Below are 139,644 nucleotides of genomic sequence, written 5' to 3' on the forward strand. Positions count from 1 at the left end.
CTGGGACAGTGGGAGGTGTCCCTGCCATGGCAGGGGTGGCACTGGATTTAAGGTCTCTTCCCACCCAAACTGTTCCATGATTCCATGAATTTACCTGGATCAGGCCACAGGAAGGCCCAAGTTCTTTCTAGGAAGAGTTCAGGGAGAGACTTTTTTAACACTTGCTGGGATTGTGCCCAAATTCCATTCTTTGGATAAGCACAAACCCCAAACCCGTTATCTGCAGGGATTTCTTTATCCCTGACTGCAAATATCTGATGTTTGAGAGTTGAGCACAAGAAAAAAATTGCCTGAAATTTCCTCCCACATAAACCTGTCCTGATGCTTCAGCACTCAGGGGTAAAACTGCAGCTGAGTCTCAGAATACAAGAATATAAAAATGATTGTGGTGTAGGAAATAACTCCTAGAAAAAAGGTTTCATTGCATTTTTAAAGCCCCAACCCCCCCAAATTTCCATCACATAAAGGTCCTAGCAATATCTGATGTCTTAAGATGCTAGAATTAGGTGACTAAAGCAACAGTCATGAGGTGGAAATTCAGAATGGAAAGAAAAAAACAAAACAGAAACTCTTTACATGAGGTTATAAAACAAAACAAAAAAAGTTTAAACCCAGACAGGTTGAACGGGGCTTGGAGCAATCAGGGACAGTGGGTGGTGTCCCTGCCCATGGCAGGGGTGGGACTGGATGAGCTTTAGGGTCCCTTGCCACCCAATTCTTTCTATGATTCTATAAATATTGGGATTATTGAAGAGAAGCCTCTGCCTCCTGTGGGGCTGAGGAGGAGATGCTCCCTCCACTGTGCTTCCCACTCCTGATCCTGAGGTATTCCTTGGGCATAGAGGGATTCCAGTCCCTGGCTGGAACAGTCTTGGCTCTGCTACACCCAATGGCTGTGTTTGGAGCAGATGGATCAGGAGACCTGGTGCAGATAGAAGATCTCAAAAGAAAAAGCAACACGCTCAAATCTCACCAAAAATTCCAAAATCACCGAGAACCCCAGGATATCCTGAGCTGGAAGGGACCCTCAGGGATCATCCAGTCCAACCCTGCACAGACACCCCAACAACCCCAGCCTGGGCATCCCTGAGAGCGCTGTCCAAACGCTCCTGCAGCTCTGGCAGCCTCGGGGCCGGGCCCATTCCCTGGGGAGCCTGGGCAGTTCCCAGCACCCTTTGTAATTAATTAAATTAATTAAACAATAAATTAACTGAAAAAAAATAATTAAAGTCTTCTCCTCAGATTCTTAATTCTTAATTTCTGCTGAGCTTTGAGCCCTCTCTGTTTCCCCAGCAGGTCTCGGGAAGTTGGTGCCTGGCATGAAGAACGTGGCAGCGATCGGGGTGAAGCTGCCAGAGCCCAAACACCCTTTGCTGGCACTTGGGACAGCGTCAGAGGGGAGCTGCGGGTCTGGAACGGGCACAGGGACAGCCCTGGGTGACAGATTTCTGCCCAGCTCCCCTCTGCTTGGGCAAAGCACCGTGGATGAGTTGGCCCCACAGCTCCTCAAGCCCTCACCGGTGCCCGCAGAGCCCTCGGGCCGTGGCCCAAAGCCCCCCATGCCACAAAGGGCACAGGCATCGCTGTCCCTCCGCCACGAGGGTGACAATGGGGACCCTCCACAGCCTTCCCCTGCTGCAGCCCCCAACGCTGAAGGATGTCCTCCCCTTCCAGCCCTGCACATCTCCATCCGTGCCAGAGCCCGGGGTCTCCAGCGCAGGAGGAGCAGGACTTGGGACCCTTCCACAGCCGCCCTTGGGGCACTGCCAGGTCTGGTGGCACCCGACACGGGGCACACGGGGGATCCTGCGGGGACCCCCTCATTCCTTGGCCCCAAGGGGCTGCCCAGACCCACTGAGTGCAAGAGGCCACCGAGCTCCAGGGACACCTCCGGGGTGGACATCGTGGCCTGGCTGCGCAGCATCGCGGCAGGTGAGGGCTTTTGTGGATTTATTAATAGTAATCAGCTGATTCTTTTATTTTATTGAGTGTTTGAATCTGCTTATTTGGGGGCAGATCATCATCCTTCTAGTAGAAGGTGTTGCTGCCCATGGCAGGGGGAGGAATGAGATGATCTTTAAGGATTCTTCCAACCCAACCCATCCTGGGAATCTGTGAACATTGTCTTCCTTCAGAAGTGTGTTCTTTTCTCTCCCAGTGTCACCTGAAATGTGTTCATACCTCTTAAACCAGGGAGATCTTGCATGATTTTCTGGAAACTTCTCTCCTGTGGTGCATTATCTGTGTCTGGTTACTCCTCAGAAACTCTCCCTGGGCTGTGGAATTCTTTCAGTTCTCCATTGCAGCCTCTGGATTCACCTGTGCAGACCAAGGGATGTTGGGGTCATTCAGGGCACGACTTTGGGCTGCAGGGCCAAAATCAGAGACTTGTCTGCACATTTCTGCCCTTTGACAGCCAAAGGCTTTTGTCTGAGCAGCCACTCACAGGAAATACTGTCCAAATTTTCCTTTTAGCTTTCAATGTTGGTTCATGCTCTAATTTTAGGGAGCCACCTGTGTCACAGGTGGGTTTGGGGTGCACCTGGCAGAGCAGCTGCTGAGAGGATTTCTGTTCAGACAGCAGCAGTAAACTGAGATGATGCCCTAATCCAGAAGTAAATGAGAATAAAATAGGGGGAATCACTTCCTTCCACAGCCCTGTGGTGGTTTGGATTTCAAATGCAGTTCTCGGTTAATGCCAGCAGAAGGAAGTGTTTGGTTACAAAACCAACTGGTAAAACCTGATAAATCAATCAGAGTTTAGTGAGCGTTCATTGACACGGGACAGGCAAAGAATGAAAGGTGTTAGGAATTCCTCCTCAAGCTACTTCATTCCCACTGAGCTTTCCTTTGCCCCAGCAGCACAAGTGCAGGAATTATCCCCGTTCCAGAGCTGAAGTTCTCCTAAGGAAGTGAATTCCTGCTTCGAATGGCAGGTTTGAAAAGGAAATGATAAATTAACCCACAGCTTTTCTGAAGGTGCTGCATTCCTCCCCAGCCAGTCAGGCCTTTCCCTTCACTTTCATTTGCTGGGTGAAATTCGGAGCGTGTGCAGCCAGGTGTCCCTGCCAGGAGGTGCAAACACCCAGTTCTGATAAAGGAAACTATGCTGGATTATATAAACATGACTGCAGAGACATCATGAAAGAGCAGCTTTTGTTTGAAGGGCTCTCACGTCATCCCCTGTAGCAACCATCACCTTTATAGCACAAAGGTGTTTGGGGTAGAACTTGTTGCCACGAGTAGATTTTGCCTGCAAAAATTAATTTCAATCCTAATTTTTAACATTATCAGGCCTCCCTCTTGGTGCAGGTGTGCGTGGAGCTTTTCCATCCAGGATTTTGAGACTCGGACTAAAATAAGCAGAGTCTACTGGGCTGGTTGTGCTTAAAACTCCAAGTGAAAACAGAGGGGTTGTGCCTTTTTGCTTAGCCTTGAAGACCCCCAGAATCATTCCCAAAGCTCCTCTGTTTCAATTTTATTATTTCATTTACCTCTGGTTTATTTACCTCCAAAGTTGGGATAATTTTTCCCCCTCCCCTCCAATTTATCAGCGTTTTTAATGCAGGAAGATGAAGCCAAAGACAGATCACGTCAAAGAGGTGACCCAGGCAGAAATGAGTCGTGAATCGCAAATTGTTTCTCCCTTAGTAACACTTGAGGAAAGGTCAAGGATGTTCAATTTACCCAATTCTTGCACAACCAGGCAGGAAGGGGCGCACGTCAGTCCCTCACATTGTGTCAGGTGTGCTTGAGGTAATTTCAGCAACTCTGGGAGGAACTTTTAAACTTTCTGTGTTATCCAAGCAATGAAGAGGGTGTTTGTGTCACAGAAATTTTACAGAGAAATAACATTTATGTGGATGAATCCAGGCTTCTAAAATCTATTTAGTTCCTCAGTTAGGAAAACTGAATTTACATTAATTCTGTTATTAATGTGTATGCCAGTGTTTACTGGTTCTTTGCCTGTGAAAAAGGTGTTTTTAATATAAATTATCTCCAGCATTTACAAAAACCCCTTGGGTATTCAAAGCAGAACTGTCCCCTACAAGTTGTACAAATATAAAATAAATTTTCAATCCAATCAAGCTAAACATTTAATTAATACTGATAAAAACCTCCAGGTGAGTGAATTAGAATTGGTTTCCAGAGCATTTCCAAGTCATCCAGACAAACATTTACTTTTCTTCAGGCATCTGTTGGAAAACTGTCCCTCTAAACCTAGAACTGAGCTGGTGATGAAGCCTCTTCATCAGGGATTAAAAAGGTTTTGGGCCTTTCCTGAGCACAGGGTTTGGTGAGAATTAAATAAAAAGTGAGGGAAAATGCAAGCAAGAATTTATTTCTTTTTCCTGGGCTCACTTTGAACACAAAATGTTGGGTTTGGAAGAGGTGTGAGAGGAAAGGGAAGAGGATTCTGGAAATACAACAGGGACAGGACTTCAGGGATCACGGAACCCAAACCCAAAGAGAGTCCTGTAGATTTTCATATCCTTTGTAGATGAATCCTGATAAAGAATTAAAGAGGAAAAGCATCAAAGTCTGTCAATATCGGTGATGGCTCAAAATAGTTGGAAACCTTTTAAATTCTCCTGTGGATTCAGGGATGTGGCAGTTCTTCCTTAAACTTTATCCACTACCCCATGGATCTGCAAGAGCAGTGCATGGATTTGCTGGATTTTGCTGCTTTATCCATGAGTTTACCCCGGGCACTCCCTCAGAGAAATTCTCCTGAACCCCTGTGTCCGTTCTCCAGAGGGGAAAACCCAGGGGATGACTGAGACATTGCCAAGATGTCAGTTTGCACTTTTGGCAGTGGATGTAGCCTTGATCCCAAGGAATGAGTGCTGGGAAGGAAGGATGAGCCCAATGGGCTTTTCTTGTCAATCATGCTCTTGCTGCTCACAGCGACCCACAGAGAGCATCAGGAAATGTTTGCTCGTCATTCAGAGCAGAGCTGGGCAGCTGAAATGTAAACTCAAAGCGCAGCCAAACGCCTGTCTCCATGTCCACCCTGAACTTAAATATCTGCCAGATGAATGTGTGATTGTGGCCTTCAAGGGTGTAGACCTGTCCCCATTCCTGCTCATTTCATGCTCAGATTCACTCTCGCTGACCTTTTCAAGCAAAGAGTTTCTTATTTACCTTCCCTAGAGGGAAAGTGCCAGGTTCTAATTTGAAAATCCTCGGGCTGGCAGGTACAGGTGTGGCCCAAACCTCCAGTGAGGGCTGGCGTTATGCAAGGGGCTGGAGTTTAAGAGCATTTCCCCCTTGACCATCACACTCATCTTGTGCCCTCCTGTGTGAGGGTCACTCCTGTGCTGCCCAGAGCTGCAGATCCTGAAGGGAATCTGGGAAAATTTCTCATCTTGTTAGAAAATTCTAATCTTGTAAGAAAAAAAGAGGATGGATTGGACAACAAACTTATCCCGATCTAAGATGAAGATCTTGTGTGTTATCATTGCATTGTACTGCTTTTCTGGTAAGTTGAATTTAGTTAATTATTTAACTAATAATAATTTCCTTTTTTATTAGAGAAACTCTGTATGTTGCTGTACAGTTGAACAGATTTTGCAAATTAAATGATGACCACTAAAATGAAAAAGAAAACGGGTTTTATTCCCATCTAATCACTTCAAACAATATTGATAATTAAATATATCCAGAATTTGTGACACATGTGAAAAACCCCAAATCCCTTTGGAGTGACGGGCTGATCTTGCTCATGGTCTTGCTGATTTTTAGCACTTTTACTCATCAGCTAAAAGAAGAAAATAACAGAGAGGACAACATTTATTTTTCAGCTTTATTGAATATAAGTAGAGAGGGAATTGCCAAAGCTGAGCAGATCAAATTTCATGTAGCAAAAGCCAAAATATAAATTGCAACATTTGTTTTTAGCACACAAAGTTAATTTCGTTTTCTGAAAAAAGATGAATGAGACGTTAATATTTACTTTTAAAACGACTCATCTACATTCCTCAGTTGAGTTTTGAAATCATAAAAATGCAGGGGGAGGAATCCAAATCATAACTGTTAATAGAAAATAATCAAGCTAAAAATATTTTAAAATATAATTAATATAAATTTAATTTAAAAAATATTTTTGAGAATTTTACAATATTTTCCAATTGTGTATTTTTTAACCTATGAAAAAGTGGGTAAAAATGACATTTTCAATGGCAATGAAATGACAGAGGATCTGGAGTGCTCCAGTCTCTGAAATGATATTTCTTCTAACATGAAAATTAGCTTTGGACGTGTCTCTGAATTTAAAATCTAGATGGCATTTAATCACCTAAAATTTCAATTTTTTTTTTTTTTTAAATCAAGCTGAAATTACTTGGTCTTTATATGGAAAAGCAGTTTTATGGTAGTGGTTACTCAAAGGTTTATAAATTTCATTTTATGGAATAAATAGGACACTTAGGACTATTTAGTCCCAGTGACTTACGAACTCTCCAAGAGTTCATTCATTCATTCATTCAAATTACTAGAGACATTTTAAGTGCATTGGTGCCAACGTATAAAATGTCTTTGTTCACACAACCAGCAGCTTAACTGAAATTAGTTTTAAATTAAAGGCAATTAAGGCTGTTTTAATTCTGAATTAGAGGGGAAGCACTGGAGCTAAACATTGCTTTAAATTATATGGGCTCAAAAACACTTGGGAGTTTTTAATATTAATAAAAGTATATTAATTTCAATTAATTTACCCTGTCTTGGTAAGATTTAGGCTGTTTTTGTCTGAGCTCATGAATAGAAATCTGCACGAGAATTCCTGCCCAGAGCCAAGTTTTAAGTACAGGTGGAGGTGAAAATATTCCCCTTTCCCCACTGCACTGCTCAAGAAATCCAGCTTTGATTTAGAGCATGAGAACTCCTGGTAGGAATTCCTGACTGGGAGCAGGAAATCCCTGGTGCTTTGTAATGAGGGAACTCGGATATTTTGGTGAATTCTCTGCGGATTCACCAAATGTTCCTTTAGAAGGACAAGGGTCACAGCCTTAATTCTAGAGTTCCTAATTAAATCTGAATATTTTAATGTCTGCAAAATTACGGCCTAAAACGAATATATATCCAATTACTGTTAGAAATGTGTGATTCCAGGTTGCTTCCCAGAGGAGTTTGGGATACAGGGAGTTGGGGCACGGAGAGTTGAGCTCTGTGCATCACCACATCCCTCTGCCAGGGGAGTGCTTGGTCCCCTCTTTAAGTATCCTAAAAAGTCCCTCATAACAAGTCTATTAGGCATGGCCAGGAATGGCTTAAAACCTCCAGGTAGTACAGAAAAAAAGGAGGAGTTTAACCATTCTCTAGATATTTATATAGCAAATAATATATATGTTAATACAGAAAATAATATCTAGAAATATAAATGTGCCAAGGTACAGGGATTCCAGTATTACATGTCTTAGGAAAAACCCCACTTATTGCTGATATTTATAGAGATCTGTTTCTTTTTCCTCATAAGAAATATATATATTTTATATATATACATATATATATACACAAAATTTTATATTTATATTTATATTTATATTTATATTTATATTTTTATTTTTATTTTTATTTTTATTTTTATTTTTATTTTTATTTTTATTTTTTAAATTTATATTTATGTTTATATCTATATTTATTTGATGTTGATATTGAGATTTACATTTATATTTATAGTTACAGATATAGTTTAGTTATAGCCAGGTGTCCCAGAATGGTTTGGATTGGAAAGGACCTTAAAGCTCATCCAGTCTCACCCCCTGCCATGGGGAACCTCCCACTGTCCCAGGCTGCTCCAAGCCCCAATGTCCAACCTGGCCTTGGGCACTGCCAGGGATCCAGGGGCAGCCCCAGCTGCTCTGGGAATTCCATCCCACCCCTATCCCACCCTCCCAGGGAACAATTCCTTCCCAATATCCCACCCAACCCTGCCTTCTGGCACTGGGAAGCCATTCCCCCTTGTCCTGTCGTTTATGTGCATCCTTAATTCTGAAAACTCTGCAATGTTCAATATCGTGACCATTAATGTGAATAAAAGAGACAAGGATGGGTCTGTGAGTAGAAACAAAGCTTGAGGAGCTACTACCAATTTACTCATTGCCTCACTGGCTGCCCCTTCCTTTCACTGACTCTCCTCTGACCTTCCATTCTGTTCTAATACTATTTTACCACGCCTGTTATTTGTAATATTCTGCTCTTTTCTAAGCCCTCTCATGCACAAAATACCAGAGCATCACTTGATTGAGTCTGGAATCCAGAAAGACAACAAGGATTTAGGAATGGGGAAGAGACAGGGCATTATTTTTGTCTATAACAGAGGGAGCTGGGCCTTGCTCTGGGCTGGATTGCAGGTGACAAGTCCTGCTGAGGGGGACAGCTCAGTGCTTTGCTTGGCACAGCGTTCATGTGGCCACGCAGCCCCTGAGAGTGCAGGTGGCTCACGGCCAGGTGGCTCCAGGTGGGTGCACAGAAAGCTCAGGGAGTGCAAGAGGAACAAATACCTGCAAAAACCCCACAGAAATTCTTCCCTTCCATTGTCCAGCTGGTGAGTTGTGACAATAAAGAGATTTGGTGTGACCCTGCCCAGCTCAGGTGAGGCCCCACCTGCAGAGCTGCCTGCAGCTTGGGGGTCCCAGCACAGGAGAGAGAGTCCAGAGGAGGCACCAGGATGATCAGAGGGACAGAGCAGCTCTGCTGGGAGATTTGAGGTTATTCAGTCTGGAGAAGAGAAGCTTTGGGGTGACCCTGTGGCCTTCCAGAACCTGAAGGGAGCCAACAAGAAAGATGGAGAGAGAAAGACTTATTTCCAAGGGCCTGGAGTGCCAGGACAAGGGGGAATGGCTTCAAAGTGATAGAGATGAGATAATAGGGAAAAATTCAGAGGGTTGGGAGGCTGTGGCACAGGGTGCCCAGAGCAGCTGTGGCTGCCCTGTCCCATGGCCTGGAAGTGTCCAAGGCCAGGTTGGATGGGGATTGGAGCAACCTGGGATAGTGGAACTGGGGTGGAACGAGATGGGCTTTAAGGTATGGAGGGAGCAAACTGTGGCCAAAGTATGATTCCATAATTCCATGAAGTTGGTTGCGAGGATGCTGGGATGTGAGGATAGTGATTCTTTACATTTGAAAGAGCTTGGTCTGAGTCCCTCTCTCCCCTTCCCCATCCTTCCTCTCCTAACGGCACCACCTGAGGCAGGATGCCAGCCCTGCTCATTTCCTGGTGGGTGTCAAGCCCGAGCATTACTAACGAGCCTGGAATGCTTTACCAGAAGAGACTCTCCCAAGGTGACACAACCAACCTGACAGGGGAGAGACCGGGGTGTGATTCCTGTGACGGATTATTTATAGAATGAGCCCCTCCTTAGAACCACACCATGGGGATGGTTTGGAACATCTGTGTGCACCTCAGGGGAACAGGGGAATTTAATTGGGGTGACAAACCCATGGCTATTGTGTTGTTGTCACTGAAATAGCCATGGATGAATAGCAGATTTTTTTAGGTGTTGCCAATTCAGAAAGCTTGAAAAAACCAGAGAGCATGAATATGTAATGCTTACATAAAAAGCACCCGGAAAAATGTTGCACTTGTTGAGAGCATTTTTCTTGAAAAATGTTGGACTTGTTCAGAGCATTTTTCTTGACCTCTATATTCACCCATTAAGGTATCTACTACTGCTTTGAAATATGGAAATTACAGACATGACTGATGTCCCTCAGTGAAATACATTCAAATCCTGAAACAGCTCAGTGTTCTTGAGAAGCTGTTCCAGAAGACTCTGAACAGTCTTTGACCCTCTTTTCCATGGAAAACTGGGGACATCAAAAAGATGGGGCTGGGTGGGAATGTGATTTCTCATTGGAAAGGACGGAGTTTGGAGCGTGGCGAGTTCTCTGCTAACCAGCTTTACTGAAAAAAGCAGAAGAATTTGAAAACTAATTACTGAAAAATAAAAACACCATATAACATAATAAAGTGTTAAGAAGTAAGAGAAGGAACAAACTGGTAAAGCCTGATTCAATTTCCTTTTGACAAAAGGTTTCGACCAAAGGGAAACCCTCAGCTGGACTAAGAATTTAATCAGAGAATAAATTTTAACAGTGATTGACGTAGCACTTTCCTGAAAGCAGAAATTATCCAGGGTAGAGGGAGATCCTCATAGACGGCTGTTACTGTTCTTTTCTGGGTTTGGATGAAAAAACTTGGATTAAAAAGATCCATAACAATTAATGCCTAGCAGTAAGTGAGATTACATGTTAAATGCCATCAGTTCTCCACCTTAGGGACAGTTTCTCCTAAATCCTTTGAAAGATTATCTATAGAATGATAAAAGTTAGGAATCTTGCAAATATTTTGGAAGACACGATTAGAATTCAAATGATTCGGGAAAAAAAATGAATGGCTCTTCCAAATTGCAGTGGAGGAAATTGGGACACCTTGCACATGTGAATGCACATGTTCAGCTGCAAAGAACATTCTGTTTTTACTGTTCTTCTCCAAAGATCTCCTCAGAGAACCTCCAGCTGCCCATGTCTATTGATTAGAGTGCAAGAAGGAACAGATAGAGTTCAAGCGGTTTTGTGATAACACCATTGCTGAAGGGGTAAAGGTCCAGTGATCACTCGACCTGTTGGACTGAGTCCAGAGAAGGCCACCAAGATGAGCAGAGTGACAGAGCAGCTCTCATATGGAGCCAGGCTGAGACAATTGGGATTGTCCAGCCTGGAGAAAAGAAGGCCCCTGGGAGACCTTAAAGCTCCTCCCAGTGCCTAAAGGGGCTCCAAGAGAGCTGGACAGGGATTGGGACAAGGGCCTGGAGGGAGAGGACAAGGGGGAATGGCTTCAAGCTTGGGCTTGTCCCAGGAGCAGAGGATGACCTTCGTGCAAGGACCATGGGGTTGGTTTAGGATAGATACTAGGAGGGAATTGTTCCCTGTGAGGGTGATGGAACAGGGTGCCCAGAAGAGCTGTGGCTGCCAGTAGATCCCTGGCAGTGCCCAAGGGCTGGCTGGACAGGGCTTGGAGCAGCCAGGGACAGTGGGAGGAGTCCCTGCCCATGGCAGGGGGTGGAACAAAAGGATTTTCTGGATCTCTTCCAAAATAAACCATTCTGTGACTTTATGCTAACATTATATAATACAGTTCTTGATAAGCAAATGATTCTTCAGTATCTCCACTCCTTAGAGTTTAATGAAATATAAATATACAGGCATATTTCCAATAAACCCTGGATAAATGAAATCTCCAATATGTGACTTAGTGAAAAAAGAAAAAATGAAGAAAAAGAATAATTAAATACCCAATGGATACACAGGAAATTAGTTTGAATAATACAGAGAATAAGGAAGAATAGAGGTTTTTAAAAACTACCTAATAAATATCTCCACTAGTGACAGCAAACAAAACCATTTCGACCACAGCACAAACTTCCAGCCCAAACACTTCAGCCACAACTCCAACCCCATCCAGTCCTGCTGCAACATCCACACCTGAGAAGATCACAACTTCGGCAACAGAGGCAACCTCCGCGACCACCACGGTCCCTGCACAAACGTCTTCCTCTGCTCCTGGGACAAGCCCAACTTCTGCCAGCACTGTGACTCTTCCTGGGAGCTCTACCGTGGAGACCACTTCAGCAGCTCTCACCTCAACAGCACCCACCACCAGCCCTGTGTTTGAGACCACCTCCACTGCTGCGGGTCGATCCACATGGAGCACTGAGGCCACCACTGTTTCCACCACCACAAGGTCAGAAGTCTCCAGCTCGGCTGCCCAGTCCACATCTCAGCCTGAGACCACCACTTCAGCCTCGTCTGCTCGGACAGAGATGTCTTCACTTTTGACAACCTCCACAATCCTCTCGACTGCAGCACAAACTTCCAGCCTAAAGCCTTCAGCCACCACTCCAACCCCATCCAGTCCTGCTGCAATATCCACACCTGAGAAGATCACAACTTCGGCAACAGAGGCAACCTCTGCGACCCCCACGGTCCCTGCACAAACGTCTTCCTCTGCTCCTGGGACAAGCCCAACTGCTGCCAGCACTGTGACTCTTCCTCGGAGCTCTACCGTGGAGACCACTTCAGCAGCTCTCACCTCAACAGCACCCACCACCAGCCCTGTGTTTGAGACCACCTCCACTGCTGCGGGTCGATCCACATCCAGCACTGAGGCCACCACTGTTTCCACCACCACAAGGTCAGAAGTCTCCAGCTCGGCTGCCCAGTCCACATCTCAGCCTGGGACCACCACTTCAGCCTCGTCTGCTCGGACAGAGACGTCTTCACTTTTGACAACCTCCACAATCCCCTCAACCACGGCACAAACTTCCAGCCTAAAGCCTTCAGCCACCACTCCAACCCCATCCAGTCCTGCAATATCTACCCCTGAGAAGATCACAACTTCGGCAACAGAGGCAACCTCCGCGACCACCACGGTCCTTGCACAAACGTCTTCCTCTGCTCCTGGGACAAGCCCAACTTCTGCCAGCACTGTGACTCTTCCTCGGAGCTCGACCACTTCAGCAGCTCTCACCAAAACTGTACCCACCACCAGCACTGTGTTTGAGACCACCTCCACTGCTGCGGGTCGATCCACATCCAGCACCGGGGCCACCACTGTTTCCACCACCACAAGGTCAGAAGTCTCCAGCTCGGCTGCCCAGTCCACATCTCAGCCTGAGACCACCACTTCAGCCTCGTCTGCTCGGACAGAGACGTCTTCACTTTTGACAACCTCCACAATCCCCTCAACCACGGCACAAACTTCCAGCCTAAAGCCTTCAGCCACCACTCCAACCCCATCCAGTCCTGCAATATCCACACCTGAGAAGATCACAACTTCGGCAACAGAGGCAACCTCCGAGACCACCACGGTCCCTGCACAAACGTCTTCCTCTGCTCCTGGGACAAGCCCAACTGCTGCCAGCACTGTGACTCTTCCTCGGAGCTCGACCACTTCAGCAGCTCTCACCTCAACAGCACCCACCACCAGCCCTGTGTTTGAGACCACCTCCACTGCTGCGGGTCGATCCACATCCAGCACTGAGGCCACCACTGTTTCCACCACCACAAGGTCAGAAGTCTCCAGCTCGGCTGCCCAGTCCACATCTCAGCCTGAGACCACCACTTCAGCCTCGTCTGCTCGGACAGAGACGTCTTCACTTTTGACAACCTCCACAATCCCCTCAACCACGGCACAAACTTCCAGCCTAAAGCCTTCAGCCACCACTCCAGTCCAGTCCAATCTTGCTGCAATATCCACACCTGAGAAGATCACAACTTCGGCAACAGAGGCAACCTCCGCGACCACCACGGTCCTTGCACAAACGTCTTCCTCTGCTCCTGGGACAAGCCCAACTGCTGCCAGCACTGTGACTCTTCCTCAGAGCTCTACCGTGGAGACCACTTCAGCAGCTCTCACCTCAACAGCACCCACCACCAGCACTGTGTTTGAGACCACCTCCACTGCTGCGGGTCGATCCACATCCAGCACTGAGGCCACCACTGTTTCCACCACCACAAGGTCAGAAGTCTCCAGCTCGGCTGCCCAGTCCACATCTCAGCCTGGGACCACCACTTCAGCCTCGTCTGCTCGGACAGAGACGTCTTCACTTTTGACAACCTCCACAATCCCCTCAACCACGGCACAAACTTCCAGCCTAAAGCCTTCAGCCACCACTCCAACCCCATCCAGTCCTGCAATATCTACCCCTGAGAAGATCACAACTTTGGCAACAGAGGCAACCTCCGCGACCACCACGGTCCTTGCACAAACGTCTTCCTCTGCTCCTGGGACAAGCCCAACTTCTGCCAGCACTGTGACTCTTCCTCGGAGCTCGACCACTTCAGCAGCTCTCACCAAAACTGTACCCACCACCAGCACTGTGTTTGAGACCACCTCCACTGCTGCGGGTCGATCCACATCCAGCACCGGGGCCACCACTGTTTCCACCACCACAAGGTCAGAAGTCTCCAGCTCGGCTGCCCAGTCCACATCTCAGCCTGAGACCACCACTTCAGCCTCGTCTGCTCGGACAGAGACGTCTTCACTTTTGACAACCTCCACAATCCTCTCGACTGCAGCACAAACTTCCAGCCTAAAGCCTTCAGCCACCACTCCAGTCCAGTCCAATCTTGCTGCAATATCCACACCTGAGAAGATCACAACTTCGGCAACAGAGGCAACCTCCGCGACCACCACGGTCCTTGCACAAACGTCTTCCTCTGCTCCTGGGACAAGCCCAACTGCTGCCAGCACTGTGACTCTTCCTCAGAGCTCTACCGTGGAGACCACTTCAGCAGCTCTCACCTCAACAGCACCCACCACCAGCACTGTGTTTGAGACCACCTCCACTGCTGCGGGTCGATCCACATGGAGCACTGAGGCCACCACTGTTTCCACCACCACAAGGTCAGAAGTCTCCAGCTCGGCTGCCCAGTCCACATCTCAGCCTGAGACCACCACTTCAGCCTCGTCTGCTCGGACAGAGACGTCTTCACTTTTGACAACCTCCACAATCCTCTCGACTGCAGCACAAACTTCCAGCCTAAAGCCTTCAGCCACCACTCCAACCCCATCCAGTCCTGCAATATCTACCCCTGAGAAGATCACAACTTCGGCAACAGAGGCAACCTCCGCGACCACCACAGTCCTTGCACAAACGTCTTCCTCTGCTCCTGGGACAAGCCCAACTTCTGCCAGCACTGTGACTCTTCCTCGGAGCTCGACCACTTCAGCAGCTCTCACCAAAACTGTACCCACCACCAGCACTGTGTTTGAGACCACCTCCACTGCTGCGGGTCGATCCACATCCAGCACCGGGGCCACCACTGTTTCCACCACCACAAGGTCAGAAGTCTCCAGCTCGGCTGCCCAGTCCACATCTCAGCCTGAGACCACCACTTCAGCCTCGTCTGCTCGGACAGAGACGTCTTCACTTTTGACAACCTCCACAATCCCCTCAACCACGGCACAAACTTCCAGCCTAAAGCCTTCAGCCACCACTGCAGTCCAGTCCAATCTTGCTGCAATATCCACACCTGAGAAGATCACAACTTCGGCAACAGAGGCAACCTCCGCGACCACCACGGTCCTTGCACAAACGTCTTCCTCTGCTCCTGGGACAAGCCCAACTGCTGCCAGCACTGTGACTCTTCCTCGGAGCTCTACCGTGGAGACCACTTCAGCAGCTCTCACCTCAACAGCACCCACCACCAGCCCTGTGGTTGAGACCACCTCCACTGCTGCGGGTCGATCCACATGGAGCACTGAGGCCACCACTGTTTCCACCACCACAAGGTCAGAAGTCTCCAGCTCGGCTGCCCAGTCCACATCTCAGCCTGAGACCACCACTTCAGCCTCGTCTGCTCGGCCAGAGACGTCTTCACTTTTGACAACCTCCACAATCCCCTCAACCACGGCACAAACTTCCAGCCTAAAGCCTTCAGCCACCACTCCAACCCCATCCAGTCCTGCAATATCTACCCCTGAGAAGATCACAACTTCGGCAACAGAGGCAACCTCCGTGACCACCACGGTCCTTGCACAAACGTCTTCCTCTGCTCCTGGGACAAGCCCAACTGCTGCCAGCACTGTGACTCTTCCTCGGAGCTCGACCACTTCAGCAGCTCTCACCTCAACAGCACCCACCACCAGCACTGTGTTTGAGACCACCTCCACTGCTGCGGGTCGATCCACATCCAGCACTGAGGCCACCACTGTTTCCACCACCACAAGGTCAGAAGTCTCCAGCTCGGCTGCCCAGTCCACATCTCAGCCTGGGACCACCACTTCAGCCTCTTCTGCTCGGACAGAGACGTCTTCACTTTTGACAACCTCCACAATCCTCTCGACTGCAGCACAAACTTCCAGCCTAAAGCCTTCAGCCACCACTCCAACCCCATCCAGTCCTGCAATATCTACCCCTGAGAAGATCACAACTTCGGCAACAGAGGCAACCTCCGCGACCCCCACGGTCCCTGCACAAACGTCTTCCTCTGCTCCTGGGACAAGCCCAACTGCTGCCAGCACTGTGACTCTTCCTCGGAGCTCTACTGTGGAGACCACTTCAGCAGCTCTCACCTCAACAGCACCCACCACCAGCCCTGTGGTTGAGACCACCTCCACTGCTGCGGGTCGATCCACATCCAGCACTGAGGCCACCACTGTTTCCACCACCACAAGGTCAGAAGTCTCCAGCTCGGCTGCCCAGTCCACATCTCAGCCTGGGACCACCACTTCAGCCTCGTCTGCTCGGACAGAGACGTCTTCACTTTTGACAACCTCCACAATCCCCTCAACCACGGCACAAACTTCCAGCCTAAAGCCTTCAGCCACCACTCCAACCCCATCCAGTCCTGCAATATCTACCCCTGAGAAGATCACAACTTCGGCAACAGAGGCAACCTCCGCGACCACCACGGTCCTTGCACAAACGTCTTCCTCTGCTCCTGGGACAAGCCCAACTGCTGCCAGCACTGTGACTCTTCCTCGGAGCTCGACCACTTCAGCAGCTCTCACCTCAACAGCACCTACCACCAGCACTGTGTTTGAGACCACCTCCACTGCTGCGGGTCGATCCACATCCAGCACTGAGGCCACCACTGTTTCCACCACCACAAGGTCAGAAGTCTCCAGCTCGGCTGCCCAGTCCACATCTCAGCCTGGGACCACCACTTCAGCCTCTTCTGCTCGGACAGAGACGTCTTCACTTTTGACAACCTCCACAATCCTCTCGACTGCAGCACAAACTTCCAGCCTAAAGCCTTCAGCCACCACTCCAACCCCATCCAGTCCTGCAATATCTACCCCTGAGAAGATCACAACTTCGGCAACAGAGGCAACCTCCGCGACCACCACGGTCCTTGCACAAACGTCTTCCTCTGCTCCTGGGACAAGCCCAACTGCTGCCAGCACTGTGACTCTTCCTCGGAGCTCGACCACTTCAGCAGCTCTCACCTCAACAGCACCTACCACCAGCACTGTGTTTGAGACCACCTCCACTGCTGCGGGTCGATCCACATGGAGCACTGAGGCCACCACTGTTTCCACCACCACAAGGTCAGAAGTCTCCAGCTCGGCTGCCCAGTCCACATCTCAGCCTGAGACCACCACTTCAGCCTCGTCTGCTCGGACAGAGACGTCTTCACTTTTGACAACCTCCACAATCCTCTCGACTGCAGCACAAACTTCCAGCCTAAGGCCTTCAGCCACCACTCCAACCCCATCCAGTCCTGCAATATCTACCCCTGAGAAGATCACAACTTCGGCAACAGAGGCAACCTCCGCGACCACCACGGTCCTTGCACAAACATCTTCCTCTGCTCCTGGGACAAGCCCAACTGCTGCCAGCACTGTGACTCTTCCTCGGAGCTCGACCACTTCAGCAGCTCTCACCTCAACAGCACCCACCACCAGCACTGTGTTTGAGACCACCTCCACTGCTGCGGGTCGATCCACATCCAGCACTGAGGCCACCACTGTTTCCACCACCACAAGGTCAGAAGTCTCCAGCTCGGCTGCCCAGTCCACATCTCAGCCTGAGACCACCACTTCAGCCTCGTCTGCTCGGACAGAGACGTCTTCACTTTTGACAACCTCCACAATCCTCTCGACTGCAGCAAAAACTTCCAGCCTAAAGCCTTCAGCCACCACTCCAACCCCATCCAGTCCTGCAATATCTACCCCTGAGAAGATCACAACTTCGGCAACAGAGGCAACCTCCGCGACCACCACGGTCCTTGCACAAACGTCTTCCTCTGCTCCTGGGACAAGCCCAACTTCTGCCAGCACTGTGACTCTTCCTCGGAGCTCGACCACTTCAGCAGCTCTCACCAAAACTGTACCCACCACCAGCACTGTGTTTGAGACCACCTCCACTGCTGCGGGTCGATCCACATGGAGCACTGAGGCCACCACTGTTTCCACCACCACAAGGTCAGAAGTCTCCAGCTCGGCTGCCCAGTCCACATCTCAGCCTGAGACCACCACTTCAGCCTCGTCTGCTCGGCCAGAGACGTCTTCACTTTTGACAACCTCCACAATCCCCTCAACCACGGCACAAACTTCCAGCCTAAAGCCTTCAGCCACCACTCCAGTCCAGTCCAATCTTGCTGCAATATCCACACCTGAGAAGATCACAACTTCGGCAACAGAGGCAACCTCCGTGACCCCCACGGTCCCTGCACAAACGTCTTCCTCTGCTCCTGGGACAAGCCCAACTGCTGCCAGCACTGTGACTCTTCTTCGGAGCTCTACCGTGGAGACCACTTCAGCAGCTCTCACCTCAACAGCACCCACCACCAGCACTGTGGTTGAGACCACCTCCACTGCTGCGGGTCGATCCACATCCAGCACTGAGGCCACCACTGTTTCCACCACCACAAGGTCAGAAGTCTCCAGCTCGGCTGCCCAGTCCACATCTCAGCCTGAGACCACCACTTCAGCCTCTTCTGCTCGGACAGAGACGTCTTCACTTTTGACAACCTCCACAATGCTCTCGACTGCAGCACAAACTTCCAGCCTAAAGCCTTCAGCCACCACTCCAACCCCATCCAGTCCTGCAATATCTACCCCTGAGAAGACCACAACTTCGGCAACAGAGGCAACCTCCGCGACCACCACGGTCCTTGCACAAACGTCTTCCTCTGCTCCTGGGACAAGCCCAACTTCTGCCAGCACTGTGACTCTTCCTCAGAGCTCGACCACTTCAGCAGCTCTCACCTCAACAGCACCCACCACCAGCACTGTGTTTGAGACCACCTCCACTGCTGCGGGTCGATCCACATGGAGCACTGAGGCCACCACTGTTTCCACCACCACAAGGTCAGAAGTCTCCAGCTCAGCTGCCCAGTCCACATCTCAGCCTGAGACCACCACTTCAGCCTCGTCTGCTCGGACAGAGACGTCTTCACTTTTGACAACCTCCACAATCCCTTCAACCACGGAACAAACTTCCAGCCTACAGCCTTCAGCCACCACTCCAGTCCAGTCCAATCTTGCTGCAATATCCACACCTGAGAAGATCACAACTTCGGCAATAGAGGCAACCTCCACGACCACCACGGTCCCTGCACAAACGTCTTCCTCTGCTCCTGGGACAAGCCCAACTTCTGCCAGCACTGTGACTCTTCCTCGGAGCTCTACCGTGGAGACCACTTCAGCAGCTCTCACCTCAACAGCACCCACCACCAGCACTGTGCTTGAGACCACCTCCACTGCTGCGGGTCGATCCACATCCAGCACTGAGGCCACCACTGTTTCCACCACCACAAGGTCAGAAGTCTCCAGCTCGGCTGCCCAGTCCACATCTCAGCCTGAGACCACCACTTCAGCCTCTTCTGCTCGGACAGAGACGTCTTCACTTTTGACAACCTCCACAATCCCCTCAACCACGGCACAAACTTCCAGCCTAAAGCCTTCAGCCACCACTCCAACCCCATCCAGTCCTGCAATATCCACACCTGAGAAGACCACAACTTCGGCAACAGAGGCAACCTCCGCGACCACCACGGTCCTTGCACAAACGTCTTCCTCTGCTCCTGGGACAAGCCCAACTGCTGCCAGCACTGTGACTCTTCCTCAGAGCTCGACCACTTCAGCAGCTCTCACCTCAACAGCACCCACCACCAGCACTGTGCTTGAGACCACCTCCACTGCTGCGGGTCGATCCACATGGAGCACTGAGGCCACCACTGTTTCCACCACCACAAGGTCAGAAGTCTCCAGCTCAGCTGCCCAGTCCACATCTCAGCCTGAGACCACCACTTCAGCCTCGTCTGCTCGGACAGAGACGTCTTCACTTTTGACAACCTCCACAATGCTCTCGACTGCAGCACAAACTTCCAGCCTAAAGCCTTCAGCCACCACTCCAACCCCATCCAGTCCTGCAATATCTACCCCTGAGAAGACCACAACTTCGGCAACAGAGGCAACCTCCGCGACCACCACGGTCCTTGCACAAACGTCTTCCTCTGCTCCTGGGACAAGCCCAACTGCTGCCAGCACTGTGACTCTTCCTCGGAGCTCGACCACTTCAGCAGCTCTCACCTCAACAGCACCCACCACCAGCACTGTGTTTGAGACCACCTCCACTGCTGCGGGTCGATCCACATCCAGCACTGAGGCCACCACTGTTTCCACCACCACAAGGTCAGAAGTCTCCAGCTCGGCTGCCCAGTCCACATCTCAGCCTGAGACCACCACTTCAGCCTCGTCTGCTCGGACAGAGACGTCTTCACTTTTGACAACCTCCACAATCCCCTCAACCACGGCACAAACTTCCAGCCTAAAGCCTTCAGCCACCACTGCAGTCCAGTCCAATCTTGCTGCAATATCCACACCTGAGAAGATCACAACTTCGGCAACAGAGGCAACCTCCGCGACCACCACGGTCCCTGCACAAACGTCTTCCTCTGCTCCTGGGACAAGCCCAACTGCTGCCAGCACTGTGACTCTTCCTCGGAGCTCTACCGTGGAGACCACTTCAGCAGCTCTCACCTCAACAGCACCCACCACCAGCACTGTGGTTGAGACCACCTCCACTGCTGCGGGTCAATCCACATCCAGCACTGAGGCCACCACTGTTTCCACCACCACAAGGTCAGAAGTCTCCAGCTCGGCTGCCAGGTCCACATCTCAGCCTGAGACCACCACTTCAGCCTCGTCTGCTCGGACAGAGACGTCTTCACTTTTGACAACCTCCACAATGCTCTCGACTGCAGCACAAACTTCCAGCCTAAAGCCTTCAGCCACCACTCCAACCCCATCCTGTCTGGCTGCAATATCCACAACTGAGAAGATCACAACTTCGGCAATAGAGGCAACCTCCGCGACCACCACGGTCCTTGCACAAACGTCTTCCTCTGCTCCTGGGACAAGCCCAACTTCTGCCAGCACTGTGACTCTTCCTCGGAGCTCGACCACTTCAGCAGCTCCAACCTCAACAGCACCCACCACCAGCACTGTGTTTGAGACCACCTCCACTGCTGCGGGTCGATCCACATCCAGCACTGAGGCCACCACTGTTTCCACCACCACAAGGTCAGAAGTCTCCAGCTCGGCTGCCCAGTCCACATCTCAGCCTGAGACCACCACTTCAGCCTCGTCTGCTCGGACAGAGACGTCTTCACTTTTGACAACCTCCACAATCCCCTCAACCACGGCACAAACTTCCAGCCTAAAGCCTTCAGCCACCACTCCAACCCCATCCAGTCCTGCAATATCTACCCCTGAGAAGATCACAACTTCGGCAACAGAGGCAACCTCCGCGACCACCACGGTCCTTGCACAAACGTCTTCCTCTGCTCCTGGGACAAGCCCAACTGCTGCCAGCACTGTGACTCTTCCTCGGAGCTCTACCGTGGAGACCACTTCAGCAGCTCTCACCTCAACAGCACCCACCACCAGCACTGTGCTTGAGACCACCTCCACTGCTGCGGGTCGATCCACATCCAGCACTGAGGCCACCACTGTTTCCACCACCACAAGGTCAGAAGTCTCCAGCTCGGCTGCCCAGTCCACATCTCAGCCTGAGACCACCACTTCAGCCTCGTCTGCTCGGACAGAGACGTCTTCACTTTTGACAACCTCCACAATCCTCTCGACTGCAGCACAAACTTCCAGCCTAAAGCCTTCAGCCACCACTCCAACCCCATCCAGTCCTGCAATATCTACCCCTGAGAAGATCACAACTTCGGCAACAGAGGCAACCTCCGCGACCACCACGGTCCTTGCACAAACGTCTTCCTCTGCTCCTGGGACAAGCCCAACTGCTGCCAGCACTGTGACTCTTCCTCGGAGCTCTACCGTGGAGACCACTTCAGCAGCTCTCACCTCAACAGCACCCACCACCAGCCCTGTGGTTGAGACCACCTCCACTGCTGAGGGTCGATCCACATCCAGCACTGAGGCCACCACTGTTTCCACCACCACAAGGTCAGAAGTCTCCAGCTCGGCTGCCCAGTCCACATCTCAGCCTGAGACCACCACTTCAGCCTCGTCTGCTCGGACAGAGACGTCTTCACTTTTGACAACCTCCACAATCCCCTCAACCACGGCACAAACTTCCAGCCTAAAGCCTTCAGCCACCACTCCAGTCCAGTCCAATCTTGCTGCAATATCCACACCTGAGAAGATCACAACTTCGGCAACAGAGGCAACCTCCGCGACCCCCGCGGTCCCTGCACAAACGTCTTCCTCTGCTCCTGGGACAAGCCCAACTGCTGCCAGCACTGTGACTCTTCCTCAGAGCGCGACCACTTCAGCAGCTCTCACCTCAACAGCACCCACCACCAGCACTGTGTTTGAGACCACCTCCACTGCTGAGGGTCGATCCACATGGAGCACTGAGGCCACCACTGTTTCCACCACCACAAGGTCAGAAGTCTCCAGCTCGGCTGCCCAGTCCACATCTCAGCCTGAGACCACCACTTCAGCCTCGTCTGCTCGGACAGAGACGTCTTCACTTTTGACAACCTCCACAATCCTCTCGACTGCAGCACAAACTACCAGCCTAAAGCCTTCAGCCACCACTCCAACCCCATCCAGTCCTGCAATATCTACCCCTGAGAAGACCACAACTTCGGCAACAGAGGCAACCTCCGCGACCACCACGGTCCTTGCACAAACGTCTTCCTCTGCTCCTGGGACAAGCCCAACTGCTGCCAGCACTGTGACTCTTCCTCAGAGCTCGACCACTTCAGCAGCTCTCACCTCAACAGCACCCACCACCAGCACTGTGTTTGAGACCACCTCCACTGCTGCGGGTCGATCCACATGGAGCACTGAGGCCACCACTGTTTCCACCACCACAAGGTCAGAAGTCTCCAGCTCGGCTGCCCAGTCCACATCTCAGCCTAAGACCACCACTTCAGCCTCGTCTGCTCGGACAGAGACGTCTTCACTTTTGACAACCTCCACAATCCCCTCAACCACGGCACAAACTTCCAGCCTAAAGCCTTCCGCCACCACTGCTGTCCAGTCCAATCTTGCTGCAATATCCACACCTGAGAAGATCACAACTTCGGCAACAGAGGCAACCTCCGCGACCCCCACGGTCCCTGCACAAACGTCTTCCTCTGCTCCTGGGACAAGCCCAACTGCTGCCAGCACTGTGACTCTTCTTCGGAGCTCTACCGTGGAGACCACTTCAGCAGCTCTCACCTCAACAGCACCCACCACCAGCCCTGTGGTTGAGACCAACTCCACTGCTGCGGGTCGATCCACATCCAGCACTGAGGCCACCACTGTTTCCACCACCACAAGGTCAGAAGTCTCCAGCTCGGCTGCCCAGTCCACATCTCAGCCTGAGACCACCACTTCAGCCTCTTCTGCTCGGACAGAGACGTCTTCACTTTTGACAACCTCCACAATCCTCTCGACTGCAGCACAAACTTCCAGCCTAAAGCCTTCAGCCACCACTCCAACCCCATCCAGTCCTGCAATATCCACACCTGAGAAGATCACAACTTCGGCAACAGAGGCAACCTCCGCGACCACCACGGTCCCTGCACAAACGTCTTCCTCTGCTCCTGGGACAAGCCCAACTGCTGCCAGCACTGTGACTCTTCCTCGGAGCTCTACCGTGGAGACCACTTCAGCAGCTCTCACCTCAACAGCACCCACCACCAGCCCTGTGGTTGAGACCACCTCCACTGCTGAGGGTCGATCCACATCCAGCACTGAGGCCACCACTGTTTCCACCACCACAAGGTCAGAAGTCTCCAGCTCGGCTGCCCAGTCCACATCTCAGCCTGAGACCACCACTTCAGCCTCGTCTGCTCGGCCAGAGACGTCTTCACTTTTGACGACCTCCACAATCCCCTCAACCACGGCACAAACTTCCAGCCTAAAGCCTTCAGCCACCACTGCAGTCCAGTCCAATCTTGCTGCAATATCCACACCTGAGAAGATCACAACTTCGGCAACAGAGGCAACCTCCGCGACCACCACGGTCCCTGCACAAACGTCTTCCTCTGCTCCTGGGACAAGCCCAACTTCTGCCAGCACTGTGACTCTTCCTCAGAGCTCTACCGTGGAGACCACTTCAGCAGCTCTCACCAAAACTGTACCCACCACCAGCACTGTGTTTGAGACCACCTCCACTGCTGCGGGTCGATCCACATCCAGCACTGAGGCCACCACTGTTTCCACCACCACAAGGTCAGAAGTCTCCAGCTCGGCTGCCCAGTCCACATCTCAGCCTGGGACCACCACTTCAGCCTCGTCTGCTCGGACAGAGACGTCTTCACTTTTGACAACCTCCACAATCCCCTCAACCACGGCACAAACTTCCAGCCTAAAGCCTTCAGCCACCACTCCAACCCCATCCAGTCCTGCAATATCTACCCCTGAGAAGATCACAACTTCGGCAACAGAGGCAACCTCCGCGACCACCACGGTCCCTGCACAAACGTCTTCCTCTGCTCCTGGGACAAGCCCAACTGCTGCCAGCACTGTGACTCTTCCTCGCAGCTCTACCGTGGAGACCACTTCAGCAGCTCTCACCTCAACAGCACCCACCACCAGCACTGTGTTTGAGACCACCTCCACTGCTGCGGGTCGATCCACATCCAGCACTGAGGCCACCACTGTTTCCACCACCACAAGGTCAGAAGTCTCCAGCTCGGCTGCCCAGTCCACATCTCAGCCTGGGACCACCACTTCAGCCTCGTCTGCTCGGACAGAGACGTCTTCACTTTTGACAACCTCCACAATCCTCTCGACTGCAGCAAAAACTTCCAGCCTAAAGCCTTCAGCCACCACTCCAACCCCATCCAGTCCTGCAATATCTACCCCTGAGAAGATCACAACTTCGGCAACAGAGGCAACCTCCGCGACCACCACGGTCCTTGCACAAACGTCTTCCTCTGCTCCTGGGACAAGCCCAACTTCTGCCAGCACTGTGACTCTTCCTCGGAGCTCGACCACTTCAGCAGCTCTCACCAAAACTGTACCCACCACCAGCACTGTGTTTGAGACCACCTCCACTGCTGCGGGTCGATCCACATCCAGCACTGAGGCCACCACTGTTTCCACCACCACAAGGTCAGAAGTCTCCAGCTCAGCTGCCCAGTCCACATCTCAGCCTGAGACCACCACTTCAGCCTCGTCTGCTCGGACAGAGACGTCTTCACTTTTGACAACCTCCACAATCCCCTCAACCACGGCACAAACTTCCAGCCTAAAGCCTTCAGCCACCACTGCTGTCCAGTCCAATCTTGCTGCAATATCCACACCTGAGAAGATCACAACTTCGGCAACAGAGGCAACCTCCGCGACCCCCACGGTCCCTGCACAAACGTCTTCCTCTGCTCCTGGGACAAGCCCAACTGCTGCCAGCACTGTGACTCTTCTTCGGAGCTCTACCGTGGAGACCACTTCAGTAGCTCTCACCTCAACAGCACCCACCACCAGCCCTGTGGTTGAGACCACCTCCACTGCTGCGGGTCGATCCACATGGAGCACTGAGGCCACCACTGTTTCCACCACCACAAGGTCAGAAGTCTCCAGCTCGGCTGCCCAGTCCACATCTCAGCCTAAGACCACCACTTCAGCCTCGTCTGCTCGGACAGAGACGTCTTCACTTTTGACAACCTCCACAATGCTCTCGACTGCAGCACAAACTTCCAGCCTAAAGCCTTCAGCCACCACTCCAACCCCATCCAGTCCTGCAATATCTACCCCTGAGAAGACCACAACTTCGGCAACAGAGGCAACCTCCGCGACCACCACGGTCCTTGCACAAACGTCTTCCTCTGCTCCTGGGACAAGCCCAACTGCTGCCAGCACTGTGACTCTTCCTCAGAGCTCGACCACTTCAGCAGCTCTCACCTCAACAGCACCCACCACCAGCACTGTGCTTGAGACCACCTCCACTGCTGCGGGTCGATCCACATGGAGCACTGAGGCCACCCCTGTTTCCACCACCACAAGGTCAGAAGTCTCCAGCTCAGCTGCCCAGTCCACATCTCAGCCTGAGACCACCACTTCAGCCTCGTCTGCTCAGACAGAGATGTCTTCACTTTTGACAACCTCCACAATCCCCTCAACCACGGCACAAACTTCCAGCCTAAAGCCTTCAGCCACCACTCCAGTCCAGTCCAATCTTGCTGCAATATCCACACCTGAGAAGATCACAACTTCGGCAACAGAGGCAACCTCCGCGACCCCCGCGGTCCCTGCACAAACGTCTTCCTCTGCTCCTGGGACAAGCCCAACTGCTGCCAGCACTGTGACTCTTCCTCAGAGCGCGACCACTTCAGCAGCTCTCACCTCAACAGCACCCACCACCAGCACTGTGTTTGAGACCACCTCCACTGCTGAGGGTCGATCCACATGGAGCACTGAGGCCACCACTGTTTCCACCACCACAAGGTCAGAAGTCTCCAGCTCGGCTGCCCAGTCCACATCTCAGCCTGAGACCACCACTTCAGCCTCGTCTGCTCGGACAGAGACGTCTTCACTTTTGACAACCTCCACAATCCTCTCGACTGCAGCACAAACTACCAGCCTAAAGCCTTCAGCCACCACTCCAACCCCATCCAGTCCTGCAATATCTACCCCTGAGAAGACCACAACTTCGGCAACAGAGGCAACCTCCGCGACCACCACGGTCCTTGCACAAACGTCTTCCTCTGCTCCTGGGACAAGCCCAACTGCTGCCAGCACTGTGACTCTTCCTCAGAGCTCGACCACTTCAGCAGCTCTCACCTCAACAGCACCCACCACCAGCACTGTGTTTGAGACCACCTCCACTGCTGCGGGTCGATCCACATGGAGCACTGAGGCCACCACTGTTTCCACCACCACAAGGTCAGAAGTCTCCAGCTCGGCTGCCCAGTCCACATCTCAGCCTAAGACCACCACTTCAGCCTCGTCTGCTCGGACAGAGACGTCTTCACTTTTGACAACCTCCACAATCCCCTCAACCACGGCACAAACTTCCAGCCTAAAGCCTTCCGCCACCACTGCTGTCCAGTCCAATCTTGCTGCAATATCCACACCTGAGAAGATCACAACTTCGGCAACAGAGGCAACCTCCGCGACCCCCACGGTCCCTGCACAAACGTCTTCCTCTGCTCCTGGGACAAGCCCAACTGCTGCCAGCACTGTGACTCTTCTTCGGAGCTCTACCGTGGAGACCACTTCAGCAGCTCTCACCTCAACAGCACCCACCACCAGCCCTGTGGTTGAGACCAACTCCACTGCTGCGGGTCGATCCACATCCAGCACTGAGGCCACCACTGTTTCCACCACCACAAGGTCAGAAGTCTCCAGCTCGGCTGCCCAGTCCACATCTCAGCCTGAGACCACCACTTCAGCCTCTTCTGCTCGGACAGAGACGTCTTCACTTTTGACAACCTCCACAATCCTCTCGACTGCAGCACAAACTTCCAGCCTAAAGCCTTCAGCCACCACTCCAACCCCATCCAGTCCTGCAATATCCACACCTGAGAAGATCACAACTTCGGCAACAGAGGCAACCTCCGCGACCACCACGGTCCCTGCACAAACGTCTTCCTCTGCTCCTGGGACAAGCCCAACTTCTGCCAGCACTGTGACTCTTCCTCGGAGCTCTACCGTGGAGACCACTTCAGCAGCTCTCACCTCAACAGCACCCACCACCAGCCCTGTGGTTGAGACCACCTCCACTGCTGAGGGTCGATCCACATCCAGCACTGAGGCCACCACTGTTTCCACCACCACAAGGTCAGAAGTCTCCAGCTCGGCTGCCCAGTCCACATCTCAGCCTGAGACCACCACTTCAGCCTCGTCTGCTCGGCCAGAGACGTCTTCACTTTTGACGACCTCCACAATCCCCTCAACCACGGCACAAACTTCCAGCCTAAAGCCTTCAGCCACCACTGCAGTCCAGTCCAATCTTGCTGCAATATCCACACCTGAGAAGATCACAACTTCGGCAACAGAGGCAACCTCCGCGACCACCACGGTCCCTGCACAAACGTCTTCCTCTGCTCCTGGGACAAGCCCAACTTCTGCCAGCACTGTGACTCTTCCTCAGAGCTCTACCGTGGAGACCACTTCAGCAGCTCTCACCAAAACTGTACCCACCACCAGCACTGTGTTTGAGACCACCTCCACTGCTGCGGGTCGATCCACATCCAGCACTGAGGCCACCACTGTTTCCACCACCACAAGGTCAGAAGTCTCCAGCTCGGCTGCCCAGTCCACATCTCAGCCTGGGACCACCACTTCAGCCTCGTCTGCTCGGACAGAGACGTCTTCACTTTTGACAACCTCCACAATCCCCTCAACCACGGCACAAACTTCCAGCCTAAAGCCTTCAGCCACCACTCCAACCCCATCCAGTCCTGCAATATCTACCCCTGAGAAGATCACAACTTCGGCAACAGAGGCAACCTCCGCGACCACCACGGTCCCTGCACAAACGTCTTCCTCTGCTCCTGGGACAAGCCCAACTGCTGCCAGCACTGTGACTCTTCCTCGCAGCTCTACCGTGGAGACCACTTCAGCAGCTCTCACCTCAACAGCACCCACCACCAGCACTGTGTTTGAGACCACCTCCACTGCTGCGGGTCGATCCACATCCAGCACTGAGGCCACCACTGTTTCCACCACCACAAGGTCAGAAGTCTCCAGCTCGGCTGCCCAGTCCACATCTCAGCCTGGGACCACCACTTCAGCCTCGTCTGCTCGGACAGAGACGTCTTCACTTTTGACAACCTCCACAATCCTCTCGACTGCAGCAAAAACTTCCAGCCTAAAGCCTTCAGCCACCACTCCAACCCCATCCAGTCCTGCAATATCTACCCCTGAGAAGATCACAACTTCGGCAACAGAGGCAACCTCCGCGACCACCACGGTCCTTGCACAAACGTCTTCCTCTGCTCCTGGGACAAGCCCAACTTCTGCCAGCACTGTGACTCTTCCTCGGAGCTCGACCACTTCAGCAGCTCTCACCAAAACTGTACCCACCACCAGCACTGTGTTTGAGACCACCTCCACTGCTGCGGGTCGATCCACATCCAGCACTGAGGCCACCACTGTTTCCACCACCACAAGGTCAGAAGTCTCCAGCTCAGCTGCCCAGTCCACATCTCAGCCTGAGACCACCACTTCAGCCTCGTCTGCTCGGACAGAGACGTCTTCACTTTTGACAACCTCCACAATCCCCTCAACCACGGCACAAACTTCCAGCCTAAAGCCTTCAGCCACCACTGCAGTCCAGTCCAATCTTGCTGCAATATCCACACCTGAGAAGATCACAACTTCGGCAACAGAGGCAACCTCCGCGACCCCCACGGTCCCTGCACAAACGTCTTCCTCTGCTCCTGGGACAAGCCCAACTGCTGCCAGCACTGTGACTCTTCTTCGGAGCTCTACCGTGGAGACCACTTCAGTAGCTCTCACCTCAACAGCACCCACCACCAGCCCTGTGGTTGAGACCACCTCCACTGCTGCGGGTCGATCCACATGGAGCACTGAGGCCACCACTGTTTCCACCACCACAAGGTCAGAAGTCTCCAGCTCGGCTGCCCAGTCCACATCTCAGCCTAAGACCACCACTTCAGCCTCGTCTGCTCGGACAGAGACGTCTTCACTTTTGACAACCTCCGCAATCCCCTCAACCACGGCACAAACTTCCAGCCTAAAGCCTTCAGCCACCACTCCAACCCCATCCAGTCCTGCAATATCTACCCCTGAGAAGACCACAACTTCGGCAACAGAGGCAACCTCCGCGACCACCACGGTCCTTGCACAAACGTCTTCCTCTGCTCCTGGGACAAGCCCAACTGCTGCCAGCACTGTGACTCTTCCTCAGAGCTCGACCACTTCAGCAGCTCTCACCTCAACAGCACCCACCACCAGCACTGTGCTTGAGACCACCTCCACTGCTGCGGGTCGATCCACATGGAGCACTGAGGCCACCCCTGTTTCCACCACCACAAGGTCAGAAGTCTCCAGCTCAGCTGCCCAGTCCACATCTCAGCCTGAGACCACCACTTCAGCCTCGTCTGCTCAGACAGAGATGTCTTCACTTTTGACAACCTCCACAATCCCCTCAACCACGGCACAAACTTCCAGCCTAAAGCCTTCAGCCACCACTCCAGTCCAGTCCAATCTTGCTGCAATATCCACACCTGAGAAGATCACAACTTTGGCAATAGAGGCAACCTCCACGACCATCACGGTCCCTGCACAAACGTCTTCCTCTGCTCCTGGGACAAGCCCAACTGCTGCCAGCACTGTGACTCTTCCTCGGAGCTCTACCGTGGAGACCACTTCAGCAGCTCTCACCTCAACAGCACCCACCACCAGCACTGTGTTTGAGACCACCTCCACTGCTGCGGGTCGATCCACATGGAGCACTGAGGCCACCACTGTTTCCACCACCACAAGGTCAGAAGTCTCCAGCTCGGCTGCCCAGTCCACATCTCAGCCTGGGACCACCACTTCAGCCTCTTCTGCTCGGACAGAGACGTCTTCACTTTTGACAACCTCCACAATCCTCTCGACTGCAGCACAAACTTCCAGCCTAAAGCCTTCAGCCACCACTCCAACCCCATCCAGTCCTGCAATATCTACCCCTGAGAAGATCACAACTTCGGCAACAGAGGCAACCTCCGCGACCACCACGGTCCTTGCACAAACGTCTTCCTCTGCTCCTGGGACAAGCCCAACTTCTGCCAGCACTGTGACTCTTCCTCAGAGCTCGACCACTTCAGCAGCTCTCACCAAAACTGTACCCACCACCAGCACTGTGTTTGAGACCACCTCCACTGCTGCAAGTCGATCCACATCCAGCACTGAGGCCACCACTGTTTCCACCACCACAAGGTCAGAAGTCTCCAGCTCGGCTGCCCAGTCCACATCTCAGCCTGAGACCACCACTTCAGCCTCGTCTGCTCGGCCAGAGACGTCTTCACTTTTGACAACCTCCACAATCCCCTCAACCACGGCACAAACTTCCAGCCTAAAGCCTTCAGCCACCACTCCAGTCCAGTCCAATCTTGCTGCAATATCCACACCTGAGAAGATCACAACTTCGGCAACAGAGGCAACCTCCGCGACCCCCGCGGTCCCTGCACAAACGTCTTCCTCTGCTCCTGGGACAAGCCCAACTGCTGCCAGCACTGTGACTCTTCCTCAGAGCTCGACCACTTCAGCAGCTCTCACCAAAACAGCACCCACCACCAGCACTGTGTTTGAGACCACCTCCACTGCTGCGGGTCGATCCACATCCAGCACTGAGGCCACCACTGTTTCCACCACCACAAGGTCAGAAGTCTCCAGCTCGGCTGCCCAGTCCACATCTCAGCCTGAGACCACCACTTCAGCCTCGTCTGCTCGGACAGAGACGTCTTCACTTTTGACAACCTCCACAATCCTCTCGACTGCAGCACAAACTTCCAGCCTAAAGCCTTCAGCCACCACTCCAACCCCATCCAGTCCTGCTGCAATATCCACACCTGAGAAGATCACAACTTCGGCAACAGAGGCAACCTCCGCGACCAGCACGGTCCCTGCACAAACGTCTTCCTCTGCTCCTGGGACAAGCCCAACTTCTGCCAGCACTGTGACTCTTCCTCAGAGCTCGACCACTTCAGCAGCTCTCACCAAAACTGTACCCACCACCAGCACTGTGTTTGAGACCACCTCCACTGCTGCGGGTCGATCCACATGGAGCACTGAGGCCACCACTGTTTCCACCACCACAAGGTCAGAAGTCTCCAGCTCGGCTGCCCAGTCCACATCTCAGCCTGAGACCACCACTTCAGCCTCTTCTGCTCGGACAGAGACGTCTTCACTTTTGACAACCTCCACAATCCCCTCAACCACGGCACAAACTTCCAGCCTAAAGCCTTCAGCCACCACTCCAGTCCAGTCCAATCTTGCTGCAATATCCACACCTGAGAAGATCACAACTTCGGCAACAGAGGCAACCTCCGCGACCACCACGGTCCCTGCACAAACGTCTTCCTCTGCTCCTGGGACAAGCCCAACTGCTGCCAGCACTGTGACTCTTCCTCGCAGCTCTACCGTGGAGACCACTTCAGCAGCTCTCACCTCAACAGCACCCACCACCAGCACTGTGTTTGAGACCACCTCCACTGCTGCGGGTCGATCCACATCCAGCACTGAGGCCACCACTGTTTCCACCACCACAAGGTCAGAAGTCTCCAGCTCGGCTGCCCAGTCCACATCTCAGCCTGAGACCACCACTTCAGCCTCGTCTGCTCGGACAGAGACGTCTTCACTTTTGACAACCTCCACAATGCTCTCGACTGCAGCACAAACTTCCAGCCTAAAGCCTTCAGCCACCACTCCAACCCCATCCAGTCCTGCAATATCTACCCCTGAGAAGACCACAACTTCGGCAACAGAGGCAACCTCCGCGACCACCACGGTCCTTGCACAAACGTCTTCTTCTGCTCCTGGGACAAGCCCAACTGCTGCCAGCACTGTGACTCTTCCTCAGAGCTCGACCACTTCAGCAGCTCTCACCTCAACAGCACCCACCACCAGCCCTGTGTTTGAGACCACCTCCACTGCTGCGGGTCGATCCACATCCAGCACTGAGGCCACCACTGTTTCCACCACCACAAGGTCAGAAGTCTCCAGCTCGGCTGCCCAGTCCACATCTCAGCCTGAGACCACCACTTCAGCCTCGTCTGCTCGGACAGAGACGTCTTCACTTTTGACAACCTCCACAATCCCCTCAACCACGGCACAAACTTCCAGCCTAAAGCCTTCAGCCACCACTGCTGTCCAGTCCAATCTTGCTGCAATATCCACACCTGAGAAGATCACAACTTCGGCAACAGAGGCAACCTCCGCGACCACCACGGTCCCTGCACAAACGTCTTCCTCTGCTCCTGGGACAAGCCCAACTTCTGCCAGCACTGTGACTCTTCCTCAGAGCTCGACCACTTCAGCAGCTCTCACCAAAAGTGTACCCACCACCAGCACTGTGTTTGAGACCACCTCCACTGCTCCGGGTCGATCCACATGGAGCACTGAGGCCACCACTGTTTCCACCACCACAAGGTCAGAAGTCTCCAGCTCGGCTGCCCAGTCCACATCTCAGCCTGAGACCACCACTTCAGCCTCTTCTGCTCGGACAGAGATGTCTTCACTTTTGACAACCTCCACAATCCTCTCGACTGCAGCACAAACTTCCAGCCTAAAGCCTTCAGCCACCACTCCAACCCCATCCAGTCCTGCAATATCTACCCCTGAGAAGATCACAACTTCGGCAACAGAGGCAACCTCCGCGACCACCACGGTCCTTGCACAAACGTCTTCCTCTGCTCCTGGGACAAGCCCAACTGCTGCCAGCACTGTGACTCTTCCTCGGAGCTCTACCGTGGAGACCACTTCAGCAGCTCTCACCTCAACAGCACCCACCACCAGCCCTGTGGTTGAGACCACTTCCACTGCTGCAGGTCGATCCACATCCAGCACTGAGGCCACCACTGTTTCCACCACCACAAGGTCAGAAGTCTCCAGCTCGGCTGCCCAGTCCACATCTCAGCCTGAGACCACCACTTCAGCCTCGTCTGCTCGGACAGAGACGTCTTCACTTTTGACAACCTCCACAATCCTCTCGACTGCAGCACAAACTTCCAGCCTAAAGCCTTCAGCCACCACTCCAACCCCATCCAGTCCTGCTGCAATATCCACACCTGAGAAGATCACAACTTCGGCAACAGAGGCAACCTCCGCGACCAGCACGGTCCCTGCACAAACGTCTTCCTCTGCTCCTGGGACAAGCCCAACTTCTGCCAGCACTGTGACTCTTCCTCAGAGCTCGACCACTTCAGCAGCTCTCACCTCAACAGCACCCACCACCAGCACTGTGTTTGAGACCACCTCCACTGCTGCGGGTCGATCCACATGGAGCACTGAGGCCACCACTGTTTCCACCACCACAAGGTCAGAAGTCTCCAGCTCGGCTGCCCAGTCCACATCTCAGCCTGAGACCACCACTTCAGCCTCTTCTGCTCGGACAGAGACGTCTTCACTTTTGACAACCTCCACAATCCCCTCAACCACGGCACAAACTTCCAGCCTAAAGCCTTCAGCCACCACTCCAGTCCAGTCCAATCTTGCTGCAATATCCACACCTGAGAAGATCACAACTTCGGCAACAGAGGCAACCTCCGCGACCACCACGGTCCCTGCACAAACGTCTTCCTCTGCTCCTGGGACAAGCCCAACTGCTGCCAGCACTGTGACTCTTCCTCGCAGCTCTACCGTGGAGACCACTTCAGCAGCTCTCACCTCAACAGCACCCACCACCAGCACTGTGTTTGAGACCACCTCCACTGCTGCGGGTCGATCCACATCCAGCACTGAGGCCACCACTGTTTCCACCACCACAAGGTCAGAAGTCTCCAGCTCGGCTGCCCAGTCCACATCTCAGCCTGAGACCACCACTTCAGCCTCGTCTGCTCGGACAGAGCCGTCTTCACTTTTGACAACCTCCACAATCCTCTCGACTGCAGCACAAACTTCCAGCCTAAAGCCTTCAGCCACCACTCCAACCCCATCCAGTGCTGCAATATCTACCCCTGAGAAGATCACAACTTCGGCAACAGAGGCAACCTCCGCGACCACCACGGTCCTTGCACAAACGTCTTCCTCTGCTCCTGGGACAAGCCCAACTTCTGCCAGCACTGTGACTCTTCCTCGGAGCTCGACCACTTCAGCAGCTCTCACCAAAACTGTACCCACCACCAGCACTGTGTTTGAGACCACCTCCACTGCTGCAAGTCGATCCACATGGAGCACTGAGGCCACCACTGTTTCCACCACCACAAGGTCAGAAGTCTCCAGCTCGGCTGCCCAGTCCACATCTCAGCCTGAGACCACCACTTCAGCCTCGTCTGCTCGGCCAGAGACGTCTTCACTTTTGACAACCTCCACAATCCCCTCAACCACGGCACAAACTTCCAGCCTAAAGCCTTCAGCCACCACTCCAGTCCAGTCCAATCTTGCTGCAATATCCACACCTGAGAAGATCACAACTTCGGCAACAGAGGCAACCTCCGCGACCCCCGCGGTCCCTGCACAAACGTCTTCCTCTGCTCCTGGGACAAGCCCAACTGCTGCCAGCACTGTGACTCTTCCTCAGAGCTCGACCACTTCAGCAGCTCTCACCAAAACAGCACCCACCACCAGCACTGTGTTTGAGACCACCTCCACTGCTGAGGGTCGATCCACATCCAGCACTGAGGCCACCACTGTTTCCACCACCACAAGGTCAGAAGTCTCCAGCTCGGCTGCCCAGTCCACATCTCAGCCTGAGACCACCACTTCAGCCTCGTCTGCTCGGACAGAGACGTCTTCACTTTTGACAACCTCCACAATCCTCTCGACTGCAGCACAAACTTCCAGCCTAAAGCCTTCAGCCACCACTCCAACCCCATCCAGTCCTGCAATATCTACCCCTGAGAAGACCACAACTTCGGCAACAGAGGCAACCTCCGCGACCACCACGGTCCTTGCACAAACGTCTTCCTCTGCTCCTGGGACAAGCCCAACTGCTGCCAGCACTGTGACTCTTCCTCAGAGCTCGACCACTTCAGCAGCTCTCACCTCAACAGCACCCACCACCAGCACTGTGTTTGAGACCACCTCCACTGCTGCGGGTCGATCCACATCCAGCACTGAGGCCACCACTGTTTCCACCACCACAAGGTCAGAAGTCTCCAGCTCGGCTGCCCAGTCCACATCTCAGCCTGAGACCACCACTTCAGCCTCTTCTGCTCGGACAGAGACGTCTTCACTTTTGACAACCTCCACAATGCTCTCGACTGCAGCACAAACTTCCAGCCTAAAGCCTTCAGCCACCACTCCAACCCCATCCAGTCCTGCTGCAATATCCACACCTGAGAAGATCACAACTTCGGCAACAGAGGCAACCTCCGCGACCAGCACGGTCCCTGCACAAACGTCTTCCTCTGCTCCTGGGACAAGCCCAACTTCTGCCAGCACTGTGACTCTTCCTCAGAGCTCGACCACTTCAGCAGCTCTCACCAAAACTGTACCCACCACCAGCACTGTGTTTGAGACCACCTCCACTGCTGCGGGTCGATCCACATGGAGCACTGAGGCCACCACTGTTTCCACCACCACAAGGTCAGAAGTCTCCAGCTCGGCTGCCCAGTCCACATCTCAGCCTGAGACCACCACTTCAGCCTCTTCTGCTCGGACAGAGACGTCTTCACTTTTGACAACCTCCACAATCCCCTCAACCACGGCACAAACTTCCAGCCTAAAGCCTTCAGCCACCACTCCAGTCCAGTCCAATCTTGCTGCAATATCCACACCTGAGAAGATCACAACTTCGGCAACAGAGGCAACCTCCGCGACCACCACGGTCCCTGCACAAACGTCTTCCTCTGCTCCTGGGACAAGCCCAACTGCTGCCAGCACTGTGACTCTTCCTCGCAGCTCTACCGTGGAGACCACTTCAGCAGCTCTCACCTCAACAGCACCCACCACCAGCACTGTGTTTGAGACCACCTCCACTGCTGCGGGTCGATCCACATCCAGCACTGAGGCCACCACTGTTTCCACCACCACAAGGTCAGAAGTCTCCAGCTCGGCTGCCCAGTCCACATCTCAGCCTGAGACCACCACTTCAGCCTCGTCTGCTCGGACAGAGACGTCTTCACTTTTGACAACCTCCACAATGCTCTCGACTGCAGCACAAACTTCCAGCCTAAAGCCTTCAGCCACCACTCCAACCCCATCCAGTCCTGCAATATCTACCCCTGAGAAGACCACAACTTCGGCAACAGAGGCAACCTCCGCGACCACCACGGTCCTTGCACAAACGTCTTCTTCTGCTCCTGGGACAAGCCCAACTGCTGCCAGCACTGTGACTCTTCCTCAGAGCTCGACCACTTCAGCAGCTCTCACCTCAACAGCACCCACCACCAGCACTGTGTTTGAGACCACCTCCACTGCTGCGGGTCGATCCACATCCAGCACTGAGGCCACCACTGTTTCCACCACCACAAGGTCAGAAGTCTCCAGCTCGGCTGCCCAGTCCACATCTCAGCCTGAGACCACCACTTCAGCCTCGTCTGCTCGGACAGAGACGTCTTCACTTTTGACAACCTCCACAATCCCCTCAACCACGGCACAAACTTCCAGCCTAAAGCCTTCAGCCACCACTGCTGTCCAGTCCAATCTTGCTGCAATATCCACACCTGAGAAGATCACAACTTCGGCAACAGAGGCAACCTCCGCGACCCCCACGGTCCCTGCACAAACGTCTTCCTCTGCTCCTGGGACAAGCCCAACTGCTGCCAGCACTGTGACTCTTCCTCAGAGCTCGACCACTACAGCAGCTCTCACCAAAAGTGTACCCACCACCAGCACTGTGTTTGAGACCACCTCCACTGCTCCGGGTCGATCCACATGGAGCACTGAGGCCACCACTGTTTCCACCACCACAAGGTCAGAAGTCTCCAGCTCGGCTGCCCAGTCCACATCTCAGCCTGAGACCACCACTTCAGCCTCTTCTGCTCGGACAGAGATGTCTTCACTTTTGACAACCTCCACAATCCTCTCGACTGCAGCACAAACTTCCAGCCTAAAGCCTTCAGCCACCACTCCAACCCCATCCAGTCCTGCAATATCTACCCCTGAGAAGATCACAACTTCGGCAACAGAGGCAACCTCCGCGACCACCACGGTCCTTGCACAAACGTCTTCCTCTGCTCCTGGGACAAGCCCAACTGCTGCCAGCACTGTGACTCTTCCTCGGAGCTCTACCGTGGAGACCACTTCAGCAGCTCTCACCTCAACAGCACCCACCACCAGCCCTGTGGTTGAGACCACTTCCACTGCTGCAGGTCGATCCACATCCAGCACTGAGGCCACCACTGTTTCCACCACCACAAGGTCAGAAGTCTCCAGCTCGGCTGCCCAGTCCACATCTCAGCCTGAGACCACCACTTCAGCCTCGTCTGCTCGGACAGAGACGTCTTCACTTTTGACAACCTCCACAATCCTCTCGACTGCAGCACAAACTTCCAGCCTAAAGCCTTCAGCCACCACTCCAACCCCATCCAGTCCTGCTGCAATATCCACACCTGAGAAGATCACAACTTCGGCAACAGAGGCAACCTCCGCGACCAGCACGGTCCCTGCACAAACGTCTTCCTCTGCTCCTGGGACAAGCCCAACTTCTGCCAGCACTGTGACTCTTCCTCAGAGCTCGACCACTTCAGCAGCTCTCACCTCAACAGCACCCACCACCAGCACTGTGTTTGAGACCACCTCCACTGCTGCGGGTCGATCCACATGGAGCACTGAGGCCACCACTGTTTCCACCACCACAAGGTCAGAAGTCTCCAGCTCGGCTGCCCAGTCCACATCTCAGCCTGAGACCACCACTTCAGCCTCTTCTGCTCGGACAGAGACGTCTTCACTTTTGACAACCTCCACAATCCCCTCAACCACGGCACAAACTTCCAGCCTAAAGCCTTCAGCCACCACTCCAGTCCAGTCCAATCTTGCTGCAATATCCACACCTGAGAAGATCACAACTTCGGCAACAGAGGCAACCTCCGCGACCACCACGGTCCCTGCACAAACGTCTTCCTCTGCTCCTGGGACAAGCCCAACTGCTGCCAGCACTGTGACTCTTCCTCGCAGCTCTACCGTGGAGACCACTTCAGCAGCTCTCACCTCAACAGCACCCACCACCAGCACTGTGTTTGAGACCACCTCCACTGCTGCGGGTCGATCCACATCCAGCACTGAGGCCACCACTGTTTCCACCACCACAAGGTCAGAAGTCTCCAGCTCGGCTGCCCAGTCCACATCTCAGCCTGAGACCACCACTTCAGCCTCGTCTGCTCGGACAGAGACGTCTTCACTTTTGACAACCTCCACAATCCTCTCGACTGCAGCACAAACTTCCAGCCTAAAGCCTTCAGCCACCACTCCAACCCCATCCAGTCCTGCAATATCTACCCCTGAGAAGACCACAACTTCGGCAACAGAGGCAACCTCCGCGACCACCACGGTCCTTGCACAAACGTCTTCTTCTGCTCCTGGGACAAGCCCAACTGCTGCCAGCACTGTGACTCTTCCTCAGAGCTCGACCACTTCAGCAGCTCTCACCTCAACAGCACCCACCACCAGCACTGTGTTTGAGACCACCTCCACTGCTGCGGGTCGATCCACATGGAGCACTGAGGCCACCACTGTTTCCACCACCACAAGGTCAGAAGTCTCCAGCTCGGCTGCCCAGTCCACATCTCAGCCTGAGACCACCACTTCAGCCTCGTCTGCTCGGACAGAGACGTCTTCACTTTTGACAACCTCCACAATCCCCTCAACCACGGCACAAACTTCCAGCCTAAAGCCTTCAGCCACCACTGCTGTCCAGTCCAATCTTGCTGCAATATCCACACCTGAGAAGATCACAACTTCGGCAACAGAGGCAACCTCCGCGACCACCACGGTCCCTGCACAAACGTCTTCCTCTGCTCCTGGGACAAGCCCAACTGCTGCCAGCACTGTGACTCTTCCTCAGAGCTCGACCACTTCAGCAGCTCTCACCAAAAGTGTACCCACCACCAGCCCTGTGTTTGAGACCACCTCCACTGCTGCGGGTCGATCCACATGGAGCACTGAGGCCACCACTGTTTCCACCACCACAAGGTCAGAAGTCTCCAGCTCGGCTGCCCAGTCCACATCTCAGCCTGAGACCACCACTTCAGCCTCTTCTGCTCGGACAGAGATGTCTTCACTTTTGACAACCTCCACAATCCTCTCGACTGCAGCACAAACTTCCAGCCTAAAGCCTTCAGCCACCACTCCAACCCCATCCAGTCCTGCAATATCTACCCCTGAGAAGATCACAACTTCGGCAACAGAGGCAACCTCCGCGACCACCACGGTCCTTGCACAAACGTCTTCCTCTGCTCCTGGGACAAGCCCAACTGCTGCCAGCACTGTGACTCTTCCTCGGAGCTCTACCGTGGAGACCACTTCAGCAGCTCTCACCTCAACAGCACCCACCACCAGCCCTGTGGTTGAGACCACTTCCACTGCTGCGGGTCGATCCACATCCAGCACTGAGGCCACCACTGTTTCCACCACCACAAGGTCAGAAGTCTCCAGCTCGGCTGCCCAGTCCACATCTCAGCCTGAGACCACCACTTCAGCCTCGTCTGCTCGGACAGAGACGTCTTCACTTTTGACAACCTCCACAATCCTCTCGACTGCAGCACAAACTTCCAGCCTAAAGCCTTCAGCCACCACTCCAACCCCATCCAGTCCTGCAGCAATATCCACACCTGAGAAGATCACAACTTCGGCAACAGAGGCAACCTCCGCGACCAGCACGGTCCCTGCACAAACGTCTTCCTCTGCTCCTGGGACAAGCCCAACTTCTGCCAGCACTGTGACTCTTCCTCAGAGCTCGACCACTTCAGCAGCTCTCACCAAAACTGTACCCACCACCAGCACTGTGTTTGAGACCACCTCCACTGCTGCGGGTCGATCCACATCCAGCACTGAGGCCACCACTGTTTCCACCACCACAAGGTCAGAAGTCTCCAGCTCGGCTGCCCAGTCCACATCTCAGCCTGAGACCACCACTTCAGCCTCTTCTGCTCGGACAGAGACGTCTTCACTTTTGACAACCTCCACAATCCCCTCAACCACGGCACAAACTTCCAGCCTAAAGCCTTCAGCCACCACTCCAGTCCAGTCCAATCTTGCTGCAATATCCACACCTGAGAAGATCACAACTTCGGCAACAGAGGCAACCTCCGCGACCACCACGGTCCTTGCACAAACGTCTTCCTCTGCTCCTGGGACAAGCCCAACTTCTGCCAGCACTGTGACTCTTCCTCAGAGCTCGACCACTTCAGCAGCTCTCACCAAAACTGTACCCACCACCAGCACTGTGTTTGAGACCACCTCCACTGCTGCGGGTCGATCCACATCCAGCACTGAGGCCACCACTGTTTCCACCACCACAAGGTCAGAAGTCTCCAGCTCGGCTGCCCAGTCCACATCTCAGCCTGGGACCACCACTTCAGCCTCTTCTGCTCGGACAGAGACGTCTTCACTTTTGACAACCTCCACAATCCCCTCAACCACGGCACAAACTTCCAGCCTAAAGCCTTCAGCCACCACTCCAACCCCATCCAGTCCTGCAATATCTACCCCTGAGAAGATCACAACTTCGGCAACAGAGGCAACCTCCGCGACCACCACGGTCCTTGCACAAACGTCTTCCTCTGCTCCTGGGACAAGCCCAACTGCTGCCAGCACTGTGACTCTTCCTCGGAGCTCTACCGTGGAGACCACTTCAGCAGCTCTCACCTCAACAGCACCCACCACCAGCACTGTGTTTGAGACCACCTCCACTGCTGCGGGTCGATCCACATGGAGCACTGAGGCCACCACTGTTTCCACCACCACAAGGTCAGAAGTCTCCAGCTCGGCTGCCCAGTCCACATCTCAGCCTGAGACCACCACTTCAGCCTCTTCTGCTCGGACAGAGATGTCTTCACTTTTGACAACCTCCACAATCCTCTCGACTGCAGCACAAACTTCCAGCCTAAAGCCTTCAGCCACCACTCCAACCCCATCCAGTCCTGCAATATCTACCCCTGAGAAGATCACAACTTCGGCAACAGAGGCAACCTCCGCGACCACCACGGTCCTTGCACAAACGTCTTCCTCTGCTCCTGGGACAAGCCCAACTGCTGCCAGCACTGTGACTCTTCCTCGGAGCTCTACCGTGGAGACCACTTCAGCAGCTCTCACCTCAACAGCACCCACCACCAGCCCTGTGGTTGAGACCACTTCCACTGCTGAGGGTCGATCCACATCCAGCACTGAGGCCACCACTGTTTCCACCACCACAAGGTCAGAAGTCTCCAGCTCGGCTGCCCAGTCCACATCTCAGCCTGAGACCACCACTTCAGCCTCGTCTGCTCGGACAGAGACGTCTTCACTTTTGACAACCTCCACAATCCTCTCGACTGCAGCACAAACTTCCAGCCTAAAGCCTTCAGCCACCACTCCAACCCCATCCAGTCCTGCTGCAATATCCACACCTGAGAAGATCACAACTTCGGCAACAGAGGCAACCTCCGCGACCAGCACGGTCCCTGCACAAACGTCTTCCTCTGCTCCTGGGACAAGCCCAACTTCTGCCAGCACTGTGACTCTTCCTCAGAGCTCGACCACTTCAGCAGCTCTCACCAAAACTGTACCCACCACCAGCACTGTGTTTGAGACCACCTCCACTGCTGCGGGTCGATCCACATGGAGCACTGAGGCCACCACTGTTTCCACCACCACAAGGTCAGAAGTCTCCAGCTCGGCTGCCCAGTCCACATCTCAGCCTGAGACCACCACTTCAGCCTCTTCTGCTCGGACAGAGACGTCTTCACTTTTGACAACCTCCACAATCCCCTCAACCACGGCACAAACTTCCAGCCTAAAGCCTTCAGCCACCACTCCAGTCCAGTCCAATCTTGCTGCAATATCCACACCTGAGAAGATCACAACTTCGGCAACAGAGGCAACCTCCGCGACCACCACGGTCCCTGCACAAACGTCTTCCTCTGCTCCTGGGACAAGCCCAACTGCTGCCAGCACTGTGACTCTTCCTCAGAGCTCGACCACTTCAGCAGCTCTCACCAAAACTGTACCCACCACCAGCACTGTGTTTGAGACCACCTCCACTGCTGCGGGTCGATCCACATCCAGCACTGAGGCCACCACTGTTTCCACCACCACAAGGTCAGAAGTCTCCAGCTCGGCTGCCCAGTCCACATCTCAGCCTGGGACCACCACTTCAGCCTCTTCTGCTCGGACAGAGACGTCTTCACTTTTGACAACCTCCACAATCCCCTCAACCACGGCACAAACTTCCAGCCTAAAGCCTTCAGCCACCACTCCAACCCCATCCAGTCCTGCAATATCTACCCCTGAGAAGATCACAACTTCGGCAACAGAGGCAACCTCCGCGACCACCACGGTCCTTGCACAAACGTCTTCCTCTGCTCCTGGGACAAGCCCAACTGCTGCCAGCACTGTGACTCTTCCTCGGAGCTCTACCGTGGAGACCACTTCAGCAGCTCTCACCTCAACAGCACCCACCACCAGCACTGTGTTTGAGACCACCTCCACTGCTGCAGGTCGATCCACATCCAGCACTGAGGCCACCACTGTTTCCACCACCACAAGGTCAGAAGTCTCCAGCTCGGCTGCCCAGTCCACATCTCAGCCTGAGACCACCACTTCAGCCTCGTCTGCTCGGACAGAGACGTCTTCACTTTTGACAACCTCCACAATCCTCTCGACTGCAGCACAAACTTCCAGCCTAAAGCCTTCAGCCACCACTCCAACCCCATCCAGTCCTGCAATATCTACCCCTGAGAAGACCACAACTTCGGCAACAGAGGCAACCTCCGCGACCACCACGGTCCTTGCACAAACGTCTTCCTCTGCTCCTGGGACAAGCCCAACTGCTGCCAGCACTGTGACTCTTCCTCAGAGCTCGACCACTTCAGCAGCTCTCACCTCAACAGCACCCACCACCAGCACTGTGTTTGAGACCACCTCCACTGCTGCGGGTCGATCCACATGGAGCACTGAGGCCACCACTGTTTCCACCACCACAAGGTCAGAAGTCTCCAGCTCGGCTGCCCAGTCCACATCTCAGCCTGAGACCACCACTTCAGCCTCGTCTGCTCGGACAGAGACGTCTTCACTTTTGACAACCTCCACAATCCCCTCAACCACGGCACAAACTTCCAGCCTAAAGCCTTCAGCCACCACTGCTGTCCAGTCCAATCTTGCTGCAATATCCACACCTGAGAAGATCACAACTTCGGCAACAGAGGCAACCTCCGCGACCACCACGGTCCCTGCACAAACGTCTTCCTCTGCTCCTGGGACAAGCCCAACTGCTGCCAGCACTGTGACTCTTCCTCAGAGCTCGACCACTTCAGCAGCTCTCACCTCAACAGCACCCACCACCAGCACTGTGTTTGAGACCACCTCCACTGCTGCGGGTCGATCCACATGGAGCACTGAGGCCACCACTGTTTCCACCACCACAAGGTCAGAAGTCTCCAGCTCGGCTGCCCAGTCCACATCTCAGCCTGAGACCACCACTTCAGCCTCTTCTGCTCGGACAGAGATGTCTTCACTTTTGACAACCTCCACAATCCTCTCGACTGCAGCACAAACTTCCAGCCTAAAGCCTTCAGCCACCACTCCAACCCCATCCAGTCCTGCAATATCTACCCCTGAGAAGATCACAACTTCGGCAACCGAGGCAACCTCCGCGAACACCACGGTCCTTGCACAAACGTCTTCCTCTGCTCCTGGGACAAGCCCAACTGCTGCCAGCACTGTGACTCTTCCTCGGAGCTCTACCGTGGAGACCACTTCAGCAGCTCTCACCTCAACAGCACCCACCACCAGCCCTGTGGTTGAGACCACTTCCACTGCTGAGGGTCGATCCACATCCAGCACTGAGGCCACCACTGTTTCCACCACCACAAGGTCAGAAGTCTCCAGCTCGGCTGCCCAGTCCACATCTCAGCCTGAGACCACCACTTCAGCCTCTTCTGCTCGGACAGAGACGTCTTCACTTTTGACAACCTCCACAATCCCCTCAACCACGGCACAAACTTCCAGCCTAAAGCCTTCAGCCACCACTCCAGTCCAGTCCAATCTTGCTGCAATATCCACACCTGAGAAGATCACAACTTCGGCAACAGAGGCAACCTCCGCGACCACCACGGTCCCTGCACAAACGTCTTCCTCTGCTCCTGGGACAAGCCCAACTGCTGCCAGCACTGTGACTCTTCCTCAGAGCTCGACCACTTCAGCAGCTCTCACCAAAACTGTACCCACCACCAGCACTGTGTTTGAGACCACCTCCACTGCTGCGGGTCGATCCACATGGAGCACTGAGGCCACCACTGTTTCCACCACCACAAGGTCAGAAGTCTCCAGCTCGGCTGCCCAGTCCACATCTCAGCCTGAGACCACCACTTCAGCCTCGTCTGGTCGGACAGAGACGTCTTCACTTTTGACAACCTCCACAATCCTCTCGACTGCAGCACAAACTTCCAGCCTAAAGCCGTCAGCCACCACTCCAACCCCATCCAGTCCTGCAATATCTACCCCTGAGAAGACCACAACTTCGGCAACAGAGGCAACCTCCGCGACCACCACAGTCCCTGCACAAACGTCTTCCTCTGCTCCTGGGACAAGCCCAACTGCTGCCAGCACTGTGACTCTTCCTCAGAGCTCGACCACTTCAGCAGCTCTCACCAAAACTGTACCCACCACCAGCACTGTGTTTGAGACCACCTCCACTGCTGCAGGTCGATCCACATCCAGCACTGAGGCCACCACTGTTTCCACCACCACAAGGTCAGAAGTCTCCAGCTCGGCTGCCCAGTCCACATCTCAGCCTGAGACCACCACTTCAGCCTCGTCTGCTCGGACAGAGACGTCTTCACTTTTGACAACCTCCACAATCCTCTCGACTGCAGCACAAACTTCCAGCCTAAAGCCTTCAGCCACCACTCCAACCCCATCCAGTCCTGCAATATCTACCCCTGAGAAGATCACAACTTCGGCAACAGAGGCAACCTCCGCGACCACCACGGTCCCTGCACAAACGTCTTCCTCTGCTCCTGGGACAAGCCCAACTGCTGCCAGCACTGTGACTCTTCCTCGGAGCTCTACCGTGGAGACCACTTCAGCAGCTCTCACCTCAACAGCACCCACCACCAGCCCTGTGGTTGAGACCACTTCCACTGCTGAGGGTCGATCCACATCCAGCACTGAGGCCACCACTGTTTCCACCACCACAAGGTCAGAAGTCTCCAGCTCGGCTGCCCAGTCCACATCTCAGCCTGAGACCACCACTTCAGCCTCGTCTGCTCGGACAGAGACGTCTTCACTTTTGACAACCTCCACAATCCCCTCAACCACGGCACAAACTTCCAGCCTAAAGCCGTCAGCCACCACTCCAGTCCAGTCCAATCTTGCTGCAATATCCACACCTGAGAAGATCACAACTTCGGCAACAGAGGCAACCTCCGCGACCACCACGGTCCCTGCACAAACGTCTTCCTCTGCTCCTGGGACAAGCCCAACTGCTGCCAGCACTGTGACTCTTCCTCGGAGCTCTACCGTGGAGACCACTTCAGCAGCTCTCACCTCAACAGCACCCACCACCAGCCCTGTGGTTGAGACCACTTCCACTGCTGAGGGTCGATCCACATGGAGCACTGAGGCCACCACTGTTTCCACCACCACAAGGTCAGAAGTCTCCAGCTCGGCTGCCCAGTCCACATCTCAGCCTAAGACCACCACTTCAGCCTCGTCTGCTCGGACAGAGACGTCTTCACTTTTGACAACCTCCACAATCCCCTCAACCACGGCACAAACTTCCAGCCTAAAGCCTTCAGCCACCACTCCAACCCCATCCAGTCCTGCAATATCTACCCCTGAGAAGATCACAACTTCGGCAACAGAGGCAACCTCCGCGACCACCACGGTCCTTGCACAAACGTCTTCCTCTGCTCCTGGGACAAGCCCAACTGCTGCCAGCACTGTGACTCTTCCTCGGAGCTCTACCGTGGAGACCACTTCAGCAGCTCTCACCTCAACAGCACCCACCACCAGCCCTGTGGTTGAGACCACTTCCACTGCTGCGGGTCGATCCACATCCAGCACTGAGGCCACCACTGTTTCCACCACCACAAGGTCAGAAGTCTCCAGCTCGGCTGCCCAGTCCACATCTCAGCCTGAGACCACCACTTCAGCCTCTTCTGCTCGGACAGAGCCGTCTTCACTTTTGACAACCTCCACAATCCCCTCAACCACGGCACAAACTTCCAGCCTAAAGCCTTCAGCCACCACTGATGTCCAGTCCAATCTTGCTGCAATATCCACACCTGAGAAGATCACAACTTCGGCAACAGAGGCAACCTCCGCGACCACCACGGTCCTTGCACAAACGTCTTCCTCTGCTCCTGGGACAAGCCCAACTGCTGCCAGCACTGTGACTCTTCCTCGGAGCTCTACCATGGGGACCACTTCAGCAGCTCTCACCTCAACAGCACCCACTACCAGCCCTGTGGTTGAGACCACTTCCACTGCTGAGGGTCGATCCACATGGAGCACTGAGGCCACCACTGTTTCCACCACCACAAGGTCAGAAGTCTCCAGCTCGGCTGCCCAGTCCACATCTCAGCCTGAGACCACCACTTCAGCCTCGTCTGCTCGGACAGAGACGTCTTCACTTTTGACAACCTCCACAATCCCCTCAACCGCAGCACAAACTTCCAGCCTAAAGCCTTCAGCCACCACTCCAACCCCATCCAGTCCTGCAATATCTACCCCTGAGAAGATCACAACTTCGGCAACAGAGGCAACCTCCGCGACCACCACGGTCCCTGCACAAACGTCTTCCTCTGCTCCTGGGACAAGCCCAACTGCTGCCAGCACTGTGACTCTTCCTCGCAGCTCTACCGTGGAGACCACTTCAGCAGCTCTCACCTCAACAGCACCCACCACCAGCACTGTGTTTGAGACCACCTCCACTGCTGCGGGTCGATCCACATGGAGCACTGAGGCCACCACTGTTTCCACCACCACAAGGTCAGAAGTCTCCAGCTCGGCTGCCCAGTCCACATCTCAGCCTGAGACCACCACTTCAGCCTCGTCTGCTCGGACAGAGACGTCTTCACTTTTGACAACCTCCACAATCCTCTCGACTGCAGCACAAACTTCCAGCCTAAAGCCTTCAGCCACCACTCCAACCCCATCCAGTCCTGCAATATCTACCCCTGAGAAGATCACAACTTCGGCAACAGAGGCAACCTCCGCGACCACCACGGTCCCTGCACAAACGTCTTCCTCTGCTCCTGGGACAAGCCCAACTGCTGCCAGCACTGTGACTCTTCCTCAGAGCTCGACCACTTCAGCAGCTCTCACCAAAACTGTACCCACCACCAGCACTGTGTTTGAGACCACCTCCACTGCTGCAGGTCGATCCACATCCAGCACTGAGGCCACCACTGTTTCCACCACCACAAGGTCAGAAGTCTCCAGCTCGGCTGCCCAGTCCACATCTCAGCCTGAGACCACCACTTCAGCCTCGTCTGCTCGGACAGAGACGTCTTCACTTTTGACAACCTCCACAATCCTCTCGACTGCAGCACAAACTTCCAGCCTAAAGCCTTCAGCCACCACTCCAACCCCATCCAGTCCTGCAATATCTACCCCTGAGAAGATCACAACTTCGGCAACAGAGGCAACCTCCGCGACCACCACGGTCCCTGCACAAACGTCTTCCTCTGCTCCTGGGACAAGCCCAACTGCTGCCAGCACTGTGACTCTTCCTCGCAGCTCTACTGTGGAGACCACTTCAGCAGCTCTCACCTCAACAGCACCCACCACCAGCCCTGTGGTTGAGACCACCTCCACTGCTGCGGGTCGATCCACATCCAGCACTGAGGCCACCACTGTTTCCACCACCACAAGGTCAGAAGTCTCCAGCTCGGCTGCCCAGTCCACATCTCAGCCTGAGACCACCACTTCAGCCTCTTCTGCTCGGACAGAGACGTCTTCACTTTTGACAACCTCCACAATCCTCTCGACTGCAGCACAAACTTCCAGCCTAAAGCCGTCAGCCACCACTCCAACCCCATCCAGTCCTGCAATATCTACCCCTGAGAAGACCACAACTTCGGCAACAGAGGCAACCTCCGCGACCACCACGGTCCTTGCACAAACGTCTTCCTCTGCTCCTGGGACAAGCCCAACTGCTGCCAGCACTGTGACTCTTCCTCAGAGCTCGACCACTTCAGCAGCTCTCACCTCAACAGCACCCACCACCAGCACTGTGTTTGAGACCACCTCCACTGCTGCGGGTCGATCCACATCCAGCACTGAGGCCACCACTGTTTCCACCACCACAAGGTCAGAAGTCTCCAGCTCGGCTGCCCAGTCCACATCTCAGCCTGAGACCACCACTTCAGCCTCGTCTGCTCGGACAGAGACGTCTTCACTTTTGACAACCTCCACAATCCCCTCAACCACGGCACAAACTTCCAGCCTAAAGCCTTCAGCCACCACTCCAGTCCAGTCCAATCTTGCTGCAATATCCACACCTGAGAAGATCACAACTTCGGCAACAGAGGCAACCTCCGAGACCACCACGGTCCCTGCACAAACGTCTTCCTCTGCTCCTGGGACAAGCCCAACTTCTGCCAGCACTGTGACTCTTCCTCAGAGCTCGACCACTTCAGCAGCTCTCACCAAAACTGTACCCACCACCAGCACTGTGTTTGAGACCACCTCCACTGCTGCGGGTCGATCCACATGGAGCACTGAGGCCACCACTGTTTCCACCACCACAAGGTCAGAAGTCTCCAGCTCGGCTGCCCAGTCCACATCTCAGCCTGAGACCACCACTTCAGCCTCGTCTGCTCGGACAGAGACGTCTTCACTTTTGACAACCTCCACAATCCCCTCAACCACGGCACAAACTTCCAGCCTAAAGCCTTCAGCCACCACTCCAACCCCATCCAGTCCTGCAATATCTACCCGTGAGAAGATCACAACTTCGGCAACAGAGGCAACCTCCGCGACCACCACGGTCCTTGCACAAACGTCTTCCTCTGCTCCTGGGACAAGCCCAACTGCTGCCAGCACTGTGACTCTTCCTCGGAGCTCTACCGTGGAGACCACTTCAGCAGCTCTCACCTCAACAGCACCCACCACCAGCCCTGTGGTTGAGACCACTTCCACTGCTGCGGGTCGATCCACATCCAGCACTGAGGCCACCACTGTTTCCACCACCACAAGGTCAGAAGTCTCCAGCTCGGCTGCCCAGTCCACATCTCAGCCTGAGACCACCACTTCAGCCTCTTCTGCTCGGACAGAGCCGTCTTCACTTTTGACAACCTCCACAATCCCCTCAACCACGGCACAAACTTCCAGCCTAAAGCCTTCAGCCACCACTGATGTCCAGTCCAATCTTGCTGCAATATCCACACCTGAGAAGATCACAACTTCGGCAACAGAGGCAACCTCCGCGACCACCACGGTCCTTGCACAAACGTCTTCCTCTGCTCCTGGGACAAGCCCAACTGCTGCCAGCACTGTGACTCTTCCTCGGAGCTCTACCATGGGGACCACTTCAGCAGCTCTCACCTCAACAGCACCCACTACCAGCCCTGTGGTTGAGACCACTTCCACTGCTGAGGGTCGATCCACATCCAGCACTGAGGCCACCACTGTTTCCACCACCACAAGGTCAGAAGTCTCCAGCTCGGCTGCCCAGTCCACATCTCAGCCTGAGACCACCACTTCAGCCTCGTCTGCTCGGACAGAGACGTCTTCACTTTTGACAACCTCCACAATCCCCTCAACCGCAGCACAAACTTCCAGCCTAAAGCCTTCAGCCACCACTCCAACCCCATCCAGTCCTGCAATATCTACCCCTGAGAAGATCACAACTTCGGCAACAGAGGCAACCTCCGCGACCACCACGGTCCCTGCACAAACGTCTTCCTCTGCTCCTGGGACAAGCCCAACTGCTGCCAGCACTGTGACTCTTCCTCGGAGCTCTACCGTGGAGACCACTTCAGCAGCTCTCACCTCAACAGCACCCACCACCAGCACTGTGTTTGAGACCACCTCCACTGCTGCGGGTCGATCCACATCCAGCACTGAGGCCACCACTGTTTCCACCACCACAAGGTCAGAAGTCTCCAGCTCGGCTGCCCAGTCCACATCTCAGCCTGAGACCACCACTTCAGCCTCGTCTGCTCGGACAGAGACGTCTTCACTTTTGACAACCTCCACAATCCTCTCGACTGCAGCACAAACTTCCAGCCTAAAGCCTTCAGCCACCACTCCAACCCCATCCAGTCCTGCAATATCTACCCCTGAGAAGATCACAACTTCGGCAACAGAGGCAACCTCCGCGACCACCACGGTCCCTGCACAAACGTCTTCCTCTGCTCCTGGGACAAGCCCAACTGCTGCCAGCACTGTGACTCTTCCTCAGAGCTCGACCACTTCAGCAGCTCTCACCAAAACTGTACCCACCACCAGCACTGTGTTTGAGACCACCTCCACTGCTGCAGGTCGATCCACATCCAGCACTGAGGCCACCACTGTTTCCACCACCACAAGGTCAGAAGTCTCCAGCTCGGCTGCCCAGTCCACATCTCAGCCTGAGACCACCACTTCAGCCTCGTCTGCTCGGACAGAGACGTCTTCACTTTTGACAACCTCCACAATCCTCTCGACTGCAGCACAAACTTCCAGCCTAAAGCCTTCAGCCACCACTCCAACCCCATCCAGTCCTGCAATATCTACCCCTGAGAAGATCACAACTTCGGCAACAGAGGCAACCTCCGCGACCACCACGGTCCCTGGACAAACGTCTTCCTCTGCTCCTGGGACAAGCCCAACTGCTGCCAGCACTGTGACTCTTCCTCGCAGCTCTACTGTGGAGACCACTTCAGCAGCTCTCACCTCAACAGCACCCACCACCAGCCCTGTGGTTGAGACCACCTCCACTGCTGCGGGTCGATCCACATCCAGCACTGAGGCCACCACTGTTTCCACCACCACAAGGTCAGAAGTCTCCAGCTCGGCTGCCCAGTCCACATCTCAGCCTGAGACCACCACTTCAGCCTCTTCTGCTCGGACAGAGACGTCTTCACTTTTGACAACCTCCACAATCCTCTCGACTGCAGCACAAACTTCCAGCCTAAAGCCGTCAGCCACCACTCCAACCCCATCCAGTCCTGCAATATCTACCCCTGAGAAGACCACAACTTCGGCAACAGAGGCAACCTCCGCGACCACCACGGTCCTTGCACAAACGTCTTCCTCTGCTCCTGGGACAAGCCCAACTGCTGCCAGCACTGTGACTCTTCCTCAGAGCTCGACCACTTCAGCAGCTCTCACCTCAACAGCACCCACCACCAGCCCTGTGTTTGAGACCACCTCCACTGCTGCGGGTCGATCCACATCCAGCACTGAGGCCACCACTGTTTCCACCACCACAAGGTCAGAAGTCTCCAGCTCGGCTGCCCAGTCCACATCTCAGCCTGAGACCACCACTTCAGCCTCGTCTGCTCGGACAGAGACGTCTTCACTTTTGACAACCTCCACAATCCCTCAACCACGGCACAAACTTCCAGCCTAAAGCCTTCAGCCACCACTCCAGTCCAGTCCAATCTTGCTGCAATATCCACACCTGAGAAGATCACAACTTCGGCAACAGAGGCAACCTCCGAGACCACCACGGTCCCTGCACAAACGTCTTCCTCTGCTCCTGGGACAAGCCCAACTTCTGCCAGCACTGTGACTCTTCCTCAGAGCTCGACCACTTCAGCAGCTCTCACCAAAACTGTACCCACCACCAGCACTGTGTTTGAGACCACCTCCAATGCTGCGGGTCGATCCACATGGAGCACTGAGGCCACCACTGTTTCCACCACCACAAGGTCAGAAGTCTCCAGCTCGGCTGCCCAGTCCACATCTCAGCCTGAGACCACCACTTCAGCCTCGTCTGCTCGGACAGAGACGTCTTCACTTTTGACAACCTCCACAATCCCCTCAACCACGGCACAAACTTCCAGCCTAAAGCCTTCAGCCACCACTCCAACCCCATCCAGTCCTGCAATATCTACCCCTGAGAAGATCACAACTTCGGCAACAGAGGCAACCTCCGCGACCACCACGGTCCTTGCACAAACGTCTTCCTCTGCTCCTGGGACAAGCCCAACTGCTGCCAGCACTGTGACTCTTCCTCGGAGCTCGACCACTTCAGCAGCTCTCACCTCAACAGCACCCACCACCAGCCCTGTGTTTGAGACCACCTCCACTGCTGCGGGTCGATCCACATGGAGCACTGAGGCCACCACTGTTTCCACCACCACAAGGTCAGAAGTCTCCAGCTCGGCTGCCCAGTCCACATCTCAGCCTGAGACCACCACTTCAGCCTCTTCTGCTCGGACAGAGATGTCTTCACTTTTGACAAACTACACAATGCTCTCGACTGCAGCACAAACTTCCAGCCTAAAGCCTTCAGCCACCACTCCAACCCCATCCAGTCCTGCTGCAACATCCACACCTGAGAAGATCACAACTTCGGCAACAGAGGCAACCTCCGCGACCACCACGGTCCTTGCACAAACGTCTTCCTCTGCTCCTGGGACAAGCCCAACTTCTGCCAGCACTGTGACTCTTCCTCGGAGCTCTACCATGGGGACCACTTCAGCAGCTCTCACCTCAACAGCACCCACTACCAGCCCTGTGGTTGAGACCACCTCCACTGCTGCGGGTCGATCCACATCCAGCACTGAGGCCACCACTGTTTCCACCACCACAAGGTCAGAAGTCTCCAGCTCGGCTGCCCAGTCCACATCTCAGCCTGAGACCACCACTTCAGCCTCGTCTGCTCGGACAGAGACGTCTTCACTTTTGACAACCTCCACAATCCTCTCGACTGCAGCACAAACTTCCAGCCTAAAGCCTTCAGCCACCACTCCAACCCCATCCAGTCCTGCAATATCTACCCCTGAGAAGATCACAACTTCGGCAACAGAGGCAACCTCCGCGACCACCACGGTCCTTGCACAAACGTCTTCCTCTGCTCCTGGGACAAGCCCAACTGCTGCCAGCACAGTGACTCTTCCTCGGAGCTCTACCGTGGAGACCACTTCAGCAGCTCTCACCTCAACAGCACCCACCACCAGCACTGTGTTTGAGACCACCTCCACTGCTGCGGGTCGATCCACATCCAGCACTGAGGCCACCACTGTTTCCACCACCACAAGGTCAGAAGTCTCCAGCTCGGCTGCCCAGTCCACATCTCAGCCTGAGACCACCACTTCAGCCTCGTCTGCTCGGACAGAGACGTCTTTACTTTTGACAACCTCCACAATCCCCTCAACCACGGCACAAACTTCCAGCCTAAAGCCTTCAGCCACCACTCCAGTCCAGTCCAATCTTGCTGCAATATCCACACCTGAGAAGATCACAACTTCGGCAACAGAGGCAACCTCCGCGACCCCCACGGTCCCTGCACAAACGTCTTCCTCTGCTCCTGGGACAAGCCCAACTTCTGCCAGCACTGTGACTCTTCCTCAGAGCTCGACCACTACAGCAGCTCTCACCAAAACTGTACCCACCACCAGCACTGTGTTTGAGACCACCTCCACTGCTGCGGGTCGATCCACATCCAGCACTGAGGCCACCACTGTTTCCACCACCACAAGGTCAGAAGTCTCCAGCTCGGCTGCCCAGTCCACATCTCAGCCTGAGACCACCACTTCAGCCTCTTCGGCTCGGACAGAGACGTCTTCACTTTTGACAACCTCCACAATCCTCTCGACTGCAGCACAAACTTCCAGCCTAAAGCCTTCAGCCACCACTCCAACCCCATCCGGTCCTGCTGCAACATCCACACCTGAGAAGATCACAACTTCGGCAACAGAGGCAACCTCCGCGACCACCACGGTTTCTGCACAAACGTCTTCCTCTGCTCCTGGGACAAGCCCAACTTCTGCCAGCACTGTGACTCTTCCTCGGAGCTCTACCGTGGAGACCACTTCAGCAGCTCTCACCTCAACAGCACCCACCACCAGCCCTGTGGTTGAGACCACTTCCACTGCTGAGGGTCGATCCACATCCAGCACTGAGGCCACCACTGTTTCCACCACCACAAGGTCAGAAGTCTCCAGCTCGGCTGCCCAGTCCACATCTCAGCCTGAGACCACCACTTCAGCCTCTTCTGCTCGGACAGAGACGTCTTCACTTTTGACAACCTCCACAATCCTCTCGACTGCAGCACAAACTTCCAGCCTAAAGCCTTCAGCCACCACTCCAACCCCATCCAGTCCTGCAATATCTACCCCTGAGAAGATCACAACTTCGGCAACAGAGGCAACCTCCGCGACCACCACGGTCCTTGCACAAACGTCTTCCTCTGCTCCTGGGACAAGCCCAACTGCTGCCAGCACTGTGACTCTTCCTCGGAGCTCTACCGTGGAGACCACTTCAGCAGCTCTCACCTCAACAGCACCCACCACCAGCACTGTGGTTGAGACCACTTCCACTGCTGAGGGTCGATCCACATCCAGCACTGAGGCCACCACTGTTTCCACCACCACAAGGTCAGAAGTCTCCAGCTCGGCTGCCCAGTCCACATCTCAGCCTGAGACCACCACTTCAGCCTCGTCTGCTCGGACAGAGACGTCTTCACTTTTGACAACCTCCACAATCCCCTCAACCACGGCACAAACTTCCAGCCTAAAGCCTTCAGCCACCACTCCAACCCCATCCAGTCCTGCAATATCTACCCCTGAGAAGATCACAACTTCGGCAACAGAGGCAACCTCCGCGACCACCACGGTCCTTGCACAAACGTCTTCCTCTGCTCCTGGGACAAGCCCAACTGCTGCCAGCACTGTGACTCTTCCTCGGAGCTCTACCGTGGAGACCACTTCAGCAGCTCTCACCTCAACAGCACCCACCACCAGCCCTGTGTTTGAGACCACTTCCACTGCTGAGGGTCGATCCACATCCAGCACTGAGGCCACCACTGTTTCCACCACCACAAGGTCAGAAGTCTCCAGCTCGGCTGCCCAGTCCACATCTCAGCCTGAGACCACCACTTCAGCCTCGTCTGCTCGGACAGAGACGTCTTCACTTTTGACAACCTCCACAATCCCCTCAACCACGGCACAAACTTCCAGCCTAAAGCCTTCAGCCACCACTCCAGTCCCAGTCCAATCTGCTGCAATATCCACACCTGAGAAGATCACAACTTCGGCAACAGAGGCAACCTCCGCGACCAGCACGGTCCCTGCACAAACGTCTTCCTCTGCTCCTGGGACAAGCCCAACTTCTGCCAGCACTGTGACTCTTCCTCAGAGCTCGACCACTTCAGCAGCTCTCACCTCAACAGCACCCACCACCAGCACTGTGTTTGAGACCACCTCCACTGCTCCGGGTCGATCCACATGGAGCACTGAGGCCACCACTGTTTCCACCACCACAAGGTCAGAAGTCTCCAGCTCGGCTGCCCAGTCCACATCTCAGCCTGAGACCACCACTTCAGCCTCGTCTGCTCGGACAGAGACGTCTTCACTTTTGACAACCTCCACAATGCTCTCGACTGCAGCACAAACTTCCAGCCTAAAGCCTTCAGCCACCACTCCAACCCCATCCAGTCCTGCTGCAATATCCACACCTGAGAAGATCACAACTTCGGCAACAGAGGCAACCTCCGCGACCACCACGGTCCCTGCACAAACGTCTTCCTCTGCTCCTGGGACAAGCCCAACTGCTGCCAGCACTGTGACTCTTCCTGGGAGCTCTACCGTGGAGACCACTTCAGCAGCTCTCACCTCAACAGCACCCACCACCAGCACTGTGTTTGAGACCACCTCCACTGCTGCGGGTCGATCCACATCCAGCACTGAGGCCACCACTGTTTCCACCACCACAAGGTCAGAAGTCTCCAGCTCGGCTGCCCAGTCCACATCTCAGCCTGAGACCACCACTTCAGCCTCTTCTGCTCGGACAGAGACGTCTTCACTTTTGACAACCTCCACAATCCTCTCGACTGCAGCACAAACTTCCAGCCTAAAGCCTTCAGCCACCACTCCAACCCCATCCAGTCCTGCAATATCTACCCCTGAGAAGATCACAACTTCGGCAACAGAGGCAACCTCCGCGACCACCACGGTCCTTGCACAAACGTCTTCCTCTGCTCCTGGGACAAGCCCAACTGCTGCCAGCACAGTGACTCTTCCTCGGAGCTCTACCGTGGAGACCACTTCAGCAGCTCTCACCTCAACAGCACCCACCACCAGCCCTGTGTTTGAGACCACCTCCACTGCTGCGGGTCGATCCACATCCAGCACTGAGGCCACCACTGTTTCCACCACCACAAGGTCAGAAGTCTCCAGCTCGGCTGCCCAGTCCACATCTCAGCCTGAGACCACCACTTCAGCCTCGTCTGCTCGGACAGAGACGTCTTCACTTTTGACAACCTCCACAATCCCCTCAACCACGGCACAAACTTCCAGCCTAAAGCCTTCAGCCACCACTCCAGTCCAGTCCAATCTTGCTGCAATATCCACACCTGAGAAGACCACAACTTCGGCAACAGAGGCAACCTCCGCGACCCCCACGGTCCCTGCACAAACGTCTTCCTCTGCTCCTGGGACAAGCCCAACTTCTGCCAGCACTGTGACTCTTCCTCAGAGCTCGACCACTACAGCAGCTCTCACCAAAACTGTACCCACCACCAGCACTGTGTTTGAGACCACCTCCACTGCTGCGGGTCGATCCACATCCAGCACTGAGGCCACCACTGTTTCCACCACCACAAGGTCAGAAGTCTCCAGCTCGGCTGCCCAGTCCACATCTCAGCCTGAGACCACCACTTCAGCCTCTTCGGCTCGGACAGAGACGTCTTCACTTTTGACAACCTCCACAATCCTCTCGACTGCAGCACAAACTTCCAGCCTAAAGCCTTCAGCCACCACTCCAACCCCATCCGGTCCTGCTGCAACATCCACACCTGAGAAGATCACAACTTCGGCAACAGAGGCAACCTCCGCGACCACCACGGTTTCTGCACAAACGTCTTCCTCTGCTCCTGGGACAAGCCCAACTTCTGCCAGCACTGTGACTCTTCCTCGGAGCTCTACCGTGGAGACCACTTCAGCAGCTCTCACCTCAACAGCACCCACCACCAGCCCTGTGGTTGAGACCACTTCCACTGCTGAGGGTCGATCCACATCCAGCACTGAGGCCACCACTGTTTCCACCACCACAAGGTCAGAAGTCTCCAGCTCGGCTGCCCAGTCCACATCTCAGCCTGAGACCACCACTTCAGCCTCTTCTGCTCGGACAGAGACGTCTTCACTTTTGACAACCTCCACAATCCTCTCGACTGCAGCACAAACTTCCAGCCTAAAGCCTTCAGCCACCACTCCAACCCCATCCAGTCCTGCAATATCTACCCCTGAGAAGATCACAACTTCGGCAACAGAGGCAACCTCCGCGACCACCACGGTCCTTGCACAAACGTCTTCCTCTGCTCCTGGGACAAGCCCAACTGCTGCCAGCACTGTGACTCTTCCTCGGAGCTCTACCGTGGAGACCACTTCAGCAGCTCTCACCTCAACAGCACCCACCACCAGCACTGTGGTTGAGACCACTTCCACTGCTGAGGGTCGATCCACATCCAGCACTGAGGCCACCACTGTTTCCACCACCACAAGGTCAGAAGTCTCCAGCTCGGCTGCCCAGTCCACATCTCAGCCTGAGACCACCACTTCAGCCTCTTCTGCTCGGACAGAGCCGTCTTCACTTTTGACAACCTCCACAATCCCCTCAACCACGGCACAAACTTCCAGCCTAAAGCCTTCAGCCACCACTCCAGTCCAGTCCAATCTTGCTGCAATATCCACACCTGAGAAGATCACAACTTCGGCAACAGAGGCAACCTCCGCGACCCCCATGGTCCCTGCACAAACGTCTTCCTCTGCTCCTGGGACAAGCCCAACTTCTGCCAGCACTGTGACTCTTCCTCAGAGCTCGACCACTTCAGCAGCTCTCACCTCAACAGCACCCACCACCAGCACTGTGTTTGAGACCACCTCCACTGCTGCGGGTCGATCCACATGGAGCACTGAGGCCACCACTGTTTCCACCACCACAAGGTCAGAAGTCTCCAGCTCGGCTGCCCAGTCCACATCTCAGCCTGAGACCACCACTTCAGCCTCTTCTGCTCGGACAGAGACGTCTTCACTTTTGACAACCTCCACAATCCTCTCGACTGCAGCACAAACTTCCAGCCTAAAGCCTTCAGCCACCACTCCAACCCCATCCAGTCCTGCAATATCTACCCCTGAGAAGATCACAACTTCGGCAACAGAGGCAACCTCCGCGACCACCACGGTCCTTGCACAAACGTCTTCCTCTGCTCCTGGGACAAGCCCAACTGCTGCCAGCACTGTGACTCTTCCTCGCAGCTCTACCGTGGAGACCACTTCAGCAGCTCTCACCTCAACAGCACCCACCACCAGCACTGTGGTTGAGACCACCTCCACTGCTGCGGGTCGATCCACATCCAGCACTGAGGCCACCACTGTTTCCACCACCACAAGGTCAGAAGTCTCCAGCTCGGCTGCCCAGTCCACATCTCAGCCTGAGACCACCACTTCAGCCTCGTCTGCTCGGACAGAGACGTCTTCACTTTTGACAACCTCCACAATCCCTCAACCACGGCACAAACTTCCAGCCTAAAGCCTTCAGCCACCACTCCAACCCCATCCAGTCCTGCAATATCTACCCCTGAGAAGATCACAACTTCGGCAACAGAGGCAACCTCCGCGACCACCACGGTCCTTGCACAAACGTCTTCCTCTGCTCCTGGGACAAGCCCAACTGCTGCCAGCACTGTGACTCTTCCTCGGAGCTCTACCGTGGAGACCACTTCAGCAGCTCTCACCTCAACAGCACCCACCACCAGCCCTGTGGTTGAGACCACTTCCACTGCTGCGAGTCGATCCACATCCAGCACTGAGGCCACCACTGTTTCCACCACCACAAGGTCAGAAGTCTCCAGCTCGGCTGCCCAGTCCACATCTCAGCCTGAGACCACCACTTCAGCCTCTTCTGCTCGGACAGAGCCGTCTTCACTTTTGACAACCTCCACAATCCCCTCAACCACGGCACAAACTTCCAGCCTAAAGCCTTCAGCCACCACTCCAACCCCATCCAGTCCTGCAATATCTACCCCTGAGAAGATCACAACTTCGGCAACAGAGGCAACCTCCGCGACCACCACGGTCCTTGCACAAACGTCTTCCTCTGCTCCTGGGACAAGCCCAACTGCTGCCAGCACTGTGACTCTTCCTCGGAGCTCTACCGTGGAGACCACTTCAGCAGCTCTCACCTCAACAGCACCCACCACCAGCCCTGTGTTTGAGACCACTTCCACTGCTGAGGGTCGATCCACATCCAGCACTGAGGCCACCACTGTTTCCACCACCACAAGGTCAGAAGTCTCCAGCTCGGCTGCCCAGTCCACATCTCAGCCTGAGACCACCACTTCAGCCTCGTCTGCTCGGACAGAGACGTCTTCACTTTTGACAACCTCCACAATCCCCTCAACCACGGCACAAACTTCCAGCCTAAAGCCTTCAGCCACCACTCCAGTCCAGTCCAATCTTGCTGCAATATCCACACCTGAGAAGATCACAACTTCGGCAACAGAGGCAACCTCCGCGACCAGCACGGTCCCTGCACAAACGTCTTCCTCTGCTCCTGGGACAAGCCCAACTTCTGCCAGCACTGTGACTCTTCCTCAGAGCTCGACCACTTCAGCAGCTCTCACCTCAACAGCACCCACCACCAGCACTGTGTTTGAGACCACTTCCACTGCTGCGGGTCGATCCACATCCAGCACTGAGGCCACCACTGTTTCCACCACCACAAGGTCAGAAGTCTCCAGCTCGGCTGCCCAGTCCACATCTCAGCCTGAGACCACCACTTCAGCCTCTTCTGCTCGGACAGAGCCGTCTTCACTTTTGACAACCTCCACAATCCCCTCAACCACGGCACAAACTTCCAGCCTAAAGCCTTCAGCCACCACTCCAACCCCATCCAGTCCTGCAATATCTACCCCTGAGAAGATCACAACTTCGGCAACAGAGGCAACCTCCGCGACCACCACGGTCCTTGCACAAACGTCTTCCTCTGCTCCTGGGACAAGCCCAACTGCTGCCAGCACTGTGACTCTTCCTCGGAGCTCTACCGTGGAGACCACTTCAGCAGCTCTCACCTCAACAGCACCCACCACCAGCCCTGTGGTTGAGACCACTTCCACTGCTGCGAGTCGATCCACATCCAGCACTGAGGCCACCACTGTTTCCACCACCACAAGGTCAGAAGTCTCCAGCTCGGCTGCCCAGTCCACATCTCAGCCTGAGACCACCACTTCAGCCTCTTCTGCTCGGACAGAGCCGTCTTCACTTTTGACAACCTCCACAATCCCCTCAACCACGGCACAAACTTCCAGCCTAAAGCCTTCAGCCACCACTCCAACCCCATCCAGTCCTGCAATATCTACCCCTGAGAAGATCACAACTTCGGCAACAGAGGCAACCTCCGCGACCACCACGGTCCTTGCACAAACGTCTTCCTCTGCTCCTGGGACAAGCCCAACTGCTGCCAGCACTGTGACTCTTCCTCGGAGCTCTACCGTGGAGACCACTTCAGCAGCTCTCACCTCAACAGCACCCACCACCAGCCCTGTGTTTGAGACCACTTCCACTGCTGAGGGTCGATCCACATCCAGCACTGAGGCCACCACTGTTTCCACCACCACAAGGTCAGAAGTCTCCAGCTCGGCTGCCCAGTCCACATCTCAGCCTGAGACCACCACTTCAGCCTCGTCTGCTCGGACAGAGACGTCTTCACTTTTGACAACCTCCACAATCCCCTCAACCACGGCACAAACTTCCAGCCTAAAGCCTTCAGCCACCACTCCAGTCCAGTCCAATCTTGCTGCAATATCCACACCTGAGAAGATCACAACTTCGGCAACAGAGGCAACCTCCGCGACCAGCACGGTCCCTGCACAAACGTCTTCCTCTGCTCCTGGGACAAGCCCAACTTCTGCCAGCACTGTGACTCTTCCTCAGAGCTCGACCACTTCAGCAGCTCTCACCTCAACAGCACCCACCACCAGCCCTGTGTTTGAGACCACTTCCACTGCTGAGGGTCGATCCACATCCAGCACTGAGGCCACCACTGTTTCCACCACCACAAGGTCAGAAGTCTCCAGCTCGGCTGCCCAGTCCACATCTCAGCCTGAGACCACCACTTCAGCCTCTTCTGCTCGGACAGAGCCGTCTTCACTTTTGACAACCTCCACAATCCCCTCAACCACGGCACAAACTTCCAGCCTAAAGCCTTCAGCCACCACTCCAACCCCATCCAGTCCTGCAATATCTACCCCTGAGAAGATCACAACTTCGGCAACAGAGGCAACCTCCGCGACCACCACGGTCCTTGCACAAACGTCTTCCTCTGCTCCTGGGACAAGCCCAACTGCTGCCAGCACTGTGACTCTTCCTCGGAGCTCTACCGTGGAGACCACTTCAGCAGCTCTCACCTCAACAGCACCCACCACCAGCCCTGTGGTTGAGACCACTTCCACTGCTGCGAGTCGATCCACATCCAGCACTGAGGCCACCACTGTTTCCACCACCACAAGGTCAGAAGTCTCCAGCTCGGCTGCCCAGTCCACATCTCAGCCTGAGACCACCACTTCAGCCTCTTCTGCTCGGACAGAGCCGTCTTCACTTTTGACAACCTCCACAATCCCCTCAACCACGGCACAAACTTCCAGCCTAAAGCCTTCAGCCACCACTCCAACCCCATCCAGTCCTGCAATATCTACCCCTGAGAAGATCACAACTTCGGCAACAGAGGCAACCTCCGCGACCACCACGGTCCTTGCACAAACGTCTTCCTCTGCTCCTGGGACAAGCCCAACTGCTGCCAGCACTGTGACTCTTCCTCGGAGCTCTACCGTGGAGACCACTTCAGCAGCTCTCACCTCAACAGCACCCACCACCAGCCCTGTGTTTGAGACCACTTCCACTGCTGAGGGTCGATCCACATCCAGCACTGAGGCCACCACTGTTTCCACCACCACAAGGTCAGAAGTCTCCAGCTCGGCTGCCCAGTCCACATCTCAGCCTGAGACCACCACTTCAGCCTCGTCTGCTCGGACAGAGACGTCTTCACTTTTGACAACCTCCACAATCCCCTCAACCACGGCACAAACTTCCAGCCTAAAGCCTTCAGCCACCACTCCAGTCCAGTCCAATCTTGCTGCAATATCCACACCTGAGAAGATCACAACTTCGGCAACAGAGGCAACCTCCGCGACCAGCACGGTCCCTGCACAAACGTCTTCCTCTGCTCCTGGGACAAGCCCAACTTCTGCCAGCACTGTGACTCTTCCTCAGAGCTCGACCACTTCAGCAGCTCTCACCTCAACAGCACCCACCACCAGCACTGTGTTTGAGACCACTTCCACTGCTGCGGGTCGATCCACATCCAGCACTGAGGCCACCACTGTTTCCACCACCACAAGGTCAGAAGTCTCCAGCTCGGCTGCCCAGTCCACATCTCAGCCTGAGACCACCACTTCAGCCTCTTCTGCTCGGACAGAGCCGTCTTCACTTTTGACAACCTCCACAATCCCCTCAACCACGGCACAAACTTCCAGCCTAAAGCCTTCAGCCACCACTCCAACCCCATCCAGTCCTGCAATATCTACCCCTGAGAAGATCACAACTTCGGCAACAGAGGCAACCTCCGCGACCACCACGGTCCTTGCACAAACGTCTTCCTCTGCTCCTGGGACAAGCCCAACTGCTGCCAGCACTGTGACTCTTCCTCGGAGCTCTACCGTGGAGACCACTTCAGCAGCTCTCACCTCAACAGCACCCACCACCAGCCCTGTGTTTGAGACCACTTCCACTGCTGAGGGTCGATCCACATCCAGCACTGAGGCCACCACTGTTTCCACCACCACAAGGTCAGAAGTCTCCAGCTCGGCTGCCCAGTCCACATCTCAGCCTGAGACCACCACTTCAGCCTCGTCTGCTCGGACAGAGACGTCTTCACTTTTGACAACCTCCACAATCCCCTCAACCACGGCACAAACTTCCAGCCTAAAGCCTTCAGCCACCACTCCAGTCCAGTCCAATCTTGCTGCAATATCCACACCTGAGAAGATCACAACTTCGGCAACAGAGGCAACCTCCGCGACCAGCACGGTCCCTGCACAAACGTCTTCCTCTGCTCCTGGGACAAGCCCAACTTCTGCCAGCACTGTGACTCTTCCTCAGAGCTCGACCACTTCAGCAGCTCTCACCTCAACAGCACCCACCACCAGCACTGTGTTTGAGACCACCTCCACTGCTGCGGGTCGATCCACATGGAGCACTGAGGCCACCACTGTTTCCACCACCACAAGGTCAGAAGTCTCCAGCTCGGCTGCCCAGTCCACATCTCAGCCTGAGACCACCACTTCAGCCTCGTCTGCTCGGACAGAGACGTCTTCACTTTTGACAACCTCCACAATGCTCTCGACTGCAGCACAAACTTCCAGCCTAAAGCCTTCAGCCACCACTCCAACCCCATCCAGTCCTGCTGCAATATCCACACCTGAGAAGATCACAACTTCGGCAACAGAGGCAACCTCCGCGACCACCACGGTCCCTGCACAAACGTCTTCCTCTGCTCCTGGGACAAGCCCAACTGCTGCCAGCACTGTGACTCTTCCTGGGAGCTCTACCGTGGAGACCACTTCAGCAGCTCTCACCTCAACAGCACCCACCACCAGCACTGTGTTTGAGACCACCTCCACTGCTGCGGGTCGATCCACATGGAGCACTGAGGCCACCACTGTTTCCACCACCACAAGGTCAGAAGTCTCCAGCTCGGCTGCCCAGTCCACATCTCAGCCTGAGACCACCACTTCAGCCTCTTCTGCTCGGACAGAGACGTCTTCACTTTTGACAACCTCCACAATCCTCTCGACTGCAGCACAAACTTCCAGCCTAAAGCCTTCAGCCACCACTCCAACCCCATCCAGTCCTGCAATATCTACCCCTGAGAAGATCACAACTTCGGCAACAGAGGCAACCTCCGCGACCACCACGGTCCTTGCACAAACGTCTTCCTCTGCTCCTGGGACAAGCCCAACTGCTGCCAGCACTGTGACTCTTCCTCAGAGCTCTACCGTGGAGACCACTTCAGCAGCTCTCACCTCAACAGCACCCACCACCAGCACTGTGTTTGAGACCACCTCCACTGCTGCGGGTCGATCCACATCCAGCACTGAGGCCACCACTGTTTCCACCACCACAAGGTCAGAAGTCTCCAGCTCGGCTGCCCAGTCCACATCTCAGCCTGAGACCACCACTTCAGCCTCGTCTGCTCGGACAGAGACGTCTTCACTTTTGACAACCTCCACAATCCCCTCAACCACGGCACAAACTTCCAGCCTAAAGCCTTCAGCCACCACTGCAGTCCAGTCCAATCTTGCTGCAATATCCACACCTGAGAAGACCACAACTTCGGCAACAGAGGCAACCTCCGCGACCCCCACGGTCCCTGCACAAACGTCTTCCTCTGCTCCTGGGACAAGCCCAACTTCTGCCAGCACTGTGACTCTTCCTCAGAGCTCGACCACTACAGCAGCTCTCACCAAAACTGTACCCACCACCAGCACTGTGTTTGAGACCACCTCCACTGCTGCGGGTCGATCCACATCCAGCACTGAGGCCACCACTGTTTCCACCACCACAAGGTCAGAAGTCTCCAGCTCGGCTGCCCAGTCCACATCTCAGCCTGAGACCACCACTTCAGCCTCGTCTGCTCAGACAGAGACGTCTTCACTTTTGACAACCTCCACAATCCCCTCAACCACGGCACAAACTTCCAGCCTAAAGCCTTCAGCCACCACTCCAACCCCATCCAGTCCTGCAATATCTACCCCTGAGAAGATCACAACTTCGGCAACAGAGGCAACCTCCGCGACCACCACGGTCCTTGCACAAACGTCTTCCTCTGCTCCTGGGACAAGCCCAACTTCTGCCAGCACTGTGACTCTTCCTCAGAGCTCGACCACTTCAGCAGCTCTCACCTCAACAGCACCCACCACCAGCCCTGTGGTTGAGACCACTTCCACTGCTGCAGGTCGATCCACATCCAGCACTGAGGCCACCACTGTTTCCACCACCACAAGGTCAGAAGTCTCCAGCTCGGCTGCCCAGTCCACATCTCAGCCTGAGACCACCACTTCAGCCTCTTCTGCTCGGACAGAGCCATCTTCACTTTTGACAACCTCCACAATCCCCTCAACCACGGCACAAACTTCCAGCCTAAAGCCTTCAGCCACCACTCCAGTCCAGTCCAATCTTGCTGCAATATCCACACCTGAGAAGATCACAACTTCGGCAACAGAGGCAACCTCCGCGACCAGCACGGTCCCTGCACAAACGTCTTCCTCTGCTCCTGGGACAAGCCCAACTTCTGCCAGCACTGTGACTCTTCCTCAGAGCTCGACCACTTCAGCAGCTCTCACCTCAACAGCACCCACCACCAGCACTGTGTTTGAGACCACCTCCACTGCTGCGGGTCGATCCACATGGAGCACTGAGGCCACCACTGTTTCCACCACCACAAGGTCAGAAGTCTCCAGCTCGGCTGCCCAGTCCACATCTCAGCCTGAGACCACCACTTCAGCCTCGTCTGCTCGGACAGAGACGTCTTCACTTTTGACAACCTCCACAATGCTCTCGACTGCAGCACAAACTTCCAGCCTAAAGCCTTCAGCCACCACTCCAACCCCATCCAGTCCTGCTGCAATATCCACACCTGAGAAGATCACAACTTCGGCAACAGAGGCAACCTCCGCGACCAGCACGGTCCCTGCACAAACGTCTTCCTCTGCTCCTGGGACAAGCCCAACTGCTGCCAGCACTGTGACTCTTCCTCGGAGCTCTACCGTGGAGACCACTTCAGCAGCTCTCACCTCAACAGCACCTACCACCAGCACTGTGTTTGAGACCACCTCCACTGCTGCGGGTCGATCCACATCCAGCACTGAGGCCACCACTGTTTCCACCACCACAAGGTCAGAAGTCTCCAGCTCGGCTGCCCAGTCCACATCTCAGCCTGAGACCACCACTTCAGCCTCGTCTGCTCAGACAGAGACGTCTTCACTTTTGACAACCTCCACAATCCCCTCAACCACGGCACAAACTTCCAGCCTAAAGCCTTCAGCCACCACTGCAGTCCAGTCCAATCTTGCTGCAATATCCACACCTGAGAAGATCACAACTTCGGCAACAGAGGCAACCTCCGCGACCACCACGGTCCTTGCACAAACGTCTTCCTCTGCTCCTGGGACAAGCCCAACTGCTGCCAGCACTGTGACTCTTCCTCAGAGCTCGACCACTTCAGCAGCTCTCACCTCAACAGCACCCACCACCAGCACTGTGTTTGAGACCACCTCCACTGCTCCGGGTCGATCCACATGGAGCACTGAGGCCACCACTGTTTCCACCACCACAAGGTCAGAAGTCTCCAGCTCGGCTGCCCAGTCCACATCTCAGCCTGAGACCACCACTTCAGCCTCTTCGGCTCGGCCAGAGACATCTCCACTTGTGACAACCTCCACAATCCTCTCGACTGCAGCACAAACTTCCAGCCTAAAGCCTTCAGCCACCACTCCAACCCCATCCAGTCCTGCGAGAACATCTCGTGTTCCCTTTGTGCCCATCCCAGTGACAGAGGCAACCTCTGCAGTCTCCACAGTCCATGCAGAAACATTTTCCTTTGCTCCTGGTACTGGACTAACTTCAACCAGTGCTGCCTCTCATTATCTTGGCTCTACTCTGGAGACCACTTCCACAACTCTCAGCACAGCTACACGCACCTCCGCCAGGTTTTTTCAGACAGCCTCCAAGGCCATCATTGAATCCACCAGTTTGTCAACTTCTAAAAGGCCAGATGGCTCCACCCCGGGTGTCCTGTCCACACATCTACCTGAGTCCATGTCTTCAGCCTCCTCCACTTGGCCAGCGACCTCACCTCTTGTGACAACCTCCACACTCCTCTCTTCTAGAGCAGAGATTTCCAGCACATCTCCGGCAGTTACGACTTCCCCTTTACTTTTCTCTAGCTTAGGTCCATTCACTACACAGACGTCACAGACATCTTTTCCTCATCTCAGCACTACAGCCCATTTTGAAACGTCAGCAACACCTCAGAGTAGTCTTGGTGTCAAAGCCAGTAAGTTGTATAACAGTTACAAAAACTGAGTAATTTTGTTTAATTATTTTCTGTTGAATCCTACCATCAGTACACCTTTGTCTTTTCCTTATAAAAACCCATGGTGATTCAAGAATGACTTTCTAAATTAATTTTTTTTAAGTGCTCATTCATTATGGTATTTTTTTACAGGTATCATTACCATAGTATAGGTAAAATGACTCTTATATTTATAATTTTTTTGAATTATTTTACCATTCAGTTTTTTATACAACTTTCTAGTCATTGTGCACTGCACTAACGACCTTAATTAAAAATCAAAAAATTACCAAGGACTATAAAGTAATTTGCTGGAAAAATATACCAGTATAATATCGAGATAATTTCTTAACAGTTACATAATTATCTCTAGATCTATATATTAATGCCTAAAACCTGTTAAACATAAAATGGAAGATATAGTAATTTATATATATTTAAAAGGAAAATAAACAGTTGTAATTCAGACTAGGAATAAAAAACTCATATCATGGAATACAGAAGAAGGAAAAAAAGAGACAAGGGTGGGCAACCCAATTGTTGGCAGGAGCAACCTGTAAACTCTATGATTGTCCATCCAGAGCCCTGACACCCTGGCTCTTGCCCCTTCTCACCCCTATTTGTGCATCTTCCAGCTCCCACCCATCCAACAACGACAGCTGCCGCCCTCGAGCATTTCACCGTCAACTTCACCATCACCAACCTCCCCTACACTTCCGACCTGGAGAATCCTGACTCAGCCAAGTTCCGAGCTACACAAAGGGTCATGAACATGCTTGTAAGTTGACCAGCACTGGGCAATTGTCCTGCCCTCCCCAGGCTCTCCAAAGGTGGAGGGAGAGCTGTGAGATGGCCATGGCCTAACTGGGAAATCTTTTCCCTTGGCAGCTCGACCGCCTGCTGAAGGAAAGCAGCATTGGCCCTGTATTCCAAAGATGTGAGACAACAGATTTAAGGTATGGGTCTTGCTCAAATGTGCCTTTGCAGTGTTCTCACTTATGTAAGGGGACCAGTCACGCTCATGTTCTGCACTCTTACAGACTCAGGACATTCTCCCTCCTTCTTCCTGCTCTCCCTCTCTCTTTTCTATCTCCACCTCACATGCAGCGCTCTCCTCTTCGGGAGGTGATGGCCCGATCCCAAGATGACTCCAAATTCCTTCCAGGCCCTCTCCTTCATGAACATGCTCAGAATGTTTTTGAAGGTGCAGAAGAGTGTCGGGACACCAATCACACACACACACACATATTTTGGAAAGGCAAATGACCATGAAATGACCAAGGCAGTTCCAAGACCCAGCCTTGAGAGGATGACATGCAGAGGAGAGTGCTCAAGGAGGTCGCTGTGTTTTGCAGGCCAGGCAGTGACAGGGACGAGACCCGGGTGGACGCCGTGTGCGCCTACAGCAAGGAGCCCTCGGCTGCGCCTTTGGACAGGGTGGGGCTGTACCACCAAGTGAGCAACAAGACCAGAGGCATCACCCAGCTGGGCCCCTACAGCCTGGACAAGGACAGCCTCTACGTCAACGGTGACCAGAGCTCCTCCCTCGGCCTCTTCTGCTCCCCCACACCAGCCCTCCCCCAGTGCTGCCCCTTGCCCAGCTCCAGCTCCTGACCCTCTGTCTCTCTCTTTTCCCAGGATACAACGAACAGCCAGTGCTGACCAGTGAGTACCTTGCAGGGGCGGGATGGGGTCAGGAAGCTGCAAGGGCCTCCCTGGGGTCTTCCCCTGGGCACTGAAGGCTGTGGCCCTGACATCCCAGGGAAAAAATGGGGATCGTGGCAACATTCCCCATGGAGAGCAGGGCCAGCAGGAGACCTCAGTGGGTTTCCATCCAGAGCCCTGACACCCTGGCTCTTGCCCCTTGTCATTCTGGATTTCTGCTTCTTCCAGCTCCCACCCATGCAACAACGACAGCTGCCGCCCTCGAGCATTTCACCGTCAGCTTCACCATCACCAACCTCCCCTACACTTCCGACCTGGAGAATCCTGACTCAGCCAGGTTCAGAGCTACTCAAAGGGTTATGAACACCTTGGTAAGTTGACCATCAGTGGGATATACTCATGTCCCCACTGTATGCATCAACTTGGAGGGAGTGCCGTGATATGGTCATGGCTTATCTGGGAAACTTCTTCCCTTGGCAGCTCGACCGCCTGCTGAAGGAAAGCAGCATTGGCCCTGTATTCCAAGGATGTGAGACAACAGACTTCAGGTATGGGCTGCACCCCTGTGTTCCTTTGCAAGGCCCTCCCTTGTAAAGGGACCAGACATGCTCATGTTGTTGTTTTTTATGGAGGCAGGATATTCTCACTATTTCCCTCCTACCCAATGACCTTCTGTCTTAGGTCCATCTTTTTTAGAAATATCCCTCATTGCCCATAATCTCATCTCAAGCTGGTTGTGGCCTGAGCTTGAGAAGATGCTAGATATTGCCTTGATTACTTGCTCCTGCAGAGGTCCTGGGGCCTTACTGTAGGCGGAGAGCAGACACTGGACAAGAAGAACTCCTATTTAGGGAAAGCAGAGCTTTCATTCTGACTTGGAAATGGCGATGGCCGCCCCAATACCCACCTGTGAGGTAGAATTTGCAGAGGAGAGTGCTCAAGGAGGTCGCTGTGTTTTGCAGGCCAGGCAGTCACAGGGACGAGACCCGGGTGGACGCCGTGTGCGCCTACAGCAAGGAGCCCTCGGCTGCGCCTTTGGACAGGGTGGGGCTGTACCACCAAGTGAGCAACAAGACCAGAGGCATCACCCAGCTGGGCCCCTACAGCCTGGACAAGGACAGCCTCTACGTCAACGGTGACCAGAGCTCCTCCCTCGGCCTCCTCTGCTCCCCCACACCAGCCCTCCCCCAGTGCTGCCCCTTGCCCAGCTCCAGCTCCTGACCCTCTGTCTCTCTCTTTTCCCAGGATACAACGAACAGCCAGTGCTGACCAGTGAGTACCTTGCAGGGGCGGGATGGGGTCAGGAAGCTGCAAGGGCCTCCCTGGGGTCTTCCCCTGGGCACTGAAGGCTGTGGCCCTGACATCCCAGGGAAAATATGGGGATCGTGGCAACATTCCCCATGGAGAGCAGGGCCAGCAGGAGACCTCAGTGGGTTTCCATCCAGAGCCCTGACACCCTGGCTCTTGCCCCTTGTCATTCTGGATTTCTGCTTCTTCCAGCTCCCACCCATGCAACAACGACAGCTGCCGCCCTCGAGCATTTCACCGTCAACTTCACCATCACCAACCTCCCCTACACTTCCGACCTGGAGAATCCTGACTCGGCCAAGTACAATGCTACACAGTCAGTCACAGCCGCCTTGGTAAGTGGCCCTTCTCATGACCAAGGCCTTGTCCCAACTGGTCCTTGTACTCATCACCTTGGAGGGAGTGCAGGGAGCTGGCTATGACTTAATTGTGACACTTCTCCCCTTGGCAGCTCGACCGCTTGCTGAAGGAAAGCAGCATTGGCCCCAATTTCCAAGGATGTGTGACAACAGCTTTCAGGTATGGGTCATTGTCCCCATACAGGTGCCTTGGTCTGAGGATGCTGGACATAGTGGTCCAGCTCTGGGTGCCTCTTCTATGAAGGCAGAACTGTCTCCATAATGCCCTCCTGTCTTAGAGCCTCCCCTCACTGCATGCACTCTCAGCTTGTGTAGGACATGGAGTAGCCCAAGAATCACTCCTAAGTACTTGATGCCTCTTTCCATCCTGAACACCTCCAGGGTGTTAGTGAAGGTGGACAGCAGTGCCTGACCATAACACACACAGATGTTTTTGCGTTCCAACAAAGGAACGTCCATGGCAGCCCCAGGGCCCAGCCATGAACGGAGAATGTGCAGAGGAGGATTTCTGAGGGAGGTCGCTGTGTTTTGCAGGCCAGGCAGTGACAGGGACGAGACCCGGGTGGATGCCGTGTGCGCCTACAGCAAGGAGCCCTCGGCTGCGCCTTTGGACAGGGTGGGGCTGTACCACCAAGTGAGCAACAAGACCAGAGGCATCACCCAGCTGGGCCCCTACAGCCTGGACAAGGACAGCCTCTACGTCAACGGTGACCAGAGCTCCTCCCTCGGCCTCCTCTGCTCCCCCACACCAGCCCTCCCCCAGTGCTGCCCCTTACCCAGCTCCAGCTCCTGACCCTCTGTCTCTCTCTTTTCCCAGGATACAACGAACAGCCAGTGCTGACCAGTGAGTACCTTGCAGGGGCGGGATGGGGTCAGGAAGCTGCAAGGGCCTCCCTGGGGTCTTCCCCTGGGCACTGAAGGCTGTGGCCCTGACATCCCAGGGAAAATATGGGGATCGTGGCAACATTCCCCATGGAGAGCAGGGCCAGCAGGAGACCTCAGTGGGTTTCCATCCAGAGCCCTGACACCCTGGCTCTTGCCCCTTGTCATTCTGGATTTCTGCTTCTTCCAGCTCCCACCCATCCAACAACGACAGCTGCCGCCCTCGAGCATTTCACCGTCAACTTCACCATCACCAACCTCCCCTACACTTCTGACCTGGAGAATCCTGACTCAGCCAGGTTCAGAGCTACTCAAAGGGTTATGAACACCTTGGTAAGTTGACCATCAGTGGGATATACTCATGTCCCCACTGTATGCATCAACTTGGAGGGAGTGCCGTGATATGGTCATGGCTTATCTGGGAAACTTCTTCCCTTGGCAGCTCGACCGCCTGCTGAAGGAAAGCAGCATTGGCCCTGTATTCCAAGGATGTGAGACAACAGACTTCAGGTATGGGCTGCACCCCTGTGTTCCTTTGCAAGGCCCTCCCTTGTAAAGGGACCAGACATGCTCATGTTGTTGTTTTTTATGGAGGCAGGATATTCTCACTATTTCCCTCCTACCCAATGACCTTCTGTCTTAGGTCCATCTTTTTTAGAAATATCCCTCATTGCCCATAATCTCATCTCAAGCTGGTTGTGGCCTGAGCTTGAGAAGATGCTAGATATTGCCTTGATTACTTGCTCCTGCAGAGGTCCTGGGGCCTTACTGTAGGCGGAGAGCAGACACTGGACAAGAAGAACTCCTATTTTGGGAAAGCAGAGCTTTCATTCTGACTTGGAAATGGCGATGGCCGCCCCAATACCCACCTGTGAGGTAGAATTTGCAGAGGAGAGTGCTCAAGGAGGTCGCTGTGTTTTGCAGGCCAGGCAGTGACAGGGACGAGACCCGGGTGGACGCCGTGTGCGCCTACAGCAAGGAGCCCTCGGCTGCGCCTTTGGACAGGGTGGGGCTGTACCACCAAGTGAGCAACAAGACCAGAGGCATCACCCAGCTGGGCCCCTACAGCCTGGACAAGGACAGCCTCTACATCAACGGTGACCAGAGCTCCTCCCTCGGCCTCCTCTGCTCCCCCACACCAGCCCTCCCCCAGTGCTGCCCCTTGCCCAGCTCCAGCTCCTGACCCTCTGTCTCTCTCTTTTCCCAGGATACAATGAACAGCCAGTGCTGACCAGTGAGTACCTTGCAGGGGCGGGATGGGGTCAGGAAGCTGCAAGGGCCTCCCTGGGGTCTTCCCCTGGGCACTGAAGGCTGTGGCCCTGACATCCCAGGGAAAATATGGGGATCGTGGCAACATTCCCCATGGAGAGCAGGGCCAGCAGGAGACCTCAGTGGGTTTCCATCCAGAGCCCTGACACCCTGGCTCTTGCCCCTTGTCATTCTGGATTTCTGCTTCTTCCAGCTCCCACCCATGCAACAACAACAGCTGCCGCCCTCGAGCGTTTCACCGTCAACTTCACCATCACCAACCTCCCCTACACTTCCGACCTGGAGAATCCTGACTCGGCCAAGTACAATGCTACACAGTCAGTCACAGCCGCCTTGGTAAGTGGCCCTTCTTATGACCAAGGCCTTGTCCCAACTGGTCCTTGTACTCATCACCTTGGAGGGAGTGCAGGGAGCTGGCTATGACTTAATTGTGACACTTCTCCCCTTGGCAGCTCGACCGCTTGCTGAAGGAAAGCAGCATTGGCCCCAATTTCCAAGGATGTGTGACAACAGCTTTCAGGTATGGGTCATTGTCCCCGTGCAGGTGCCTTGGTCTGAGGATGCTGGACATAGTGGTCCAGCTCTGGGTGCCTCTTCTATGAAGGCAGAACTGTCTCCATAATGCCCTCCTGTCTTAGAGCCTCCCCTCACTGCATGCACTCTCAGCTTGTGTAGGACATGGAGTAGCCCAAGAATCACTCCTAAGTACTTGATGCCTCTTTCCATCCTGAACACCTCCAGGGTGTTAGTGAAGGTGGACAGCAGTGCCTGACCATAACACACACAGATGTTTTTGCGTTCCAACAAAGGAACGTCCATGGCAGCCCCAGGGCCCAGCCATGAACGGAGAATGTGCAGAGGAGGATTTCTGAGGGAGGTCGCTGTGTTTTGCAGGCCAGGCAGTGACAGGGACGAGACCCGGGTGGACGCCGTGTGCACCTACAGCAAGGAGCCCTCGGCTGCGCCTTTGGACAGGGTGGGGCTGTACCACCAAGTGAGCAACAAGACCAGAGGCATCACCCAGCTGGGCCCCTACAGCCTGGACAAGGACAGCCTCTACGTCAACGGTGACCAGAGCTCCTCCCTCGGCCTCCTCTGCTCCCCCACACCAGCCCTCCCCCAGTGCTGCCCCTTGCCCAGCCCCAGCTCCTGACCCTCTGTCTCTCTCTTTTCCCAGGATACAACGAACAGCCAGTGCTGACCAGTGAGTACCTTGCACGGGCGGGATGGGGTCAGGAAGCTGCAAGGGCCTCCCTGGGGTCTTCCCCTGGGCTCTGAAGGCTGTGGCCCTGACATCCCAGGGAAAATATGGGGATCGTGGCAACATTCCCCATGGAGAGCAGGGCCAGCAGGAGACCTCAGTGGGTTTCCATCTGGAGCCCTGACACCCTGGCTCTTGCCCCTTGTCATACTGGATTTCTGCTTCTTCCAGCTCCCACCCATGCAACAACAACAGCTTCCGCCCTCGAGCGTTTCACCGTCAACTTCACCATCACCAACCTCCCCTACACTTCCGACCTGGAGAATCCTGACTCAGCCAAGTTCAGAGCTACACAAAGGGTCATGAACATGCTCGTAAGTTGACCAGCACTGGGCAATTGTCCTGCCCTCCCCAGGCTCTCTAAAGGTGGAGGGAGAGCCGTGAGATGGCCATGGCCTAACTGGGAAACCTTTTCCCTTGGCAGCTCGACCGCCTGCTGAAGGAAAGCAGCATTGGCCCTGTATTCCAAAGATGTGAGACAACAGATTTAAGGTATGGGTCTTGCTCAAATGTGCCTTTGCAGTGTTCTCACTTATGTAAGGGGACCAGTCACGCTCATGTTCTGCACTCTTACAGACTCAGGACATTCTCCCTCCTCCTTCCTGCTCTCCCTCTCTCTTTTCTATCTCCACCTCACATGCAGCGCTCTCCTCTTCGGGAGGTGATGGCCCGATCCCAAGATGACTCCAAATTCCTTCCAGGCCCTCTCCTTCATGAACATGCTCAGAATGTTTTTGAAGGTGCAGAAGAGTGTCGGGACACCAATCACACACACACACATATTTTGGAAAGGCAAATGACCATGAAATGACCAAGGCAGTTCCAAGACCCAGCCTTGAGAGGATGACATGCAGAGGAGAGTACTCAAGGAGGTCGCTGTGTTTTGCAGGCCAGGCAGTGACAGGGACGAGACCCGGGTGGACGCCGTGTGCGCCTACAGCAAGGAGCCCTCGGCTGCGCCTTTGGACAGGGTGGGGCTGTACCACCAAGTGAGCAACAAGACCAGAGGCATCACCCAGCTGGGCCCCTACAGCCTGGACAAGGACAGCCTCTACGTCAACGGTGACCAGAGCTCCTCCCTCGGCCTCCTCTGCTCCCCCACACCAGCCCTCCCCCAGTGCTGCCCCTTGCCCAGCTCCAGCTCCTGACCCTCTGTCTCTCTCTTTTCCCAGGATACAATGAACAGCCAGTGCTGACCAGTGAGTACCTTGCAGGGGCGGGATGGGGTCAGGAAGCTGCAAGGGCCTCCCTGGGGTCTTCCCCTGGGCACTGAAGGCTGTGGCCCTGACATCCCAGGGAAAATATGGGGATCGTGGCAACATTCCCCATGGAGAGCAGGGTCAGCAGGAGACCTCAGTGGGTTTCCATCCGGAGCCCTGACACCCTGGCTCTTGCCCCTTGTCATTCTGGATTTCTGCTCCTTCCAGCTCCCACCCATGCAACAACAACAGCTGCCGCCCTCGAGCATTTCACCGTCAACTTCACCATCACCAACCTCCCCTACACTTCCGACCTGGAGAATCCTGACTCAGCCAAGTTCAGAGCTACACAAAGGGTCATGAACATGCTCGTAAGTTGACCAGCACTGGGCAATTGTCCTGCCCCCCCCAGGCTCTCTAAAGGTGGAGGGAGAGCCGTGAGATGGCCATGGCCTAACTGGGAAATCTTTTCCCTTGGCAGCTCGACCGCCTGCTGAAGGAAAGCAGCATTGGCCCTGTATTCCAAAGATGTGAGACAACAGATTTAAGGTATGGGTCTTGCTCAAATGTGCCTTTGCAGTGTTCTCACTTATGTAAGGGGACCAGTCACGCTCATGTTCTGCACTCTTACAGACTCAGGACATTCTCCCTCCTTCTTCCTGCTCTCCCTCTCTCTTTTCTATCTCCACCTCACATGCAGCGCTCTCCTCTTCGGGAGGTGATGGCCCGATCCCAAGATGACTCCAAATTCCTTCCAGGCCCTCTCCTTCATGAACATGCTCAGAATGTTTTTGAAGGTGCAGAAGAGTGTCGGGACACCAATCACACACACACATATTTTGGAAAGGCAAATGACCATGAAATGACCAAGGCAGTTCCAAGACCCAGCCTTGAGAGGATGACATGCAGAGGAGAGTACTCAAGGAGGTCGCTGTGTTTTGCAGGCCAGGCAGTGACAGGGACGAGACCCGGGTGGACGCCGTGTGCACCTACAGCAAGGAGCCCTCGGCTGCGCCTTTGGACAGGGTGGGGCTGTACCACCAAGTGAGCAACAAGACCAGAGGCATCACCCAGCTGGGCCCCTACAGCCTGGACAAGGACAGCCTCTACGTCAACGGTGACCAGAGCTCCTCCCTCGGCCTCCTCTGCTCCCCAACACCAGCCCTCCCCCAGTGCTGCCCCTTGCCCAGCTCCAGCTCCTGACCCTCTGTCTCTCTCTTTTCCCAGGATACAACGAACAGCCAGTGCTGACCAGTGAGTACCTTGCAGGGGCGGGATGGGGTCAGGAAGCTGCAAGGGCCTCACTGGGGTCTTCCCCTGGGCACTGAAGGCTGTGGCCCTGACATCCCAGGGAAAAAATGGGGATCATGGCAACATTCCCCATGGAGAGCAGGGCTAGGAGGAGACCTCAGTGGGTTTCCATCCAGAGCCCTGACACCCTGGCTCTTGCCCCTTGTCATTCTGGATTTCTGCTTCTTCCAGCTCCCACCCATCCAACAACGACAGCTGCCGCCCTCGAGCATTTCACCGTCAACTTCACCATCACCAACCTCCCCTACACTTCCGACCTGGAGAATCCTGACTCAGCCAGGTTCAGAGCTACTCAAAGGGTTATGAACACCTTGGTAAGTTGACCATCAGTGGGATATACTCATGTCCCCACTGTATGCATCAACTTGGAGGGAGTGCCGTGATATGGTCATGGCTTATCTGGGAAACTTCTTCCCTTGGCAGCTCGACCGCCTGCTGAAGGAAAGCAGCATTGGCCCTGTATTCCAAGGATGTGAGACAACAGACTTCAGGTATGGGCTGCACCCCTGTGTTCCTTTGCAAGGCCCTCCCTTGTAAAGGGACCAGACATGCTCATGTTGTTGTTTTTTATGGAGGCAGGATATTCTCACTATTTCCCTCCTACCCAATGACCTTCTGTCTTAGGTCCATCTTTTTTAGAAATATCCCTCATTGCCCATAATCTCATCTCAAGCTGGTTGTGGCCTGAGCTTGAGAAGATGCTAGATATTGCCTTGATTACTTGCTCCTGCAGAGGTCCTGGGGCCTTACTGTAGGCGGAGAGCAGACACTGGACAAGAAGAACTCCTATTTTGGGAAAGCAGAGCTTTCATTCTGACTTGGAAATGGCGATGGCCGCCCCAATACCCACCTGTGAGGTAGAATTTGCAGAGGAGAGTGCTCAAGGAGGTCGCTGTGTTTTGCAGGCCAGGCAGTGACAGGGACGAGACCCGGGTGGACGCCGTGTGCGCCTACAGCAAGGAGCCCTCGGCTGCGCCTTTGGACAGGGTGGGGCTGTACCACCAAGTGAGCAACAAGACCAGAGGCATCACCCAGCTGGGCCCCTACAGCCTGGACAAGGACAGCCTCTACGTCAACGGTGACCAGAGCTCCTCCCTCGGCCTCCTCTGCTCCCCCACACCAGCCCTCCCCCAGTGCTGCCCCTTGCCCAGCTCCAGCTCCTGACCCTCTGTCTCTCTCTTTTCCCAGGATACAATGAACAGCCAGTGCTGACCAGTGAGTACCTTGCAGGGGCGGGATGGGGTCAGGAAGCTGCAAGGGCCTCCCTGGGGTCTTCCCCTGGGCACTGAAGGCTGTGGCCCTGACATCCCAGGGAAAATATGGGGATCGTGGCAACATTCCCCATGGAGAGCAGGGCCAGCAGGAGACCTCAGTGGGTTTCCATCCAGAGCCCTGACACCCTGGCTCTTGCCCCTTGTCATTCTGGATTTCTGCTTCTTCCAGCTCCCACCCATGCAACAACGACAGCTGCCGCCCTCGAGTGTTTCACCGTCAACTTCACCATCACCAACCTCCCCTACACTTCCGACCTGGAGAATCCTGACTCGGCCAAGTACAATGCTACACAGTCAGTCACAGCCGCCTTGGTAAGTGGCCCTTCTCATGACCAAGGCCTTGTCCCAACTGGTCCTTGTACTCATCACCTTGGAGGGAGTGCAGGGAGCTGGCTATGACTTAATTGTGACACTTCTCCCCTTGGCAGCTCGACCGCTTGCTGAAGGAAAGCAGCATTGGCCCCAATTTCCAAGGATGTGTGACAACAGCTTTCAGGTATGGGTCATTGTCCCCGTGCAGGTGCCTTGGTCTGAGGATGCTGGACATAGTGGTCCAGCTCTGGGTGCCTCTTCTATGAAGGCAGTACTGTCTCCATAATGCCCTCCTGTCTTAGAGCCTCCCCTCACTGCATGCACTCTCAGCTTGTGTAGGACATGGAGTAGCCCAAGAATCACTCCTAAGTACTTGATGCCTCTTTCCGTCCTGAACACCTCCAGGGTGTTAGTGAAGGTGGACAGCAGTGCCTGACCATAACACACACAGATGTTTTTGCATTCCAACAAAGGAACGTCCATGGCAGCCCCAGGGCCCAGCCATGAACGGAGAATGTGCAGAGGAGGATTTCTGAGGGAGGTCGCTGTGTTTTGCAGGCCAGGCAGTGACAGGGACGAGACCCGGGTGGACGCCGTGTGCGCCTACAGCAAGGAGCCCTCGGCTGCGCCTTTGGACAGGGTGGGGCTGTACCACCAAGTGAGCAACAAGACCAGAGGCATCACCCAGCTGGGCCCCTACAGCCTGGACAAGGACAGCCTCTACGTCAACGGTGACCAGAGCTCCTCCCTCGGCCTCCTCTGCTCCCCCACACCAGCCCTCCCCCAGTGCTGCCCCTTGCCCAGCTCCAGCTCCTGACCCTCTGTCTCTCTCTTTTCCCAGGATACAACGAACAGCCAGTGCTGACCAGTGAGTACCTTGCAGGGGCGGGATGGGGTCAGGAAGCTGCAAGGGCCTCCCTGGGGTCTTCCCCTGGGCACTGAAGGCTGTGGCCCTGACATCCCAGGGAAAATATGGGGATCGTGGCAACATTCCCCATGGAGAGCAGGGCCAGCAGGAGACCTCAGTGGGTTTCCATCCGGAGCCCTGACACCCTGGCTCTTGCCCCTTGTCATTCTGGATTTCTGCTCCTTCCAGCTCCCACCCATGCAACAACAACAGCTGCCGCCCTCGAGCGTTTCACCGTCAACTTCACCATCACCAACCTCCCCTACACTTCCGACCTGGAGAATCCTGACTCAGCCAAGTTCAGAGCTACACAAAGGGTCATGAACATGCTCGTAAGTTGACCAGCACTGGGCAATTGTCCTGCCCTCCCCAGGCTCTCTAAAGGTGGAGGGAGAGCCGTGAGATGGCCATGGCCTAACTGGGAAATCTTTTCCCTTGGCAGCTCGACCGCCTGCTGAAGGAAAGCAGCATTGGCCCTGTATTCCAAAGATGTGAGACAACAGATTTAAGGTATGGGTCTTGCTCAAATGTGCCTTTGCAGTGTTCTCACTTATGTAAGGGGACCAGTCACGCTCATGTTCTGCACTCTTACAGACTCAGGACATTCTCCCTCCTTCTTCCTGCTCTCCCTCTCTCTTTTCTATCTCCACCTCACATGCAGCGCTCTCCTCTTCGGGAGGTGATGGCCCGATCCCAAGATGACTCCAAATTCCTTCCAGGCCCTCTCCTTCATGAACATGCTCAGAATGTTTTTGAAGGTGCAGAAGAGTGTCGGGACACCAATCACACACACACACATATTTTGGAAAGGCAAATGACCATGAAATGACCAAGGCAGTTCCAAGACCCAGCCTTGAGAGGATGACATGCAGAGGAGAGTACTCAAGGAGGTCGCTGTGTTTTGCAGGCCAGGCAGTGACAGGGACGAGACCCGGGTGGACGCCGTGTGCACCTACAGCAAGGAGCCCTCGGCTGCGCCTTTGGACAGGGTGGGGCTGTACCACCAAGTGAGCAACAAGACCAGAGGCATCACCCAGCTGGGCCCCTACAGCCTGGACAAGGACAGCCTCTACGTCAACGGTGACCAGAGCTCCTCCCTCGGCCTCCTCTGCTCCCCAACACCAGCCCTCCCCCAGTGCTGCCCCTTGCCCAGCTCCAGCTCCTGACCCTCTGTCTCTCTCTTTTCCCAGGATACAACGAACAGCCAGTGCTGACCAGTGAGTACCTTGCAGGGGCGGGATGGGGTCAGGAAGCTGCAAGGGCCTCACTGGGGTCTTCCCCTGGGCACTGAAGGCTGTGGCCCTGACATCCCAGGGAAAATATGGGGATCATGGCAACATTCCCCATGGAGAGCAGGGCTAGGAGGAGACCTCAGTGGGTTTCCATCCAGAGCCCTGACACCCTGGCTCTTGCCCCTTGTCATTCTGGATTTCTGCTTCTTCCAGCTCCCACCCATCCAACAACGACAGCTGCCGCCCTCGAGCATTTCACCGTCAAAAACTTCACCATCACCAACCTCCCCTACACTTCCGACCTGGAGAATCCTGACTCAGCCAGGTTCAGAGCTACTCAAAGGGTTATGAACACCTTGGTAAGTTGACCATCAGTGGGATATACTCATGTCCCCACTGTATGCATCAACTTGGAGGGAGTGCCGTGATATGGTCATGGCTTATCTGGGAAACTTCTTCCCTTGGCAGCTCGACCGCCTGCTGAAGGAAAGCAGCATTGGCCCTGTATTCCAAGGATGTGAGACAACAGACTTCAGGTATGGGCTGCACCCCTGTGTTCCTTTGCAAGGCCCTCCCTCGTAAAGGGACCAGACATGCTCATGTTGTTGTTTTTTATGGAGGCAGGATATTCTCACTATTTCCCTCCTACCCAATGACCTTCTGTCTTAGGTCCATCTTTTTTAGAAATATCCCTCATTGCCCATAATCTCATCTCAAGCTGGTTGTGGCCTGAGCTTGAGAAGATGCTAGATATTGCCTTGATTACTTGCTCCTGCAGAGGTCCTGGGGCCTTACTGTAGGCGGAGAGCAGACACTGGACAAGAAGAACTCCTATTTTGGGAAAGCAGAGCTTTCATTCTGACTTGGAAATGGCGATGGCCGCCCCAATACCCACCTGTGAGGTAGAATTTGCAGAGGAGAGTGCTCAAGGAGGTCGCTGTGTTTTGCAGGCCAGGCAGTGACAGGGACGAGACCCGGGTGGACGCCGTGTGCGCCTACAGCAAGGAGCCCTCGGCTGCGCCTTTGGACAGGGTGGGGCTGTACCACCAAGTGAGCAACAAGACCAGAGGCATCACCCAGCTGGGCCCCTACAGCCTGGACAAGGACAGCCTCTACGTCAACGGTGACCAGAGCTCCTCCCTCGGCCTCCTCTGCTCCCCCACACCAGCCCTCCCCCAGTGCTGCCCCTTGCCCAGCTCCAGCTCCTGACCCTCTGTCTCTCTCTTTTCCCAGGATACAACGAACAGCCAGTGCTGACCAGTGAGTACCTTGCAGGGGCGGGATGGGGTCAGGAAGCTGCAAGGGCCTCCCTGGGGTCTTCCCCTGGGCACTGAAGGCTGTGGCCCTGACATCCCAGGGAAAATATGGGGATCGTGGCAACATTCCCCATGGAGAGCAGGGCCAGCAGGAGACCTCAGTGGGTTTCCATCCAGAGCCCTGACACCCTGGCTCTTGCCCCTTGTCATTCTGGATTTCTGCTCCTTCCAGCTCCCACCCATGCAACAACAACAGCCGCCGCCCTCGAGCATTTCACCGTCAACTTCACCATCACCAACCTCCCCTACACTTCCGACCTGGAGAATCCTGACTCAGCCAAGTTCAGAGCTACACAAAGGGTCATGAACATGCTCGTAAGTTGACCAGCACTGGGCAATTGTCCTGCCCTCCCCAGGCTCTCTAAAGGTGGAGGGAGAGCCGTGAGATGGCCATGGCCTAACTGGGAAATCTTTTCCCTTGGCAGCTCGACCGCCTGCTGAAGGAAAGCAGCATTGGCCCTGTATTCCAAAGATGTGAGACAACAGATTTAAGGTATGGGTCTTGCTCAAATGTGCCTTTGCAGTGTTCTCACTTATGTAAGGGGACCAGTCACGCTCATGTTCTGCACTCTTACAGACTCAGGACATTCTCCCTCCTTCTTCCTGCTCTCCCTCTCTCTTTTCTATCTCCACCTCACATGCAGCGCTCTCCTCTTCGGGAGGTGATGGCCCGATCCCAAGATGACTCCAAATTCCTTCCAGGCCCTCTCCTTCATGAACATGCTCAGAATGTTTTTGAAGGTGCAGAAGAGTGTCGGGACACCAATCACACACACACACATATTTTGGAAAGGCAAATGACCATGAAATGACCAAGGCAGTTCCAAGACCCAGCCTTGAGAGGATGACATGCAGAGGAGAGTACTCAAGGAGGTCGCTGTGTTTTGCAGGCCAGGCAGTGACAGGGACGAGACCCGGGTGGACGCCGTGTGCACCTACAGCAAGGAGCCCTCGGCTGCGCCTTTGGACAGGGTGGGGCTGTACCACCAAGTGAGCAACAAGACCAGAGGCATCACCCAGCTGGGCCCCTACAGCCTGGACAAGGACAGCCTCTACGTCAACGGTGACCAGAGCTCCTCCCTCGGCCTCCTCTGCTCCCCAACACCAGCCCTCCCCCAGTGCTGCCCCTTGCCCAGCTCCAGCTCCTGACCCTCTGTCTCTCTCTTTTCCCAGGATACAACGAACAGCCAGTGCTGACCAGTGAGTACCTTGCAGGGGCGGGATGGGGTCAGGAAGCTGCAAGGGCCTCACTGGGGTCTTCCCCTGGGCACTGAAGGCTGTGGCCCTGACATCCCAGGGAAAATATGGGGATCATGGCAACATTCCCCATGGAGAGCAGGGCTAGGAGGAGACCTCAGTGGGTTTCCATCCAGAGCCCTGACACCCTGGCTCTTGCCCCTTGTCATTCTGGATTTCTGCTTCTTCCAGCTCCCACCCATCCAACAACGACAGCTGCCGCCCTCGAGCATTTCACCGTCAACTTCACCATCACCAACCTCCCCTACACTTCCGACCTGGAGAATCCTGACTCAGCCAGGTTCAGAGCTACTCAAAGGGTTATGAACACCTTGGTAAGTTGACCATCAGTGGGATATACTCATGTCCCCACTGTATGCATCAACTTGGAGGGAGTGCCGTGATATGGTCATGGCTTATCTGGGAAACTTCTTCCCTTGGCAGCTCGACCGCCTGCTGAAGGAAAGCAGCATTGGCCCTGTATTCCAAGGATGTGAGACAACAGACTTCAGGTATGGGCTGCACCCCTGTGTTCCTTTGCAAGGCCCTCCCTCGTAAAGGGACCAGACATGCTCATGTTGTTGTTTTTTATGGAGGCAGGATATTCTCACTATTTCCCTCCTACCCAATGACCTTCTGTCTTAGGTCCATCTTTTTTAGAAATATCCCTCATTGCCCATAATCTCATCTCAAGCTGGTTGTGGCCTGAGCTTGAGAAGATGCTAGATATTGCCTTGATTACTTGCTCCTGCAGAGGTCCTGGGGCCTTACTGTAGGCGGAGAGCAGACACTGGACAAGAAGAACTCCTATTTTGGGAAAGCAGAGCTTTCATTCTGACTTGGAAATGGCGATGGCCGCCCCAATACCCACCTGTGAGGTAGAATTTGCAGAGGAGAGTGCTCAAGGAGGTCGCTGTGTTTTGCAGGCCAGGCAGTGACAGGGACGAGACCCGGGTGGACGCCGTGTGCGCCTACAGCAAGGAGCCCTCGGCTGTGCCTTTGGACAGGGTGGGGCTGTACCACCAAGTGAGCAACAAGACCAGAGGCATCACCCAGCTGGGCCCCTACAGCCTGGACAAGGACAGCCTCTACGTCAATGGTGACCAGAGCTCCTCCCTCGGCCTCCTCTGCTCCCCCACACCAGCCCTCCCCCAGTGCTGCCCCTTGCCCAGCTCCAGCTCCTGACCCTCTGTCTCTCTCTTTTCCCAGGATACAACGAACAGCCAGTGCTGACCAGTGAGTACCTTGCAGGGGCGGGATGGGGTCAGGAAGCTGCAAGGGCCTCCCTGGGGTCTTCCCCTGGGCACTGAAGGCTGTGGCCCTGACATCCCAGGGAAAATATGGGGATCGTGGCAACATTCCCCATGGAGAGCAGGGCCAGCAGGAGACCTCAGTGGGTTTCCATCCGGAGCCCTGACACCCTGGCTCTTGCCCCTTGTCATTCTGGATTTCTGCTCCTTCCAGCTCCCACCCATGCAACAACAACAGCTTCCGCCCTCGAGCGTTTCACCGTCAACTTCACCATCACCAACCTCCCCTACACTTCCGACCTGGAGAATCCTGACTCAGCCAAGTTCAGAGCTACACAAAGGGTCATGAACATGCTCGTAAGTTGACCAGCACTGGGCAATTGTCCTGCCCTCCCCAGGCTCTCTAAAGGTGGAGGGAGAGCCGTGAGATGGCCATGGCCTAACTGGGAAACCTTTTCCCTTGGCAGCTCGACCGCCTGCTGAAGGAAAGCAGCATTGGCCCTGTATTCCAAAGATGTGAGACAACAGATTTAAGGTATGGGTCTTGCTCAAATGTGCCTTTGCAGTGTTCTCACTTATGTAAGGGGACCAGTCACGCTCATGTTCTGCACTCTTACAGACTCAGGACATTCTCCCTCCTTCTTCCTGCTCTCCCTCTCTCTTTTCTATCTCCACCTCACATGCAGCGCTCTCCTCTTCGGGAGGTGATGGCCCGATCCCAAGATGACTCCAAATTCCTTCCAGGCCCTCTCCTTCATGAACATGCTCAGAATGTTTTTGAAGGTGCAGAAGAGTGTCGGGACACCAATCACACACACACACATATTTTGGAAAGGCAAATGACCATGAAATGACCAAGGCAGTTCCAAGACCCAGCCTTGAGAGGATGACATGCAGAGGAGAGTACTCAAGGAGGTCGCTGTGTTTTGCAGGCCAGGCAGTCACAGGGACGAGACCCGGGTGGACGCCGTGTGCACCTACAGCAAGGAGCCCTCGGCTGCGCCTTTGGACAGGGTGGGGCTGTACCACCAAGTGAGCAACAAGACCAGAGGCATCACCCAGCTGGGCCCCTACAGCCTGGACAAGGACAGCCTCTACGTCAACGGTGACCAGAGCTCCTCCCTCGGCCTCCTCTGCTCCCCAACACCAGCCCTCCCCCAGTGCTGCCCCTTGCCCAGCTCCAGCTCCTGACCCTCTGTCTCTCTCTTTTCCCAGGATACAACGAACAGCCAGTGCTGACCAGTGAGTACCTTGCAGGGGCGGGATGGGGTCAGGAAGCTGCAAGGGCCTCACTGGGGTCTTCCCCTGGGCACTGAAGGCTGTGGCCCTGACATCCCAGGGAAAATATGGGGATCATGGCAACATTCCCCATGGAGAGCAGGGCTAGGAGGAGACCTCAGTGGGTTTCCATCCAGAGCCCTGACACCCTGGCTCTTGCCCCTTGTCATTCTGGATTTCTGCTTCTTCCAGCTCCCACCCATCCAACAACGACAGCTGCCGCCCTCGAGCATTTCACCGTCAACTTCACCATCACCAACCTCCCCTACACTTCCGACCTGGAGAATCCTGACTCAGCCAGGTTCAGAGCTACTCAAAGGGTTATGAACACCTTGGTAAGTTGACCATCAGTGGGATATACTCATGTCCCCACTGTATGCATCAACTTGGAGGGAGTGCCGTGATATGGTCATGGCTTATCTGGGAAACTTCTTCCCTTGGCAGCTCGACCGCCTGCTGAAGGAAAGCAGCATTGGCCCTGTATTCCAAGGATGTGAGACAACAGACTTCAGGTATGGGCTGCACCCCTGTGTTCCTTTGCAAGGCCCTCCCTCGTAAAGGGACCAGACATGCTCATGTTGTTGTTTTTTATGGAGGCAGGATATTCTCACTATTTCCCTCCTACCCAATGACCTTCTGTCTTAGGTCCATCTTTTTTAGAAATATCCCTCATTGCCCATAATCTCATCTCAAGCTGGTTGTGGCCTGAGCTTGAGAAGATGCTAGATATTGCCTTGATTACTTGCTCCTGCAGAGGTCCTGGGGCCTTACTGTAGGCGGAGAGCAGACACTGGACAAGAAGAACTCCTATTTTGGGAAAGCAGAGCTTTCATTCTGACTTGGAAATGGCGATGGCCGCCCCAATACCCACCTGTGAGGTAGAATTTGCAGAGGAGAGTGCTCAAGGAGGTCGCTGTGTTTTGCAGGCCAGGCAGTGCACAGGGACGAGACCCGGGTGGACGCCGTGTGCGCCTACAGCAAGGAGCCCTCGGCTGCGCCTTTGGACAGGGTGGGGCTGTACCACCAAGTGAGCAACAAGACCAGAGGCATCACCCAGCTGGGCCCCTACAGCCTGGACAAGGACAGCCTCTACGTCAACGGTGACCAGAGCTCCTCCCTCGGCCTCCTCTGCTCCCCCACACCAGCCCTCCCCCAGTGCTGCCCCTTGCCCAGCTCCAGCTCCTGACCCTCTGTCTCTCTCTTTTCCCAGGATACAACGAACAGCCAGTGCTGACCAGTGAGTACCTTGCAGGGGCGGGATGGGGTCAGGAAGCTGCAAGGGCCTCCCTGGGGTCTTCCCCTGGGCACTGAAGGCTGTGGCCCTGACATCCCAGGGAAAAAATGGGGATCGTGGCAACATTCCCCATGGAGAGCAGGGCCAGCACGAGACCTCAGTGGGTTTCCATCCAGAGCCCTGACACCCTGGCTCTTGCCCCTTGTCATTCTGGATTTCTGCTTCTTCCAGCTCCCACCCATGCAACAACGACAGCTGCCGCCCTCGAGCGTTTCACCGTCAACTTCACCATCACCAACCTCCCCTACACTTCCGACCTGGAGAATCCTGACTCGGCCAAGTACAATGCTACACAGTCAGTCACAGCCGCCTTGGTAAGTGGCCCTTCTCATGACCAAGGCCTTGTCCCAACTGGTCCTTGTACTCATCACCTTGGAGGGAGTGCAGGGAGCTGGCTATGACTTAATTGTGACACTTCTCCCCTTGGCAGCTCGACCGCTTGCTGAAGGAAAGCAGCATTGGCCCCAATTTCCAAGGATGTGTGACAACAGCTTTCAGGTATGGGTCATTGTCCCCATGCAGGTGCCTTGGTCTGAGGATGCTGGACATAGTGGTCCAGCTCTGGGTGCCTCTTCTATGAAGGCAGAACTGTCTCCATAATGCCCTCCTGTCTTAGAGCCTCCCCTCACTGCATGCACTCTCAGCTTGTGTAGGACATGGAGTAGCCCAAGAATCACTCCTAAGTACTTGATGCCTCTTTCCATCCTGAACATCTCCAGGGTGTTAGTGAAGGTGGACAGCAGTGCCTGACCATAACACACACAGATGTTTTTGCGTTCCAACAAAGGAACGTCCATGGCAGCCCCAGGGCCCAGCCATGAACGGAGAATGTGCAGAGGAGGATTTCTGAGGGAGGTCGCTGTGTTTTGCAGGCCAGGCAGTGACAGGGACGAGACCCGGGTGGACGCCGTGTGCACCTACAGCAAGGAGCCCTCGGCTGCGCCTTTGGACAGGGTGGGGCTGTACCACCAAGTGAGCAACAAGACCAGAGGCATCACCCAGCTGGGCCCCTACAGCCTGGACAAGGACAGCCTCTACGTCAACGGTGACCAGAGCTCCTCCCTCGGCCTCCTCTGCTCCCCCACACCAGCCCTCCCCCAGTGCTGCCCCTTGCCCAGCTCCAGCTCCTGACCCTCTGTCTCTCTCTTTTCCCAGGATACAACGAACAGCCAGTGCTGACCAGTGAGTACCTTGCAGGGGCGGGATGGGGTCAGGAAGCTGCAAGGGCCTCCCTGGGGTCTTCCCCTGGGCACTGAAGGCTGTGGCCCTGACATCCCAGGGAAAATATGGGGATCGTGGCAACATTCCCCATGGAGAGCAGGGCCAGCAGGAGACCTCAGTGGGTTTCCATCCGGAGCCCTGACACCCTGGCTCTTGCCCCTTGTCATTCTGGATTTCTGCTTCTTCCAGCTCCCACCCATGCAACAACGACAGCTGCCGCCCTCGAGCATTTCACCGTCAACTTCACCATCACCAACCTCCCCTACACTTCCGACCTGGAGAATCCTGACTCAGCCAAGTTCAGAGCTACACAAAGGGTCATGAACATGCTTGTAAGTTGACCAGCACTGGGCAATTGTCCTGCCCTCCCCAGGCTCTCTAAAGGTGGAGGGAGAGCCGTGAGATGGCCATGGCCTAACTGGGAAATCTTTTCCCTTGGCAGCTCGACCGCCTGCTGAAGGAAAGCAGCATTGGCCCTGTATTCCAAAGATGTGAGACAACAGATTTAAGGTATGGGTCTTGCTCAAATGTGCCTTTGCAGTGTTCTCACTTATGTAAGGGGACCAGTCACGCTCATGTTCTGCACTCTTACAGACTCAGGACATTCTCCCTCCTTCTTCCTGCTCTCCCTCTCTCTTTTCTATCTCCACCTCACATGCAGCGCTCTCCTCTTCGGGAGGTGATGGCCCGATCCCAAGATGACTCCAAATTCCTTCCAGGCCCTCTCCTTCATGAACATGCTCAGAATGTTTTTGAAGGTGCAGAAGAGTGTCGGGACACCAATCACACACACACACACATATTTTGGAAAGGCAAATGACCATGAAATGACCAAGGCAGTTCCAAGACCCAGCCTTGAGAGGATGACATGCAGAGGAGAGTGCTCAAGGAGGTCGCTGTGTTTTGCAGGCCAGGCAGTGACAGGGACGAGACCCGGGTGGACGCCGTGTGCACCTACAGCAAGGAGCCCTCGGCTGCGCCTTTGGACAGGGTGGGGCTGTACCACCAAGTGAGCAACAAGACCAGAGGCATCACCCAGCTGGGCCCCTACAGCCTGGACAAGGACAGCCTCTACGTCAACGGTGACCAGAGCTCCTCCCTCGGCCTCCTCTGCTCCCCCACACCAGCCCTCCCCCAGTGCTGCCCCTTGCCCAGCTCCAGCTCCTGACCCTCTGTCTCTCTCTTTTCCCAGGATACAACGAACAGCCAGTGCTGACCAGTGAGTACCTTGCAGGGGCGGGATGGGGTCAGGAAGCTGCAAGGGCCTCCCTGGGGTCTTCCCCTGGGCACTGAAGGCTGTGGCCCTGACATCCCAGGGAAAATATGGGGATCGTGGCAACATTCCCCATGGAGAGCAGGGCCAGCAGGAGACCTCAGTGGGTTTCCATCCAGAGCCCTGATACCCTGGCTCTTGCCCCTTGTCATTCTGGATTTCTGCTCCTTCCAGCTCCCACCCATGCAACAACAACAGCTGCCGCCCTCGAGCGTTTCACCGTCAACTTCACCATCACCAACCTCCCCTACACTTCCGACCTGGAGAATCCTGACTCGGCCAAGTACAATGCTACACAGTCAGTCACAGCCGCCTTGGTAAGTGGCCCTTCTCATGACCAAGGCCTTGTCCCAACTGGTCCTTGTACTCATCACCTTGGAGGGAGTGCAGGGAGCTGGCTATGACTTAATTGTGACACTTCTCCCCTTGGCAGCTCGACCGCTTGCTGAAGGAAAGCAGCATTGGCCCCAATTTCCAAGGATGTGTGACAACAGCTTTCAGGTATGGGTCATTGTCCCCGTGCAGGTGCCTTGGTCTGAGGATGCTGGACATAGTGGTCCAGCTCTGGGTGCCTCTTCTATGAAGGCAGAACTGTCTCCATAATGCCCTCCTGTCTTAGAGCCTCCCCTCACTGCATGCACTCTCAGCTTGTGTAGGACATGGAGTAGCCCAAGAATCACTCCTAAGTACTTGATGCCTCTTTCCATCCTGAACACCTCCAGGGTGTTAGTGAAGGTGGACAGCAGCGCCTGACCATAACACACACAGATGTTTTTGCGTTCCAACAAAGGAACGTCCATGGCAGCCCCAGGGCCCAGCCATGAACGGAGAATGTGCAGAGGAGGATTTCTGAGGGAGGTCGCTGTGTTTTGCAGGCCAGGCAGTGACAGGGACGAGACCCGGGTGGACGCCGTGTGCACCTACAGCAAGGAGCCCTCGGCTGCGCCTTTGGACAGGGTGGGGCTGTACCACCAAGTGAGCAACAAGACCAGAGGCATCACCCAGCTGGGCCCCTACAGCCTGGACAAGGACAGCCTCTACGTCAACGGTGACCAGAGCTCCTCCCTCGGCCTCCTCTGCTCCCCCACACCAGCCCTCCCCCAGTGCTGCCCCTTGCCCAGCTCCAGCTCCTGACCCTCTGTCTCTCTCTTTTCCCAGGATACAACGAACAGCCAGTGCTGACCAGTGAGTACCTTGCAGGGGCGGGATGGGGTCAGGAAGCTGCAAGGGCCTCCCTGGGGTCTTCCCCTGGGCACTGAAGGCTGTGGCCCTGACATCCCAGGGAAAAAATGGGGATCGTGGCAACATTCCCCATGGAGAGCAGGGCCAGCAGGAGACCTCAGGGGTTTTCCATCCAGAGCCCTGACACCCTGGCTCTTGCCCCTTGTCATTCTGGATTTCTGCTCCTTCCAGCTCCCACCCATGCAACAACGACAGCTGCCGCCCTCGAGCGTTTCACCGTCAACTTCACCATCACCAACCTCCCCTACACTTCCGACCTGGAGAATCCTGACTCAGCCAAGTTCAGAGCTACACAAAGGGTCATGAACATGCTCGTAAGTTGACCAGCACTGGGCAATTGTCCTGCCCTCCCCAGGCTCTCTAAAGGTGGAGGGAGAGCCGTGAGATGGCCATGGCCTAACTGGGAAATCTTTTCCCTTGGCAGCTCGACCGCCTGCTGAAGGAAAGCAGCATTGGCCCTGTATTCCAAAGATGTGAGACAACAGATTTAAGGTATGGGTCTTGCTCAAATGTGCCTTTGCAGTGTTCTCACTTATGTAAGGGGACCAGTCACGCTCATGTTCTGCACTCTTACAGACTCAGGACATTCTCCCTCCTTCTTCCTGCTCTCCCTCTCTCTTTTCTATCTCCACCTCACATGCGGCGCTCTCCTCTTCGGGAGGTGATGGCCCGATCCCAAGATGACTCCAAATTCCTTCCAGGCCCTCTCCTTCATGAACATGCTCAGAATGTTTTTGAAGGTGCAGAAGAGTGTCGGGACACCAATCACACACACACACACATATTTTGGAAAGGCAAATGACCATGAAATGACCAAGGCAGTTCCAAGACCCAGCCTTGAGAGGATGACATGCAGAGGAGAGTACTCAAGGAGGTCGCTGTGTTTTGCAGGCCAGGCAGTGACAGGGACGAGACCCGGGTGGACGCCGTGTGCGCCTACAGCAAGGAGCCCTCGGCTGCGCCTTTGGACAGGGTGGGGCTGTACCACCAAGTGAGCAACAAGACCAGAGGCATCACCCAGCTGGGCCCCTACAGCCTGGACAAGGACAGCCTCTACGTCAACGGTGACCAGAGCTCCTCCCTCGGCCTCCTCTGCTCCCCCACACCAGCCCTCCCCCAGTGCTGCCCCTTGCCCAGCTCCAGCTCCTGACCCTCTGTCTCTCTCTTTTCCCAGGATACAATGAACAGCCAGTGCTGACCAGTGAGTACCTTGCAGGGGTGGGATGGGATCAGAAGGCAGGAAATGCCTCACTAGGGCTTCCTTCAGGCAGAGGAGGCTGAAGGCTTGGGATCCGGGACAGAGGCAGGAATCCTGCCAGCCTTCCCCATGGCCATCAGGGCTGGCTGGAGACCTCAGTGGTTGTCCATCCAGAGCCCTGACACCCTGGCTTTTGCCTCTTTTCCTTCCCCATCTGTGCTTCTGCCAGCTCCCACCCATGCAACAACGACAGCTGCCGCCCCCGAGCGTTTCACCGTCAACTTCACCATCACCAACCTCCCCTACACTTCCGACCTGGAGAATCCTGACTCGGCCAGGTTCAGAGCTACTCGAAGGGTCATGAACATGATGGTAAGTGAGCCATCCCTGGGACACTGCCTTGCCCCCAGTGGCCTAGTATATCTGGAGGGAGTGCAGAGAAATGGTCATGGCTTATTCGGGAAACCTTTTCCCTTGGCAGCTCGACCGCCTGCTGAAGGAAAGCAGCATTGGCCCTGTTTTCCAAGGATGTGTGACAACAGACTTCAGGTATGGGTCTTGCTCAACTGTCCCTGCAGGTCCCTCGGTCTTTTGAGGGCTCCCTTGGACTTCTCCTCTTTTGGTTCCCAGCCTATGGAGGCAGGACCTCCATGCTGATACGCCTCTTCCTTCGAGCATCCCTCCTCTTCCTGCGCTATTCCCTATACATGATCAAATTTTAGCCCTAAGATGACAGTCAAATCATACCTAAAAGGGCCATGGACAATCCAAAACCCATGCCTGAGGAGACAATGCGCAGAGGAGGATTTCTGAGGGAGGTCGCTGTGTTTTGCAGGCCAGGCAGTGACAGGGACGAGACCCGGGTGGACGCCGTGTGCACCTACAGCAAGGAGCCCTCGGCTGCGCCTTTGGACAGGGTGGGGCTGTACCACCAAGTGAGCAACAAGACCAGAGGCATCACCCAGCTGGGCCCCTACAGCCTGGACAAGGACAGCCTCTACGTCAACGGTGACCAGAGCTCCTCCCTCGGCCTCCTCTGCTCCCCCACACCAGCCCTCCCCCAGTGCTGCCCCTTGCCCAGCTCCAGCTCCTGACCCTCTGTCTCTCTCTTTTCCCAGGATACAACGAACAGCCAGTGCTGACCAGTGAGTACCTTGCAGGGGCGGGATGGGATCAGAGGACAGCAAGGGCCTCACCACAGTCTGCTTTAGGACAGAGGAGACTGGGGCCTGGGGCATGAGATCCTGGGGACATGGGGATCCTCCCAGCCATCCCCATGGAGAGCAGGGCTGCCTGGAGACCTCTGCAATTGTCCAGCCAGGGCTGTAACAACCAAGCCTCTGACCCTTGTCACTCCCTCCTGTGCTTCTTCCAGCTCCCACCCATGCAACAACAACAGCTGCCGCCCTCGAGCGTTTCACCGTCAACTTCACCATCACCAACCTCCCCTACACTTCCGACCTGGAGAATCCTGACTCGGCCAGGTTCAGAGCTACTCGAAGAGTTATGAACACCCTGGTAAGTCAACCAGCACTGAGCCATATCCTTGCCTTCTTTGGCCTCATCAGCTTGGGAGGACTGCAGGGAGATGGCCATGGCTTAATTGTGAAACCTCTTCCCTTGGCAGCTGGACCGCCTGCTGAAGGAAAGCAGCATTGGCCCTGTTTTCCAAGGATGTGAGACAGCAGACTTCAGGTATGGGCTGCACCCCTGTGTCCCTATGAAAGGATCTCCTGCAGATAATGGGGCCAGTCACGCTCATGTTCTCCTCTTTTATGGAGGCAGGACCTTCTCCCTGACACCTTCTCTCTTAGAGCCGCTCCTCATTGCCAGCACTCACATCTTGGGGTGCTGAAGGTCCAATCCAAAGACAATTCGGAACTCCTTCCAGGCCTTCTTGTTCCTGAAGAGCCCCAGGGCCTTAGTGGGGGTGGAGGGCAGTGTGTGGCCACCAAATACACACGCATATTTTGGGAAGGCAGACCTTGGTTTCACACTCAGGAATGGCCACAGCAGCAACAAGACAAGGCCTTGAGGAGACAATGTGCAGAGGAGAGTGCTCAAGGAGGTCGCTGTGTTTTGCAGGCCAGGCAGTGACAGGGACGAGACCCGGGTGGACGCCGTGTGCACCTACAGCAAGGAGCCCTCGGCTGCGCCTTTGGACAGGGTGGGGCTGTACCACCAAGTGAGCAACAAGACCAGAGGCATCACCCAGCTGGGCCCCTACAGCCTGGACAAGGACAGCCTCTACGTCAACGGTGACCAGAGCTCCTCCCTCGGCCTCCTCTGCTCCCCAACACCAGCCCTCCCCCAGTGCTGCCCCTTGCCCAGCTCCAGCTCCTGACCCTCTGTCTCTCTCTTTTCCCAGGATACAATGAACAGCCAGTGCTGACCAGTGAGTACCTTGCAGGGGCGGGATGGGGTCAGGAAGCTGCAAGGGCCTCCCTGGGGTCTTCCCCTGGGCACTGAAGGCTGTGGCCCTGACATCCCAGGGAAAATATGGGGATCGTGGCAACATTCCCCATGGAGAGCAGGGCCAGCAGGAGACCTCAGGGGTTTTCCATCCAGAGCCCTGACACCCTGGCTTTTGCCTCTTTTCCTTCCCCATCTGTGCTTCTGCCAGCTCCCACCCATGCAACAACGACAGCTGCCGCCCCCGAGCGTTTCACCATCAACTTCACCATCACCAACCTCCCCTACACTTCCGACCTGGAGAATCCTGACTCGGCCAGGTTCAGAGCTACTCGAAGGGTCATGAACATGATGGTAAGTGAGCCATCCCTGGGACACTGCCTTGCCCCCAGTGGCCTAGTATATCTGGAGGGAGTGCAGAGAAATGGTCATGGCTTATCCGGGAATCCTCTTCCCTTGGCAGCTCGACCGCCTGCTGAAGGAAAGCAGCATTGGCCCTGTTTTCCAAGGATGTGTGACAACAGACTTCAGGTATGGGTCTTGCTCAACTGTCCCTGCAGGTCCCTCGGTCTTTTGAGGGCTCCCTTGGACTTCTCCTCTTTTGGTTCCCAGCCTATGGAGGCAGGACCTCCATGCTGATACGCCTCTTCCTTCGAGCATCCCTCCTCTTCCTGCGCTATTCCCTATACATGATCAAATTTTAGCCCTAAGATGACAGTCAAATCATACCTAAAAGGGCCATGGACAATCCAAAACCCATGCCTGAGGAGACAATGCGCAGAGGAGGATTTCTGAGGGAGGTCGCTGTGTTTTGCAGGCCAGGCAGTGACAGGGACGAGACCCGGGTGGACGCCGTGTGCACCTACAGCAAGGAGCCCTCGGCTGCGCCTTTGGACAGGGTGGGGCTGTACCACCAAGTGAGCAACAAGACCAGAGGCATCACCCAGCTGGGCCCCTACAGCCTGGACAAGGACAGCCTCTACGTCAACGGTGACCAGAGCTCCTCCCTCGGCCTCCTCTGCTCCCCCACACCAGCCCTCCCCCAGTGCTGCCCCTTGCCCAGCTCCAGCTCCTGACCCTCTGTCTCTCTCTTTTCCCAGGATACAACGAACAGCCAGTGCTGACCAGTGAGTACCTTGCAGGGGCGGGATGGGATCAGAGGACAGCAAGGGCCTCACCACAGTCTGCTTTAGGACAGAGGAGACTGGGGCCTGGGGCATGAGATCCTGGGGACATGGGGATCCTCCCAGCCATCCCCATGGAGAGCAGGGCTGCCTGGAGACCTCTGCAATTGTCCAGCCAGGGCTGTAACAACCAAGCCTCTGACCCTTGTCACTCCCTCCTGTGCTTCTTCCAGCTCCCACCCATCCAACAACGACAGCTGCCGCCCCCGAGCGTTTCACCGTCAACTTCACCATCACCAACCTCCCCTACACTTCCGACCTGGAGAATCCTGACTCGGCCAGGTTCAGAGCTACTCGAAGAGTTATGAACACCCTGGTAAGTCAACCAGCACTGAGCCATATCCTTGCCTTCTTTGGCCTCATCAGCTTGGGAGGACTGCAGGGAGATGGCCATGGCTTAATTGTGAAACCTCTTCCCTTGGCAGCTGGACCGCCTGCTGAAGGAAAGCAGCATTGGCCCTGTTTTCCAAGGATGTGAGACAGCAGACTTCAGGTATGGGCTGCACCCCTGTGTCCCTATGAAAGGCCCTCACTCTCATAACGGGACTGGTCACTCATGTTCTCCTCTTTTAGGGAGGCAGGGCCTTCTCGCTACTGCCCTCCTGCCTCTGGCATTTCTCCCTGATGCCCTTCTTTCTTAGAACAGCCTCTCACTGACTTTACTCTCATCTTGGGGCAGTGAAGTTTAAGATTACTTGGTAACTCCTAGAACGACTTCAAAGTCCTTCCAGGCTCCCTCCTCATGAAGTGTCCCAGGGCCTTAGTGGAGCCAGAGAACAGTGTCCAGCCACCAAACAGGCACATTTGGGGAAGGCAGGGCTTGACTTCCTACTCAGAAATGGCCATGGCAGGACCAGGGCCAAGGGCTGAGGAGACAATGTGCAGAGGAGAGTGCTCAAGGAGGTCGCTGTGTTTTGCAGGCCAGGCAGTGACAGGGATGAGACCCGGGTGGACGCCGTGTGCACCTACAGCAAGGAGCCCTCGGCTGCGCCTTTGGACAGGGTGGGGCTGTACCACCAAGTGAGCAACAAGACCAGAGGCATCACCCAGCTGGGCCCCTACAGCCTGGACAAGGACAGCCTCTACGTCAACGGTGACAATTTTTTTTGATTTGTTTAATTTTCATATAGTTAATTTCCTAAACTTAAATCATTTCATATCTTGTCATGTTCATTCACTAAGTAATTCCTTTTTTTCTACCACTTTTTGTTCTTTCACTCATCTGTATCTCTCATTTTTTTGGTTGGGTTTACAGGACCTCCTGCACTCTACATACATTTATAATTTTACCTCCTTCTATATATTTTTTTTAATATAGTAAAATTAACCTTTTTCAAGTATATTTTCTCTGTTACATTAATTTCAAGTATTCTATCTATGAACTTTTTAGAGAATATAGGGATTGACCTCTCAAGGTCAAGGAACAGCACTAGAACTTATCATCACTTGACAAAATCATACATAAATTTTCCATGTAGAAATTAAATGGTTCCTTGGCCATGGCAGTGTGGTTGGAACTTGATGATCTTTAAATTCCCTTCCACCCCAAACCATCCTGTGATTCTAAGCTAGATTTAGGGAATGGGTAAATTCCTTCTAAACATCCCTAGGAGAGGGACAATTCTGTGCACTGCTAAGAAAAGCAGCGCCTTGCCAACAACATCCAGTAGGATGAATGTGCATTTATGCCTGGACAGTCACCAAATCAGTCTTAACTAGGAAATGTTTACACAGGAGCTCTCAGACATGTTCTGTGTGTGCCAAACCTCTCCAACTGTAGGGCACTTCTCAAATCCTGTCCCTTTTCTTCCCCCCACAGGTCATAAGGAAGTGCATCCTGAACTGTGTAAGTACCTTTAAAGAGAAATTGAGGAGCAGGAAGATTTTGCTAATTAGCAAAAGCCAAAACAACAAATTGGATTAACCAAGCAAGAGCACTGCTGGTCTATAAAATAGTGTTAAGAGAATTTGTGAGCTTATATAGCCTTGAAGCCACCTAGAATATCTGGGAATTGTGCTCAGCGTGTTTCCTCTTGGGATGTTGAACATGAAATGATATTTTCAAGCAATAACTTTCCTTTCTCATTACAGCTGCTGATCAAAGCGCCCAACCTCTGGCACCAGCAGTAAAGAACTTCACCCTGAACTTCACAATAACCAACCTCCAGTTCACTACAGATCTGGAGAAACCCAATTCCAGGAGATTCAAGTCAACAGAAAAAGTCATGTACCACTACGTAAGTCTGGCAAAACAATGCCCTGCTGGGGCACAGTTCTCTCAGTATCTCTCATCTCTTACCTTCACCAGGACATTTGGCTTATTGCCACGTTGTTATTCCATTTCCAGGTTGATCCTTTATTCCAAAGGAGCAGCATTGGCCCAGCTTACATCGGCTGCAAAGTAATGGCATTCAGGTAAGAGCCATGTCTGGGAAAAGTCCTCATTCCCTGCTTCTTAAAATTCCCATTTCTCAGCATTTAACTCATCTCTGAGTATTTTCTCACGTGTCAGCAATGTCTGAGGGGTTTTTCCAATCCCTGTCTTTGATTAAGATGGATTTCTCAATAATGACTAAACCAATGCCTCGTTTCCTAGGTCCACGAAGAACAGGGATGACACAGGAGTAGATGCCATGTGCAGCTGTAGGGATGAGCCTTCAGATCCCAAATTCAACAGAACAACCATTTACCGTGAGCTGAGCAAAATGACCAATGGCATCACCAAGCTGGGACACTACAGCCTCAACAGCCAGAGCCTCTACGTCAATGGTAATGAGACTTCCTCAAGGCATTATTCCTAATGAAATTGTGGATTCCTCATCTCTGGAAGTGTTTAAGGCCATGTGGGATGGAGCTCTGAGCATCCTGGTCTAGTGAAAGTTGTCCCTGTCCAGGGCAGAGGGGTTGGAACTGGATGGTCTTTATGGTCCTTTCCCTATGGTCCTTTCTGGGATTCTCTGTTGGAATCATGGAATCATTATGGTAGGAGAACACCTCTGAGATCAAGTCCAACCTTCAATGTTGACACAGACTAATTTGAAATTAGAATGAAGAAGACTTAATACACCTCTCAAAACAGAGAACAAAAATTTGAGGGCAAAACCTTGTCAGTCACCAAGTTAAAAGTCCTGAATTCAGTAACCACAATCCTGTAATAAAACCCCCTGTATTTAGTCCTGCTGAGACTTTCTTGGAATATTTTCCTAATAATTTTCCATTTGTTTTTCAGATTACAATGAGCCTCACAGTGCATCCTGTAAGTATATTTAAACCCAGACACAGGTTAAAGCTACTTAAAGGCATAAATTGATTTTGTTTCCTGCTGATTTGGCAATGTTTATAACACTGCAAAATGTCTGAAGGGTAGGATCATGTTCACACCATTTTTTTCTCTAAGAAACCCAATAACTGCAGTGTCTTATGAAGATCCTGTTCTTATTTTATCCCTGTCATGTTTGTTCTCTCTTGCAGCAGTAAAAACAGCCACCACACAAAGCCCAGGAGCAATCACGGACCACTTCAGCCTGAACTTCACCATAATCAACCTCATGTTCACCAGCGACCTGCAGACACCAAATTCCCGCAAATACCGGTCCACTGAGAAAATAATGAAACACTACGTAAGCCAAAGTCACATTGGTTTTCACTGAAATCCCCCAGGATTTTGGGTTTCCCATCTTCACAAAGACATTTCCTTGCCAGATTGACCCCCTGCTTCAGAAGAGCAGCATTGGCCCTCATTTCTCTGGCTGCAAAGTGACGGGATTCAGGTGAGCAATAACCTGAGAGATTCACCTGGAACTGCAGCAAATGATTTCCTTACATCTGAGCGACCCTTTAATAATTGTTCTCCTTTTTCAAGTAGTTGCTTTCATTATAATAAAGCTTCTACTCCCTTTTGTATGGTCTTTATCTTACAAAGCCTTTTTCCTTGTAAGACCATATTCAGTAGTTTCTCCACTTCATCTGAGAACTGTGGACAGATTTATGGGGAGAGGTTTTTTAATTACATCAGAAAAAAAAACCCCAAATATTTTTAATAACTAACAGAAACTCCATGATATTCAATTCCTCAGGCCTGGGAAGAACACGGATAGCACAGGAGTGGACATCATCTGCAGCTATGGAAAGGGCTCCCAGGTGCCCAAATTTAACCCAGCTGAGGTTTACCAAGAGCTGAGGAGAATGACAAGTGGTATCACCAAGCTGGGAATCTACAGCCTGGACAACAAGAGCCTCTATGTCAATGGTGAGTGTTTGATTTTCCCGTTCCTCTGGGCACTGGAGCAGTTTGGGACCACCTTGGCTCTCAGGGATCACCTCAATGTTAAAAAAGTGACCTTGAAGAGATCTGGAGTTTTCTGCATAATTTATCTGTGTAAGATGAAGTGTAAGATTTAAAATCTTTTCACGCTGACATTTTTGAAGATTTTAATTTCTGTATTACATTGAAGAGTGACTTAATGTTAGTTTTGACCTCCATCATTCACCTGCCTGCGAACATTCCACCTGATTTCTGTTCCACAGTGTTTAATTAAAAATTGTCACACACATTTTCTCGTTGTAGCCCTGCTCTTCCAAAGCACCTTGTTCTGCCTAAGCTTTGTTTGTTTAACACATTCACACCCTTGGGGCCTGGTTCTGATGATTCATTCCCAAGTCATCCTTTTAATCACCCCCTCCCCACTTCTACCAAGTGGATGCTCTCTTACATAACTCTTTCTCTTGCATTTCCTTTCCAGGTTACAATGAACCCTTTGAGAGATCCCGTAAGTATTTTGCCAAATTCATTTTGCCAAGTTCATTTTGCCAAGTTCATTTCAGGGGAAGCTCTCAAAGAAGCGCTCTCCTCCGAAATTCAGAGGGGAATGGATTATTCAGAGTAGCTTTAAGGTGTGCTGGGATTAGGAGGGTTTTGGAAGTGAAAACAGATTTTTTGTAGGAAATTCCTAATCCTTCTCCCCTTTGATTACAGCTCGGAGCACCACATCTGCACCAAGATCAACATCCAGGAATTTCACACTTAATTTCACCTTGACCAACCTCCGCTACACTGCAGATCTGGATGACCCAAATTCCCGCAAATTCAAGTCCACAGTGAAAGTTATGAACCACTACGTGAGTCTGGCTCTGCTTGTGCCCCTTTTGGGTCATGGTGGTGACCTAAATCTGTCTGCTTTAAACTCGCAATGTGATTCCCATCTCTCAATTGTCCCTTTTTTTTTTGACAGCTTGACCCTCTTTTCAAAAGGAGCAGCATAAGCTCTGCCTACACAGGATGTAAAACCATGAGATTTAGGTAAGACTCAGAATTCCAGAATCCCAGGGCGGGTCAGGTTGGAAGGAACCTCAGTGGGTCACCTGATCCCACCTCCCTGCTCCAGCAGGGTCATCCCAGAGCACATGGATTGTGTCCAGATGGCTCTGGAATATATCCAGTGAGGAGATTCCACAACTTTTCTGGACGATCTGTTCCAGTGTTTGGTCACTAACCAGGGAAGTTCTTCCTCATGCTCATGAACTTCCTGGGCATCAGTTCCTGCCTGTTCCTCTTGTCCTACTCCTCACCAGCAGGGAACAGACCCTGGTCCATACTCTGAGCCCTTCCTGCAGACACTGAAAGTATCTGAAAGAATACTAAATAAAAAGTGTCTGAGATACCAAAGTACCTAAACATAAAACACCCAAAATACTGCTGAAACGGCAGTGAACCATTTGTTTATCCACTATCACCATCAATTCATGGTTGTTCTGAGGCCAGAAAACAGAACCAGTGACACCTCCCTGTCCAGCCAGGAATTTTTTTAGCTGGTAAAATCATTTTAGTATCTAAATGTCATCACCCCAGTTCTGGAGAGCCTGGTGAAGGATGCAGGAGCCCATTGGCACTGAGGGTTTGGTGTCTGTCCTAAAAAGCCCAAAGGGAGTTCCTCCAGCAGAGCAGTGTCCCAAAGAACGTGTCTGACATTTCCCCCTAGGTCTGGAAGGGCTGGGGATGACACAAAAGTGGACGCCGTGTGCAGCTGCAAGGACAATGCCAGCCTGGCCAGGTTTGACAGAGAAAAGCTTTACCAGGAGCTGAGCACCATGACCAACAATGTCACCAGACTGGGCCACTACAGCCTGGACAGGAACAGCTTGTATGTTGATGGTAAGCATCCATCGGGATAACAAGATTTTGGGATCTCCTGGAGATCACTCCTCATCCCTGGAGCCTGAGCACTGAGGAACCCTTCGGTTTGTTGGTTTTCTCTGAGCTTTGGCACAATGACCACATCAATCCAACATGATATTGCCATGCTGGCAGCATTTCCATCCCTTAAATCACACAAATTCCTGGAGAATTTCATTGTTACGTTCTATGATCTAAGCAGGGATGCACTTATATTGCTTTTATGATATGGACAGATCTAAAAATAAATTCACTCTACCCTTTTTATTTAGGTTTCCCCCTCACAGACACAGCTGCCACCAGAAAGCCTGTCTTAACTGAAATGGCAGCCAAATTTGGCTACAGACTGAGCTTCAGAATAGTTAATGTAAACCTCACCAACCCTGACTCCCAGTCTCCAGAATACAGAGCAGCAGTGGAAAGCATCACCAACAAGGTAAGCAGGTACTTGAGAATATGTCTGACTGGTCAGTCTTTGAAGCAACTGCCAAAGATTTATGTCAGAGTTTAAAAAAATAATTAAAAATCAACATTTGGGAACAAACATTCCAGGAATCTGAAAGATGAGACTGGCCTTTGATTCACTTTTGGTTTTGCTAAGTTGTACCTGGTGGGTGTCACCCGTGCCCATGGCAGGGGGCTGGGACTGGAGGATCTTTAAGGTCCTTTCCAAACCAAACCATTCCATGATTCCACGTGGTCTTAAGAAATTCTCTCCAGCCAAAGACATGGACTGCAAAATGCCAGAGCTGATCTGCTAAATGAAGACACCCTCAGCATTTCACTCCCACCTCCAGAAGTGCATCCAAGGCCAATCCCTGCTGGGCAAATCTCTGGTCAGCACATCCATAATTCACTCCTAGAATCCAACGCTTTCTCTTCAGCACCAATCCAACTTATCAACCTCATAAGGCCCTGATTGGGTGGGTTTTGCCCTCTTTGAGCTGTGGGTCTGTGAGGTTGGGCTGTCACTCAGGACACTGCTCTCCCACACCGGCGTCCTGCTCGGATAAGGCAGGAATGTTTGCCAGGCTGGAAGTCAGAGCCCACCACCAGAAGGTGCCAATTCCAAAGGAAAACCCAACTGCCATGAAATCCAACCAGCAAAAAATAACCCCAGTGTTTCTCCAGAGCTCAGGTCCCTCCTGCTGCCCTAAAGCATCCCCACAGTGCCCAAACTCATTAATATTTAATGGAACATTTTCATTTCAGATGAATCACTTGTACCGTCAGAGCGACCTGCGGGACCAGTTCCTGACCTGCAACATCACTGGGCTGAGGTTTGGGATAAAATCTGATTTTGGTTAAAGATTGTCACCCCCTGGCACTGTTTCGCCATGGCCAAGTGCCACTGGCCCCTTTGGAATTCCTCCCCTCCATTCTCCTGTTGGAAATTGATGCCCTAAAGAGGCGTTTCCAGGCTTCCCAGAATTTGTCAGTTTGAATTTTTTTTGGACTAGGGTTTCTCAGTCAGGGTTTCTGTAAGGCACACTCAGGTCTCTGAGTACCCCAGGAATTACTGATTCCCTCCTTTTACTGGGAACTGGTGATCCTGTGACTCCCACACTCCTCTCAACTTGAACTCCACGGGTTTTACAAGTGAGCTGCAGTGTCCTCCTCAGGATGGAGTGAGGCTTGGACAAGGGACCCTCCCACAGGGCAAAAGCTTTAAAAAACCTAAAAGTGCTGCTCTTTCCTGGCATTCATGCAATATGACCTAAATTTGTCCAGGGAGGAGGTAAAATTTTAATTCCTGTTCTTATCCAAAGGAAAAGCCCCAACCAGCCCATTCCACACCATTATTCCACCACGTTACTTTAACCCTCACAACAGCAGGAACCCTTCAGGAAACTTTTTCCCACATGGAGCTTCCTGCCCACCCTGTTTATCTCCAAACCTCTGTCCCTCTGCCCACAGGCCTGGATCCATAGTGGTCGGCTGCCTGTGCTTCTTCCAGCCCGACCCCAACATCAACAGAGCCGTGGTTGAAAGGACTTTCCAGGACAGGACGTCCAGCACCAGCGGGCAGTGGCTGGGGAGCAGCTACAGACTGCAGGAATTCTCAGTGGACAGTATGTGGATCAAATCCCTGCCCAGAGAACTCACTTTGCCATGGCACACTCAGAATTTCCCAAATTCTGCTCTGTCAGAGCAGAAATAAATGTATTATTAAGTTGAATCACTGGACTCTGATTCGGGCCATTCAGACATTCAGTCCTTTAGTCCTCGATGGCTTAAGGGGTTATTCAGTATTAAGATGTTATTCAATATTGAGGTGTTATTCAAAATTGAATTGCTATTCAAAATTAGGTGTTATTCAACATTAAAGAATCAGAAAATGAAGTGGGAACTGCTTGCCACAAATTCAACCATCTAGAGCCAAACAGCGTTTCAGCTTTTTTTCCCAATGTGCTACATCCCAAAGAAATGAATGGCCTGGTACCTTGGGAATTTCCTGTCAGACCCCAGTGCAACTCAAGTTCTGCCAATCTAAGACCTCAAGGCTGCGGCTCAGTGCTGCTTGGTAGGAAAGCCTCAGTTTCTCTCTGCTAGAATTTAATTTTCCTCTCCACTTCCAGCTTTGGAGCTCTCAGTTGAGGCAGCAACTCACAAGACACCCCTCAAGTCTGACAAAAAATCCTTTGGATTAAATTTCCGAATCTCCAACCTTCCCTACTCGCCAGAACTGCGGGACTCCAGCTCCAGAATGTACCAAGAGAACAAAGAGAAGATTGAGAAAGAGGTGAAATGAGCAGCAACAGCTTGAGCTCCCTGTCCAAAGGATGTGTTAAATTAACTCAGCCTTCCTCAACTGTTTTGTTTCTCCCCCTCAGCTCGAGGTATTCAGGAGCAGCCACCTGAAGGACCGATTTGTTGGCTGCACTGTGGAGAGCTTTGGGTACGTCCAGTGCTTTTTCCAAGTCCCAAAAGAGCAGTTCAGGAAGACATTCAGGGTGTCCACACCTCCCTGCCAACCTCTGTGCCCCCACTGACACATGGGAGTCACTTCACTCACCCTCAGTCAGTTTTGCCTTCACTACAGAAGGTTTCTGCCCAAACAGAGCTGGTTTTGTTTTGGTGCTGGCAGAGCTGTTTCCATGCATGAACAATCCCAGGGTAAAGCAAACACATCCATTCTCTCATTTAGCATGTTCAAATAAGCTCAAATTGCACCGACACACAGCAGGAAAACCAGCAACAGAACTGACCAACCTGAGGACAAAATCTGCCTGGGTGAGGCTCCTGCAACTCCTCTCTGGTGGAACAAAGCAGCAGAGTTGATTTAACTTTTAGACATAAAGCTGATCTAACTCCTAGAAATAGAGTTGATTTCCCTCTTAGAGCTGATTTACCTCTTAAAAATGCCTTGCTGGGGATTAAATCAGTGGATGGATTTCCCAAGGCTGAAGGAGTTCCTGTCTCACCCAGAACAGGCTGCTAGAAGTGATCCCATCCCAATAAAACATCGCTGGGACATCTGCAAACACAAGACTCCAAATCCCTCTCCCTGTTCTACTCAGCTCCCCTTCACTTTCTCTCCTCTCTGCCTGTCACCCTCCAGGCCTGTCCACAGCAAAGGACACACAGAGGTTGCCTCCATCTGCGAGTTCACCCCGGATCCCCTCTCGGGGACTTTACAAGAGCAGGAGGTGTTTGAGGAGCTGAAACTCCTGACGCAGGGCTTCACCAGGCTGGGCCCCAGCCACGAGCTGGAGGAGCAGAGTCTGGTGGTGGAAGGTGAGAGAATTTGAAGAATTCTTCTTATTTTTGTTTTAATCAGAGTTCCATTCCTCATCTGTCCCACTCCTCATTTCCAGGTTACTCTCCACTCAAGATAGATGAACCTGAGTCCAAAAGACCTGGTAGGTGCTTTTTTAGGAAGGACTGACCCAACAGCCACTGAATGCTTGAGCTCTAATAAATACTTGAACCTTAATAAATATTTGAGCTGTAATTAATTAGCATCAGATATCTTGGAATGAGACTAAACCCATGGAAAAGACCAAAATCCCAGGGCTCTTGGTAGCAAACAGCAGGTGCCACCAGCCCGAGGGAAATGGAATTGAGGGACAGGCAAAAGCAGTGCAATTTGGGGAGCTGTTTTAAAACTCTGGCACCAATAAATTTTGATAATTGCAGCATTTCTAAAAAAAGACCAGACCAGATATGGCTCAGCTTAGGTACAACCTCAGAACTGACAGCAAACAGGAGAGAGAAAAAACATACCCTGAACTGTGGCTTTCTCAGGCACCACAAACACTCTGGTAAAACAACTCCAGCTTTGCTGACACCCTGAGCCCTGTCCCCAAGAGAGTCCAGAAGCAGCTAAGACAGAACTTTGTCACTCTGAACATCCCAGAATTTTGTCACTCTGAACATCCCTGGAATCAGCTGGGGGGGCTCTGCTGCTCCCTGCAGTGGCATTTAAGGCTATGGATCCTTGGAGCCTCACTCCATTTTCCCAGATTTCTGTAATTTGCCCTGACCCACAGAGTGTTCAGCACTTCTGAACTTTGCCAGGGTGAGATTTCCCTCTCATAATCCCACAGGGATGAGTCCCTAAACCTGATGTGCCCTTTTCTTTTTCCCTTTGCAGGGCTTCAGTTCTGGGCCATCATCCTCATCTGCCTTTTCACCCTGCTGGGCTTCGTCCTCCTCGTCTTGTTGTGCTTCCTGGTGAGTGTCCCCTTTGCTGTCCCACCTGTCCCTTGACTCCTGCAGAGCCACAGGAGGGACATTCAGACACATTCCCCAGGATCCCAGTGCCTGGTAACAGCCAAACCCACCCCAAATCCTTCAGTCCCTGCCAGTTTCTAAGCATGGGGGAGCAGAAGACGGGGAAGGGAATTTAGAGTCAGCTGAGCAGATTTCTAGGCAAGGAAGCAGGATCTTCCTTCTAGAAAAGCAGCAGGATCGTGGCTGGCACTGAGTTTTTGCAGAGTGAAAAACACAGACCCAAAGGTGAGGCCAACACCGAGCCAACGAGCAGGAATTAGGGAATCCAGAGGTGGAATTAGGGAACCCCCTGCAGCATTTCCTAAACCTCTTCCCTGTCCGAATACCTGCAGGATGAGCATGTTCCAGGTGAGGCACTGCCAAAGACAACATTTTTAACAGCCTGTGGGAACCACATGGAGCATTTTGTAGTCAGTGCTCTTAACCTACAGACGGCAGCAGCCTGGCAGGGCTGCAGATCCTTGGAAAAGGCAGAGTAGATCCTTGGAAAAGGCAGAGCTGATCCTCTTCCCACCTCTGGTGGTGTTTTGATAGGGAACAACATCTAAAAAGCACTGGTTGAAAAGTTTGCTTTGCACCAGCTGAGGAGAAGAGAAATCTACAGAGAGCAGGGAGGTTCAGGAGTCAAAATTACAGCCAGTGGGATTTAGGAGAGGAAACTCCTCAGCTGTAGAGCTGCCTCATAGCTTTAGGCAAACATTTATTCCCCAAATCCCTCCTTTCCCACCTGGCAACGTGATCTGGGGGCATGTAATGACAGGCAGAGCACGGATTCAATTTTTTTGCCATTAATTTTATTCTTTTCCCATTAATTTTGTTCTTTTCCCCATTGATTTTGGTTTTTTCCCCACTAATTTTGCTCTCTTCCCACCAGGGGCTCTCCTGCCTGAGGAGAAAGTCCCACCTGTACCAGGTGCAGCAGGGCCTGTACAAGCTGCACTTCCCCAGCCTGAGCACAGGGAAGGTTCACTGACACCTCAGCTTGGTCTTCCCAGACCTGTTCGTCCACTGATGAAGGAAAAATAGCTCTAAAAACTAGAAAAATACTCCTTTTAATAAATTATTTCAGCATTTTCTCTCTCCCTGAGATAAATCTTTGCAGTATTGCCATGATTCTTCTCATACTCCAGGAAACTGCCAACAGTGCAAGTGCTGAGGAAAATATTTTTCTAAAGCACAGCAGTGTTTCATAGAAATAGAATTTTTATATAAATATTACACAACCAGAGGAAAATAAAAACTACCAGGAGGTGCAGTTTGCAAGGCCCTTCAGTGTTAATGTCAGTTTTCTGAAAAAGGCTTGAAATTATACTAATTTAGAGATTTTTGGGGACTGACTGTTGTAGACTTAGAAATCCCACCTAGATTTTAGCTTTTTTACCACTGAGCTTTAAAAATTTAAGTACCTTAAATTAATTCAACTATTTCATCTATTTATAATTACAATATTGTGATGTAAAGAGACATTGTTGAATCTGAGTGGAACACAGCCAGGCTGTGTTTTTTTGAGATTGCTGCTGATTTCAGTTCAATAAATGCCACGTTTTACTTCCATGAAGTTGTGTTTCCTCTGTCTCAGCATTTTTGTCGTCCCAAATGAGAAACTCTGCAGAAATCCTGGAGGTTTTGCTCATCAGCTCCCATCCCACAGCTCAGGATCTGTTTTCAGAGCTCAGCCCCTTTCCCTGCCCCTCTCACCCAGCCAGAATTGCCCCAAAACCATTTTGTGGCACAATTTCCTGCCGAGCACAAGACTCGAGGCTGTTTCTCTGTAATTATATTTGATCCTGTCATTAAATGGACTCTCTGAAAGTGAAAGCATTCGATCAGAATTAACGAAGCCACGATTAGTCATTAATCCTTCCACTGCAGGCGATGTTTCCACGCAACCAGAGTGGGTTTTGCTTTCAAAGCCAAGCTCCTCCAGGGCAGGTCCGACCAGTTCGCCCCCAGCTCAGTTTCCTGCAGAGGATTAGGATTTGTTTGCTCGCTCAAACAAAGGGCTTGAAGCACCAATTATGTCAGCAAACATCGATTAAAAGCTCTCAGAGCTCTTGCAAAACACCTCCGAGGTGTCCCTGTCACGCTGAGTGTCCTGAGCGCGGCTGCCGCCCTGTGACAGGGACGTTGGGAGTGGGAAGGAATTCCCAGCTCCCGTGGGCAGGAAAGCTGTGGCAGAGCAGGGCTGAGCCCAGACACCAGAATCATAAAATCCTGGAATATCCTGAGATGGAAAGGATCCCACGGGGATCATCAGTGCAGCCCCTGGCCCTGCACAGACACCCCAACAACCCCACCCTGGGCATCCCTGAGAGCGCTGTCCAAACGCTCCTGCAGCTCTGGCAGCCTCGGGGCCGGGCCCATTCCCTGGGGAGCCTGGGCAGTGCCCAGCAGCCTCGGGGGGAAGAACCTTTCCCTGAGCTCCATGCCCGACCCTGACACAGCTTTGTGCCATCAGAGCAGAGCTCCTGCCTTGGCCGCCCTGGGAAAAGCCCTGGATCTTCAGCTGACTGTCCCTGCTGTGCCTCAGTTTCCTTCCCCCTGGTTCCCCTCTCCCCTGGGGAGTCTCTCACTCCCAAAACGCCACGAAGTGAAGCCAACGGCAGAGACGAGAAGCTGGCACACACCGGGAGAGGAAGGTGCTGGGTTTTGGACCTGTTTCCTGGATATTCTGGCATTTCCTTTTCCCACCATGGCCCCAGGGGAAGAGCAGCCTCTCACACCGGCAGCCACATCACCTCTGCCCGGGGTTTGGAGAGAAGACGCCCAGCACACCCTGCAGGGCAGAGCTGGCACCGCTGGCCTGTCCAGCCCGGGGACCAAAGGAATGTAAAAAACCCAGCAGTTTCCCAGGGAAGCTCCAGGAGCACTCCAGGCCCGGGACAAACTGGGAGCACGGGGCACATTTCTCACAGAAAGGCACAAGTAGCTGATCTAACACAGAAAAACCTCATGCAGCTCTGCCTGAGCTGTTTCTGGGGATCCAAAACGCCAAGGAAACCTTCCCAGCACCACTTGAGACCCCACTTCCCGAAGGAATTGTTCCTTTCTGCAGGAACAGCTGCAGAGCATCCCCCTGTGCCCAGCACAGCACCAGCACTCACTGCCAGCCCAGGACGTGCCAGGTACCACCAACCCCACCCAGCTTTGCCATCCTGGGCAGGGGGCAAACCCCAGCCCTGCCAGGGGTCCCCCACAGCCGAGCCCCAAAACCAGAGCCAAAATTAAAGCCGAAAAACAACGAGAAAGGAGCACCGAGACAGCTGCAAGGGGAGGGAGCAGCAGCTTGCAGGGAGAAAGGGCTCAAGGGTGCTCTGGGGGTGGTTGGTGCCCATGAGCCTCAATCCAGGGCTGCTCTCCAAGGAATGGGGGGCCCCACATCCCACGGGGCTCCTGAGCATCCCCTGTGCTGTGTCAGGATGAGCTTCGTGCTGGGCTTGGAGCTCAAGGCTGCAGGGCTGGGCCAGCTCAGCACCGACCAGGGCAGGGCTCAGCCTCTGCCCTGGGCAGGGGTTGGGCTGGGGAAGGGCAGAGCGAGAGGATGAAGCAGCTCAGGAATCCGCCCCCAGCTCCTGCTGCAGCCCCTCCCTGCAGCCCCCGTGCTGTGTCAGGATGAGCTTCGTGCTGGGGTCGGACACCCACCCGTGTTTGCTGTGGAGCTGCTGCTCCCAAAAAGCCTGCCCAGCTCAGCACCAGCCAGGGGGCTCAGCCTCTGCCCTGGGCAGGGATTGGGCTGGGGAAGGGCAGAGTGAGAGGGTGAAGAAGTTCAGGAACCTGTCCCCAGCTCCTGCTGCAGCTCCTCCCTGCGCCCCTGCACAGCCTTTGCCTCCCTCTGCCTTTCCTGTCCCCTTCCCCTGCAGCTGCACCAGGGCAGCTCCTCAGCGTTCCCGGCCTTGTGTTTGTCCCCACGGCACCCAGCTGAGTCCCTGATGCCACCAGAGGGTGAAGGGGCCTCTGACAGCACCGATCCCACCCTGCCCCAGCACCTGCCTGGCACTGCCAGGGAACTGCTGTCGGGTCACAGCCACTTTGTCAGTCTCTCCTGAGCACTGCAAACCAGCCTGAGCTGCACAGATGAGATTCAGCTGCTCCTCATCCTTCTCCCCAGCAGTTCCTATTCCACTTGGCTCTCACAGATGGAAAAATGCTTTGGAAGCAGCTGTCAGAAATCTCTTTGTGCAGCAAGGCCGCCCTGCAGGGAGTCACACTGAGACACCTCTGCCACCTCCTGCTCTCAGCATCAACCCAGCACCGCTTCCTGCGGTCAGAATTCCATCCTGTCCCACCTTTCATGGAGAGAACAGGGGCAACCTGACCTGATTGTCCAGAGCAGCATCCAGACTTCCCACCCCACCACCCACAGTGAGGGAACCCAGCCCCCGCTGGGATTTACGGCTCCACAGGCCAGGGCTCATCCTCCCTGCTCATCCCCCTCAGTCCTTCCTCTAATTAGTGAATTAATCTAATTGCATCTCATCAGCCTTTCTCCACTGGGAACCTCATCCTGGGGCGGCCAGGAGATCTCCACCACACCCAGCCAGGAATTTCATTTGTGAACTGGTTGTTTTAGCTGCAAATGCTAAATGTTTTCAGTGCCAATCACTGAATTCACGAGCACAGTTCGGTGTCACCTGCAGGGCTTAGTGCCACCTGCATGTCTTGGTGCCACCCGCAGGGTTTGGTGTCCCCTGCAGGGTTTGGTGTCCCCTTCAGGGTTTAGTGTCACCCTCAGGGTTTGGTGTCCCCTGAAGGATCTGGTGTCCCCTGCAGGGTTTGGTGCCACCCTCAGAGCTTGGTGTCACCTCCACGATGCTAAACAGCCCAAGGGACACCTACCTGTGCTCACCAGGGCAGCTCAGCGATGCCAATCCCCCAGCAAGGTGACACCTGTGGCTCAGGGCAGGGGCACTCGGTGGCAGCTGGTGGTCAGCGCAGCCTCCGGACAGTGTCCGGCAGGATCTCACAGGACGTGCTGCTCCCTGCAGGGAGTGGGTCTCCTCTGGGGCAGGGCACAGGCGGCTGCAGAGACCCCCCCCAACACGGGGTTGCCGGGGCTGGGGTTCCACTGGCCCCACACGGCCCCGCTGATGTCACAGGGCCCTCGGGCACAACTAACATTCCATTCCCAGAGCTGCCCAGGAGGCAGGAAAGGCTCTGCCAGGAGCCGGGCACTGCAGGGGATGGGGGGGGGGGCGTGGGATGGGGCAGGGCTGCCACAGGGACACTGCAGGGGAGCAGAGGGGAGGCTCGGGAATGCGGGAGGGATGCAGGGAGGAGGTGTCAGGGATGCTGGAGGCCTCCTGCAGGACACTTTCCCAGGGATTTCTGACCAGCAAAGAGAACCTGAGTCTCAAATGGACTCCAAGTGGTCACTCCAACAGCCCTGAAACTTTCCAGAGAAAATCAGCTCGCCCCTCCCTGGAAACCCAGCCCCAAATCGGGGCTGCCTGGAGGAAGGAGCAGCCCCTTGGACCCCCCAGAGCCACAGGGCTGTCCCTGTCCTGAGCTGTGGCACTGTGTGCCCATGGGTGTCACCTCTGCTGGGGGTGGCATTGCTGAGCCCCAGCATTGCAAGAACCCAGATTATTCGAAATCTAAATCACTTCAATCTTCCACTGCCTGATTCCATCGCCTCAGGGTGGGCAGAGCATCGATATTTGCCCCCTAAACCCAGCTCAGCTTCTGAACTTTGGCAGCAAAAGCTGAACAGCAGCGCCCTGCAAGGGGCACCTGGGCTTGGATTGAGAGTCAGAAATTAAATAAATGGTACAAAATAAAAACAACCCCCAGAGTGTTTACAGGAGGCCAATCCCCATCTCCCAGGTGACGTCCAAGCTGTGGGGATGTGGTCAGTGAGGTGCTGTGACAGGTCCCACCTCAGCCCCTCCCCAGGGAGGCCACACTCAACATCCTCAGCATCCTCTGAGCACCACCAGCATCCTCCAACCACTGTGGCTGAGCGGTGGCACTGTGTCCCCGTGGTTGTCACCTCTGCTGGGAGTGGCATCACTGAGCCCCAGCATTGCAAGAAACAACACCAAAAATCCCCAAATCAGACCATGAAACCCCTCAGGACCCTTGAGCACCATTGGCTTTCCCACCCCACTCCTGCCCAAAGCAGAGGATCCCAGGGAGCATCCTGGGGGTGCTAAACCTGCACAGGACACGGAGCGGGAAAATCCCATCCTTGGGGCTGCAGGTGCCTCCCCCCTCCCTGTCCCTGTCCCTGTCCCTGTCCCTTCCCCTTCCCCTGTCCCTGTCCCTGTCCCTGTCCCTGCCCCTGTCCCTGTCCCTGTCCCTTCCCCTTCCCCTTCCCCTTCCCCTGTCCCTGTCCCTTCCCCTGTCCCTTCCCCTGTCCCTGTCCCTGTCCCTTCCCCTTCCCCTTCCCCTGTCCCTGTCCCTTCCCCTGTCCCTGTCCCTGTCCCTTCCCCTTCCCCTGTCCCTGTCCCTTCCCCTGTCCCTGTCCCTGTCCCTTCCCCTGTCCCTGTCCCTGTCCCTTCCCCTGTCCCTGTCCCTGCCCCTGCCCCTGTCCCAGTCCCTGTCCCTGTCCCTGCCCCTGCCCCTTCCCCTGCCCCTGCCCCTTCCCCTGTCCCTGCCCCTGCCCCTTCCCCTGTCCCTGTCCCTGTCCCAGTCCCTGTCCCTGTCCCTGTCCCTTCCCCTGTCCCTGCCCCGTCCCTGTCCCTTCCCCTTCCCCTGCCCCTGTCCCTGTCCCAGTCCCTGTCCCAGTCCCAGTCCCTGTCCCTTCTCCTGTCCCTGTCCCTGTCCCAGTCCCTGCCCCTGTCCCACCCTTCCCAGCCCCTCTCACCGGTGGCACAGCCTCGCTGCAGGGCAGGCCCTCGCTGCTCCCTGGCACTCCAACCCCATCCTGTGGCCACTCGGAGCCCAGAGCCCCAAAGTGGCCGTGCCAAGGCCATCCTGGGGCCGGGGACATCCCGCTGCTGCCTCTGCCCCAGCTGGCCCTGCCAGGGCCCGGGCTGAGCAGCAGGGCCACCAGTGCTGGCCCTGGGGACAGGGGCTGTGCCCGGGGGGGACACGGAGCCCTCCAGCCCTCGGGTGCTGCCCCGGCCAGCCCTGGCTGGGTCCCCTTTGGGGCAGGGCAGAGGTGCCCGGAGGAACCCCCCAACACCGGGGTTGCCACGGCAGGGCTTCCACGGTCCCCACCCTGACCCAAGTGATGTCACAGCGCCATTGGGGACATCCCCCCAATCCCGCTGGATTCCATGGGGAATTCCAACCCCACGGAATGTGTTCCCTGCCCCCGGGAATTGTGCTGCCCCCCAGCCCTGCAGGGACACCGGGATGGGGCTCCCCAATCCCGGGCTCAGGCCCAGCCTGGAGCAGGGACTCCCCCCCAATCCCTGCCCTGCCCCAGTGGCCCCAGGACCACGCAGGCTCTGGGGTCACCCTGGCAGCGCCACAACCTCTCCCAGAGCACGGGAAGCATTCCCAGAGCTGGCCCAGGAGCCAGGAAAGGCCCTGCCAGGAGCTGGGCACTGCAGGAATGTGGGAGGGCCGTGGGATGAGGCAGGGCTGTGACAGGGACACTGCAGGGGAGCGCAGGGAGGCTCAGGGATGCGGGAGGGATGCAGGAGGGAGGCCAGAGGGGTGCGGGGAGGCGGTGTGAGGGATGCCGGAGGCATCTTGCAGGACACTTTCCCATGGATTTCTGAGCAGCAGAGTGTGTTTCGTTCTCAAATGGACTCCACGTGGTCACTTCATTTCCCCTGAAACTCCCAGGGAAAACCAGTTCACCTGTCCTTACAAAGCCAGCCCCAAATCTGAGCTCTCTGCAGGAAGGAGCAGCTCCTGGGATCCCCCAGAGCCACTCCCAGCCCCACACAACCCCTGGCTGCTGCCTGCCCAGGGCTGTGCCCGGGGCTGAGCTGTGGCACCGTGTCCCACAGAGCGTAGCCCCGTGTCCTGTGGAGCAAAGAGCTGCAATTTATTTCCTGTGAGCTGCGAGGGAGCCACGGGGGGGGGGGGCCAGTCACACTTCGGGGTGTTACTGTGCACCCCCGCTATCAGCTGAGCCATCACACCTTTGCTCGTCAGGCTGTTCTTTTTTCTGGTAAAGGCTGATCACGATCAGGGCTCTCCTTGTGCCCGGTCATCCCTGCAGTGACCACAGCCCTGAGTGGGCACTGCTGCAGCCACAGCACAGCTGGCACAGCTGCAGCCCCGAAAATCCCCTTTTTCCTCCTTCTGCTGCTGCAGCAGCTCCTTTCCAGGCCGATTCCGTGGGGATGGAGGCAGGACCAGGGAGCTCCTCCCTGCCCTCTCCTCTCCATCCCCACGAGCAGGCAGCGCCCTCGGAGCAGCTCCTCTGCCCACTCGGCCACATCCCCTGCGGGTGCCTGGGCACTGCCACCGCTGCAGGTGATCAAACAGCTCCACCAGCCCTTTATCTTCCCTTTCCCGTGGAGGACGATGGCTCCTCTGAGAATTTGGGAACAGACTTCACGGTGCCAGCGGTTGCCCGGGGGCTTTTGGGGACGGTGTGAATTAAAGCAGAGTCAGAGCCCTCGCTGACCTCTGTGCCCTGTCCCCTGTGCTCTGCACCAGCACCGGGGCAGCTCCTGTGCTAAAACCTGCACGGAAACACCCACCTGGTGCTCTGGGTCCCTGTACACCAATGGGTGGCACTGTGCGGATGGGGATGTGGGGACATTGGCACAGCCCAGCAGGATGCCAGGGGCTGGGGACATTGGCATGCCCAGCAGGATGCCAGGGATGGGGGACACTGGCATGGCCCAGCAGGGCGCCAGGGACTGGTGACATTGGCATGGCCCAGCAGGATACCAGGGGCTGGGGACATTGGCATGCCCAGCAGGGTGCCAGGGGCTGGTGCTCAGGTTCCAGTCAGGGACAGCAGCACCTTTTCCCAAAAGGACTGGTCTGGCTCCGAGCTGATGGCAGCTCCCAGGTTGTTCCCCGAGCCCTTTTCGGTGATAAAAAGCAAACCCACCCTGAACGAGTCCCCTGCAGCATCTCCCGGCTCAGAGCCTGCAGGGCCCAGGGACTCTCCATGCTCAGAGCCTTCACTCCTCGCTCACAGCAGCGCTGGGTGTGTTTTAGTAGGATGCAAACCCTCCTCCCCCATCCATCCGTGATGGGGGGGAGCGGGAAGAAAGGCATGGTGTGATTTTTGAGGTTACTCAAAACACTGAGGTAATTCAGCGGAAAGTCTTTTTCTGCTGTGATGCCTCTCTCCGGGCCAGGTCGTTGTTGCTGTATTAGAGAAAGGCAGCTCGTGTGGGAGGTGTGAATTTATGTTACCGCACTGGGAAGGTGGTGACGAGCGGAGATCTCACAATGATGCACATCAGGCTCCCTCCTCAACAGGGCTGCGAGCGAGGGCAGTGGAAAAAAAGGAACATAATTGATCTTTTAAGAAAAAGCCCAAACCAAAGAGCTGCGAGACACCGGCGTCAGCAGATGCTATTTCAGAGCAGACACTCACCTCCTCTCTCCCGGTGCAAGTGTTAACCTTTAAAGGCAGCCTTTCCACTCCCTTCCCTTTCACTCACGTATTTTTTTCCTCACCCTGTTCCCCACTTGCCAAAATCGCTCGAGTTTCCCCATCGAGAGCCCGTGGCTGTCGTGTGCCGGGAGCGGCTCCATCCACACCCCATCCCTGTGCTGCCACGGGCTCTTCCAGCAGCAAAATCTTCCCGTGGCACCCAGGACTCGGACATCGGCCTCATTTCTTGTCATTCCTGAGCCAGTCCTCCCGGAGGTGTGGCCGGAGCTGGAGCTCCCCAGCGCTGGTGCCGAGGGGAGCCGGCCAGGAGCAGCTCTGATCTCTGGGGTGACCAGGGACAGGAGCCCAGGGAACGGCTGGAGCTGGGTCAGGGCTGGGCATGGAGCTCAGGGAAAGGTTCTTCCCCCCGAGGCTGCTGGGCACTGCCCAGGCTCCCCAGGGAATGGGCCCGGCCCCGAGGCTGCCAGAGCTGCAGGAGCGTTTGGACAGCGCTCTCAGGGATGCCCAGGCTGGGGTTGTTGGGGTGTCTGTGCAGGGCCAGGGGCTGGATCAGTGATCCCCGTGGGATGCAACTCACTCAGGATAGTCTGGGATTCTGTGGATTATTTTAACACTCCTGGCATCCCATCTTCCCCAGTCTGCACTCCCCAGTGTTTCCAGTTCAGGTTCTGGGCGCTGGGCGGAGGCAGCTCTGGAGAACAAGGGCTCTGTGCCCCACAGGCTGTCACAGCTCCTCCCAGCCAGGCTCCAGCACCAGCTGGGGATGGCCACTGCGAGCCCCTGTCCCAATTTTCCACCCCCAGAGCGTCCCTGGTCAGGGGAAATGAAAGTTCCTTTGCACATCCTGTGCCCAACCTGCAGCAATTCAGGAGAAGCGGGATGAGGCTGAGCCTCCTCCTGCACCCGGCAGCTCCCCGGAGCCGGGGAGGCTCCAACGAGGGGCTGAGCCCCGGGGAGAAAACCAGGAGGATCCCTGGCATATGGAAGGGAATTATTTCCTTCCCGAGGGAGGACGGTGCAAACCCCCCCGGGCAGGGAGGAATCTCTGTGCTGTTCCTCATCCACTCCCACTCTCGGGGCACCCAGCTCCCTGTTTATTTGGAATAAGAGGATTTAGTGCTCAAATTGCCTTTTAATGCTGAAGCTGCAGCCTTCCGCTTCAAAGGCATTAGGAACAAAAATAGGTTTTTTTCTGATGAAAGTGAGCCTGACTCACTGAGAGTTCTCAGCTGCTGCTTTAGGGCCAAGTGCCTCGGAAAATGACGAGAGGAAGCTGCTCTGAGAGGCTCAGCTCTCAGCACTTGTCACCAAATGTCCCCAAAGACTCCCTTGTCCCACCCAATGGAGCAATGCCCAGCTCTTTAGGATTTGGGTCAAAAGGATTATTAGAAATTAAATAATTTCAATCTTCCACTGCCTGATTCCATCGCCTCAGGGTGGGCAGAGCATCGATATTTGCCCCCTAAACCCAGCTCAGCTTCTGAACTTTGGCGGCAAAAGCTGAACAGCAGCGCCCTGCAAGGGGCACCTGGGCTTGGATTGAGAGTCAGAAATTAAATAATCAGAAATAAGAAATGGTGCAAAATAAAAACAACCCCCAGAGTGTTTACAGGAGGCCAATCCCCATCTCCCAGGTGACGTCCAAGCTGTGGGGATGTGGTCAGTGAGGCGCTGTGACAAGTCCCACCTCAGCCCCTCCCCAGGGAGGCCACACTCAACATCCTCAGCATCCTCTGAGCACCACCAGCATCCTCCAACCACTCAGAAAACAACACCTTTTAACTGAAATCTCCCAAATTCTGCCCACTTTGGTAGGGAGAGTCCTCGTTCCCACAGTGAGGAGCTCAGGAGCTTCAGCCCTGTGGTTGTGCTGCTCCCAGAATGAATCAGCGAGTGACAAACATGTGGTCACCAGGACTCTGGGGCTCTTTTTCTGTTCCTGTGAAGTTGTGCAGAATTTCAGGCTCAAACACAAATCCCCCACTTCTCTTCCACACTGAAATTTCAAATTTCACGGTGGTGCTCCCCAAAAAGGATTATTTTGCCCCTGTTTCTTCAAGGCATGGCATAAACGGTGCAACAGCATTTCCATTCCCTCCCGGATTTTGTGTTTTGCTCTGGATTTTGTGCTTTGCTCTTCCTTTTTCTCCTCATTTTCAAGCTTTTTTTTTACCCACAACTCTCAAACACTGAGGAATTCAGGAAGGTCCTTTATGCCACGGGAAAATGCTGAAGCGAGGAGGAAAATTGCCTTTCAATTCAAACTTTCTCATTTTGTCTAATTTGGGGGACCAGGTCAGACTGGGGATGAGTCCTGGCGCCCCTCAGCTGTGTCTCCCATGGATGCATTTCCATTTCTTCCGAGGAGACAGCAGGAATTAGGGAATTAATAAAACCATGCCAGCCAGCTCCAAACATGTCCTAGAAAAGTTATTTCATCCTGAACAAAAAAACAGGAAAAAACCCCTTTTTTTTCCCAAGTAAATTCCAATAAAGAGATTCCTCCCCTCCCCTTTCATTTTGGTCACAGAAATAAGAAGCAAAAGTGCAACTTAAAATCTAAACCTTTGGCATTCTGTGGGGTGGAGGGAGGGAAATGCTGACCAGAAGAAAAGCAGGATCAGATCATGCCTCCTTCACCTGCCAGGGAGGAAAAAGGAATTCCCTGAGCAGCTGTAATTGCTGAGGAGCAGGAAAACTGCCCGGGAAGGATTTTCCTGCCCTTCAGCTGGGGAGCAAAGAGAGCAGAGGCAGCACATCTGGAGCTGGGGGTGACCAGGAGGCCACATCTGGATGGCTGCACTGACATCCTGTGGCTGCATTCCGGAGGAAATCCGGGGGGATCAATAAAAGCCATCATTTTTTTCCTCTGATCTCTTGCAGAGGAGGAACCTCCGTCAGCCGAAGCAGCGACTTTGTGTCACCAGAAAATATTCAGAGTTTCTGACTTGGGAACCAAACAGAGGTGGCAGAGCAGAGGGAGGCTCAGGGCATGCCAAGCATGGGAAGGGACAAAGCTGGAGCTCAAATTCCTGACCAGCAGAGCCTCCTCTCCGGGCTTTGGTGGCTGTGGGGAACACGGTGGGGTCTCTCCTGCTCAGAGACACAACAAACTCCTCACCACTGCTTCACCTGCAAGGAGAAATCTTGCCCTCTGCCTGGGCAGCACTTCCCTCTCTCCTGGGGTGCAGAGAATCCAGCTGGACCTCCAAAAAGCTGGGCTTTGTTAGGTCAGAGCTGCACTTGCACAGAGAAAAGACAGAAGGGACCTTAAAGATCATCCAGCTCCAACCCCCCTGCCTCAGGGAAAACCCAGTGTTGTCCCCCACACCTTTGTGACCCTTCCAGCTGTGCTCCAGATGTGTGGTGGGTGTTGATCTCTGCAGGCAGCAGGGCTGAGCCAGCCCCGGAGCTCTGGGTCTTTGCAAAAGGAGGGAAAAACCAGCAGGAAAAGCAGGCAATTCCCAGGTTTAAACACAGTAAACCAAGGATTCTGGGGGGATTCTACCCAGAAAAGTGACATTCGGGGTTCTAGGTAGACTTGGTTCACATTTGACTCCAAGCCATCAATAAGGGAGGGAGTTTGGGCAGGAAAAAAAAGCAGAAATAAAGACCACACAACCCTGAGTGGTGTCTGGGGAGTTCAGCACAGCTTGGCCACAGCCTCCTGCAAAACAGAGAGGGGGAAAGTCAGGGAAAAACCCACTCCTGAGCAGGGCACCGGGGCTGTGTCCACCCCAGAGAGCCAGGGCTGCACCAGGCCTGAGGAGAAATTGGGATGGAGACACTTGGGCCACCCTTGTGCGAGGTTTGGGCCCCAAGGCTGAGCTGGGAGCAGTTTGAAGCTGTTCCTTTGCCCCACCCAGCCCGAACACCTCCCAGCTGCAAAGATTTTTAATACCTGAAAAGAACAAAAATCAGAACCAGGCCAGCTTGATTCACCCCGGAGCGCTGCTCTTTGAACGGTTTTGAGGTCAGGGAGTTGCCAAAGCTCCCCTGCTCCCTCTGATGTTTTCACACTCGCCAGGTCTGAGTAAGGCTGTGAGAAATGAGATCTTGTGGTCTTCAGGAGAACTGAGACCACAAACCTGGCCTGGGATGAGCAACTCGGTGTGGCCACACCTCGGCAGCTGCATTCTGAGCGACTCCTGGAGAAATCTTTCAGTTTCTCTTTGTTTTCTGCACAGCGACAGGAATTTGAAAGATGTGAGAAGAGAAAGATCGAAGCTGGAAGGCAGCTTCATAAATCTGAGTGCCCTGCACCCAAAACATCCCCAACAATCCCTTCATCCCAACACCCTGCTGAGAATTGCTGCACATGGACAAGGATTTTAGGGGAGAGTGAGGAATTTTGGGAGCAACTCCCAGTGTTTTGCACCAAATTGCAAAATCTGCTTTGTCCTTTTGCAAGCCAAAGGATGGAGCTGCAGTTGAGGGGACCCAGGAAGCTGAGGGTCACTCCAGGGGATGGTCAGTGGGTGTCTCCAGACCATTTCTCCAGCTCTGTCCCAGCCTGACCCTGCTGTGGAAGGATGGATGGACCTCACAGACATTTTGAGGTTCATCATCCCAAAATCCCCATCGGATAAATCAGGCCAAGAACTCCATGGTCACGCACAGCTCCAGCCCTAAGTCCAACAGGCACCAAAACATTGTCCTGTGCCCTTCCCTGTGAACCCAGCAGTTCTGAGGTGCTGATCCCCAGTTTCTGCCCCTCCCAACGACAGGGATGTGGGTGGGCATGAAAATCCCGGGTGTTTCATAAACAACCTCCAACACCCTTAAACCCCCCTCCAAATACCTTTAAAATACCCTCCAAAACCCAGCTTTTCCAAACACTTTTCCAAGTTTGCCCAGATGGTGCCTGGACAGCCCCGGGGTGACTGAGCCAGGCAAAGAACTGGGACCAGCTTGCACAAGATGTGCCAAGGAGGGGATTTACAAACGGGGAGGGTGTGAAGGAGGCACAGGTCCGGCAGAGCAGGCCCAGCAGGCAAGGAGTAGCTCTGGTGCAGCTGATAAGGCCAGCAGGAGATAAGGGGCAGAAAATCTCTGTGTAGGAAACAGCAAAGTGCAGCCTAAACCCCGGTCCAGAGGCTGTGACTCACCCCATGGTCAGAGCATCACCATGAACTCAGAAATGCTGCCCATCTCCCCCCCACCCAGCCCCTTCCCACTGCAAACCCCCCCAGACTGGGATTTGGGAAGAACCCCAACCCTCTGCCCTGCAGGGATCCCAAACAGCTCCACCTGAGCTGCAGGTCAGGCCTGACCCTGCCGAGCTCCCCTGGGATGTGATGGTGGAAACACCAACCCAGGACATGATGATTCTTTTCTTTTCCACAAAAAGACCAACCTGCTTCTCTAGAAATCCTTCTAGGAGCGAGGAAACGATAAATGGAAGGAATCCTGTGGGATGGGGACAGGGAAATTCGGTTTGGTCTGAGCCTGAGCTGCCTGAGCAGTGTCTGCTCTCCTGGGTGAGAGGGGCCAGGATGCAATGCAGGGGGCAGCTCATTTTCACAGCTGCTCCTGCTGTACAGTTTGGAATTTTCCCTTCTAATTATTTTATAATGCTAGAAATACAACCAAAATGAACTTTAAACCCGATTTTTGAATCAGCACTGCCCTCCCAGGGGCAGCCAGGGGTTCCCCAGTGTGGGAGCAAGGCACTCTGAAGGCAGAACCTCTTTCCAGAAGTCACTGCTGACTTTTCCTGCCTCAGCAATGATTCAGTTTGGGGTCTGAGCCTAAGCTAAAGGTCAGCATTAACTCATGCTCTGGTGAGAGGGCTCTGCACTCATCTCTCTGCCCGGCTCTGCAATGTGTGACACACAGTGCCTGAAATGGGTGGGATTTGTTGTGGTTTTCTGGAGTTCTCTGTGTCTGGCAACAAAGAAATCTCCCTTTCTGAAGCACAGGGATGGAGAAGCATTTGGAGGCTTTGGCTCCAGCCAGGCTTGTCCCCAAAGCTGGGGGATGCTCAGCAAACCCCAGGGAGAGCAGCAGCAGCAGCATCACCCACCCTCCCAAGTCTCCCCCAGCTCAGTCTCCAGTTCCTCCTGGCAGATTCATCTCTCCTTGTTTTTTGACCCCTGTGGTGCCTTGCTGCAGGGTTTAGTCATGAGCCACACAAAAAATCCACCCTGCAGCTTTTGCAAAGCCTCTGCCCACTTTCCCTGGGTGCCAGCTTGTTCTGAGGCGTGGAAAGCACTGAGCAATTTTCCCCTGCTCTGACTCTCCAGGGCTCCCTCGATGTATATTTAGGTGCCTGCAGCGTGTCCCTCTCAGGTACCTCCTGCCAGCTCAAAGGCAAAACCTTCCTGTCCTGGTAGACAGAGAAAAAATCCTGGAATAGTTTTCCAAAGAGGTACGAGCAGGAAATATCTCCCTTGTCTCCCCCTCTTAGGACACACAGAGGATGTTTTATTTTATAACGCTGAGCCCAGTAATTAATCAGCTTGAAATCACTTTGGAACAAAGACTAATTAAAGAATTAACTAAGCCTGAGCAGAGGCAGGAACAGCTTGGCTCCCTTCCAGCCAAGCCTCACAACTGGTACGACAATGGCTGTTTTCTGAAGGTGTCACTGAACGTGGAACTCGGGATAATGGATAGGGATGGATGGATATTCCCCATGCAGGAAACCTCCTAGGACAAAGCAGCAAGGGAGGAGTGGAGGTGTGGAAGGAGGGGAAGAACCATCTCCACCTGCATCTCCTCCAGGTGAGTGACCCTGGAGGGGAGGAAAGGAAAACCTGGAGCAGGGGAAAGAGGGGGGCAGGTTTGGGATCAGGTGTGGGGCCGGGGCTGGCTCACTGCACACCCCGTCCCCATCTCCTGCTGCTTTTCCTGCTGCTGTCCCAGCCTTCCGCTCCCTCCACAGGCACCCAGCAGCTCCCAGTGCCACCTGCCCCGACTCCAACCCGGGTTTGGCCCCTGGTTTGTGCGAGAGCAGGGACACAGCAAACGGGAAATGTTACTCATTTCTTCAGCGTCCTCAACAGCCCACAGAAATCACCTTTGGGCACTGCAGGGTTAAATCTCTCGGGGCTGAATCACTCTGGGCCACAGGCAGGAGGGTTAGGAGGGACAGCAGCGTTAGGAGGGACAGCAGGATTAGGAGGGACAGCAGGATTAGGGGGTGCAGCAGGGTTAGGGAGTGAAGTAGGGTTAGGGGGTGCAGCAGGGTTAGGAGGGACAGCAGGGTTAGGAGGGACAGGAGGATTAGGGGGTGCAGCAGGGTTAGAAGGGACAGCAGGGTTAGGAGGGACAGCAGGATTAGGGGGTGAAGTAGGGTTAGGAGGGACAGCCGGGTTAGGAGGGACAGCAGGATTAGGAGGGACAGGAGGATTAGGAGGGACAGGAGGATTAGGAGGGACAGCAGGATTAGAAGGGACAGCAGGGTTAGGAGGGACAGCAGGTTTAGGGGGTGCAGCAGGATTAGGAGGGACAGGAGGATTAGGAGGGACAGCAGGTTTAGGAGGGACAGCAGGGTTAGGAGGGACAGCAGGGTTAGGAGGGACAGCAGGGTTAGGAAGGACAGCAGGATTAGGAGGGACAGCAGGGTTAGGAGGGACAGCAGGTTTAGGGGGTGCAGCAGGATTAGGAGGGACAGGAGGATTAGGAGGGACAGCAGGATTAGGAGGGACAGCAGGGTTAGGAAGGACAGTGGATTCGGAGGTGCAGCAGGTCCTGGGGGCAACCCGTGAACCTCAAATCCATCCTACAGATTAAACTGAGCTCCCTCCCACCCCCTCGCTGCATCCCGACCCCTTTGCACGCTCACGGAGCCAGCCCAGCCCTGCCCAGCGGGAATCTCACAGGGACGGGGAACAGCAGGAATAGGAGGGCGGCGATTTCTTTCAGCAAGGTCCTTTCTGTGCCGTCTCCTCGCCGTGGGCTGTCCCTGCCGGTTGCGAGGGGAAGAGGGGACAGCGGGAATGCGACAGGAAATGGAACCGCCTGTGGTTGCTTTTAACCTGCACAGCATCACTGCCTCGCGTTTCACACCTGAGCAGCGGTTTCCCCTCATGCCAGGGGTACAGGAGAACCCCCCCGTGCCCGGGCAGCTGTGCCAAGAAGCTCTGCCCATTTCTCTGCACAGGGGGACAGGGCCAGTCAGGGCTGATCCTTGTGGGGTGTCCCTATAAAGAGTGGTGAGGCAGGACAGAGCCCCACGCCCCAGTGCTGGAGGGTCTGTGCTGGGAACTGTGGCACAGACAGAGGGAAAACACCTTTATGGACAGAGGAATGGGAAAGCTGGGTGCCCACAGCTCTGCCACAGCTCCCTGCTTGCTCCCCCTTGTTCTCACGGGATGGATTTATCAGGCTGGCTGTTCCTGAGGAGGAACGATGCAGATCCATTCCCAACAGTCAAACCAAGACACCTTTTGCAGCTTCTGCAAACAGAGTTTTATTGGGCACATGTTGGTACCTTCCCAGTTCAGATCCTTTGTACAGCTCCCACTCAGGGCCCTCTCTTCCAAACCAGTTTGAGGGGTTCTTCCATCCCGTGTCAGGCACTGTGGGCTGTTCTTTTGCATGGTCCTATTGTTGCTGCAGTCCTTTATTGGCTATGAAATGATTCCTAGAAAAACACTCCTGACAATTGTCCTTATTCGCCAGAGCCTGAAATTTTCATGGAATCCCAGAATGGTTTGGGATGAAAGGGCCCTTAAAGCCATGGGCAGGGACACCTCCCACTGTCCCAGGCTGCTCCAAGCCCCAATGTCCAGCCTGGCCTTGGGCACTGCCAGGGATCCAGGGGCAGCCCCAGCTGCTCTGGGCACCCTGTGCCAGGGCCTGCCCACCCTCCCAGGGAACAATTCCTTCCCAAGATCCCATCCAGCCCTGCCCTCTGGCAGTGGAAGCCATTCCCCCTTGTCCTTGTGAATAGTCTCTTTCCATGTTTTTTGTTGGTCCCTTCAGACACTGCAAGGCCACAATGAGGTCATCCCAGAGCTTCTCCTCTCAGGGCTGAACAACCCGAGCTCTCCCAGCCTTTCCTCCCAGCAGAGCTGCTCCATCCCTCTGATCATCCTGGTGCCTCCTCTGGACTGGCTCCAGCAGCTCCAGGTCCTCCTGGGCCCCAGGGCTGGGGCAGCTCTGCAGGTGGGGTCTCACCTGAGTGGAGCAGAGGGGCAGACACACAGAGGAACAGGAGAATCCCTTAAGCTGGAGAACTGAAAAGGTGGAGACTCCCAGGGATGTTGAGCTCCACTGTCAGCTTTGGTTCCCAGCAGGGCTGGGCAGGCCTTGCAGCTCTTCTGTCCTTTGGGACATGGACTGAAAATGTGTGGTTGGGGCAGAGGAGAACAGCTTGAAGTCACTTTTTCACTTTGAGATCTTCTTCCAACAGGCTGGGACTGATGGAATCATCAGATTGGGCTGGTTTTGTCCAACATGTCAAAAAATGTCTGGAGCTGACAGACCTGGCAACATCAGAACTGCAAGAGCATTCTTTCCTTGGGGAAAGAGAGAAAGCAGGAAAGATCTGAGGAGAGGAAGTTACAGCTATACCTGGAATGCATCCCTGAGAATTCTCTTTGGCTTGAAAACTGAGCAACAGCTCCTAGGAGGCTCAAGACCCCTTACAAAGGAAAAGCAGGCAGAAGGCAGGATGGACAGGGACTGTGTCCCAGCAGATGCAGGAATACAAACACCACGTGCAGCTTGTGCCTGTTTGATAAAGAGTTCCCAAATACTCAAAGATTGGGTCTAAAAATGCCTTTTTTAAAAGAAAGAAGCAAAACTACAATATTTTTTGCATTTCAATAATAATAATGATAAAAAAAATACTTCGTTTTCCATAAGAACAGTTGCAAAGATAAATGAAATTATCTTCTGGATCACAGCGTGTCTGGTCACAGAAGAAGAGTTCATTCTCTCTGGAGATAAATTATTGTAAACTGGAATAAAGTGGAGGAGGTGCTGCTCTCATTGCATGCCAGCGTAAATCCACACTCCCAGAGTCACAACCCCTTTTTATTTTCTCCAGACAGCTGAGGGGTCTGAAGCTGGTTCCATCAACAGTTTCCTGTGTCAGGGAATTCCGACTTCAGGCACATTGGTGAGGATGAGGGCGGTGATGAAGCGAAGGCCACTACAGTGGTTGACAGCCCTGGCAGCTGTAGTTACAAGGTGTCACATTGTGTGGGAACCATCCCCACTGTTTTGGCCTCTTCCTGCCCCTTCACACCTCCAGTTCGAGCTTGCTGTGGTAGCAGAGCCACCAGTGAGACCGGGGGACCGCAGGGTCCTGGCCAGCTGCAGCTGTGCTGTAGTGATGCAGCCCCAGAAACTCCCTCAGCGTTTACACAGAGCAGGGAAAATTACATCCATGTTTGGAGAAAAACACATTTCCCTCCCACCTCATCCTTCCAAACCATCCGTGTCCTTGGGATGAGTCACTGTGGCCCCACAGCAGCCGTTCCTGTGCTGCCTCAGTGTGAGTCCAGCCCAGTCTCCTCCAGACCGCCCAGGGCTTTGCTTTTAATCCGGAGCTTGTGTGGGAGGGCAGCAAAGCTCCGGCCCTTCAGCTGCTCTTCTGAGGGGCAGGGCACGTTGCAGAGGGGCACAGGAGAAGTTTTGGGCACTTGTTGCTCGTCATCTTCATCCGACACTGAGATGCTGCTCTCCTTCCTGGCCTCGGTGGTGCCGGTGGACGGGCACAAGAAGCAGGTGCTGCCCAGCCAAGGCCAGGGGAAGGGGTGTTTGTCTGGGCAGGGGTAGCTGAGGAATGGAGAGCAAACTGTGGGGCTGAAGGACGCCTCAAACCTTTTGGGCTGCTGGAGGCCAGGAGTGTCCATGGGAATGGGTTTGGAGCCACAGCCGAAGATGTTTGTGGAGGGGTTGAAAGTTTTGTAAGGAAGCTCAGCCGGTTCCAGCACCTTGGGCACGAAGCTCTTCTGGGCAGGGCAGCAGGAGTCACCAGCAAAGGGCTCCATGCCCAGCAGTGGGGAGGCTGCCCGGTGCCCCTTGAGGTAGAGCCCGAGGGGGCGGCCCTGGCAGGGGCTGGGCTCGGGGCTGAGGAGCCCGAAGCGCAGCTTGAGGGACAGCAGCTCGGTCCTGAGCACGGCGTTCTCGCGGCTCAGCGCTGCCAGCTGGCTCTCCATGGCCACGTCGTTGAGGCGCCGCTTCTCCCGCGAGCGCTTGGCGGCCTCGTTGTTCTTGCGCCTCTTCTCCCAGTACATGGTGTCCTTCTTGTCGTCCGGCATGAATTCCTGCTTCCGCCGGGAATGTCCACCCGCCTTCCCCAGGAGCAGCTGGGCCCTGCCCTGCTGCAGCACCAGCTCGCTCCGAGGGGCCAGGAAGTTCTCCATGGTGGTGGAGAAGGAAGCTGCGGTTCTGTCGGAATGAGAACGTTCATTAGTTACCACTAATGGTGCTGGTAATTAGTGCCATTGGGTAAATTAATATGGGAATGGGGTTGTTTTTTCTCTGTTACACACATGTGGAAAATGAGGACAGCTCATCCCGCTTATTACTGTCATTGTGGAGCCAACTTTTCAAAATATTCAGATTCCGAAACGTTTTCAAAATATTCAGGTCCTGATGTGTCAACACATCAATCAATCAGTCAATCACTCACTCACATCTCAGCAAAGTCTCTGCAAAGTCCACCCCAGGATCTCTAAAAGCCGAGCATGACTGAGCAGAGTTGCACCCCACACAATTCGCCGACTCGGCGAACAGTCACACTTTATCTGAATAACTTCAATCAAGACGATAAAAACTAGTAGTGATCTCCCACTTATCTCAAGCTGCCTTACAAAGGAAATAAGAGTCATTAGCCCTGTTTGGGAGATAAGGAAGGCACAGGGAGAAGAACTGATTTACCTCAGTCACAGACTTTGGGCAGGAGCTGTAAGCAGGGTTACAAAACAGCTTTGCTACCATGGAATGGTTTGGGTTGGAAAGGACAGTGGAGATCATCGCATTCCCACTCCCTGCCATGGGCAGGGACACCTTCCACTGTCCCAGAGTGCTCCAAGCCCCAATGTCCAGCCTGGCCTTGGGCACTGCCAGGGATCCAGGGGCAGCCCCAGCTGCTCTGGGCACCCTGTGCTAGGGCCAGCCCACCCTCATGGGAAGGAATTTCTTCCCAATATCCCAATGAACTGACTACTCTGTGTCCATTTGAAGCCATTGTCCCTTGTCCTGTCACTACAGGATGTTGTGAATAATCTCCCTGAGGTGTTGTGGCAGTTCTCACTCAGAAATTCTTCCCTGCTCAGGAAGAACCACATCCCTTTCAACAGGAAGCTGGGCCAGAGGGACCAGCCAGCACCGAGCCTGATAAGCCACCACTTTTCCAGGATTACCCTAAAATGGTGAAGAAAAGCATAATTGTTTCACTTCAGTGAGCAACCGAGGCACTGGAGTTTTGGTATTGGCCACGTTTCAATCCCCAGGGCCCTTGGAAAGGTCCTTCACTTCATCTCCTGACTCTGACACTGTTGTGACCCACGAACACCAACACACAAACGGTGACTGAGGTGCCCCCTCGGTGTGTGCTGGTTCCAGGACACTTTATCAGCACTGAAATGTGCTCATGGCTCCCCTCGGAGCCGGAATAATCCCAGCAGCTGTTTCTGTAAGTGACAAGGACTTTTCTGAGTCATGGGGACTCGTGCCCCGAGGTTCCTGGCAGGGCTGCTCACACTGCTGAGGGGAAGAGGACTGGTGATGCTTTCAGCTGAAAACTCCCCCACCTCTGTCCCCCAAAAATAAAATAATTCAAGCTCAACATTGCCCAGAGTCAGAGGCAATAAACCCACCATGACATCCAAAAGCCAAGCATTGTGCAGTTTTTAGCCAGAAATTTTCAAAAAGCTGTTTAGGAATGAAATGAAATTGAGATATTGAGGTGAAGTGAGAGATGAAACTCCTGCAGAGAGCTGGGGTTGCACAAGTTTGTGAAAATGTGGCATGGGAGCTTTCTGAAAACCCACATGGCCAATAATGCACATGAATAATTCCAACCTTCCTGCTGAATTTATTGTGTGAGCAACATGAGTCACTCTTTTCTCCGAGGCTGAGAACCATCCTCAAGCAAAAGGCAAAGATCTAACTCCAAATCATTCCAGAACTCGCTCTGGGCAGGGAGCAGCTGAGCACAGGTCTCAGAAGGACACATAGGACCATGTTTGGGCTTTCCTCTCTTCTTCATCATCCCACATCAACACGACTCAAAAGAGTTCATTCTGTGGGCAATAAACAATTCCTAAACACTGTCCAGCTGTAATTTGTGTCTGGAGGAAACTGAAAAATTTCCAGGGTTCTTGGCTTTCTGAGCTTCACGTGAAAGACCACATTTGAATGGTCTGGTTTTCTAAGTCACCTGTTACTCCTCCAGGATACAACTCATAAATCACAGAGAGGACAAAATTTTGAAAGCAAAATATCATAAAATCCCAGAATCCCAGAATGGTTTGGGTGGGAAGGGACCTTAAGGATCATCCAGTCCCACCCCTGCCATGGGCAGGGACACCTCCCACTGTCCCAGGCTGCTCCAAACCCCAGTGTCCAGCCTGGCCTTGGGCACTGCCAGGGATCCAGGGGCAGCCCCAGCTGCTCTGGGCACCCTGTGCCAGGGCCTGCCCACCCTCCCAGGGAACAATTCCTTCCATCTAAATGTACTCAGTGTCCATTTGAAGGTATTTCAGAAAACCAAATCCCTTTTTAAGGTATCCCAAGCACCCAACAAAAGAGGCAGGAAAGATCTCTGGAGGATTTTGAGCATCAAGCAATGTGAGGATGGATTAAACGAGCTCCATCACACACACACATACACACACACAGAGTTACACAAATATTGTAGAGTACAAAGATGGACACTGAGGCTAAAATGCTGTGCAAGGCCTTTGATTCAATGTTCTACTGCTTGTAGATGAAATCTTTATTTATGCAGATTTAGAACCCTTCAGTACTGGCAGGTTGTCATCACCAGTGACCTCTGCACAACTCAGACCTGCAAACTAGACCAATCCACATCTATTTCCTCTCCCAGTCTGCCCAGTGTGATCAGAGTTTGGTTCTGGTTTAAACAGGACAAGTCCCACCAAAGTACTCTCTGCACAAATCGGTGGGATTTTGTGATTAAAGGCATTTGGAATGCATTTATTTTAATTTATCCCTAAGCCCTGGAGATCTCAAAGAGTACACAAAGGTTCTGAGGGCAGCTACAAACCAAAACAAAGAATGTCCTTCAGCGCAAATGTGTTTGGGGTAATTTCTCCAGCTTTCAATCAGAATTACTGCTGACCTGAAAGCATCAAAAGGAGAATTACAGCAAATGGATTTGTGGTTTCTCACAGTGTCGAGAGGCAGAAATGCAGTTTTTTCAGGGCTTAATCACTTAGCAGGAACGTTTCAGGTTTGGAGGTGATGTGAGTTGTTTGTTGAATGAGTCAAAGATCAACAGGCGGCTTTTTCACTAAGTAAACTCCTCGCCTGCAGTGGGCAGAGCAGGTTGTTCTCTCTCTGTCCTTCCCTTGCTCCTGGTGCTCATCACAAGGAGATCCTATGGGAAGTTTCAGGATTACTGTTCCCAATATCCCCTGTTCAATCAGGCTGGGAAGCACGGGGGGCAAAGAAAAGGGACCCAAAATAGGCCTTTGTGAGATAGAACCTGAGCAATGAACCTTCCTGAAAACCCATTTTGTTGAACCTTTCCCACATTAATCCAACCCCTCACTCTCCAAGTGATGGTCCCAAGGTGGGAATTTCCTTCAGAACTCAACACTTGAAGCACATGGAAGTGAAACAGTGAGAAGTGAGGGTTGAACCCAGGGGAAAAGGCAGGAATCAAACATTTCCACTTCCTTGGAGGTGGGGAAGGCCTGGAAGGAGGCCGGCTATAAGGGGGGAGGCAGGGGAAGCTCTTATCGGAGGCAGGATCTGGCCTTTTAAGGTCAAGGAATGAAGCCTGAGCTGGGCCAGTGTGTGAAAGCATCAAGGTTTAGGCCACAGAGTCTCAACTCTACCTGTTATTTTTATCTGCAGCCCACAAAGTCACACCTGTACCCACACGAGTGTCTTGGGGCTCTTCGTGAGCGCGGCCTCCAGCAGTGGAGAGCACAAAGTGACACCGAGCCCGTCCCCACCGGGCCCAGTGGAAACATTAATATTAGCAGTGACTTTAGAGCATGTTGGTCAGGTGAATTATGCAACCAAGAGTTTCTAAGGTGCTTTGGTGTCTGTTGTTTCTGCAGCTGGAAGTATAAAAGACATTTATTTACCAGCGTCTCGCCTGAATATAGGCCAAGCTCTGCACCCCGAACAGAAAGCACCAAAACATTTGTAAAATGATGCTGTTTCTTTGGTTTTCACCTCTTTTTTTCCTCAAAATCTGCTGGTTCTGTTCAGACAGAGCACATCTCAGAAGCTCTGCTTCTCTAGAGAGCAGCCTTTGAGCTTTACCTCTGAGCAGGCCGAATGCAAGGCACAATTTTTATATAAAGATTGTTAAATACACGAAGATAAGCAGTAAAACCCATTCTTATCACTTCTACAACGCCTCTGATCAGCTGGGAAGGGCTAAATGTGCAGTGCCCTGGTTTAATCTGCACCTCTGTGAGGGTGAGGACATGCTGTACTCAGGGGTTTGCACTTACTCTCCACCACCCTGCTCAAAAGATCCTCATTTTTGGTAAAAACTTCTCCTCCGACTAAAAGAAGGCCCTGGTAGGGCTCAGCTTCAGAGATTTGGTTCAGCCCTATCTCCCTTCCTTTCCCTTATCTCCCCCCTCAAGCCACAGATCAGAGGGGGCTCTGATGAGTTGGACTTTCCAGCGGGGTGTGCAAAACCCTCCAGGAAAAACTTGATATCGCAGAGGAACTGATTCAGTGCTGAGCCCTGAGCTGATACACAATCAAACCACCCTGAAATCAGCTGCTGAATCTCCCTTTGCTCCGAGCCCAAGGCAAGCCCTCAACCCTCAGATTATTCTTTTTGTTTCAAGGATGCAGCAAAATTAAAATCAATCTTGCAAAGGGCAACCAAAACAGCTTCTCCAATGAGAAATTTTAACTCATTATTTCTCAGGAGTAAAGAAAATGAGCTGGGATTATCGGGGAGCAGATTTCAAAGAAACAAAGGGAATCTTCATACAGCACAACTAAAATGTGAAGTTCTTTGCCTCAGGATAATGTAGTCATCAAAAAAGGGACAAAGATCTGGCCTTGTTCAGCAGCAAGTGGTTGTTGATGCACAACTGAACCACAGTCATGGTTTTACCTTGGGATTAGAAAGGACAACATGGATTAAATACAAAATTCAATCCCTGTAGTATCATATCTGTATTTTATTATTCTCTGTTTCCTCCATTTTTCATGTGTGACTCTAAATTTTGCTACCTCTCTCTAAGGCTTCCCTAAGTTGCAAACTTTGTCTTAAATCTTCACATCTGTTTATACTTATAGAAAAAATTTATATCTACAACCAATCAATAAAAATGGGGCGTTTGAAGTCTCATTTAAAAGCACAGCTGAGAGGAGCATTCATCACTAAAACGTCAAAAATGAAACTCCAAGCATAAATCTACATATATTTTAATGAAATAGGACAATCAATGTAATATAAAAGGGCACAGAGTGACTTGGCAGAACTTCCTCGTGTTGGAGGTTTCTGTTCTTAGCTCTGAAGTGAAAATGGTTGATTTTAAAGAAGCAAAGGAAAGAAAACTTCCAGTTGTTTTCCATAAAACACCCAAATCCATTCTGAAATTCACTACCCCACAGACAACCTTTGGTTCAAACTCTCACTCCTTCCCAGTTTCCTGGTCACACTCAATTCATCACCTGGATGTACAAGAGCCAATCCATGGGAATATCACTGGAATTTACTTTGGTTAAACTGGGATCAGAATTTGGAATTTGGAGTTGAAATCACACAGAGTTTGAGCCGAGCTGCCCTTGCTTCACACCAATATAAAGGAGCTTGAGAGCTGCCTATTTCTTGTCTTTTAAATTATCTCATCCTAAACTAAATCAGAACTCAGCCCTTAGCGTCAAGCCACTCCAGCACATCAAACCCACAGGAGTTATTGAGAATTTGCTCTGATAAAATGAGATAACTCCAATATTTTTCACTGATACAAGAACTTACACTGATAAAATGAGGCCCAAGTGCTGATTTACATCAGAAACCTCTGAAAACTTCTCCCAGGGACGCTGTGCTGTACAAACACTGCAAGCAGCAAACAAGTTTTGATCCCTGCTGCTGCTTCACCTGCGTAATAAGAAAAAAAATTAACCCTGTGGTTTGGTGGTGTCTTAGGGTGCTCTCTAAACCTCCCAGCCTGTTTAAGATGAAAGGGCTTCGCTCTAATTACTCATATTCCTGAGTATTTGACATTCACACTGCACAGTGGTTAACAGGAGCTGTTGAGGAACAGCTATTACTCACTTCTTGCGTCTCAGTGGGAAATAACGTGGTCTGGTGATGAAAGGAGGCACAAAAGGAGCAAATAGCAGAACCCGATGACCTGGGGCAGCCACTGCTGGAAGAATGAAAGCTTTAAACTCAAACTCAAACCAAAACTGACTCAGAAACAAGCCCACTGTGCCAAAGCCCCAATTTGCTGTTTCTATTTTGAAAACACCAAATGATTGTTGGCTCCAAGCATTAAATATTGCTGCAGGTCTGGCAGTGGATTGCAGGGCCTTTAATTTCCAAAAGTAGGCATTTTCACCTTCAGCTTTTTCTAAAATCTGGTCTCCACTGAAGTTTTGCACTCATTTCTTTGAAATTCAGATTCCAAGAGCCCAGAAGGATTCTCTGGAGCAGATTACAATCACTATTAATTAACATCAATTACTATTACCACCATGAACTCCCGAAAACCACCTTTTCCTCTACAGATTCCAGGTCAGAAGGACACAACGAACTTCCTGGTGTGCTAAAATTTTGAGCTCTGAGCTATTAAATCACTGTCCCCGCAGCCTAATCACAACAGATGGTTTGTTGGGAGCTCGGTAGAATTAATTTTGTCTCTTTGGTCTTGAGGTAGGAGAGTTCAAAGCCTGGAAACCCAGCCTGAGTTACCAAAGCAGCTGCTTCCTCAATTCCCCAGGCCCTGTGGTCCAAGGCCACAGCCCTGAGGCTGCTCTGCTCAGGGTAAGAAGCCTCAAAAGCAGCTCAGGTATTGCTCAGGTTGGAACAACCTGACCTCTAAATTTGACTGTGGGTCTGTGACAGACCATGAGGCTGGAAATGTGCTGCAAAAGCCTGAAAACCCCCAAGGTGCTGCTGGACCTTTACAAGTGGCTGAGTTTTGCATTTCTTGGTCTGCAAATGCCTCAGTGAGAGCTGCTGAATAATGAATCAGAAAATAATGACGTTTTCGCAGTGTTTACTCCATTTCAGTTGCCTCTGAACCCGAGAAATCTGACCTGTCCCACTGTGGCTCAATGCAAGATATTCATAAATTTGGGGGTTTTTTCCTCTGAGAAAGGACTTTCAATAAATCCTTTTTCTTCCCCTGTTTTATTTCACAGTTTGGGTGAAAAGTATTGACTGTGGGACAGTTTAGAAACAGTGGAATCAGAGATTTGAGTATTTCAGCTGAACACTGAAATCAGCTCTGGGGTCTTCAGGATAGGAAGGAGTGGAGCTGCTGGAGCAACTCCAGAGAAGGCACCAGGATGATCAGAGGGATGGAGCAGCTCTGGGAGGAAAGGCTGGGAGAATTGGGATTGTTCAGCCTGGAGAAGAGAAGGTAAACTAATTGTGGCCTTCCAGGACCTGAAGGAGCTCCAAGAAAGATGGAGAGAGACAATTTCCAAGGGATGGAAGGACAGGACACAGGGAATGGCTTCCCAGTGCCAGAGGGCAGGGCTGGATGGGATCTTGGGAAGGAATTGTTCCCTGGGAGGGTGGGCAGGCCCTGGCACAGGGTGCCCAGAGCAGCTGGGGCTGCCCCTGGATCGCTGGCAGTGCCCAAGGCCAGGCTGGACATTGGGGCTTGGAGCAGCCTGGGACAGTGGGAGGTGTCCCTGCCATGGCAGGGGTGGGATGGGATGGGATTTAAGGTCCCTCCAACCCAAACCATTCCAGAACTCTGTGATTCTATAAAAATTCAAAACAATTCAGATCTCAGTATTTTCACGTAATTTCTGCTTATTTTTTTAAAACAACCAAACCTCTCCTTGGAAAACCAATTAAGTCAGAAAAACAACCTGGGCACTCCAGAGAATTTCACAAACATCTTTAGTTGTTCCTTCAGTTTCAGCACCCACTTGTTGGACCCTGCTCCAAGAACACACAGCACGAATTACTGAATAAATCTTCTTCCCCTGGCCATTTCTTCGAGATATCTGAGCTCTTTCACTCAGATCAAATGATGCTGAAAGAGGCTGGAATTCCCCTGAGCTGATTGATGCCAACAAACCCAACCTGGCCAAGAGCTCCTGACGCTGCCTCTCCCTGAGATCACGCTCGAGCGCAATCCCAGGACCCAGACTGCAGGAGCAGCCCCTCCATATCAGACCTGCGTCATTTAAAATATCATCTCTAATATCACTGAGAATATCATTGCTAAGAAAGGAAAGAGCACACAAAGCCTTTGTGCCCCTCAGCAGCACAGAGGGCAGGGATGAACCTGGCATTTCCTGGGATATTTCCAGCAGCCGCTCTGGGGCTGCTGATGGGAACCTGCCGGGTGTGGCTGCATTTACCTGGGTGGCACTGCAGGAGAGCTTTTCCAGCCACTGGATCTCCACTCTGACGATGGGAGGAGAAGAGAAGGAGCCCAGGAGCTGAAGGAGCTCCTTGGAGGAGCAGTTGGATGCCCACGAGCGATGTGCGGCGAGTGCAGCCTGGCTTCCGCCCTCCTCCCCTCTCTGCCTACCCAGAGGGATGGAAAATTCCATCTGCTTCATACTGAATGTGACCAAAACTGCTGTCACAATAGGGTTTTTTTAAAAAGTGAAGATCAATGGGTAGAGATAAAGCTCATCATTATCTGAAGGTTACCCCACAGGTTATGGTGATGCCTCGGCAGGAGGAAGAAGTGAGAGGCGGCCGCAAGCCCAAGGTAAGTCCCTTCCTCCCCACAGAACGTCATTGCAGGCTCTGAAATCCAGGAGGTCTGAACTGAAATCTAAAATTAGGCTGAGCCTAAGAGCTTTTTCTGAGACAAGGCCAGAAATGCTGGCTCAAGCAAGAACTGACATCAGCCTTAACAAGTCAGGGGTTTCTGTCCTGGAATTCTCAAGAACTCCAGAAATCAAGACCCAGCAGGAAATAACTGACCACATTTCCAATCTTTGGGAGATGCAACCATCCCTGGTCAGCAAGGTACATTGAAGGTACATGAAATCCCTATTTTAAAAACAGTGGAACTCTGTCATTTTGCTCATTTTTTATCACTTGCAAATGACAAAATCCCTCTGCTCTGCAGGAGCTGAAAAGGTGCCGCTGTCACCAAGTGACAGTGACAACACTTCCAGAGGAAAAGCAGAACAAATCCTTCTAAAAACAAGGACTTCCCCTCATTTTCCAAATCCATTCTCCAGCAAACACCAGTCAGGAAAGAGTCTTCTCCTGTATTTGATATTCCCAATTCCTTCCTTCATCTTTCCACAAATCTATTTCACAATGCACAACCCAAAATATTTTGTACAGCCTGTGAAACTTCCAGGATCCCCATCCTCCTGCTCCTTGTGTGGTTCCTCCCAGCAGCAGCTATGAATTATTCCTGATTTACCAAACTGAACCAGGCCCTGACCTTATCCCTGAGCCCCACAGACACACACAGGCAGTGGATCCCACTGGGATTTTGCAAACCCAGCCAGATTCCAGCCCCAATAAATTATTTAGCTTTAAGCAGACAAACGGAAACCAAGTCCAGCTCTCCCTCTCTTTCTCCCAGTCTTTTCCTGTGCCTAAGCCAGAACAAGCACTTGCACGACTCAGGGCTAGAAGGTCCCATTGACAAGAGTTTCTGCAGGACCTAAATAAAACTCACCCTCACCTCATTGCTTCCCCTCATGCTCCAGACCATTCCCACTGAGATGTGCAGCACATTCAGCAGACTGGGACTGGAGCATCTCAAGGACCATGGATTTCTGCACACGGCACCTTTGTCATTGTCTTCTTATGGTTACAAACTGTGGCTGCCCCTGGACCCCTGGCAGTGCCCAAGGCCAGGTTGGATGGGGCTTGGAGCAGCCTGGGACAGTGGGAGGTGTCCCTGCCCATGGCAGGGAGTGGCACTGGATGGGCTTTAATGTCCCTTCCAACCAAACCAGTCTGAGATTCTGTGATTTTATGATAATTTTCCAGCAGGAACACTCCCATCCTTGAGTTCTTCTGCAGAAATCCTGTCACAGGACTTGAAGTCCTCTAAAAACTTTCCTTTTTGTTTTGAAAGGAAGCAAATCCTCACCACCAGCCTGGCCTGGAGGCTGCCAGGCCTCCTGCACCTGTGCACGTGCCAAAGGCACTCCCAGCCCAGCCTGATCACGTCTCTCAGTCATTAACTGCTAATATCAAGATTTTCACTCAGAGGTTTCCCTTTCACTCTGCCATCACAGGAAATAAATGAAACTTCCGAAGATTTTTCAGGCACAGTCACTGCTGCTGAGTTTCCGTAACACGCAGAGCTGCTGGCAACCCATGAAAGCTGAAACCGCTCATTTCAACCCCCAATCTTGGCTCCTCGGTGCCCAAGGCAGCAGGGTCCTTATCAGGGCTTTATCAGTCTCAAAATGCTGGGTAAATAAAGTCAAGACTCTAAATTAGGATTTGGGTTTTGTCTGAAACTGCACTTGAGCCAAATCTGGAGTGTCTCCACTAAAGCTGCTCAGCTCTTTCCAGGTTTGTGTCCAAACAGCAGAAATGAACAGCCAGGCCATGACAGAAAGCAGCAAAAATCGATGGACTCTGTCTTCCATCCCCTGCTTATTCCAATCTTTGCAATATTCCAATTATTGCAATATTAAGGATCGCAGTAAATGCTCACAAGGCGGAAGCAGGAGGAGTTTCTTGACTCCACAAGAAAATAAAGGTACTTTTCCTTTTTGAGATACAAAGGCAAAATCTGCTCTTAACTCCACCTTACCTGACTTTCTGCTATTAATTACACCTCACCTGATTTTCTGTTATTAATTACACCTTACCTGACTCGTTTGAATTACCTGAATTATTGCATAGCTTTGGAAAAGGAGGGAGCTGTGGCCTGGCACCAATTTCAGCATACCCAGGGCAGGTTTTTCACCAAAAGGGTTTCACCCACCCCATCTTTTAGGTCTGAGGGACCCCCAGGAGACGGGATGAGTCCCCAACTCCTCAAAATCCAAATTTAAGGGGACATTTCACCCCCAGTTGCTGAGGCCACATTGATGTGGTAGCACAGTAAAAGCCCCCTTCAAACCAATCCTGCCCAGAGAAAATACCCCTGCAGCCAGGGCAAGCTGGAAGATCAATAATTAATTAATTAATTAATTAGTGTGAGAAACAGAAACAGTTTGCAAACAGCAGAAATTGGGCTGTGTTCTAGAGGTTCCCACCTCAGGAAAAATTAGGGCAGGGACCCCAAGGGCAAGGCCGGGGCCTGGTGTCGTTGCTTCCAAAGATGTTTTACAGCTGCTCAGGAAAAAAAAATCCTGGACTTTAATAAGATTTTCCCAATATCTGCTGTTTTTCTTGAAGCCTCTGTGAGCTAAAGGGGCCTCATTATGTGGAAGTCTCAGTTTTGAATTAAAGAAAAATGTGGGGCCCCAAAAACTGGACTGGCAGAAAACAACACCGAAAACGCGGCCCCGCAAACAAAACAAAACCAAAAGTTCTTCACATTCAATTTCCTAACCCAGCATCATTTGAATTTAACTTTTAAGGACACGCTGTAAAGAAATTCAAGTTGGGATTGGAATATTTTCTGGAAATAATTGATGGTTTAGACTCTTTGTAAGAGAACTGAAGTTCTGAGACCCCTTAAAGGTGCCTGGGTTTTAAAAGAGGTGTTTTTAAAGTGACACCTTAAATTTGGCACATTTGGCAACCAGAAAAGTCAGAAATTGGAGGAATTAATATTTTCTGCCTCCTATCTGCAGGTTCTTCCACTCGTGCTGGCATGGAAGTCACCCTACAATTAATTATTGCAATAATTATTATGAGCAGGGCTCTAATATGGGATAATTGGCATGTAGGACACTTAGGAACTGTATTTCCCTTCTCCCAACAAATCTTTGGCTGCCCCCAAGAAATCCAGCCAGTCAGAAGCCACTGCACAACAACATTCAAATTTAGAATGGCCAAAAAAATAATAAATCCTAAATATTAAAAAAAAAATTCAAGTCTCTTATTCTCTCTGCTACAACCAAGGACTTTTGTCACCTGCGGAACTGGAGGTTCCAACCTTTGGGTGGGCACCCAGTAAAGACTTTTTTTAGTCTGGGAAGGC

The 139,644-nt window shown here is 53.6% G+C and overlaps 9 protein-coding genes and 1 long non-coding RNA gene across 11 annotated transcripts in view; 9 read left to right on the forward strand and 1 right to left on the reverse strand.

The window, feature by feature from the left end:
• The first annotated feature begins 50,037 nt into the window (after positions 1-50,037).
• On the forward strand, positions 50,038-67,832 carry LOC116435773 (integumentary mucin C.1-like). The gene is made up of 7 exons (XM_032092338.1): positions 50,038-50,090; positions 53,272-53,374; positions 57,491-57,700; positions 60,637-60,738; positions 65,307-65,358; positions 65,798-65,865; positions 67,776-67,832. The coding sequence occupies exons 1-7, from the start codon at positions 50,038-50,040 to the stop codon at positions 67,830-67,832; spliced, it is 645 nt and encodes a 214-aa protein (XP_031948229.1).
• A 5,618-nt stretch (positions 67,833-73,450) lies between these two features.
• Positions 73,451-77,513, forward strand: LOC116436133 (mucin-16-like). Its single transcript, XM_032093066.1, has 8 exons — positions 73,451-73,779; positions 73,896-73,963; positions 74,338-74,510; positions 74,621-74,647; positions 76,132-76,274; positions 76,385-77,020; positions 77,131-77,157; positions 77,386-77,513. The coding sequence occupies exons 1-6, from the start codon at positions 73,513-73,515 to the stop codon at positions 76,949-76,951; spliced, it is 1,245 nt and encodes a 414-aa protein (XP_031948957.1). The 5' UTR covers positions 73,451-73,512; the 3' UTR covers positions 76,952-77,020; positions 77,131-77,157; positions 77,386-77,513.
• On the forward strand, positions 77,180-80,536 carry LOC116435774 (mucin-16-like). The gene is made up of 11 exons (XM_032092339.1): positions 77,180-77,273; positions 77,386-77,528; positions 77,638-77,705; positions 78,120-78,292; positions 78,403-78,429; positions 78,658-78,800; positions 78,917-78,984; positions 79,359-79,531; positions 79,642-79,668; positions 79,897-80,039; positions 80,150-80,536. The coding sequence occupies exons 1-11, from the start codon at positions 77,180-77,182 to the stop codon at positions 80,534-80,536; spliced, it is 1,446 nt and encodes a 481-aa protein (XP_031948230.1).
• A 37-nt stretch (positions 80,537-80,573) lies between these two features.
• Positions 80,574-81,521, forward strand: LOC116435775 (mucin-16-like). Its single transcript, XM_032092340.1, has 4 exons — positions 80,574-80,787; positions 80,898-80,924; positions 81,153-81,298; positions 81,408-81,521. Exons 1-4 carry the CDS (start codon positions 80,574-80,576, stop codon positions 81,519-81,521), a joined length of 501 nt encoding a protein of 166 aa, XP_031948231.1.
• Positions 81,522-85,632: 4,111 nt separating this feature from the next.
• Positions 85,633-86,577, forward strand: LOC116435776 (mucin-16-like). The gene is made up of 4 exons (XM_032092341.1): positions 85,633-85,846; positions 85,957-85,983; positions 86,212-86,354; positions 86,464-86,577. The coding sequence occupies exons 1-4, from the start codon at positions 85,633-85,635 to the stop codon at positions 86,575-86,577; spliced, it is 498 nt and encodes a 165-aa protein (XP_031948232.1).
• A 293-nt stretch (positions 86,578-86,870) lies between these two features.
• LOC116435778 (mucin-16-like) lies at positions 86,871-88,607 on the forward strand. The gene is made up of 7 exons (XM_032092342.1): positions 86,871-86,892; positions 86,946-87,119; positions 87,230-87,256; positions 87,485-87,627; positions 87,744-87,811; positions 88,186-88,358; positions 88,469-88,607. Exons 1-7 carry the CDS (start codon positions 86,871-86,873, stop codon positions 88,567-88,569), a joined length of 708 nt encoding a protein of 235 aa, XP_031948233.1. The 3' UTR covers positions 88,570-88,607.
• Positions 88,608-88,884: 277 nt separating this feature from the next.
• On the forward strand, positions 88,885-92,247 carry LOC116435779 (mucin-16-like). The gene is made up of 10 exons (XM_032092343.1): positions 88,885-89,616; positions 89,727-89,753; positions 89,982-90,124; positions 90,241-90,308; positions 90,683-90,855; positions 90,966-90,992; positions 91,221-91,363; positions 91,474-91,541; positions 91,941-92,163; positions 92,224-92,247. The coding sequence occupies exons 1-10, from the start codon at positions 89,403-89,405 to the stop codon at positions 92,245-92,247; spliced, it is 1,110 nt and encodes a 369-aa protein (XP_031948234.1). The 5' UTR covers positions 88,885-89,402.
• Positions 92,248-92,376: 129 nt separating this feature from the next.
• Positions 92,377-105,767, forward strand: LOC116435780 (mucin-16-like). The gene is made up of 33 exons (XM_032092344.1): positions 92,377-92,619; positions 92,729-92,796; positions 93,083-93,255; positions 93,366-93,392; positions 93,623-93,765; positions 93,875-93,942; positions 94,333-94,526; positions 94,616-94,642; positions 94,871-95,013; positions 95,123-95,190; positions 95,477-95,649; positions 95,760-95,786; positions 96,017-96,159; positions 96,269-96,336; positions 96,764-96,936; positions 97,663-97,689; positions 97,935-98,080; positions 98,191-98,258; positions 98,440-98,612; positions 99,073-99,099; positions 99,315-99,463; positions 99,546-99,613; positions 99,920-100,092; positions 100,586-100,612; positions 100,819-100,961; positions 101,075-101,142; positions 101,822-101,994; positions 102,288-102,451; positions 103,228-103,295; positions 103,933-104,087; positions 104,595-104,758; positions 104,850-104,914; positions 105,578-105,767. Exons 1-33 carry the CDS (start codon positions 92,377-92,379, stop codon positions 105,765-105,767), a joined length of 3,786 nt encoding a protein of 1,261 aa, XP_031948235.1.
• A 64-nt stretch (positions 105,768-105,831) lies between these two features.
• On the forward strand, positions 105,832-108,264 carry LOC116436134. The gene is made up of 3 exons (XR_004236963.1): positions 105,832-105,878; positions 106,613-106,692; positions 107,627-108,264. It is a non-coding gene; the product is annotated as an uncharacterized LOC116436134 (long non-coding RNA).
• Positions 108,265-125,309: 17,045 nt separating this feature from the next.
• Positions 125,310-139,644, reverse strand: part of LOC116436135 (nuclear factor interleukin-3-regulated protein) — a 15,243-nt gene continuing 908 nt past the window's right edge. Inside the window, exons 1-2 of one of the 2 annotated variants that reach the window (XM_032093068.1) lie at positions 135,917-137,364; positions 125,310-127,582 (exon numbers count right to left, since the gene is read on the reverse strand). In XM_032093068.1, coding sequence (XP_031948959.1) covers positions 126,679-127,557 — 879 coding nt within the window. In that variant the 5' untranslated portion in view covers positions 127,558-127,582; positions 135,917-137,364 and the 3' untranslated portion in view covers positions 125,310-126,678. Of the gene's footprint in view, positions 127,583-135,916; positions 137,365-139,644 lie in introns of those variants that run through there. The other variant, XM_032093067.1, reaches the window with a different exon arrangement.

The sequence above is a fragment of the Corvus moneduloides genome, chromosome 28, assembly GCF_009650955.1.
Source record: "Corvus moneduloides isolate bCorMon1 chromosome 28, bCorMon1.pri, whole genome shotgun sequence".
In the NCBI taxonomy this organism is placed as follows: Eukaryota; Metazoa; Chordata; class Aves; order Passeriformes; family Corvidae; genus Corvus; species Corvus moneduloides.

Excerpts from the sequence above, each read along its gene's own strand:
- LOC116435776 (XM_032092341.1), top strand. The coding sequence starts at position 85,633 with ATGCAGAGGAGAGTACTCAAGGAGGTCGCTGTGTTTTGCAGGCCAGGC. Across the intron at positions 85,847-85,956 it reads GGACAGCCTCTACGTCAACG|GATACAACGAACAGCCAGTG; the intron begins GTGACCAGAGCT and ends CTCTTTTCCCAG. Across the intron at positions 85,984-86,211 it reads CGAACAGCCAGTGCTGACCA|CTCCCACCCATCCAACAACG; the intron begins GTGAGTACCTTG and ends TGCTTCTTCCAG.
- LOC116435775 (XM_032092340.1), top strand. The coding sequence starts at position 80,574 with ATGCAGAGGAGAGTACTCAAGGAGGTCGCTGTGTTTTGCAGGCCAGGC. Across the intron at positions 80,788-80,897 it reads GGACAGCCTCTACGTCAACG|GATACAACGAACAGCCAGTG; the intron begins GTGACCAGAGCT and ends CTCTTTTCCCAG. Across the intron at positions 81,299-81,407 it reads AAAGGGTTATGAACACCTTG|CTCGACCGCCTGCTGAAGGA; the intron begins GTAAGTTGACCA and ends TTCCCTTGGCAG.
- LOC116435778 (XM_032092342.1), top strand. The coding sequence starts at position 86,871 with ATGGCCGCCCCAATACCCACCT. Across the intron at positions 87,812-88,185 it reads TGTGTGACAACAGCTTTCAG|GCCAGGCAGTGACAGGGACG; the intron begins GTATGGGTCATT and ends TGTGTTTTGCAG. Across the intron at positions 88,359-88,468 it reads GGACAGCCTCTACGTCAACG|GATACAACGAACAGCCAGTG; the intron begins GTGACCAGAGCT and ends CTCTTTTCCCAG.
- LOC116435779 (XM_032092343.1), top strand. The coding sequence starts at position 89,403 with ATGCAGAGGAGAGTGCTCAAGGAGGTCGCTGTGTTTTGCAGGCCAGGC. Across the intron at positions 89,617-89,726 it reads GGACAGCCTCTACGTCAACG|GATACAACGAACAGCCAGTG; the intron begins GTGACCAGAGCT and ends CTCTTTTCCCAG. Across the intron at positions 90,856-90,965 it reads GGACAGCCTCTACGTCAACG|GATACAACGAACAGCCAGTG; the intron begins GTGACCAGAGCT and ends CTCTTTTCCCAG.
- LOC116435774 (XM_032092339.1), top strand. The coding sequence starts at position 77,180 with ATGGGGTCAGGAAGCTGCAAGGGCCTCACTGGGGTCTTCCCCTGGGCA. Across the intron at positions 79,669-79,896 it reads CGAACAGCCAGTGCTGACCA|CTCCCACCCATGCAACAACA; the intron begins GTGAGTACCTTG and ends TGCTCCTTCCAG. Across the intron at positions 80,040-80,149 it reads AAAGGGTCATGAACATGCTC|CTCGACCGCCTGCTGAAGGA; the intron begins GTAAGTTGACCA and ends TTCCCTTGGCAG.
- LOC116436133 (XM_032093066.1), top strand. The coding sequence starts at position 73,513 with ATGGGGATCGTGGCAACATTCCCCATGGAGAGCAGGGCCAGCAGGAGA. Across the intron at positions 73,780-73,895 it reads AGTCAGTCACAGCCGCCTTG|CTCGACCGCTTGCTGAAGGA; the intron begins GTAAGTGGCCCT and ends TCCCCTTGGCAG. Across the intron at positions 74,511-74,620 it reads GGACAGCCTCTACGTCAACG|GATACAACGAACAGCCAGTG; the intron begins GTGACCAGAGCT and ends CTCTTTTCCCAG.
- LOC116435780 (XM_032092344.1), top strand. The coding sequence starts at position 92,377 with ATGGCCATCAGGGCTGGCTGGAGACCTCAGTGGTTGTCCATCCAGAGC. Across the intron at positions 95,650-95,759 it reads GGACAGCCTCTACGTCAACG|GATACAACGAACAGCCAGTG; the intron begins GTGACCAGAGCT and ends CTCTTTTCCCAG. Across the intron at positions 98,613-99,072 it reads CCAGAGCCTCTACGTCAATG|ATTACAATGAGCCTCACAGT; the intron begins GTAATGAGACTT and ends TTTGTTTTTCAG.
- LOC116435773 (XM_032092338.1), top strand. The coding sequence starts at position 50,038 with ATGTCCAGTCCAATCTTGCTGCAATATCCACACCTGAGAAGATCACAA. Across the intron at positions 50,091-53,271 it reads CTGAGAAGATCACAACTTCG|CACTGTGACTCTTCCTCGGA; the intron begins GCAACAGAGGCA and ends AACTTCTGCCAG. Across the intron at positions 57,701-60,636 it reads TTTCTGCACAAACGTCTTCC|CCGTCTTCACTTTTGACAAC; the intron begins TCTGCTCCTGGG and ends GCTCGGACAGAG.